The 101440-nt window shown below is 42.0% G+C and overlaps 1 protein-coding gene across 2 annotated transcripts; it reads right to left on the reverse strand.

The window, feature by feature from the left end:
• Positions 1-2050: 2050 nt before the first annotated feature.
• Positions 2051-100605, reverse strand: LOC126365859 (beta-1,4-glucuronyltransferase 1-like). Of its 2 annotated transcripts, XM_050008571.1 has the most exons (7): positions 100371-100585; positions 95302-95388; positions 82909-83169; positions 51798-52105; positions 17918-18227; positions 9284-9480; positions 2055-2867 (listed from the first exon to the last, which is right to left on the reverse strand). In XM_050008571.1, the coding sequence occupies exons 1-7, from the start codon at positions 100491-100493 to the stop codon at positions 2525-2527; spliced, it is 1629 nt and encodes a 542-aa protein (XP_049864528.1). In that variant the 5' UTR covers positions 100494-100585; the 3' UTR covers positions 2055-2524. The 2 variants fall into 2 exon arrangements, with proteins under 2 accessions (XP_049864615.1, XP_049864528.1); XM_050008658.1 differs by lacking the exon at positions 95302-95388 and having other exon boundaries at positions 2051-2867; positions 100371-100605.
• Positions 100606-101440: the final 835 nt, after the last annotated feature.

The raw sequence follows: 101440 nt of genomic DNA on the forward strand, positions 1-101440 counted from the left end.
ATGGAGACTTATTCTTTCAAAATTCTATTTGTAATTTTATGTAGGGTTTCTATTTTTTTTTATTTTTGTGTGTTAGAACGGTTAGAAATCGAATCCATCCTCTCCTGCCTTATCCATCAGCACTTTAATCAAAACCACCTCCTCCCCATTACCCAGTGTGGGTTCCGACCCTGCTTCTCCACTGAAGACCAACTCCTTAGCCTCCTTCACCTTCTCTCCCTCCAGCTTAACTCCCATCGCTCAGCCATTTTTGTTTCTCTCGATCTCCAAAATGCCTATGACCATTTATGGCATCCCAGTCTCCTCTTTAAACTCAAAACCTACGCCCTGCCTATCAATTTTGTCCATCTGGTCGCTTCCTTCCTCTCCCTCCGTCCTTCCTATGTCACCCTCCACAACACCAACTCTCATATCTTTTATCCCACTGCTGGCGTCCCCCAGGGCTCTGTTCCCTCCCCTCTCCTTTATCTGTTGTATATGGCTGATATGCCCAAGACAGCCCCACCTGTTCACCTTCTCCAGTATGCTGATGATACTGCCTTCCTGGCTCTCTGTCCTACCCTTCAACACTCTCAATGCACCCTCCAAACACAACTTGATCAGATCACCACTTGGTGTAACCAGTGGTTCCTTTGACTCAACCCCTCCAGAACCCAGGCAACTATCATAGGCTGTGCCACCCACTCCTTCTCCTCCATTATTTCTAGCTCACTCTTTATGGTCATCCCATCCAGTTCACCCCACCCTGCGATACCTTGGTCTCACCATCGATCATCACCTTACCTGGACCACTCACCTCCTGAACATCCAACAGAAAGCCCATTCCCAGCTCTGCCTCCTGAAGCTCCTGTCTGGCTGGACATAAAGATTGCATCCTTTCACCATCCTCTGTCCTATCCTCTGTTATGCCAGTGTTGCCTGGATCTCTGGACCCACCCACTTTTAGAAGGCCCTCCAAATCCTCCCACGCAATGTGCTCCACCTAGCCTTCCATATCCGCTTTCCTTCACCCAACGGCTCCTGTATGAACTCATCCCCTGCCCCCACCTCCTCCTTTTCCTCCAACATCTCCGCATCCTTTACACTGTCTGCAGGCTTTATTCCCCTCACCCCATGGTTTCCTCCTTCCTCTCCACCCCTACCCGTTGCTGCGCCTCTATTGCTGTATCACTCTCTCTCTTCACACCCTCTATCACCTTCATCAGGGCAATTTCCAGCGCCTCCCTATCCTGGATGATGAACTTTGCCATGATGTATACCCTTCCTTAAAACTATAAGCTGGCCTTGTTCCTCCCCCTCCCCAGGGCCTCCTTTTTCCTCACCTCTCCTTCTCCCAGAGAGGATTTTCCTGCTTCCCTCCCTGAGTCCCTGCACCCCCTCCTCGACTATTTTCCTCTCCCGTCTCTTCCCTTCCCAGCTCTCCTTCGGCCCCCCTCCACCTCGCCCCCTTTCTCTCCACCCTCCTCGCCTCCTTCCCATTCTTCCCATTTCCCTTGTCCCCACCCCTCTCGTGTCAATCCTCCCAGGTTTTTCTTCAGTATGAGTGTGCTACATTAGTGTTTGTTTCGGTGCCATTTTACAGTGTCATCTAGTGATGTGAGTTTCAAACGTGTGCTCGACCTGTTTACTGTCCATGACAGTTCCTTGCTACGCTGCTCGTCATGTGGCTGTTTTACTCTTTCTAGGGACTTTTGTGCTCTGGCCGTACTTTGCCTGGTGCCTTTTAATGTAGTGTATGGCTTTTTTATGTGTAACATACTTTTTAGATTTTTATCTCCGATTTAGATTCGCCACTTTGTATGTCTTATTTGCTTCTGTTCCGCCTTTTTTGTTTCTATATTCCGCCATGTTATCTCCTTTATATTATTTTTAAATGTCTTCCTGTCTATTTATGTCTCTTGGCTGAAGAGCAGCACTTATGCTGCTGCCAGCCCGCCCCTGATAGGGAATGGAAATGACAATAAAGGGAAAAAAAGCGGTTAGACAAGCCCTGTGGCGTCACTTGTTGTAGCGCTGTTCACTACACTGTACAGTACAGAATACCACAGGATAGGTTCTTTAATATACTGTTTTAGGGTTTTAATTATTTTCTCGTAAAAGTTAATGGCGTACAGCTGTACAGTTTCACAAGGATTTGGTGGCTCTTTTTATCAGATAGTGTTTACTTAAACGCACTACTTGCATTGTTCAGGTCACATTACAACATAGACGCATACGAAAGTTAAAGAACTGGAAAGCAATTTGCATACAAAACAACAACAAGCAAATAACAATTTAAAAATACCGTTACAATAGGATTGGCTGCCGAAACCGTTGCAGTGGAGGCTGGCAGTGTGTGTTCTCCTAGGTTAATACACGGCAGCGCCATCGTCCGTCTTGATTCCACAGCCTGCCCAAAGTGAGTTTCCGTGGCAGCAGGAAAACTACCGGCGCTGCAGCCGTGATGGAGTGGGCCACAGTGCTGCCCTTCCTGCTGCTGGCAGGCCGCCTGTTGACACACGACAGCCACCTGGCCACATTTGCCTTACGCCCAACACGACGCAGCACAAAGCGGGCATCGCCTTCTCGCACGCTCGCTGCCGCACTCAGAGCACGGCTGTAGCGTCTGCGACGTGCGCGACTGACGATGCGACGCCGAGCAGGGAGGACTCTTCTGAGCCTTCCAGTTAACATCGTAGAAAGGGTCACCAGACGCTGAGAAGTGGCGGACAGCGACGTACTTCATGTAGACCGGAGACACGGCGGGCACGTGCCTCATGTTCGGGTCGCGTACTTTACGAATGAAGGCGCCGCCGTTACAGCAGACTTCTCCCCCGCCACAACACAGGTACTTCGGTCGCGTCGTACTCGTCACTCGTTCTCTGTTACTGAAACATGCAGCAATGTAAGTCTAATCAAGATTCATTGTCAGTAGAACATGTGTGCACGATCTTGCTCTTGTAAATTAGCAGTGACAAGGCGAAAGGACCGATTGTGGCGATCAGGTGGCCTTTGACGAAGCTTTGTTTTGTGAGACTGTGGAGGGTATAAGATAAAAATTAATTTTTCCCTAGTTATTTGCTGTGGAAAGACATTCTAATAAATCGTCTCTTTTTATAATTTTGTTGAGCTAGTAAAAATAATAACCGACGCCCTTTCCAAAAGTAAAATAAAAAAAATACTTTAAAACAAACTTAAAAAAGCTTAAACTACACTCCTGGAAATTGAAATAAGAACACCGTGAATTCATTGTCCCAGGAAGGGGAAACTTTATTGACACATTCCTGGGGTCAGATACATCACATGATGACACTGACAGAACCACAGGCACATAGACACAGGCAACAGAGCATGCACAATGTCGGCACTAGTACAGTGTATTATACCCTTATATGAGGAGATCTGTGAGTGGTTAACAAAGGGCGGAGAAGAAGCTGATTAAAAGATATTACGACAAATCTTTTAAGCTAATTGTTGTACATGATTGCATTTGTTTGTGTAAATAAGTCTTAGATGCTGTAATTATCTGTACTGGTGTTCACGTTTGTAAAATTAAAATACACTCCTGGAAATGGAAAAAAGAACACATTGACACCGGTGTGTCAGACCCACCATACTTGCTCCGGACACTGCGAGAGGGCTGTACAAGCAATGATCACACGCACGGCACAGCGGACACACCAGGAACCGCGGTGTTGGCCGTCGAATGGCGCTAGCTGCGCAGCATTTGTGCACGGCCGCCGTCAGTGTCAGCCAGTTTGCCGTGGCATACGGAGCTCCATCGCAGTCTTTAACACTGGCAGCATTCGCGACACCGTGGACGTGAACCGTATGTGCAGTTGACGGACTTTGAGCGAGGGCGTATAGTGGGCATGCGGGAGGCCGGGTGGACGTACCGTCGAATTGCTCAACACGTGGGGCGTGAGGTCTCCACAGAACATCGATGTTGTCGCCAGTGGTCGGCGGAAGGCGCACGTGCCCGCCGACCTGGGACCGGACCGCAGCGACGCACGGATGCACGCCAAGACCGTAGGATCCTACGCAGTGCCGTAGGGGACCACACCGCCACTTCCCAGCAAATTATGGACACTGTTGCTCCTGGGGTATCGGCGAGGACCATTCGCAACCGTCTCCATGAATCTGGGCTACGGTCCCGCACACCGTTAGGCCGTCTTCCGCTCATGCCCCAACATCGTGCAGCCCGCCTCCAGTGGTGTCGCGACAGGCGTGAATGGAGGGACGAATGGAGACGTGTCGTCTTCAGCGATGAGAGCCGCTTCTGCCTTGGTGCCAATGATGGTCGTATGCGTGTTTGGCGCCGTGCAGGTGAGCGCCACAATCAGGACTGCATACGACCGAGGCACACAGGGCCAACACCCGGCATCATGGTGTGGGGAGCGATCTCCTACACTGGCCGTACACTTCTGGTGATCGTCGAGGGGACACTGAATAGTGCAAGGTACATCCAAACCGTCATCGAACCCATCGTTCTACCATTCCTAGACCGGCAAGGGCACTTGCTGTTCCAACAGGACAATGCAAGTCCGCATGTATCCCGTGCCACCCAACGTGCTCTAGAAGGTGTAAATCAACTACCCTGGCGAGCAAGATCTCCGGATCTGTCCCCCATTGAGCATGTTTAGGACTGGATGAAGCGTCGTCTCACGCGGTCTGCACGTCCAGCACGAACGCTGGTCCAACTGAGGCGCCAGGTGGAAATGGCATGGCAAGCCGTTCCTCAGGACTACATCCAGCATCTCTATGATCGTCTCCATGGGAGAATAGCAGCCTGCATTGCTGCGAAAGGTGGATATACACTGTACTAGTACCGAAATTGTGCATGCTCTGTTGCCTGTGTCTATGTGCCTGTGGTTCTGTCAGTGTGATCATGTGATGTACCTGGCCCCCAGGAATGTTTCAATAAAGTTTCCCCTTCCTGGGACAATGAATTCACAGTGTTCTTATTTCAATTTCCAGGAGTGTATTTGTATGGGATCTTGTTAAAAATGTCAAAGTAACGCATACTGAGTTTTACGGTGAAATGGGAAAATAGAAGGCGGATTAAACGTTTCTCCTGCACTGAAATTTTGAAGACAAAACGAGATTTCAGCTTAGTTGAAGGGTGAAAAGACTCAGTGTTCGCATATTGGGCCTGAAAAATCCTTATCAAACATTGTGACATGAGACTCAGTGAAAGTAAATGTGTTTGTTTCGTGCCTTTTCGTAATTCAAAGTTTATGGGCAAAAGAAATTTTTGCGAGGGAACTGTTATTAGAATAACATACCCGAAAATGTTGGAAAAATAGTTCTTTCCTAAACTTACCAAAGACTCATAGGACCTCATGTTTCAACAGGTTTGGAGCTTTGCTCCACTGTCATTTTCATGTCTTCGCACTTTCGAATGAGTCTTTTTCTCAACAGTGGGTAGGTTACATGGAAAAGGAAGAGCGATTCGCTAATGTAATGGCCACTTAGGCACCGTGGTCTCTCTTCATGTGATTTTTTCCTCAGGGATTTGTGAAAGAGGCATTTAACGGTCCATCTCTACCAACAACTCTGACCATCCTGCGCAACCGTACCACAGTTGAGGTGAACTCGGTAACACAAGAGGTGACACACTTCGTATGTGGGACGAGTTCGGCTATTGCTTACATGTTTGCTGTGTAGCAGGGGCGGATTAAAGTAAACGTTTCAAACCTGCGTTTCTTAGCTTTAAAACTTCCTGTTTCCAGACGCATGTACATGATTCATATTCAATTTATATTTTATGAAATAAAAAATAATAAATTTGTGAATAACACTGTACAACAGAAAAGAGAGCCAGTTGTCCACATGAGAAACCAGTTTTAGTAAAACCACATATTAATGAGTTTCACAAATTTCGTTGTAATAAACTTTCCTAACATACAAATAACCATATGGGTACTCAAAGTGAAAAAAAAGAAGGTAAAGAGACCATTGTCCACTGTTCTGTCTGAAAACTTGATGTGAATTATACAGGGTAATTCAAAACTGCTGTTACAGGCTTCTAGTGGTTGTTGAGGGGACTTAGTGCATGAATTTTTGTATAAGGAATTCATGTCCGAATTTTTGTATAAGGAACTCGTGTCCTAAAATGTAGCGTTTGGATGTAAAATCTGCTTGAGAATCGGATAACTTTCAAACCTCCTGGTACGCACACAGTGGAGACAATGAGTTTTGACCTGTTTGCTGTAACAACACGTGGCGTGGCCAATGTTTCGAGTACTTCTCCTCGGGTTCTCTTCTGTGAGATGAATGACATCCTCTTCAAAGCTAAGAGTGCAGCGCGTCCGTGGAGCACCCCGTAGTTTAGAACGTAGCAGCTTCTTGCAAGCGTTCTTGCACTACACGAAACAATAGCGTGATGTAATTACAACAGGGACCGACGACGGTGCCCTCTTCTCAGCTTGTGGGCGTACCACGGAGTGGAGAAGTGGAAGATTTGAAAATCATCAGTTTTTTTCTTTATTCTTATTTTAAACCTTTAGAAAAGGTAGGCCGGTAGCGGCCTATCCACGTCGCTCTTCGGCCACAGAAAAGAAAACCACACAAGAAGCATGAAGACATAAAAACAGATGTACATGTAGAATAAAAACAGGAGACAGACAAATGAAAAACAAGTGAAGTCGTTCACGGAAGGCACAGGGAAGTTCAGCTCAGTGCACAAACATAGGCAGACGTGTGAACACGTGAACGTAGAAGCACTGACGAAGAAACAACGTTGCACTAAGGCGAAGAGAAACACTAACACAATGATGGCGATCTTCGGTGCACAATAAATACACTGTTGCACAAGAAAAAAAAGGGGAGGCCTGTCACAGGGAAGTACCAGAGGGTAAGGGGGGAGAGGGGGGATGCCAGGTGGAGAGATGGGAGGGAGAGGACAGAGGTTATGGGGATGTGGAAGCCCAAGGAGGGGGAGGAGAGGGAGAGAGGAGGGAGGAAGTGAGGAAGGAGAGAAGGGAAAGAGGGTGCCCTGGAAGAAAAACACAGGAGGAGGAAGGGGAGGATTAAATCTGGTAGGAGGGGTAGATGCAGGGGACGAGCGCATCATCCGGGAGGGGAAGTTGGCGCATGCCACCTTGGGCAACGGTATGGAGTGTGGTAAGATGGAGAGTGGGTGGGACGTAGGTGTGGGAAAGGATGGACGAGACAAGTGGGTGAGGGGGATCAAGTTTACGGGAGGAGTAAAGGATCCATATCCATTCAAGGAAGAGGAGGATATGTGGGAAAGGAATTAAGTCGTGGAGGATCCAAGTGGGTGATGGGAGGCGGATGTGATAGGTGAGGCAGAACAAATGGCTTTCCAGGATTTGAAGGGACTTGTAGAAGGTAGGAGGAGCGGACATGAGCATAACAGAGGATGGGGCAGATGAGAGATTTATAGGTGTGGTGACTGTGGAGGGGTCCAGACCCCATGTGCGGTCATAAAGGAGTCGGGAGCGTGCCTCGGCTTGGATCGTCCGGAGATGGAGGGTCCAGGAGAGTCGACGATCGAGGGTGACGCCAAGGTACTTGAGGGTGGGGGTGAGGTTGATAGGACGGTCGTAGAGAGTGATATAAAAATCTAGGAGACGGAAGGAAGGGGTAGTTTTGCCTACAATGATCGCCTGAAAAATCATCAGATTTTTAAACTATTTTTATGTCCAAATGGTACATTTCAGGACATGGGATCCTTATCAAAACTTTATCTACTAAGTCCGCTTTACAATTCCTGAAAGCCTGTAACAGAAATTTTGAATCACCCTATCCACTTATTGTTATACCGACATTTCGATACATTCATATATAACTCTCACTTTGATAGAATATGATACAAACTGGAAAGTATTGTTAAGGTGTACAAGTAAGAAATGCGCATTTCAGACAGCAGATGTCGTACCAATGCAGTTTGAGCTATAAAGATTTGACACTGCGCCATTTTGTTGTGTCATCAATAAGTGACAGACGCGTTCAATATGACGAAATTTAACGCAGAAAGAGCATTAGCGGACAGCATTAATTCTATGTTTTCATTTGAAGAAAACCGCTGATGCTTCATACGATTACTTCGAGAAGCTTATAGTGAACGTGCCCCATCGCAAGATACCTGTGAAAGGTTTTTCGGCGGTTCGATGTTGCAGCGACGAGCTTGGTAAATCGCCAAAACCATACGAAGATGTGGAACTGGAAGCATTGTTGAAAGAAAATGATTCGAAAACACCAAAAGAAGTGTAGATGGGTGTCACACGATTTGAACGATAGGCAAATGGAAAAGCGCAAAAACACATGCGACATTTTGCTCGCTCGGTACTTATTTTTCCATCGTATAGTTACAAGGTATGAGAAGTGGATTTATTTTGAGTAACCCAAGTGCAAAAAAACTTTGGGTAGACCCAGGCGTACCATCTACATCGACCGCAAGACCGAAAAGCTTTGGCAAAAAGACGATGCTCAGTGTTTGGTGGGATCAGAGGGGCGTGGTCTATTATGAGCTCTTGAAACGGTTATTATTAAATGTTATCGACAACAATTGACCGATCTGAACCGTTCACTGCTTGAAAATGGCCACAATATCGAAAGAGGCAACACAAAGTCATTTTACCTCATGATAATGCCCCTTCACATGGGGGAAAACCGGTTCGCGACACGATGGAAGCACTCGGCTGGAAGTTCTACCCCATACAGCTTACTCACCAGACTTGGCTTCTTCCGATTACCACTCGTTTGCACCGATGGATCATGCACTTTCTGAGCAGCGCTTTCGTTAGTAAGAAGATGTGGAGAAATGGCTCGATGAGTGGTTCGCAGCGAAAGGGGGAATATTTTTACTGGCATGGTACTAACAAATTGCCAGAAATATGGGATAAATGTATAACAAACGATGGAACATACCTTGAATGAAGCACTATTTATCATTCTTCTGAATTCAACATTTTTTTAGATAAAGATATCCGCACTTCATTCTTGTACACCAACTACTACTCACAGAATTGTGATATGTCATATTTAAACTTGTTCATCACCTATCTCGTATAACAATTAAACATAAACATCTAGTATTACAAATATTGTAATGGAGCATGTGAAGACAAAAACGCCGGTGAAAATCACGATAAAGTGCTGACATCCGCGAGACAGGTGCCTCTCACAAGCCTAGGGTGGAAGCTCGCCGAGATGCCGTTAAAGACGAGGTGCCTTCCGTTGCTCGCTCCGGCCGTTCCAGCTGCCTTGCCGGATAGTGTCCAGGCCACCAGGAGGGACGCGCGTCGCCCTTCAGGGCCACTTCCTCCTGAGCGAGTACCTGCGAGCCAGACGGAGAGGGTCTGAGCCGCCATGGACGGCGACGCGGTGCGCCCACTTCCTCAGCAGGCCGTAGTTGTCTGCCATCTGCCTCTGTCGCCATTTCGGCCGCTGCTTCGTGGACTGGAAGCCGAAGTGTACCAGGAAGGCGTTGTCGAGGACGAAGAACCGCCAACCAGAAGCGAACATCTCGTAGGCCTGTGTACAAAAACAACACGTTTCACTTTTAATACGATAACACACTAGGCAGAGGAAATATTCCGCCGAGACATAGCAGCACGGCAATATTGTTGTGTGTCTCTGTAAAACTGGTATTAATATACAGAGGGATCCAAAAAATTTATCCACTGTTTAAAAGTCCATAACTTGCAAACCAACTGACGGAGTTGTCTCATTTTTGGTGAATGTGTAACTTAAGGTCCAACTTAAACATGTCACTGTAGGTGTTCGAGATGGTCACCATTAACATGCACATACAAACGATGCCGCCGAACTGCAGCACGAACTACTGACTGCAACGTGTTCAGTTGGATATTTTCACATGAATGTACGATGGATTCTTCGAAGTTCATCCAATGTGCGTGGCTTTTGACGATAAACGACGTCCTTTTGTGTTCCCCACGGGTAAAAGTCCAGAGGAGTTAGGTCTGGGGCACGTGGTGGATACTCCACAGCACCTCTACGGCCTATCCATCTTCCTGGTAGATTTTCGTCGAGATACACCCTAACACGGTTTTGGTAGTGGGCTGGGGCACCATCCTGTTGAAAGTAAACTCTTTCGTCTCCATACAAGTCTCGGATGGCATGGAAAATGGATGTCTGAAGCTTCTGAAGGTACACCTCAGCGGTAACTGTGCCGTCAAAGAAGGATGGCCCAATCAAGCCACAGTAAGACACCCGACACCACAAATTTACTCCTGGCAAATTCACGGTTTTGTCTACATGGACGTTCGGATTTTCGGCGGCCCAGTAGATGCAATTGTGGCGATATACTGTACCATTGAGTTTGAACTGTGCCTCATCAGACCAGACAATCCTCTCTGCAAACTCTTCATCGTTGTGCACCATGCTAGTAAACCACTCGCACTACTCCATTCTACGATCTGGGTCGTCCTCGTTCATTGCGTGTAGCAATCGTGGGATGTAGCACTTCCACTTTGCTGTCTTCAAAATTCGCCGAACACTTGAGCGACTTACTCCAGTTTCACGGGTACACTGTCTCACAGACTTCTGCGTACATCTTTAACACAGCCTAGGCTTCAAATTTGTCTTGAATGCGACGAATCGTTAATGTTTTCGTACTTAAAATACCACTTCAAAACTGACTTCCTTTCATCAAATGTGAGCCTTGCACCAGCCATGTTTACTCTAGTAAGTAGGTGCGACTAAGAACAAAACACTGACTATCTGGCGACTATCATCTGACAAAACAAAACAAAGCAATACAACGCCTGTGTGGCGATTGCCGGAACTACAAACTATTACACTGCCAAAGATGAGACAACTCCGTCAGTTAGTTTGCCACTTATGATCTTTTAAACAGTGGATGCATTTTTTTGGACCTCTCTGTATAACATACTGGAGATAGCGGGAAAGATATATTTTAAAGAGCATGCAACTCTACCTCTTCAGACCTCTGATGTTCTTTCTTTCCCAAGTCTTCAATGAAGAAAAAAGGAAGGAAGAATCATTAGCGACGAAGCACGAACTCGGATTGTGTCAACGATGAGGAGAGAATTCAAAAATGGTTCAAATGGCTCTGAGCACTATGAGATGTAACAGCTGAGGTCATCAGTCACCTAGAACGTAGAACTACTTAAGCCTAAGTAACCTAAGGACATCACAGAGATCCATGCCCGAGGCAGGATTCGAACCTGCTACCATAGCAGTCGCGACCGGCGGAAAGAATTCGGACGTGCCCTTTCAAAGGAACCATCCCGGAATTTTCCTGGAGCAATTTACGGAAATTGCGGAAAATCTAAATCGGAAACGGGTTTGAACCGTCGTCCTCCCGAATGTGAGTCCAGTGTGCCAACCACTGCGCCACATCGCTCAGTTCTTCAATGAAGGTACGAAGAACTATCTAGTAGCGCTTAAACTGACCAGTTACTAACGTGCAGATTTTAGAAATCCTTACATTTCTGCTGCAGTTGATGAGTCGGACAATCGTGAGAACAATACGCAGTCTCTACCTCCTATTCGTTTCTCTGTGTGCATTTCACTTATTGTCACTTATGAGGAGTGTATTACTGAATGCCCCCTCCGAAACGGCTGAATGTCTGTACGAGTTATAAAGTGGCATATTTCTTTTATAGCTGCTATCTAGAACACCATGACCTCCCCTCTACTGTGGCAACGAAGTCGTATGAAGTGTTTTCAAAGGTGTGTAACATTTGAGGGAGAGGCAGAAAAAGCATCATACATACATGAGGCCACGCAGGCCTTATTTAGGAGGTGCTTCTTCGAGATCTACGCTGTGAATGTCGAGTTAAGGAAGCCCAACTTTCGGCTGACTTACTTCAGAGGTCTGTTCTTGTCCCCATCGTCACTAACCTGGAGTCAGTGTTCCTACAGCTTCCTAGAGAGCAGCTGCAGGGCTTTGAACAAATGAAACTTCCATACATAAAGAGCGTTGTTATCCGAAGTAGTTGGATCCAAAACCCTGTCAATTTGCCGAGCACAGGCCAGTCCATTACAGGGATGTTATTGGCGTATAATCACTCCGCCACACGCCGTGCATTATGAACAGGTGCTAGATCGTGCTACAAGATGCAATCGCAATCCCCGAATTGCTCTTCTACCGTATGGAAGCAAGAAAGTGCTTACAACATCAATGTAGGCCTGTGCTGTAATAGTGCCACGAAAAAAAAACAAGGGGTGCTAGGCCCCTCCATGAAAAACTCGTCCACACCATAAAACCACCGCCTCCGAATTTTACTGTTGGCACTACACACGCTGGCAGATGACGTTCACCGGTCATTCGCCATCCCCACACCCTGCCATCGGATTGCCATATTGTGTACCGTGATTCGTCACTCCACACTCCACACAACTCCGCACAATGCCGAGTAGAATCGAACAGCGCCTAGCTGCGACTATTGCCGGTTTGTACGCATACAGTCAGTGTTCCGCTTTAGATCATGTAGCTTCCTGAACGGGCTCGAGCTGCCCTGAGGTACTAATGGACATCGTTGTTCATATTTTTAGGCATTATTGCCCACGTGGCAAGTGCCAACAGTAGTAAGCGGGACGCGATGGCGTGCGGTAGAGGGGCATTATGGCTTCCCCCCTTACAGCGGGGAACTGTGGATCTTCATTATCACTGACAGAACGTTTGTCAATGTGTGCACACAGTATGTTTCACTTGTAGAGAACATCATTACATCCCAATGAAGTAGGCTATGCCTCTAATGCTCAACCATTCATTTCGAATCACAAACGCGTAATTTTTTGGTAACGGTAAAACATCGCATCAACGGTCAGGTGTGTGCCAATAATGGCACTTAGCTAGATGTGTAGTGATAACTGCTGTGCCTGTAAACTATGATATACTTGACATTAAATGAACAAGTGCGCTTTTGTGGATTATATACCCGTTATGGGTTTTATTGTTGACAATATTGGCTCATTTGGAAGAAATTGCAACATTAATTCAGTGAACACTAGGCGTAAAAACGTAAAATCGATTTGCACTTAGATAAGAGTTCTTTAAGCATCGCGTTGAAAAGTCTGTACTATACATCAGGTTTCATTTGCAACAGACTTTCAGCAGAACTTAACAAAACACTGAGAACCTTCAAATCTAAGTGGAAAGGGCTCTTTGTTACACACTCGTTATATTATGTACAGGTATTCATCACGGAATTTGAGAACTTTTCTCTGTAAAGTGTTATTTATTCATAGGCTCTCTCAAATTTATTTGCATTTGATTAATTCATTAGTTCTCTTGTCTGTAAATTTTCTAATCAAACCTTTGTTCTGAATCGTTCCATAACCCAGTAATTTGGCTCACTTTTTTTCTTTGTTTTTCATTTTGTTCGATGTAGTTTGGTGCGCATGATCTGGACGGGCGTCACAAGACATCCGTTCAAGTTGATCGTTGATTCTTTGACTCAGTTTTTTTATTACAGAGAGCACGCAGCCTCTGACCGAACACGCTGAGCTACCGTGCCGGCATTCCGGAATCTGATAGCTACATAAAATAATTCAGCGGCTTTGAATTGGATTGTGAATTAATTGTTGCTCAGTCACACTCCGTCCATGCAGTGCTGATATACTGTACCAGCGGCCTGTAGACGGAAATATCACGAGGTGAGTTAAAACCATGAAACTGCAAGATTTGTAGTGTTAGGACAGTGTTTGTTGGACCCATTTCTGCAGAGACAGTTAGGCGCAGGACCACAATTCGTGCAAGGGCAACGTTGAGGTTTATGCACACGATAAAAGATAAGTCGGACTGTGCCTCAAGACTCCCTTTTCGCCGCTTACATACTCGGAAGATTCTCGTATGAGTTCAGTCCGAAATTTTCAGTAATGTTTTGAGTTTATTTAAGAATCCCGGTGTAACTATGAAACAGAAATTGCAAGAAAAACATACAAGGCACATCAGGGAAACAAATGTCGGTAGTAAACGAAATTATAATAACACGACTTTTATACCAATGCATCTGCAACACTTTTGATGAGCTATTCGTTCTCGAGTGTCTCGCTGTCAGTCTTACCACTGTACCTTACGTCACCCTGGAAGTTAATATGTACATGACGTTCAACAACGATAAATAGTTTCGCAGGTATGTCTTACAAGGAAGCTCTTGCGTGCGAGGTCGTAATAGGCCAGTGATGTTTAGAGCATTCAGTGCCCCACATACTGTTTGCCATGCAGCCACAATACTTGCTGTTAATGGCAGCAGGGGCAGAACTGAAGGTTCAAAAATGGTTCAAATGGCTCTGAGCACTAAGGGACTCAACTGCTGTGGTCATCAGTCCCCTAGAACTTAGAACTACTTAAACCTAACTAACCTAAGGACATCACGCACATCCATGCCAGAGGCAGGATTCGAACCTGTGACCAAAGCAGTCGCACGGTTCCGGAGTGAGCGCAGAACTGGAGGTATCCAGTGGTGAGCACAGCAGGAGGCTAGGGATCGTAGTTGGACTGTTGAGTTTACGAATAACTCACAACAGTATTGTACTACTAGTGGTGTTCATACAAATCAGAACAATGGTAATGATAAACAAAGCGAACATTACATTATATCAACAACAACAATTGCCGAAGTTGACATTTCGTCAGAGAGGAAACCAAGTTAATTTGGCAGAGTGAGAAAGAAGTGACAAATAAATTATTAGCGTTTCTGCAAGATGAGTCAGCGGAATGTGAGGTGTCTTATTCGGTCGATTGTGCGGACAACTTACATGAGTAATACAATGACGACGATACGTGCTTCACAAGTGAAAGTAACACTGAAACAGGTGTTGAGCATGTAGTCCATCATCTCTGTCGAACACGGAGCCACAAATCCCCTCGTCAGTGAAACATATTAAGGGACAACCGTTGTCCAAGGAGCGGATAGTAAACATGATTACGTAGGCGGAACATCGCCCGCAGTACAGTAAAAAAAAAAAAAATTCTGAAGAGATTTCGAATAATTCCGCAGAAGTAATATGACCGTGTAACGCTAAAGGAGAGCTGCGGATATTCAAGGGGGGACAAGGTGCATTTGTTACAGAAACTAGTGTTTGCACGCTTCAATTTACAGGATGTGGGTGATAGTGACATGCTACGTTATACCCATTAAATCGCGCGCAACATAGATTACAATGATTTCATTCGAAGCAGTGGATGGTTACATAACTTGAAAGAGTGCTACAGAATTAGAAGACATAAGACAACGAAATTTCAAACAAAGCTTCAACTTGACGAAGCACAGCAAACTGCAGAATCGGGCCGAAAATTTGTAGATGAGATAAACAAACTCATCCCATCGTGTCAGTAAGGAATTTGTTTTCATCTCCGACCAGTCCAGATTTAAAGAGGAAGTGCATATGAAAGGAACCCTGGAAATTAGAGGTCCGAAGAGAGCTGTATCGAGATCAACTAACATCTACGCCTTCACGCATTGACATACAATCTGACTGGTAAATTGGCTGGGAAGTTATTTACTGTGCTGTGATGAGTTAGAGATGTTCTGTCCCTATGATTCTTTCTCGTGTGCATGATCTTGCAAGGACACTTGGAAATATTTACGTCACTATCTGCAGCCACGCCTTAAAGGATAGCCAGTTTCGAGGTAAGCTCCACGACAGGCTGTTTCTCATTCGGTTGCATGCCATCACATTCCGTCATATCTCATCCCTCGTTACACCAATTTGATTCTATATGGATTCTTTAGGTATGGATACCTAGCGGAACGTACAGTACAGTTTGCAGGTCTGAAGGAGTTCGCCTTCGATGATGAGGGTACGAACCTTTCCGATCAAACTGGCGTGCCATTTCTCATTCGGTGGTCAGTTTGTTTTGAACATTTCTTGATTGTCGACAATAGCCATTTTGTGACGTTTGATACTTATATCCCATAAAAGGTTGGTTTCTAAATCTCCCGGACACTCATTTTCTGTCACCCTCCTGTGTGAGTCGTTAGCAGCTAATATTATTCCTGTCGTAATTGTTAACACAAAACTTTGAAATGAGCCTTATTAAAGATTGAACTTGCCAACTCGTATTCAAAGGGTTCTTTGATAGTTTCTGTCTGATTATAACACGAGATTCCGACAGAGAGCCCTGCTTCAAAATTTATCTTTTGATTTATAACAGACTAGTGACTTACCACAGTATGTAGGCATTGCGTCCGTGAATGGTGTAATCAACGTATTTTTCAACAGTTATTAACTACGTTTGATTCAGGGCATTTTATTCCCAAACAATAAATATCACTGCTGGTATACATCAGCCAGCGGTGCACGGCACAGGCAGTCACTGTATATTCAGGAACAACGCGACACTGGATCACAAAAAAATAATAATATAGGTTGGAATGGTTAGGAAACACACATTGAGACAACAGACCAGCTGACTTAAGAATAATCTCTCGAACAGCTTTTACAAAAAAGAAAAGGACATAATTTTTGTGTATATCATGTCACAGAAGCATAAATCAAATGGTGTTGAATGGGGAATCAGACCCAGTATTGTAGCTCTGTGCTCTATTGTGACTTACAACTGCCGTCAGTATTAACGTGGGAGGAAATGAGAGGCGAAACAGAAGCGCTAGTTGAGACTGGTAGACCGTCGGTGAAAACGCAGGCCACCTCGTTGCCGTACATTTGCCCACCTCGCTGCCGTACATTTGCGTCCCCGGAAGTGGTCGGACTAGATAACTGACGGCAGCTGGTACTTCGAACAAGGAGCCTCTATTGGTCACTTCGAGGTTTCCCGTGACTATGGTTGTGTCAGATTTGCAATGAGAGTATGGCTGCTAGTATCCACTGGTGCGATTTACGAGTCATGACACAGCAGCCGTCTAGGCTTGCGAAAACTTAGCTGAGGCCTACAACTGATTGATCTCCACTCCATCTAAGGAGAAATAGTATCAGACATAAGCCGGCCGCGGTGGCCGAGCGGTTCTAGGCGCTTCAGTCCGGAACCGCGAGACTGCTACGGTCGCAGGTTCGAATCCTGCCTCGGGCATGGATGTGTGTGATGCCTTAGGTTAGTTAGGTTTAAGTACTTCTCAGATGTTAAGTCCTATTGTGCTCAGAGCCATTTGAACCCATTTGAAGCATCAGCCATATTCCCACCAAGCGCCGGACGAGTGATAGTTGTTAATATTTACATCATAGAAGCCAAGAGACCCGAGCTCTATAGAGGATACTGACAGGAGACAACCGCATTTCGTATAGTTCCGTGGTTCCTCGAAAACGCATGAACGTAACTGGCCACGTATCCCCACCTCTCGAGACAACTGAAAAGAAGGACCCTAGCACATAAAACCTCTTTCTGCTTTTAAATAGAGGATCCTTTTCGACGCCACGAAATTTTCGCCGAATGTGTGATAGTCGACTCCCGACCAGTGGCTTGTAAGACTTTGCAGTACACGTCGCACGTCTCCTCAGATAAGACTGGTACCGCTGTACCTCAGAACGACTTGTTTGTGTAGCTCGTCTGCACCACCTACACACTTACTGTATTGCTGTTTGTAATTAATATCAGTTAATAGCTAATTACTAGGCCTAAGTTTTAGTTCCTGAGTATTTTCTTTCCAAAGTTTCTTTACTTGGTAGAGTTTAATACAGATGTCCCTATCACGGAATACTTTATTACCTCGACCTTTAGCGTTAACCTAGAGGAGACAGGTGCTGGCCGCTCACAACGCCTAAAAGCGCCACAAATACCTTCCTCTGACAACAGATCTTGTATTCAGGGTAGTTCAATCTCTGTCCTTCCTTCTACAGAACCACAAAGACTATTTCCCACATAATTTAGAACAGAGTCAGTATTAGCTCTCTGACCGGCATAAGACAGTAGTGCAGAGAGGAGAATTCAGATTAAACAATTCAGAATGAAAGAAAATCCTAAATCTAGTGACATATGTCGTATTCTGCAAGGTCTGTTCAAATGACGGATGTGCAGCCATACCTGTGTGTTTCTGGTGAATCCGTAGCCGACGAACGTCTCATCGAAGAGGGGAAGATCTTCGCTGGTTGCGACAAATACTGGTTCGGCCTTCCACTCGTACGGCATCTCGTATGCGATGTTAAGCTGAGAGGCATTCGATTCGTGGAAGAGCCAGCGTGCGGGCTGCACGCACCTCTGGTTGCGCCTGTACACTGTCCAGTGGTAGGGGCGGACCTGCTGGCTCAGCGCCAGTTGCCGCAGCTCAGTCTTGTCCCTCGGCACGTGCTTCTGCCTCGAGTCCATCTCGAATACCGGCAGCACGTACGCGCACCTGTTTGACAGAAGGGACGGCGTCGAGAAAATCGTAAAGAGAATGAACAGTTTTCAAGTTCATCTTGACTATCCACCTTAGTGGATGGTGGGAACGCAGCCGTGTGTCGATTAGCAAATAAACACTACTGGCCATTAAAATTGCTACACCACGAACATGATGTGCTACAGACGCGAAATTTAACCGACAGGAAGAACATGCTGTGATATGCAAATGATTAGCTTCTCATAGCATTCACACAAGCTTAGCGCCGGTGGCGACACCTACAACGTGTTGACATGAAGAAAGTTTGCAATCGATTTCTCATACACAAACAGCAGTAGACCGGCGTTGCCTGGTGAAACGTTGTTGTGATGCCTCGTGTAAGCAGGAGATTTACGTACCATCACCCTTCCGACTTTCAGAAGGGCGGATTGTAGCCTATCGCGATTGCGGTTTATCGTATCGTATTGCTGCTAGCGTTGGTCGAGGTCCAATTTCAGTTAGGAGAATATGGAATCGGTGGGTTCAGGAGTGCAATACGGAACGCCGTGCTGGACCCAACGGCCTCGTATCACTAGTAGTCGAGATGACGGGCATCTTACCCGCATGACTGTAACGGATCGTGCAGCCACGTCTCTATCCCTGAGTCAACAGATGGGGACGTTTGCAAGACAACAACCATCTGCACAAACAGTTCGACGACGTTTGCAGCAGCATGGACTATCAGCTCCGAGACCATGGATGCCGTTACCCTTCACGCTGCATCACAGACAGGAGCGCCTGCGATGGTGTACTCAACGACAAACCTGGGTGCACGAACGGCAAAACGTCATTTTTTCGGATGAATCCAGGTACAGCATCATGACGGTCGCATTCGTGTTTGGCGACATCGCTGTAAACGCACATTGGAAGCGTGTATTCGTCATCGCCATACTGGCGTATCACCCGGCGTGATGGTATGCGGTTCCATTGGTTACACGTGTCGGTCACTTCTTGTTCGTATTAACGGCACTTTGAACAATGGACGTTACATTTCAAATGTGTTACGACCCGTGGCTCCACCCTTCATTCGATCACTGCGAAACCCTACATTTCAGCAGGATAATGCACGACCGCATGTTACAGGTCCTGTACGGGCCTTTCTCGATACAGAAAATGTTCGACTGCTGCCCTGGCCAGCACATTCTTCAGATCTCTCACCAATTGAAAACGTGTGGTCAATGGTGGCCGAGCAACTGACTCGACACAGTACGCCATTCATTACTCTTGATGAACTGTGGTATCGTGTTGAAGTTGCGTGGGCAGCTGCTGTACCTGTACACGCCATCCAAGCTCTGTTTCACTCAATGCCCAGGCGTATCAAGGCCGTTACTACTGCCAAAGGTGGTTGCTCTGGGTACTGATTTCTCAGGATCTATGCACCCAAATTACGTGAAAATGTAATCACATGTGAGTTCTAATATAATATATTTGCCCAATGAATACCCGCCCATCATCTGCATTTCTTCTTGGTGTAGCAAATTTTATGGCCAGTAGTGTAAGTAAAATAGACTACGGCTGCAGGGATAGCTTATAATTTCGTTAATGCGTAACTGATTTCGGGATAGCGAGCCCCACATTCAGACGCTCCTTAAAATCCATCTAAAGAGTGTTAGGTATCAATTTTTGAGAATAGCAGCTGGCAGTCATCATCAGTAGCAAACGTACAGGACCCGCGTCCACAACATAAGACAAACCGAACCCTCAGTGGTTGGCAGCAGGCACGTAGACAGTGAATCGATTTGCATCCAATTGTCGTTCCCCAAATTATGTACCATCCTTGCAGCTAGAGACTATTAAATTCATAATTGATAGGCTTCATGATGCTGTTAATGAGGCTTAGTTCACCGCTCCCAGGGTGTTATTTCTTGCAGAAATTCAAGAAAGACGAGCATAAAGCCCAGTGTACCTTTAACAACTAAGTCATTATAGACCATGAACACGGTCAAATTGGACGAGAATGGAGAAGGATGTTGGCGACGTTTTCAGACGAAGCATCCAGGTATTGGTCTTCAGTGATATTGTAACGTTCTTTATAAATGTGTAACGCTTTTTATAAAAAAAATTATGTTTCTGTTTGTTAACGAATATGGAAAGCGTAATGTTTGTGTCATGCAAATTTACTGTGTGATGTGTTATTGAGCAAATGGCTTAATCTGCAAAACCAATACACAACTTTCATAATGAAATCAGTCCCTCTGAAATTTAACAAGTCTCGTGAGCACCGAGTTCTATGGCCCTGTGCAGTAAACTGATAAAACTCCCTATTAAAATAAACAATGAAATAAATTTTTCTTAGCTCTAGAGTAGCAACGGATGTAATCTTGGTATTCTGTTCGTTTCACAGTATCCGTAGAAAATATTCAATCTTGGCACAGCGAAGTGCAATGCGGGCCGCGAAATAGCGTCATACAAATAATATCAGTAGATTGGTTGATAAATGAATAACCTTGCAAATGTTCAGTGATAATACTGGATATTGGCTCAGCGCTGTGCAACGCAGCCCGCATTGAAGCTGTTACAAACATTAACACTTCTCTGGTTCTGGCACATAAATATTTTTCTGACTCTAATTGAAAAATGATTTTTTTAGTAAAAGATATTCATTGGGTTCAAGTAATCACGACATGGAAGAGGATGAGGTACTGATATGGGGATATGCTAATTGTAAGACTCGATGCTTCAGTTTGAAAATTGTATTCAAAATAAAGTTTCCCCTTCACGAATTCTGATATTGAACATTTAACACTAATTTTAAAACTTCTCAACTGTTCTACAATTCTCACTTACTGTAGTAATTAAAAACACTTGGGTTGTTACATGAAAAAAAGTCTGACATCGTATTACAAAACAGATTCCAAAATTTAACTTCTCTGTATCAGGATTACAAAATACACAAAGTATTGCAAATCGGGTATATCTAATCAACCTATACATTAAATCTGATGGAAAATACTTGGTTCCTACATTCAAAGGTCAGCACTGTAAAAATTAGCCAAATCCACACTGTGTTGCTGCGTACTTAAAACTAAACATATAAAATTTCATTACCTTAGAAATTTGTTCCAATTGTTTTACCTTCGAGTTACAGTATCATTCATTACTTCATTTTATAAAAACTGTATTATGCTGCGTCCATAGACCAACAACGAAATTTTCATAGCGAGCCACTAGCTTTAAGTCCTACATTGTACCTATAACAGAGTGCAACGGCAAGTGGAACTGCACTCCGCGCGGCCCTACTTACAATCGATTCTGCCAGTCAGGCAACATCATTGGTTCAGTGGTGTGAAAAATACAATCTCTTCTACAAATGACAATCGTTTCGGGTCATTTTCCATGAATTATTTTCCAAAATCGGGCTCCACGTACAAGTGGGCCCCTCACAACATAGAAAAACCTAAAGCAGCGTGCTGATTTGGACATGGATTTCAACTTCACTTCGCTCGAATGCGAATCCAGTGCTCGACCATTGCATCATTTCACTCTGTCAAGTGTTCACGAGGAGATAACGAGGTGGACCAAAAATATCCAGGATAAACCAGAGATACTTCTAAAATTTAGGTTCAATTCCTCCCACTAAAACAAGAGGAAAAATGTAATTTGGAAATATGTTCTGAAAGGTATCGTTAATAAGTTATTACAGGGATAATATTTCATTGCGATTTTGATCAACATCTACGTATGTACTCTGAAAGTCACAGTACAGTTTATGACGGGGGACGCTTCACATTATTACTGATTTTTTAATTTGTATGTGAAACAAGAGGGAGGTGTCTCCTTACCTCAGTACGTGCATAATCTTTCTTATTTTATTGTCATGATTCACACACAGGACATACGATGGACACAGAGGAATTGTCAAACAGTCTTGCTAGAGTACGAGTTCTTTAAATTAGACCAGGAATGTTCTTCAAGTACGACGTCCAGTTTCATCCTCAGATTCCTATTTAAGATTAGATTAGTTTTTCGTTCCATAGATCCGTGCTGGGGAGATCCTCGTGGATGCGGGACATGTCATTTTGTCATTTTTTTAAAGCTGAAATAACAATGCTAATAGTATGAATATATACAGTACATCACTTGTTTCTATTAAAAAATTCGTCAATGAAGTAGAAGGAGTTGGCCACTAGCAAGTCTTTCAGGTCCCTTTTAAACTGATCTTTATTTGTAACTAAATTTTTTATGTTTGCTGGCAAATTATTGAAGATGAGTGTCCCTGAGTAGTGGACCCCTTTTTGAACTAAAGTAAGTGCTTTTAAGTCCTTGTGCAGATCATTTTTGTTCCTGGTATAGTATGTATGAACTGAGCTGTTTGTTGGAAAAAGCGATATATTATTTAGGACAAATTTCATTATGGAGTAAATATACTGAGAGGCAATAGTTAGTATACCCAGTTCTTTCAAGAGGTTTCTACAGGACGTCCGTGAATTTACTCCACAAATAATACGTATTACACGCTTTTGGACTCTGAAGACTTTTGTTTGACTTGAAGAGTTACCCCAAAATATTATACCATATGACATTATGGAATGAAAGTAGGCAAAGTATGCAAGCTTTTTCATTTTTATGTCGCTTATGTCTGCTAACACTCGAACTGAAAATACAAATTTCCCTGAGTATCTCTGTTTCACTTTCGTATGGGTTATCCCAATCTGTTAAGCTTGTAGGAGAACGTCTCTGAAACCGATGTCTGCTATGAGAACTCCTATCACTTAAGCAACATTCTAGAATTGCTCACACTTGCGTGTTGTATGCGATTTCCTGTGCACATGCACCGTACTTTTCGAGAACCCTAGGAACAAAAGGTTTCCATTTGGCTTTCCTACTACTGTTTTATGTTCATATAATTTCATATGGCCTAATGATATTAATTTTAGATATTCAAACGGTGGGAAATTCCTCAGACGTTTACTATTGATCTTGTAATCAGATACTACAGGGTCCTTTCTCTTTATTGTAAGGCTCGTATTTTGCGTTTCTCTACATTTCAAGATAACTGCCATTGAGTACACGTTTCGTAGCACGATCCAGAGAGGGTGCGACCCGTAGACAACGTCACCTTCAGCAAAAGAATCTAATAGCGCTGGTGACCGATCTGACATAAAGTATTATTTGTGTGTACCGTTACTGAGCATATCAACAGTTCTACTGCGCTCGCTTCAGGAACACTTAATTTTAAACTCGTTTCTGTTGAAAAATTGCCGTCTGTTGTGACCCAATGGGTTCTATTAGTAAGAAGTTCTACTGACCAATCACATGATCAACTGTGTCACACAGTGAGGAACACAGAATCGACCAGTATATCGTAAACATCGATATGAGGAATAAACGGGATGATAGACATCATGGAACAATTTCCATGCTAACAGACGGAGCAGTAGAGGGTACAAACTGTAGGGAAAGACAGAATTTCTTCTTTTCGTTAATTAGTTCTATATAGTATGGCTCCGCTGTACTTAACATCTTTTTTTTATTTACTTTTGCACCCGGATGGCCTTCTTTCCATCTAATTCGTCAGTTATCTCAGAGAATTTTGTTCTGTGTTTGTCCGTAATTTAGCTGTCTGTGAATCACATTTTCTGAGGCAGTATATGGGGACCAGCCAAGTATTTTCTGAAACGAGCGTGGGAAATCCCCCGCCCGCCTGACTGTGATTTTTAACCACCGTCCGGCTGGCGGGGAAGTTGCGGCGGTGGACCGCATCAAAATAGCCAGAAGACAGAGGGGAAAGAAGAAAACGGAATATACACCGTCCAGTTACATTAATGTGACCGTCTGTCAAAAACCTGAATAACCATCTAGTGCAGTACAGATCGCCGAGCCCGTGCAGGAAAAGAGTCATAGAGGTTTGGAAGGTGTCGACACGGATTGGAGCCATGCCGTCTCCAAAGCCGCGACCATCTGCTCTGGGTTTCTCTGTTGAGGATCCATGGCGCTAACAGCCCTATCGAGGTGGTCCCACAGATTCTGACTGGCCTCAGATCCGGGGAGTTTGGTGGCCAGGGGAGTACGGTAAACTCAATGTGGTGCTCTTCGAATCACGCACGTCTGGTGAGAGCTGTGTGACGCGTTGCATTGTCCTGCATGTAGGTGTCGTCCTGCCGAGGGAGAAAAACTGCATTTACGTGCGGACATGGTCCCCCAAGGATAGAGCGTATTTATGTTCATCCACTGTGCATTCTAGAATGACGAGATCACCCAGAGAGCGTCAGGAAAACATTTCTCATACCATAACACTTCCTCCTGGTTGCAGGGTGTTGCTTTCAGACGTCTCTCGTCGTAACACCAAATGCCATCTGTCCAGCGCAGCATAAAACGTGATTCATCTAAAAAGTCCACGTCCTGCCACTGAAATGAAATGTCGTGTGGCTAGGGCCTCCGGTCGGATAGACTGGTCGCCTGGTGCAAGTCTTTTGAGTTGACGCCACTTCGGCGACTTTCTTGTCAATGGGGATGAGTTGATGATGATGACTACTCTACACCCAGTTCCTGGGCGGAGAAAATCTCCAACCCAACCCGGGCCCCTTTGCATGGCATTCCGTAGAAATGACCACTTTTTTACCTTCTTTTGTTCGTTATTGATCATTGTATTTGTTCGGGGCGGACACCCTATGACACTTGTTGAAGGTCATCGTTTTTTTTTTGTTTTTGTTTGTTTACTCCAGAAGGCAGCTCATCCTCTGACTGAACACGCTGAGCTACCGTGCTGGCACCACTCAGCTTTCGAGGCGCCACTAAGTGGACGTCCATTTGCGATACTGGCGTGCAAATTCCAGCCTTTGTCGCTCGTGAACAGCAGTCAGCCTGGGCATATGAACCGGTCGCCTGCTGCAGGCCCCCATACACAAAAAAGTTTGCTGAAAGGTCTTAGAGGAGACACTGTCGGTAGCCCCTTGGTTCATCTAGGCCATCACTTGCCTTAGCAGCTGCACGTCTGTTCACCCGTACCCAGTCCGTCACCCGGATCTGTTCGCTATGGAAGACATTCTCGATAAATAAGAACTATGAAAAGATTTAGATTCGGAGCATATCGAATGTAAAATGGAAATATGACTTTATTTGCGTCCTGGTGCCTTGTCAGACTTTTAGAGTGAAACCAGCTATTTAAGTTTATCTTATTTGAGAGTGTGAATGGCACTGTAGTAGCATGCTCATCAGTGAATGCATTTGGAGAGGTGGAAATAAATATTTCGGTTACCGATGAAAGTCGATCTGCCGAAGAACTCTTGCGGGCAGTAAGAATAATTATGCTATTTTTGCGACATGGAACTTCAGCAAATTTTATTGTGTGAGGCATACAGGACTCTGGATATTTATTCCTGAGGATATTTAAAGGAAATAGTTTGTTTAACGTACATTCATTGTGCCAATGTGACCTCTGTCACCGGCTGAGATGTTTCGAAGTTCATAGATCTGACCAATAGGAGTGTAGAAGTAAGAGGAAGACATTTAGAATGTTATATGTAAGTCTAAAGCTTTTCGTGGTCATTGTCATTTAACGTAAAGTCTTCTAGGTTGTTAGGCCGCTTCAAGACGCCTCTTCAGATTTCCTTCTCGAAAATCGACGATTCACCCCTTTGCTAGGATCATCTTCAGGATCCTACGATATCCCTGGTTAGCTGAACAGTTATCCAGGCACACGAGAAGACCCTGAAGATGATACTAGCAGAGGGTCGGTACGTCAGTTTGTGAGGAGGAAATCTGAAAAGGCGTCATTAAACGTCCTAACAAACAAGAAGATTTTATCTTAAATTTCTTTTTAATGTTGTCTACGACATTATACTGTATGAGCTGAAGACATTTTAGAATAGATTGTATGAGATAGCAACAGTACAACGTTCCTTCAATAAAAACTCAGAACCGAAGCTTTTTTAAAAATATATTTATTTTCGTCATTTTTCTTATTCTCTGTCGTTCCATAGTTTCTTAAAAAGTCATGTAAAAAGAGCCCTTGCAGTCTGAAAAGAAAGTAATTAATGACCAAATCAATGTAAGCGATAACTCACTGATCATGTTAGCCACTAAAACAATAACAAACAGTAATGTGAAACATAACCAGAATAAATAATTAATGAATCCTCCTTCCCCTCCCCCCTCCCTCTCACTCTCTCTGTGACACACACACACACACACACACACACACACACACAATCCACTAACACAGAGAATGACGCATTGACACATAGAAAAACACACACACACATTGTCAACACACAGTGAAAAGTGGAAGTGAGGTGTTGCAATAAATATTGGTGAAAAAACTCCGGAAATCGCCATATTGAGTATGGGGAACGAGTAAACACACTTCGTAACTACACAAACGGCCACTTGAGGCAGTAAAGAAATGTCTCCGTAGTGCCACCGAATACTAAGTTTGCACCTGAAATACCTTTTTTTTACAGAGTTCAGCATGCGACAACAGCTGTCTGTACATTCACATTCTTTGTGCTCGCCAACTAAGCAGTGGTTCAGTTCGCGACTGCGGTTGCATTACGTCTTTGTGGATACATAATCACATGCAGAATTCAGAATGTGCAGGAGACAAAAGCTGTCCATCGATTGTGAATTACCAGACCACTGCACCTAGCATCCAGTCCGTCTGAGGTGAGTTCCAATGCACTGTATGTTTTCATATGTTTTGGGCGTTTGCACTTCTCGCACCGCCAAACAACATCGCTCGCGTGAGTGTGCTACAACTTTTCGTTGTAGCTGCTAGTTATTCTATATAGCACTCCAGTCTCGCATCAACTCATTTCTAATTATTTTCTCTTAGGAACAGGCAAAGCTTCTATGTCCTGCAGAGCGTAAAAGATTTCCTTATACTACAGAAACGAAATTGCATACGTAGTATTTACTGGATTTAGTTTTAAGCTCACAGTTTTTATTTTTATCAGACTTATGGTCTTGTTTCTGGTGTATTACTCAGTGGCCTGACACATACAAATGAAATTATTTTTCGTACCCAGTGGCATTGTGTACAGGGTACCAAGGTTACCATTGTTCTAATTTTCCAGAATAGAAACATCTGATACCTTGCTGCACACCGAATAAAACAGAAAGGACATATAAAAAAATCACGTATGCGAAAGAAACTTAGAATGCAACATTTCTTCAAGAATTTGGTCCGTCGTTACATCTCATACAGTGTTATTCAAAAATAAAGGATTAGGGAGTATAGACAAAATCTGAAGGACCAAAATAAATTTGTTAATGTTATCCTAAGGATAAAATCATGAAAATGTATTTTGCATAATAAGATTAAAAAATTATTTTGGTTCACGCTCAGCATGACTTACTACTAATCATGTTCATTTTGCGTTATTTACATATTCACAATACATGGGCAAGCAAGATATGACCTACAGCCAGACTGCTATTTTATTGTCCCTTATAATCCACATAGCTTGCGTATGTCATATGAATGACATCCCTATTAATATTTTTTGTTGAATTACATATCATTAATTATTTGGTAATTACTAAATGCACTCATGTTGCTTTATCATATAATTCTGTTATCTTTTACTCCTCACATCCGTTAGATAACTTTGTCGTTTCTCAGTACAAGTAGATGAAACTTCTTCCCTTGTTAAACATTGAGACAGCTATTTACAATCGAGATTTTGTTACTTATTCACAAAGAGCCATCTTTGCAGAATGATACTAATTATCTCGCCCTTTGCAAACCATATTTTGGTCATGCGTAAAGAAACAGAAATGCTTATCATGTCAGTACGTATTACTTATCTTAGACTTAGCTTAACTTAAGCAGAGTAAAACATTGTGTATGTACAAGACAAAGAAAAATCTTATTTACATTTTGTTTATTTCTATTTTGGTCAGAGAGCAAATCTCATTTTATACCATACACAAATGTATTCATGAATGGAAACATCTGAAATATAAATATTTTCACACTATCTTACGATATATCAAGATTTCTACTGTGTGTTCTTTTTTAAACCCTTATTATGATACAGTTCTTTGATTTTTGAAAACTCGGGCTGTGCAATCGGATAGCGCCATTTATGGGATTTTCTAATTATCTTTTATGATCCAGTGATGATAATTGCCATTTTCTGTTCCTTTTCGAGGGGTGAGTGCTTTGGATTCGATTTAAATAGAATTATCTTACCTATTCGAAATTCCTGTATCTGACCTAGTCTTTTGTTAGAGACGGACTCTCAAAGGCATGACGACATGTTTAGTGACAGGAGTTTTTGTCTTATTCTTCCTTCTTTTGTTGGCTCGGTACTGGGCATTTGGACGGGTGGGTCTATCCGTTCATTTCTTTCTGTGGTTCCCAGTATTACTTCAGCAGGTGTAAGACACGTGGAGGCATGCGGAAGGTTTTTGACAACCTGTTCAAAGGAACACACAAATGCAATCCGTTTAGTTTTTTGTTGTGGAGCGTAGGTCTTTATGAAACAGTTGAATTCCCGGAAAACATGTTCTATCGGATGTGACGCTGGGTGATAAAACGATACTAATATGTCTGATGTCATACTGTTATAAAAAGGCCTTCCTCTTTCTTTTACCAGTAAAATTCGGAGCATTGTCAGAGAGAAATGCATCAGATTTTCCAAACCTTGTTATGTAAACAGCCCTGATCCTTTTTATCATCAGCCTGGGGGACGGGTCCAGCGACGTCAGTGGCAATGTTTTCTAAACGTTTATTTGTTACAATAGGATATAAGGCAATTCTGTTTGACTCATTCATCAGTTTGGTTTTCTGACAGATGGTACCACTTCGCAGTAACTGATGCACACATCAATCCAGGTTTGGGATGTAACAACACTGAGATAGCTTTTGTTTACACTTTTCTACCCCAGGGTGGCTTCATGTTAAGCGTATATGCACTACAAGATTTTCTTGATATGCTGATGGAAAACATATACCATGAATTAGAACCGTTTGTTTAACCCTGAAGCAGAACATTGTTATGCACTTGGTAGTGCTATGTCAGTTTGTGATGGAGTTTCCTGTCATGATGTCTTTAACTTTTATAACCTAGGACCCGCATCTTGCAAAATTCCAATGTCTTAGTACAACCTTAAATAATAAAGGCGATTTTGCAGGTCTTTCATTAGTAACACATTAAAATGTGACATTTGTTTCAAGTGGTCTGAATATTCTATGAACCGCCTGAGAAGTCTCGTGAGAGCATCCCCAATTACATTGTCTTTACCACTTCTATCGACAATCTCATAGTCATACACTGGCAAAAAGAGTGACCACTGGACAAGCACTGAGTGCAACAATTTACATGGCAAGAAAAAACTGTGCTTGATGATCACAAAACACCTTTATGTTTCTGTCATAGATAACTGAATTATTTGAAGGACCAAACCACAGCCAAGCCATCCACTTTAGTCGTTTTGTATGATCTCTCACATCAGTAAGCAGCCAATGACGAAAGTCCTTACTTCAGTTTTCCCATTATTCCTAAAAATCTGAAACAGACAGGTGCCTACATCAGAAGAAGACACATCTGTTGCGATGCAGAAGTCATTATACATGCCAGGGTGGTGCAAAATGTCAGAATTCACAAGTGCATCACATCTGTTACGATGCAGAAGTCATTATGCATGCCAGGGTGGTGCAAAAGTCAGAATTCACAAGTGCATCCTCAATTTTGCAAACAGCTTCATGACACTTGTCCGACCAAAACCAAGTAGCATTCTTCTGCCACAGATTCAACAGTTCTGTACTGTTCATTCACTGACTAGGAACAAATTGCCTAAAAATGAGGGTGTCTTAAAATGCTTATGTTTCATCATTGCTGGAGGAGGGGAATTTGCTATCGCTTTTATTTTCTCTGTGTCCAGCACAATTCTCGCTGATGAGATGATGTGCCCAAAAAGCTTTGTCTTTTACGAATGTAGATCTCGCCATATATGCAGCGATCGTGGAACAAGAAAATTTACTCAGTACCCTAGTTAACAACTCAGTATGTTCTAGCCAAGGTGAGGAGGCAATTAATAAGTCATCATGTATAGTGTGACTTTGTCCAGCAGCTATGGTCTATGGACAGCATCCAGTGCTGTGATAAAGACTCGAGAGACGGACATGATATTAAGGCCGAAAGGTAGGACTTTAAACTGATACAACCTCACTTCAAAAATAAAGACTGTGTGTTTGCAGGAATTCTGTCACGGCTACCTGCCAATATGAAGATCAAAGAACTGTTGCAGATAAAAATGGAACACCATAAAAACTTTGCAGCTGTTCCTCTAATGGATCAGGCCTAGTCCTTAATGGTACAATAAACTTATCAACTGACTTAGTGTATAGGTCCAGACACACACCTGATTCTAGTTTTGCAGCAGTCAATAGTGATCTACTGTCAGGTGACAGAGAAGTTTCTATAGTCCCACATTCCAGCATCTTCTGTATGTCTCTTTTAACAGTAGGCAATAGGTCTAGTGGGAGACCATTTCCATTTCATACTCACAACCATTTACAACACCAGGTGTCTGGGAGAAAAACATTTTTGTACTAAAACAATAAGGTAGCTAATTTCTTACTCTGGTGTCTAGTTAAAATTTCAGTGTCCATAGCTTTATTTCATATCATTCTAGAATCTATCAGTACAACGTTACTGTCTGTAGAAACAGATGTAACATTTCCACAAGTGGTATGACCATGCGTACGCAGCACACTACATCTTATATTTCAATTGAAATATTCAAATCCCACAGTCCACCATGCTCTATGTTCGTTTTTATCTAATTAAAAAAAAAAAAAACATAACTGTCATTCAGTTTCAAGTGGCACTTTCTGCGTGGAAGGTCGATCTGCAGGTCTCTCCTATGCATGAAGTCCATCCATAACAAACAGTTTCTTGAGAAAAATACTCATGACCACATTTAAATTTGCATCCATGTCAAAAATAATAGTGGTGGGTATTCCTCTCGCCACAGCATTAACAACTTCCCGCACTATTCCAATAGAGCTTTCCCACAGGTTTCATGATCATTTCAAAATTCTTCACAGATGTCAATGCCGTCGTTATAATGCAACTTTTGAAGATGCACGCTGGCAATGGTGCACTCATTCCGTTCCATGACTGTCACCAAGCAGCTTGATGAACTAACTTTTGCTTTGTCTGGTCTTTCAACCCATCTCGACTATGCAAATGTCATGACTATTTTGTAGAGTCCAGTTTTGTGGAGCTTCATCATTGTGCGTAGGTCTCTTTTCACAGTTCTGACTCACAGGCGATGGTGGATTTCTTGTGTTAGATGGCCACTAACTGCCGTAAGTTTGATGCCACTGGTTCCTGTTTTTTGGTTGCCAGGGTTCCCTTTTCGATTTGAGTGATACTCTGGATGATACTATTATTATTACTAGACGACCGACGATAAAACTGCAATCTGCACTGTCCTTTTACATCTGCATTTTGATTTCCATGCCGTGTTGCATCACAGTGTTGCAACGGAGCCCACCCGCCGTTACATTCTTCACTGCTGCCGTTGCCATTCGAATTCGCCGGCGGCGGCACACCATTCCCAGAGCTACTCTTAACATCAGCCTGAATCAAATCTGTTGACTCCAGTACCGATAATACATACTCTAAATCGTGATTTGGTACAGTAATTAACTTCTTGCGAATACTGACAGGCAACTTTGCCTTTAAAATTCCCAATAGATCTTTGTGAACTATCGGATCACTACAGTTGCGTATCTTGTTAACATACCTTTCAAAGTATTTCTGTCATGCTTCTGGTTATAAATTTCAGGATTGACACCTGTTCTCGTAATCGTTCCTGATCACATCCTGACCGTATTTGGTCAGAAACGTCTTTTCAAATTGGTCATGCATAATACAATTTTCCGCAGCTTCCTCGTCCGTAAGGCTCCTTTGCCCTGAATGTGTGCTGCAACGAACAGAATCTTTTATCTGTCGTTCCACGACTTCGGTAACACGTTCCTGAAAAATTTTACGGAAGCAACCGGATGGGGGGACGTCTTCTCCAATGTAAACACTAGAACTGACAAAGGCTTCAACAGCCTTTCTTCGAGCAATATTCCCATCAAATTGGATACTGCCCTCACCGATTTATTAGAGTACTCAGTGTTCAGACTGACTTGGCCAAAGTTGTTACGATACGACAGGTAAAGTGGACTGTTCATAAACGTTATGAGCACTAAGCATCATGCTGCATGTTCTGTATACCAGCAATCGTGTGATGCCAGCCCGTGGCCTTAGAGGTGAGATCGTTTCGCCATTATGGAATACCTTTAATTAACATACGTTTAATATTTTCTAATTCACTTTAGGTAGCATAACTTGAAGTATTTTATTCAGTGAATGCTTTGACACGTGCCTGTTGCATGGCCTCCTTCCACTCCATATTTACGCTGATGAGCCAAAACATTATGACTACCTGCTTGATAACTTGCATGTACGGCTTTGGAAGAAATACATAACTGATTCTGCGTATCAGGGATCCGACTGTTTGTTGGTAGGTTTTTGGAGGTATATGGCATTAGGTGTCTACGCACATGTCATGTAATTCGCGTAAATCACGGGCAGCTAATATGCGTACGCGGTACTGGTGCACGATAGCGAGACAGATGGGCTCCACAGAATTTACAGCAGGCGAATTTGGTCGCGGAGACATCGACGTGAGTTCACTATAATGCTCTTCAAATCACTGTCGCATGGTTTTGGCTCTGATACACGAACAGTATACTGAGGAAAGATGACATCGCCGTTGGAGAAGACATCAAGCATGAAGATAAGCAGGTGGTTCACAGCTGTCAGCGTGTCTTCGATTTCTACCATAGGTCCGATGCAAGCGTAGGAGAATGTCTCCCATAGCTTTATACGGCTCCTAGCAGCTTGCGTCCGTGGCGTCTGTACTTCTAGAGACGCCGTTCATCTAGATAACGGCGTTTATGGAGACGACCATGAAGGAGGTGTAGCAAAAATGTGATTCACCCAAATAACCACCACTTTTCGACTCATCCACAGTTGAATCCTGATGGTCCCGAGGCCACTGGAATTAGCTATGTCGTTGGGTCAACATGTAGGGGTGGCCTGCTGCAGAGCTCCATGTTCGAAAATGTGCGATGAGCGGTGTGCTCCGAAACTCCTGTGCTTGCATCAGCATTTTGCTCTTTTGGCAGAGATGCCACAGATCACCATCTCTCTTACTTTACAGAGCGGACAAGCCTCCGGACCGCACCGAGCGAGATGGAGCAATGGTTAACACACTGGACTTGTTCTCGAGAGGGTGACGGTACAAACCTGCATCCGGCCATCCAATTTAGGTTTCCCGTGATTTCCCTAAACCGCTCCAGGCAAACGCCGGGGTGGTTCCTTTGCAAGGATACGGTCTGTTTCCTTCCTCATCCACTACATCATCAGAGTTTGTGCTCCGTCTCTAACGACCTCGATGTCGACAGGACTATAAACCGAATCTTCCTTCCTCCTCCGAACCGCAAGTTCTGCGAAGAGTGGTGAACGTCCAACCATTTAGCGGTAGTTTCACTGTTCTGCTACCTCTTTCCGTAGATGCTCACTACGGTAGCACGATCTGCTTTGCCATTTCCGAGATACTCGTTTACAGGCTCTGCGTGATAATAACTTGTCTTTTGTCAAAAGTTGCTTATCTCCATGGATGTCTCCATTTACAGCCCATATTTTCGCTAAGGGATCCCCTGTCCGTGTCTGCTCCGCTTACATACTTTTGTTACCGTGTCACGTGCCGGCAAAGCCACCAGGTGGCATCCAATAATTTGTTTATATTTTTCGTTTGCCCATTCAGTAGATTAATTTGTAACTCTCTCCCCTTGAGCGTCTAAGGACTCTCGCAACACGTCCTTGGGTTCGAGTGTCAACTTCTCTTCTCTCTGAGAAACCTGCTGCATGGTACATTTAGCGTCGTTTTTTGCCGTTTGTAGTGTTTGAACATCGTTAGATAATTTTTGAATAGGCGAAAGCATACCTTTGTAGGCCTCCTTTAGATCTGAGACTTCTTTGGACACATCAAATAAACTATTATTCATCCGCGAGGCCAACTCTTTGTCCAGCACTTCAAGTGTGGTGTTTACCACTTGTGTCGAAATTTACATGGCCGGTTCTCCGCCTCGCGTTTCAAGTGCGGTGCTTCCGTGTGTCGAAATTTGGACGACTAATGCTAGCTCATTATATTTGTCAGAGTAAGAGTTATTTGCTTGGACCATTGCTTATCGCGTGTTTCAAGTATGATGTTTGCTTGTGTCGTAATCTGCAGGGCCAGTTCAATCCCTCGCGCTCCGAGTCGCAGTGCTCTCGTTAACATTTGCACTCGTCACGGCAGTAATTTTGTTGCTTAAGCTGGAAAATTTGTGTGGTTTGTGAAACCTCTTCACAAGATTGAGGCTGTGTATCTTATTCTAACTCTGAAATACATGGGTTTATTTCCGATATTATCGGTTCGCCGTCAATGGCGCCATCGACATCAATTCCAAACTTCACTTCAGTTACTGTATTCATTTTACTACCTTTCCAATTTTAGGCTTGTCACACAGTAAGAAATAAAATTAATTTTTTACTATACGCAGAAGAGGTTTGTCTAATTTATGCGCATCAAGACTATTTTATTAACAACAAGACAAGAGGGATGCTCCTAATTAAAACAATAGACATTTTCCATCTTGAGTTTGTGCTGTCCATAGCAACTATCAGAACAGTGGAGATTACAGATCTTAAAACTTATAACTAAAGAACTTGTAATAACTGAATTAAAAATATGAATCATTTAACAGAAGTCCTGAGAAATCGTTATATGCGATTTGCAGTATGGTGTACCTTTCCACATATTTGACATGAACAATGTAAGTAACGACAAAAGAACTATACATGCGTCATGTTGTGTGAACTTTAATGCCTAACTGAGATACGGACAAAGTGACGAAATAACTTTAAAGACAATTTATCGATTCTGATAATAGAAAAAAGACATTATTCTCTGTGATATAAGATCATATGAGTAAACTAAAGAATTGAACACTATAATATTTGTTATACTATAAAAGGACTGAAAAACAATGAACTTTGTCGTCTTCTGATGTTTTCTTGTGTCTTCGCTATTGTTTGAGTGCAGAGGGTACGATTGTATTGCGTTAGCTTGTGCCTTGCTCTCGTTTAATTACTAGAACATAATTGAGGTGTAAAAGAATTACGAAAATATAATAAGCTAATCTGGAGTGCAGAGTAATCATTTAAGGAACCCACGCCACATTTGTTATAGCGCAATAGTTTGTGTAGCATTTTTTGCAGCTAGCTGCGATCATCTTTGACTGATAAAGTTGGCCGCCATTACGTGGTGCATTTGAACTTTTTATTTCCACAGGAAATACGACGAAGCAGGAGCAGAAGAACTTATTTAAAAATGCTATCAAAATTAATTAGCATCAAATCACAAGATTGATTTTATCATAAAGTGACTATTTTCAGTGATACAATTTATTAAAGGTCAGGTGCCTCTTTGCATAAATTTTATTACGCTAACGAATCTGATATTATTTGTAGGGAGCCTTGCGCTCGTTTTCAATCAGAATTTAAAGTTTAATTTGGCAACCTGCAAATATAATATTACTTATTTTTAATTGTTTCTTACGAGGTTTTATGAAAGATAGCTTTACGAAATTTAACTTCACGAACTTAATAGAATCCTCATGTAACTTATAGCAGAAAGAGACATTACAGCAGACAGTAAAACAATGGTAGCAATACCTCTCGTCTTCTGGTATTACTATATTCTCTTGCAGGTGCAACCTCCCTTCATCAAATTAATGTCCTCCATAGCTGTCATGTTAACACGACAGAGAAAATAGATGTATTAGACAAAAATTAATGATGAAATTTAGTTTCGTCGCTTCACGTTGGACGCCAGATTAGGCGTTACCTTCCAAAAAACTTTCATTTAATCGTACTTAATTGACATTCACAAAAGATAGCCTCATTGAAGATGGGGGCCAGAAATGTAAGTTAGTATACCTTACGGAGGAGTACGAAAGTGGTAGATAACATTCCGTTAAGACTTTTTACCTTAAAGGCTTCCTTTTCCTATGGTTTTGTATCAGACCAGTGAGCAATGTTTAAACGCACTTGTTAGATGGTGGGTGGCTGATCAACCTAATATAGTTCTTGCGAAAAATTAGACTGATCGGTAAAAAATATGTTTGCAACACATTAATTTCATTTAAAGAAGCATGTAACGAGAGAGCGGGATTAGTGTTCAGTCGTTCGGTTTCCAACAATTCGGCACCAGTCTCTTATTTGAAGCCTGAAATAAAATTCTAGTTCAATGAATATTATATGCATAAGAAGACATCAGATAGCGATGGAATTAAATGATCGGCACCGCAATATATCATTCTTACTGTTACAGATTTCACAGAAATTGAACACTATTATGGTTACGTAAAAATGTTTACACAAACATGCTCCTACATTAAGATGTAAGTTTCATGGATGTAACCCTAAGAAACCCATTCTTCTAAAACGTGGTAATTTTCACTTACTTTAAAAGTAGTTCTTTAAATTTTTCCACGATTTTTATGCACTTTTCTCCTTCTGTTCCATGCTTAGGCGACTTTCCCCCCGTTTTCTGCGTTGGTAATAAATTAGACAGAATTTTTTTCTCTTCTTGAACAGGATTTTAAGATTTTGTTTAATAGTACGTCAAAACTCATCAATAAATATAAATTATGGAAAATATTAGTAATTATTCATTCCTCAACAGCAATGCCTAACCTCAGCAGCAACAGTCAAACTCAGTAACAATTGTAAAGCAGTAGCTGTTAAATCAAATAAAATTTAAACAGTGATGCTGCAACAGTTGAACCTAAATTCAGTTAGAGCTAGCATTAATTTTGCGTTTCCTATCTATCGACTGTGTTCTGTTTTGTCGCCGGTGTTAGTGTTTTACCACATCGGATTTTTCACAACAAAATTGTGAGAGGTTAAGAAGGAGATTTTGTGTGCTCTTTCAGAAGAATTCAACACTTATTGTATCAGAACTGATGGCATCATTCTGCGACATGCCCTGTGTGAAGTAAGTATCGCAGTCGACAACAAGCCTCAAGAAACGGAATAAACCAGTACATGTAGAACAACAAATATTTAAAGAACACGGAACCTCATAAGACGAAACCTGAGCAAACTAATCTGATACACGCATTCACTTGAGGATCTGGAAAGCAGCGATCATTGAACGGTTTTAGTGCCGATCTTCCCGTGGCATGAATCCAGTCAGGAATCCCAATCCCAGAAGTAAACAATCCTGCACTCACATCATTTCTTGAGAAGTAAGCACAAAGGTCATTAACGGAGGAGAGAACTCTGATTAAAAGTTACATACAGCCAATGTATGTCAAGGGTTTAGAGAAAATAAAAGAGCGGTCGGGAGACATGAAGTGGGATTCGTTTTAGATGAAACTACTGATGAGCTGAAAAGATATATTTTAAATGTGTTGGTTTTTCCACCATCTGGTGAATGTGTAAAACCTATGCTTTTAAAAACGTACCAACTCGAGAAGACATATGCCTGCAAGCTACTGCAATCATTCAAAGATCATGTATGAACCTATGGCCACGGGGCATACAATACGAAAGCGTCAGGTTTGTGGTGACTGACAAAGGACGCTCCATGCTTTCAGCTTTCCAATAGTTGAAGGGCATGTACTCCAACCTCAACCAAGGGACATGTATTGCACATGGTCTGAATCGTGTTTTCAAAAAAGTGAGGGAGAATTACTGTGCGGTAATTGACTTCACCGCTGGTCTCAAGAAGATACTGGTAAACGCTCCCAGTCGTCAAGTTTTGTATCAAGAAATGACAGAGCTCCATCTTCCACAGTTTTCTGCCATCACAAGGAGATGTACTTGGATAAGATGAGCAATTTTCTCGTGAAAAAACATTGATGAAATCAAACACTTCATATGTGCCCTAGAATCGATGGTCGTAGTAGGATCAATCAAGCTCAACAAGTAGTCAACAACAAAGACCTAGAGTTGGAACTTTTGGCAGTGTATGGCGACAGCTATTTGCTTGGTATTATTCTGAGTTTGGAATAAGAAGATATGGAGGAGGAACAGTGGAAGAAGTTGGTGAGTATTAGGGACATCCTTGATGGATTTGCTAAACAGAAGTTCAAATTAAATTTGAAGAACAATCAAGATGTGGAAACTTTTTTAACTGTGACTAAATTTGCTTTATGGGTGCTGAAAAGATATGCTCCATTGGTTTCTGTAGGTATCGAGCGAAATTTCTTCGTGTGGAAGGACCTAGTGAGCTCAAAGCGCCAGGACTTAGTGTCAAAAATATTGACATGATATGTGTAACCAAGTATAAAAGAATCCTGTAAATGGGACAAAGAAAGCCGAAGATGATTTAAACCCAAATAAAGTAATTTCAGCACCACCTCTTTTGTATCTTTTTGTATTTATTTTCAGAACCTTCTTCTTTTTGGATCATAATTTGTGCCTTAAAATCCTAGTAATTGTGCTGTCAGGATACAAAGAAATATGCTTACGGTCGATAGTGACGTACAGTCAGTGCCAAAGGTATTCTTCATGAAGATGAACATAATTATACCGGTAGGTATAGTCCTCCATCATCTTCCAGCCCCGTTTGCTGAAGTGTAGGTTTGCGACTATGGTAACTCAAAAGTCGGGACGCTGCCGCCTTTGGCAAGTCAAGAGTCAGGTCATGTCAAACAGAAGGTTGCACTTAATACATGAAATGTTCAGGTCTTACCAACGTTCCTCAGTTTTTATCCTCACGGCTAACTAAACCATAGATACCACGCTTGAAATTTTAAAATATCTAAAAATTAAGTCCTTACTTAAGAGCCCTATACTGGCGAAAATCTAGGGGATTCGGGCTGGATCTTGTAGAAGTACTTGTTCTGTGATGTAGCGGCCTTGAAATTTCTTCTCGTGCAGAACATGCCGATAGAATTCAGAACAGCTCAAGTAATTCATTTTTAACAAGAAGCTTACTTTCCACATATATCAACTTAAGTTTGTTTCACGCATCACTCCACAAGTTTCTCATGAGGGAAAACACCTGTTCTACGAGCGCGAATAGAAAACACAAATTTCTCTCTCTTTCATAAATTTGAGGCTGCAATTTTACCAAACAAATGAACTCATTTATTGGTCTGTTTGTAAATCTGTAGTTTTAAAAGTTTAGATGAGACTTCTTAACGCTGCGAATTCATTGTCCAATCCGTCACCGTTTACTTTTGTGCTATGGTCTTTTAATATATTTATTACGCTACAAGAGGTCATCTCATCTTTCATGCTCAGGCGAGATACTGAAATTAAACCACTTATTTCGATAGTTCAGGCTTCTCTGAGAATCGTTAGAAGCATCTTTCCTAACATTGTCCTTATCCGATTTGCTCAATTTCTTCAGATTTTTATTCACATTAAAAGCAAGAAAGCCAACTTTTAATCTAGATTCAAGGTTTTTCTTCAAACATTCTAAAATGTCGTAAAGACCTGTATCCTGCGCTTTCCGATTTTTAAGTCGTAAAATAGTTGATGTAACAAAACTCATGAAGTTATGTATGAACTACATGTATAAAAAGGGAAGTCATCATTCGTCTTCTTTATCCACGCCTTTGACGAAAGTCCATATTAAAGAGTTGGCCAGTAAGACAGAATAGCTTCTCACTGTCTTAGTCAGCACTCAAGAACCGGCAAAGAGGACAACCACCGTACATGAATATACCGTTAAACTTTTGGATGTTCTTTTTCAACGATGTCAAATATTTGTTTGACTTCATGGATTTCCTTATTAGAAGAAGAGAACTCGTTGTAGGCTTTCAGTACTAGACTCTCGACATTTTGGATGCGTTTCTGGCCATTTTATGAATAGCATCACAGTTACAATTATCTCTGATTATATTATTAATTAAAGATTTAAAATTCTGAAAAACTAAGTGATGTTTTACGAAGATCACTGCTGCATTGTCTACACAGACTCTTGATATACTATTTACTTCCAAACTGTGCTTATCTAAAACGAACTTATTTTTCCCGAAAATAGCTCAGCTGTTTCATTACTATCGTTATAGGAACTTAGTAATTTCTACTTCACTCCATGTACCTCAGAAAACTATGTTATCGACACAGGAGAGACTTTAATATCACCTTTATTGGAGGCATCTATCGAAACAGAAAAAGCACCATCTTGTAATGTATTTTCTACGAGTTCTACAGAATGCCTTTTACTTCTGCCAGGAGACAAGGTACTGGCAGAAGTAAAAGCTGTGAGGACGGGGCGTGAGTCGTGCTTGGGTAACTCAGTTGGTAGAGCACTTGCCCGCGAAAGGCAAAGGTCCAGAGTTCGAGTCTCGGTCGGGCACACAGTTTTAATCTACCAGGAAGTTTCATATCAGCGCACACTCCGCTGCAGAGTGAAAATCTCATTCTGGAAACATCCCCTAGGCTGTGGCTAAGCCATGTCTCCGCAGTATCCTTTCCTTCAGAAGTGCTAGTTCTGCAAGGTTCGCAGGAGAGCTTCTGTAAAGTTTGGAAGGTCGGAGACGAGGTACTGGCAGAAGTAAAAGCTGTGAGTACGGGGCGTGAGTCGTGCTTGAGTAGCTCAGTTGCTAGAGCACTTGCCCGCGAAAGGCAAAGGTCCCGAGTTCGAGTCTCGGTCCGGCGCACAGTTTTAATCTGCCAGGAAGTTTCATATCAGCGCACACTCCGCTACAGAGTGAAAATCTCATTCTTAGTTCGACCAGTTCCCGGGAGTGGCGCCATCACAGCATGTCTTCAAGATGGCTGTTACACTTGACGTTCGTCAGAAGCGACGTGCTGTCATAGATTTCCTGTGCTATGAAAACGAGACAGTGGGAAACATCCACAAGAGGTTGAAAAAGGTGTATGGAGATGCTGCTGTCGATCGCAGGTTACGTGATGAAAGTGGGCACGGCAATATTGAGGATTGTCCTTGCAGTGGCAGGTCTGGTAATGCACACACTCCAGAGAGTTAACGAATTGGTGACTGCTGACAGACACATCACAGTGAACGAATTGTCACGCTACGTTGGGATACGGGAAGGAAGTGTTTGCAGAATACTGAACGTGTTGGCGTTAAAAAAGGTTTGTGCCAGGTGGGTTCCCAGGATGTTGACAGTGGCTCACAAAGAAACAAGAAAAACGGTACGCAGCGAACTTTACGAACAGTACGAGAATCGTGCAAATGAATTTATTGGAAGAATTGTGACAGGTGATGAAACATGGCTCCATTATTTTTCACCAGAAACGAAGAGGCAATCAATGGAGTGACATCATGAAAATTCACCCAAGAAAAAAGAATTCAAAACCACACCTTCTGCTGAAAAAGTTATGGCTACGGTGTTTTTCGATTCCGAAGGAACATCATGCCAAGTGGAAGCACTATAAATTCTCATGCATATGTGACGACACTGAAGAAACTTCCAGCTCGACTGAGTCGTTTTCGACGACATCGGCAAAAGCAGGATGTTTTGCTGTTGCACGATAATGCACTGGCACATGACAGTCAAAAAACCATTGAAGCGATCACAAAACTCGGATGGACAACACTGAAACACCCGCCTTACAGTCCAGACCTGGCTCCATGTGACTATCATCTCTTTGGGAAATTGAAAGACTCTCTTCGTGGAACACGGTTTGAAGGTGATGACTCCCTTGTGCACGCTGCCAAACAGTGGATCCAACAGGTTGGTCCAGAATTTTACTGTGCGGGTATAAAGGCGCTGGTTCCAAGATGGCGTAAGGCAGTTGAGAGGGATGTAAATTATGTGGAGAATTGAAAATATTGTTCCTAAAGGATTTATCTGTTGTTGTTGTGGTCTTCATTCCCGAGACTGGTTTGATGCAGCTCTTCATGCTACCCTATCCTGTGCAAGTTTCTTCATCTCCCAGTACCTACTGCTACCTACATCCTTCTGAATCTGCTTATTGTATTCATCTCTTGGTCTCCCTCTACCATTATTACCCTCCACGCTGCCCTCCAATGCTAAATTTGTGATCCCTTGATGCCTCAGAACATGTCCTACCAACCGGTCCCTTTTTTTTGCCAAGTTGTGCCACAAACTCCTCTTCTCCCCAATTCTATTCAATACCTCCTCATTAGTTAAATGATCTACCCATCTAATCTTCAGCATTCTTCTGTAGCACCACATTCGGAAAGCTTCTATTCCCTTCCTGTCCAAACTATTTATTGCCCATTTTCACTTCCATACATGGCTACACTCTATACAAATACTTTCAGAAACGACTTCCTGACATTTAAATCTATTAATAATTTCTCTTCTTCGGAAACGCTTTCCTTGCCATTGTCAGTCTACATTTTATATTTTCTCTACTTCGACCATCATCAGTTATTTTGCTCCCCAAATAGCAAAACTCGTTTACTACTTTAAGTGTCTCATTTCCTAATCTAATTCCCTCATCATCAACCGACTTAATTCTACTACATTCCATTAGCCTCGTTTTGCTTTTGTTGATGTTCATCTTATATCTTCCTTTCAAGACACTATGCATTCCGCTCAACTGCTCTTCTAAGTCCTTTGCTGTATCTACACACTGTAAAACTTTCAGACATGTAGAATAAAAGATGGATTAAAAAAAAATAGTGTGCATTTCTTTTAAAGTGACTCTCGTAGAACGTTCTGATGAATTTAACTGACGGAAGGGATCCTGAAAATATTGATAATTCTGAAAGGTCAAGGTTCTAACTAATATTCAAACTGTGTCGTAAGAATCTACTTGTTACATTGCAAGAAACGATTTTCAATGATGAATGCAAATATGAGGGGCGTTCAATAAGTAACACAAAACTCCTTTTTCTCGGCCAGTTTCTGTTGAAAAAATGTGGGATTTCTTGTGGGGCATCGTGGAAAACTCCCGCGTCAGCCCCAGCAGTTTTTATGAAGTGCCGATAGGTGGCGGAACTATACGCAGTATTCAAAGTGGCGTCTGTAACGGAGGTCTGTTCCAAACAAAGAGGTGTCACTGAGTTTCTTTTTGCGGAAGCCATAGCATCGCAGATACTCATCGGAGCTTCCAGAATATCTACGGAGACCTGGAAGTGACTTTCTGGGCGAGGCGTTCGTCATCATCGCAACAAGGTAGCGAAAACCTGTCCGACCTCCCATGTGCCGGTCGGTCGAACACAGCTGATCGTGAAATGTTGGAACGTGCGGTCACTGTGATCGTCGGATTACAATGAAACACCTCGCTGCACAACTGGACATGCTAACACACTCGTACACCATTTTGGGTACTCAAAGGTGTGTGTCCCCTGGTTTCTTCGCCGCCTAACACAAGGCAATAAAGAGCAACGAAGGATCATCTGTGCGAAATTGCATGGCCGTCGCGAGGCTAGTCGTGACAACTTTTTATCGAACAGTGTCACAGACGATGAAACACTGTTTCATCACCTCGAACCGGAAACAAAACGTCAATCCACGGTGGGCGCCATACTACCTCTCCTTCAGAGAAAAAGTTGAAAGCCACATGCTCAGCCGGTAAAGTCATGGCGATGACCTTCTGGGATTCTGTAGGGGTTATTCTGTTTAATGGCGCAACGATCAGTTCTGAACTGTATTGTACCACTATCAGGAAATTAATGAAACGATTTGAACGTGTTCGTCGCCACAAAAATGCAAACGGACTTCTCCTTGACAACGCAAGGCCTCACACTTGTCTGTGCACCCGAGAGGAGCTCACAAAACTCCACTGGACTGTTCTTCCTCTTCCACGCTACATCCCGTATCTCGCACCTTCCGACTTCCTTCTGTTGAGGCTAATGAAGGATGCACCCCTCGGGAAGCGTTATGTAGGTGATGGGGAGGTTATCGATGCAGCAAAACGTTGGTTCCGACGTCGACCAGTAGAGCCCTCCCAGTAACGTGGCGTGAAGCCGATGCGTTGAGCAGAGATTATGCTGAAAAATAAGGTTTTGTAGCTAAAACAGTGGGGAAGAATATGGTGCACCGAAATCTGAACAAAACAAACCTGCTTTCGGAAAAAAATATGTGTTGCATTGTTTATTGAACATCCGTCGTGTATCAAGTACTACCGCTCTATCGAAAAGATAGGATTACGTTAATTACAACTCACGCTGGTATTGTCGGGCTCCATCTGCGAAGGGAACGGAAGAACTTTTAATGTATGCTGCAACGAAAACTACAATTTGCTTAGCAATTTTACGGCGATTTGCACTCTCTGCAGCAGATGTAGATAAATTTCCGCACGTGAAGCAAAAAAATTAGCACCTACAGAATAAGAAGACGTGAGCAAGCTACATGTACTTGCTTTCCATTTTAGTGCGTCAATGTTTGTGTATTGTGATACACCTCTACATCTCTTCTGATAGAACCTTTAATACATTAATCTCACCAATAACTCCGTCTAATTATAATTGTGGATGCTGTAATCTTTTTTCTCCAATAATTTTTTAAATTAGTGTGTCAGCAGCAATATAACCCTGTAAAAAGCATATTTTACATTCAGATTTAAACAACATTATCTTATCCGAAGTATTCAGGAAACAATTATTGGACATTAATATCAAATGTGTCTATCCGTCGCCTATTCTCTGCTGTGGCCACTTTACATGTGGTGCCCGAGTGTCAGTGAAGGAATGGCAGTCCGTTCCTCCTCAACAGCTGAAACCAGAGAAGGCGGTAACTTTGGGCACTGGGGTCTGGAGCGAAGTAAGCGTTCTAACTCATTCCACAGGTGTTCCATTTGGTTCAGGTCGGAACTATGAGCAGGCCAATCCATACCAGGAATGTTATTACCGACAAACCATTGGCTCATATATTGATACTTTATGACACGATGAACTATCATGCTGATACAACGTCCGTCCCGTTAGCTGAGTGGTCAGCGTGACGGATTGCCGTCCTACGTGCCCGGGTTCGATTCCCGGCTGGGTCGGAGACTTTCCCCGCTCAGGGACTGGGTGTTGTGCTGTCTTCATCATCATTTCATCCCCATCCGGCGCGCAGGTCGCCCATTGTGACGTCGAATGTAATAAGACCTGCACAAAGGCGGCCGGACCTCCCCGTAGGGGCCTCCCGGCCAATGACGCCAAACGCTCATTTCAATTTGCAGTGAATCACCGTCTCCGAGCTGTTCTTCAGCTGTATACAGTACACAAGCTGAAAAATGTGTGCATATCCTTCAGCATTTAGTGTTCTGTTAAAGCAGTAATAGGACCACACTTTAATTACAAAAAACTTTCTCGCACCATAACATCACTTCCTTCCTATTTTACTATTGTTGTCACGCATTATGTCAGCTGAGGTTCTCCAGGTATTCGCCGAACCCAAAACCTTCCCTCTTATTGACACAGGGTATAGCATGATCCCTGTCCGTCAGTACCTGAGGCCTGCCTGGTCTACATTTATCTGTGATTGTTATTCCCCTTTGGACTTCACAGTCACATCACCAACAGTCACCTTGGGAACCTTTAGGAAGGCTGAATTCTCCAGGAAGGATTTATTACTCAGGTGAAATCCACACTAACTAGCCTACCTTCGACACTGCTAAGTTCTCCTCGCCGGCCCAATTTTCTTCTCGACTTATAACTCGATAATCCCCGCCTCCGTGTACACTGATGGGGCCGCCTCTCTTGAGATCTAGTAATCTATTACTGCACATTACATAGTGTGTTCGTATACTTTTGATTATATAGTCTGTTACACGGGAAGTATGAACGAACATACAGAAATGATTGTTCTACTGTGTTTTGCGTAACATGTGGCTTTTTAAAGTTTCATTCATGGTTCACTCTCCTTACTATAAATTAAGTCGAAGTATGCGATATAATAACGTATTTTGAAGAACGTGTTGAGTTTTCATAATGGCTACATAACGTGTTGAGGAAAAGAAGAAATTAATTTGTTATTCATTCTTCAGAGAAAACACCCTTGCTCTCTACTCCATTCATCCCAAATACACTCCTGGAAATTGAAATAAGAACACCGTGAATTCATTGTCCCAGGAAGGGGAAACTTTATTGACACATTCCTGGGGTCAGATACATCACGTGATCACACTGACAGAACCACAGGCACATAGACACAGGCAACAGAGCATGCACAATGTCGGCACTAGTACAGTGTATATCAGTCTTTCGCAGCAATGCAGGCTGCTATTCTCCCATGGAGACGATCATAGAGATGCAGGATGTAGTCCTGAGGAACGGCTTGCCATGCCATTTCCACCTGGCGCCTCAGTTGGACCAGCGTTCGTGCTGGACGTGCAGACCGCGTGAGACGACGCTTCATCCAGTCCCAAACATGCTCAATGGGGGATAGATCCGGAGATCTTGCTGGCCAGGGTAGTTGACTTACACCTTCTAGAGCACGTTGGGTGGCAGCCGTAGGAGATCGCTCCCCACACCATGATGCCGGGTGTTGGCCCTGTGTGCCTCGGTCGTATGCAGTCCTGATTGTGGCGCTCACCTGCACGGCGCCAAACACGCATACGACCATCATTGGAACCAAGGCAGAAGCGACTCTCATCGCTGAAGACGACACGTCTCCATTCGTCCCTCCATTCACGCCTGTTGCGACACCACTGGAGGCGGGCTGCACGATGTTGGGGCGTGAGCGGAAGACGGCCTAACGGTGTGCGGGACCGTAGCCCAGCTTCATGGAGACGGTTGCGGATGGTCTTCGCCGATACCCCAGGAGCAACAGTGTCTCTAATTTGCTGGGAAGTGGCGGTGCAGTCCCCTACGGCACTGCGTAGGATCCTACGGTCTTGGCGTGCATCCGTGCGTCGCTGCGGTCCGGTCCCAGGTCGACGGGCACGTGCACCTTCCGCTGACCACTGGCGACAACATCGATGTACTGTGGAGACCTCACGCCCCACGTGTTGAGCAATTCGGTGGTACGTCCACCCGGCCTCCCGCATGCCCACTATACGCCCTCGCTCGAAGTGAGTCAACTGCACATACGGTTCACGTCCACACTGTCGCGGCACGCTACCAGTGTTAAAGACTGCGATGGAGCTCCGTATGCCACGGCAAACTGGCTGACACTGACGGCGGTGGTGCACAAATGCTGTGCAGCTAGCGCCATTCGACGGCCAACACCGCGGTTCCTGGTGTGTCCGCTGTGCCGTGCGTGTGATCATTGCTTGTACAGCCCTCTCGCAGTGTCCGGAGCAAGTATGGTGGGTCTGACACACCGGTGTCAATGTGTTCTTTTTTCCATTTCCAGGAGTGTACGTTTGTCCCAAGTAAACACCTGACCTCTAAACAGGTTGTCAGTGCTACAGTTGTTGTTGTTGTGGTCTTCAGTGCTGAGACTGGTTTGATGCAGCTTTCCATGCTATTCTGTCCTGTGCAACTTTCTTCATCTCCCAGTACCTACTGCAGCCCACATCATTCTCAATCTACTTAGTGTATTCATCTCTTGGGTCTCCCTCTACGATTTTTACACTCCACGCTGCCCTCCAATACTACATCGGTGATCCCTTGATGCCTCAGAACATGACCTACCAACCGATCCCTTCTTCTAGTCAAGTTGTGCCACAAACTCCTCTTCTCCCCAATTCTATTCAATACCTCCTCATTAGTTATGTGATCTACCCATCTAATCTTCAGCATCCTTCTGTAGCACCACATTTCGAAAGCTTCTATTCTCTTCTTGTCCAGACTATTTATCGTCCATGTTTCACTTCCATAGATGGCTACACTCTATACAAATACTTTCAGAAACCACTTCCTGACACTTAAATCTATACTCGATGTTAACAAATTTCTCTTTTTCAGAAACGCTTTCCTTGCCATTGCCAGTCTACATTTTATATCTTCTCTACTTCGACCATGATCAGTTATTTTGCTCCCCAAATAGTAAAACTCCTTTACTACTTTAAGTGTCTCATTTCCTAATCTAATTCCGTCAGCATCACCCAACTTAATTCGACTACATTCCATTATCCTCGTTTTGCTTTTGTTGACGTTCAGCTTGTACCCTCCTTTGAAGACACTGTCCATTCCGTTCAATTGCTCTTCCAGGTCCTTTGCTTTGTCTGACAGAATTACAATGTCGTCGGCAAACTTCAAAGTTTTTATTTCTTCTCCATGGATTTTAATACCTACTCCAAAAATTTCTTTTGTTTCCTTTATTGCTAGCTCAATATACAGAGCGAATAGCATCGGGGAGAGGCTACAATCCTGTCTCACTCCCTTCCCAACCACTGCTTCCCTTTCATGTCCCTCGCCTCTTATAACTGCCATCTGCTTTCTGTACAAATTGTAAATAGCCTTTCGCTCCCTGCATTTTAACCCTGCCACCTTCAGAATTTGAGAGTATTCCAGTCAACATTATCAAAAGCTTTCTCTAAGTCTACAAATGCTAGAAACGTAGGTTTGCCTTTCCTTAATCTTTCTTCTAACATAAGTCTTCTAAGATAAGTGCTACAGGAAAAGAGAGCAAATGTCTGCATCAGACATGGAACATGATAGCTCCAGACAGTTATGCAATATTACAACGACGTTGAATAGTGCTTAAAAAATAGTGAGAACAAATTAATTTCTGTCTGTTTCTACAGTCTTTGAAGAGCACTTCACAACTCTTCATGACACGAGTACACGATTCGGCAAGAATAAAAAAAAAGTTTCTTGCATGTAACCTGTTGGAACGACTTGTTAGATAATTAGTAATCACTTCCAAATTCTTTTCAGAATTATCTAGCATGATAATTCGGAATGTTAACGTCATTTCTATCAGTAATGTGACCTTCAGTGATGAGCATCTGGCCACTCTGGAGCAATGAGACGTGTTTATTCTGCATCATCAGAACTGCATGAACTCTGACTGTGGCAGTGGAAATGGCAGCCAAGTTTCTATGGGGTAGAGATGGCACACACGTCTATACGGTGCTGTAATTAATGAATGCACAAAGATCATGGACGATACAGATAACTGCAGCTTAATTTTGCAAATGTTTAAAGTTGATTTGTGAAGAACTACTAAGCGCAGACTTAGGTATAACGTACTAATTTTGTTTAGAATTTTATCTTGCGTCTAATGATGCATTGAGATTTTTAATTGTACTTTTATTTAAAATGTTGTAAGAGGTTGACAATAGCATGAAGTCATTAAGTGACTTAGAGGCTTGGAGTCTCTTGGAAAGGGTGCGTCGTGGACTTCGTGCAACGACAAGGGCTCTCTTTTATTTCTGCCGATTGTTCAGCAGCGCTTGTATTTTTGGGAGTGAAGCCGATTTGGAATTTGGGTTATTTGCACTGATTCTGATTTCTAACTCAGTTTGCCAATGGGCACTTCGACTATATTCGTCCCTTGACACTTAAGATGAATTAATCGTGTTGAATTAAACTACCACTTATTTGTGTTTGTGTCGAATATGACTTCCAACATTTAGCCGGCCGCTGTGACCGAGCGGTTCTAGGCGCTTTAGCCCGGAACCGCGCTGCTGCTATGGTCACTGGTTCCAATCCAGCCCCGGGCATGGATGTGTGTGATGTCCTTAGGTTAGTTAGGTTTAAGTAGTTCTAGGTTCTAGGGGACTGAAGACCTCAGATGTTATGTCCCGTAGTGCTTAGAGCCATTTGAACCATTTTTCGGTTATTTTAGGTGTGAACTCCGCCTGCGTTTTCCAGCTAATTTGGTTATTTTAATTACATAGCTGTTCGCCAACCTGTATATTGGGGGATCGAGCTAAGCTTCAATTTACTCAGTTATGTAGAGTTTATGGCCAGCCAACGAAATTTTGTGTGTTATTAATAGCAATACCTTCATTTCTTAAACTTAAAATCTTTAGTTGTGGTCCACTATTTAGATTTATTCTACCTACGATCAAACTAACGTTTGAACCTGATTAGTGCATCAGAGACAATATTCTTCTTTTAGTTTTTGTTTAATACGATAGTAACTGGGGCCAAATAATCATCCCATTTAGTAAAGCATTATCGAGCAATAACCCTTCCAGTTGTCACAACGTATGGAGGTTTGTTTTACAACTCTACATTACACTTTCAAGTGGATTGTATATCACATTAGACTTAATGAATAACGGTAAAGGAACAAAATTTAACTTCGCTTTATTTTCGCAGTAAACAACAATTATTTATGTTTACATGGGTCTGAATACGTAAATGGCTTTGACAATTTTCTACTTGAAGATAGTGATTAAAAACAACTGCTAAAAGACTGTGTTTAGACTTCGGACTAGACGATACCTAGTTTCACTTGATAAAAATTGTCTTAACAGTGGAGTTATTGAGCTAGACTATCTCGACATATCAGCTTACAAGACACAGACATTACACTGTTGGGTCACCTTATTATGAGCACATCATAGTTCTGCATCTGCAGCGTGTAGCCCCTGGCATGTGGCAATCTATGATCATGACTTAGTTCAGCTAACATGACAGAATTTACATTTTTACTGCATGTTTTCGTCTATTGCCATTGTGAAAAAAGAAAGTGAAATCCTAATTCCAAAGCTTGGATGATAATGTGTTTTCATTCAAATATCAGGAGTTCTGAAACGGCGACGTCTGTGAACGGTTAGTGTGCTTGAATGGCTTTAGTATAACATAAGTAAGCTAAATGACCTAGCGTGAAATTCTTTAAACTGTTATCGAGCTTCTTTGGCAGCCGATCTCCACGTTATAATGAAACAGCTTATCATCCAAACAAACCATTGAAAAGACAGATATGTCTCCAACGTTTTAATTGACCCTGCTACACATGGGGCTCCAAACTAGACTGATGGTTCTGTATTAGTGTTGGCTGTGTTGTACTGGCCAAAAAGACGTGAACTTCCTCAACAGTATCGAAACTGTACTGTTGTAGACTTGTCCGAAGAGTTAATTTTTTGTGTCTCGTACGATGGATGTGCCTTAAGAATCTGTAACCATTTCCGTAATAGCACAAGTTGTTGGTCTCATCGCTACGCACAACAAAATAATTTCATTTAGGTCTCTAGATCGTTAATGCACGTGGAATGCTTGTGCGTACTTAATGTTCATGTTCATTCGACCAAAATGATTCACTTTCTTGGGGAGGATAGGATCGTTATTGTCGCGCTGATTGAAGTGTCCACAAATGGTTGGAAGTGTGTGATCAAGAGCTGAAAGTACATTTCTGGTCCAGAAATATCGCTGTTTGTAGCTTAGGTCGACATCTGAGAAAACTTCGATGGTCGTTTTTGCTGTGTGAGGATACATCCATCAACAGCTGTGGAAGTAATGCAGATGGCATGATTTCTGATAGTTTCTGGGCATCGACAAATACCAAATGAGGTAATTCCAGACGGTCTAATTGCAAATAGGAACTACTCTGGATACTGACAGGTGGATTATGTGAACCCTCCCAATACATCCATCGACGACTGTAGGCTCATGCTCATGACTTGGTTTCTGACATTTCTCAAGATTTGTGAACACCTGTTGAGCATTTCCAGGTGGTTCAGGCGCAAGCGGTAGCTACTCTGGAAACTAGCGGAAGAGTGTAACAAAGTAACTCAAGGTTGTGAACACTTATGACGATACCTGGTACAGGGTGGCTGGCGGCTGAACAGCTCCGCGAGTGCAGCGTGGACATCGAAGCCTGCAGGGGACAGCATGTCAGCGTCTGGGCAGAGCGTGAGCCTGGTGGGGCAGGCGAGCCTGGCCGTGTTCCTGGCCAGGTTCTGCGGGTACGACAGCTGCTCCCCCACAGGGTGCGCCTGGAGCTGCAGAAGTCGCTGCAACACCTGCTCTTCATCCTGCCCGCAGTCCGCTCCCTCCAGCTTGTCCCACTCCTCGGCAACAGTATCGTTGGGTGGCTGCTCCGAAGGCCACAGCAAGTGGAAACTCACCTGCATACAGAAATAATTCATCAAGCTGGAGTCCACAAATTATTTCTCATCACAGGAAGTGGACGCCAGTGAACAATGCTCGTGTGTGGTGTTTGTTCTGTCGGGAATGTCCGACAGAACAGACACTAAACATATACTCTGAAGCGGCAAAGAAACTGGTATGGGCATGCGTATTCAAATAACAGAGATATGTAAACAGGCAGCGTACGGCGCTGCGGTCGGCAAAGCCTACATAAGACAAGAAGCGTCTGGCGCAATTGTGAGGTCGGTTACTGCTGCCACAATGGCAGCTCATCAAAATTTAAGTCCGCGCACGACCATTAGGCACACCATCTCCGAGGTAGCGACGAAGTCGGGATATTCCCGTACGACCATTTCACGATTGTACTGTGAAAATCAGGACTCCGGCAAAACATCAAATCTCTGATATCGCTGTGGCCGGAATTGTATAGGAAGCTAAGGCTCAGGAGCAAACAGTTTTTCACTAGACACAGCTGTATTTTAGATACTATGATGTATTTCTAGACCATGAATCAAAGCCACCAAATTTATGCTAGGGTTGCTTGAAAAAACGTAGTGCAAAGTTCAGTGATCGTGGATTAAATCCAGAGGCAAAATGACAAAAAAAAACATATAAATCCTATGTGGACAGGACTCTGATGTTGAAATATATGCTATCCCACACTGCAATTCCACTGGAATAGCCGTGCCTGTTGAAGTGCCGTTTCCGGATCGGGGAGGTGCGCCAGCCCCCTGCCCCGGATCGATTCCACCCATCGGATTAACAACAGGGGACCGTGCGCCGGCCAGTCTGTTCGCACATTTCCTCATGAATCACGCTACACGCTGACAGTCGTAGTTGGACATTCCTTCCTCACGGGGGCAGGGTGGAGGAGGGAGGGGGAGGTAAGAGGGTGAGGGTGGTGACAGGAAGGGCATCTGGCAACCCCTTAGAAACTTAACCATGCCAAATCCATTCATAACAATCCCGAGATGTTGCGCAGATTCGAGACGAAGGCACTAGAAAAAAAATCCGATTTGAAACCACTTTGTTAATATATGGTGGATCTGCACAACAGCAGTAAAAATACTAAAGAAGCAATATACTGTTACCAAAAATAGCCATGCTAGCCAAGCCTGCAGGTTACGCAGTTGTATTTAGCCACAAAGTTTGCAATGTCCTCAACACGTTGCAGGTGTCAGTCGTGATCTGAACAAATGATTCAAATGGCTCTGAGCACTATGAGACTTAACATACGTGGTCATCAGTCCCCTAGAACTTAGAACTACTTAAACCTAACTAACCTAAGGACATCACACACATCCAAGACCGAGGCAGGATTCGAACCTGCGGCCGTAGCGGTCACGCGGTTCCAGACTGAAGGGCCGAGAACCGCTCGGCCACTCCGGCCAGCCAACTACTTAAACCTAACTATCCTAAGGACATCACAAACATCCATGCCCGAGGTAGGATTCGAACCTGCGACCGTAGCGGTCGCGCGTGATCTGAACAGTGCTCCGTTTAGGTTTGAGTGCGCTATGTCGGAGTGGGCAAATTGTTGACACTCTATGGTTTGTGCTTTGGTAGCAAAGGTAACCAAAGTGTTTAGTGTTCCAGGAGACACAGTATCATAGATGTACACCATATTCGGGGAAAGCTGGAAATATCATCCGCTAAGTCACAACGCGGACGAAAGTGTGTGCTGTGTGGCAGACAGACACTGAAGAGGATGCAGACGAAAAATAAGAGGACGACAGCTGCAAAAGTCATTGCACAGCTGAATGTCGCACCGGCGAGCCTTGTCAGCACCAAAACAACACGAAAGCAGCTCCGAAAGCAGGACATTGCAGAGCGAATTGGACTTCCAACACCACTCATTAAACATGCAAACGCTCGTAACAGGAAAACGTGGTGCCGACGCCATAAATTCTAGATCATGCAGCAATGGAAGAATGTCATCTGGTCGGATGAGTCTGCGAGCCGAATTTGCGCCCCAAGGGTGACACATGGCGTTCCGTCGGTGATGATTTGGGCACCCATATCGTAGTACTCCATTGGGCCCCTAGTTACGTTGGAAGACTGCCATTACTGCCAAAGATGTTGTGAACAATTTTGAGCTACAAGATGCCATTTAAGTGTTGTTCCTTACCAACAACTAACACCCTGGCAAACAGCCAAATTTTTGGAAGCCTCAAACTGATTTCAGTTCCTCGGCGAATAATACAATTTCGATGTATAGGTAGTATACTGCCTTACTCTATGAGGTGGGTGTGTGCGTGCGACCGGCTTCTACGACTGGTTTGTCCTCAGTTGTTCTACAGAGTCGAAGCGAAAAAAATACGATCTAGCGTTATATTTGACAGCATAACGACAGTTGACCATTATGTTATTTGCCAGAGTGAATGGAGGTTTGAAGTTTGTGAAGAAGACATCCGGCTTAGCTAGAAGAGGTTGGTCACAAACATTAAAATAGAAATTACTTCTGTAATGAATTTTGGCTTCTGCTACCCCACGAAACGAAGGTGAATATAGATGAAACTGCACCGGTCTTAGCTGAGATCATTCAATATGCAAAAGAAAACAGCCTTTCTTACCAAGCACATCGGCCGGTTTCATAGAACAGCATGGACTGCTGAATTTGAAGAACGCAAAACATCAGTAAGACGACTGTGGAGACTTGGGCCTATTGGAGCTACAGAGAAGTCTGCAAGAACATCTTGCTGAAAAAGAACAATATAAGGGTTTATTGAAACATGTACCCTCACCAAAAGAGAATCATCAAGGGTGCAAGCATCACAGATGAAATTTCTTAGATCCACCATCCAGAAGAACAAGATGGACAAGTTAAGGAATGAGGAGGTGAGGAAAGAAGCCGGAATAAAGACATCCCTATTAGATCGAATTGGTGCATCTAGACTTCGATGGTTCGGGAATGTGATGAGAATGGAGCCAACTAGAACAGCCAAAATACATTTGGAAAGACAGGTGGATGGGAAAAGACCGCAAGGAAGGCATCGAACCCGATGGATGGACTTGATTGAGGCAGATATAGTGACCAGAGGATGGACAGTGGAGGATGTTCTCCGTGAACAGGTGTATTTGGACAGGAAGAAGTGGAAGAAGGTCATTAGCAGTACCCAGGAAACTGGAATTGTTTAATGATGATGATAAGGATTTAATCTTCGTAGTAAAAACAGAATTCTGGGTCGAGACGTACAATATCAATTACAGTCAATCATGTGGGATGTGCGTTACAAAATAGTAAGTGAAATTGTTAAATTACCTTGGACTTCATCAGTAATTAAGAAATACGTCATCTCCATGACAGATAATTGTAAAGATGCTTCCGAATATTTTCTTGAGATGTTACTTCCAGGATGTACATCAGAAGCGGAGAAAGAATTCTAGAGAAACTGAAGAACAATGATGAACAAACCTTAGGCTGGACAGCGACTGTTAATGCCAGTTGAGCATAAAATAGCACCCACACAATTTTTAAAATCAAGAAAGGAAGGTCACATAGCCTTCACAACATTTATGCTAGTGTGCTAAGCCAGATACAACAGCACATTCGTACAAATCCTTCTCTTTTATTAAATGAAGATCTCGTAAGTGGACGAATTCCTTTGATCTGGAAAATAATTGAGGTTATAATATTACAAAAGGGTAACGATCGTGGTCTCACTGCTACAAAGGCATACAGACCAATCTGCTTGCTAAGCACAATACGTAAATTTCAAGAAAAATTTCTATTCAACACGTTGCAGAGTTGTAAAGACGTGTGTGGACAGCGACTGCCAGTCCGGATTTAGATTGGGCAAGACTATAATGTCATTTACTATGTCATGACAGTTAAAAATATAAAAGGAATGTTTTCGGTTTGGATCACGACAGTTACAGTCGGAGTATTCGATAATTTATTATGGCTTGATCTGTCTGCACGGAGTATATTCTGTCAAGACAGAGACTGTCCTAAAGAGACCACAGTGTTTAATTCGTGACCTATCTGTTGATTATCACAATCTAAAAGATGCTGATGGTGTCATTCTACATGCTGATGACATAATAGTGAGAGAATCACATGATTCTACGGACTACATTGAGAGTAGGGTCTCAGACGAACTCGGCTTCATTTAACGTAGTGTTCACAGCGAAACGTTACTATAGTTTCAAATATGACAACGCATTCTTCTTAAAGACAATCTAGCGAGAAATATTACTTTACAGCTGCACCGTGTCTCCCTTCAGAGAAGTGAGATATGCAGATGTTGGGAAGTCGCTCTTGACAAGAAACAGAATTTTTGCTACTACATATAACGGAAAATACAAATGTTCTGGAAAAATTTCTAACTCCATTTTCAAACGAATAACGATTATCAGTACTTGCGATTAAAGTACAAGGTGTCCATAATTAAAGCTACAATTTCTAAAGGCTGTAGAAAGATAACCACTACTCAGAATGATGTCAAATTTGAACAGTGACGCAGAAGGAAACATAATGGAATAAAAAAAAAAGAAATTAATGAAAATTTTACCAACAGATGGCGCTGTAAGCGTCTTAGCGTAAATGAGGTAGGCTACAAATGACAGGTAAATCGTTATGCGACGGCTGTGGTTTGAGCTGCGCACTACAGCGTCCGTACTTTTCAATGTGCATGCTGCTCTAGTTCGGAAGTCAACAGTGGTGGTACTGTTACTTAGGTAAGCCCATCAATCAAGGTAAAGCGCATCACATCGATGGTAAAAATCGGTTTTTATTTGTCCTGTGGTCAAAAACCGCGTAAAAATCAAAATGATATCAGTTTTTAATTGTCTTGGGACCAAAACCCCTCATAAAAAGCAATGTGCCATTCATTTCTAAATGTCGTGAGTCTGGTGCATGACATCTTCAATATGCTTTTCACCGTTTTCTACCACAAGATGAAATCGATAAGCAGCACGTTCCCTAATAGATCGGAATGTCTAGGGTGTCACGTTCAGAACCCGTTGCTCAATGCGCGCTTTCAATACAGCTACGTTCGTAACTAGAGTACTGAACACAACATCTTTCAGAAAAGTCAACTGCCACAAGTCACACGGATTAAGATCAGGTTAACTGTTCGGCCAAGTTGTAGGGAAATGCTGGCTGATAGCTCTAGCATTTCCGAAATACCTCTTAAGCAGCCGCTTCTCAGGCTATTCAATGTGCCGCAGAGCGCCACATTGCGTAAAAATTATCATACTCGCACATCCGTGCTGTCGAAGGGTTGGAATGACTTTGGCGCGGAAAAAAACTCCCATAATGTTTACCAGTGACAGTACAGGTAGTAAAACCCGCAGGACTCATCTCCTCGAAAAACTACAGCTCTGCTATAAACAATGCCATCGAACTGCACCACACAGTCAGCTTTGCAGAATGAAGTGGTACTGGTTGATGTGCATGCGGATTTTCCGTTTCCCATATTCTGCATCTCCTAGTACTTACATGTCCTTGGAACTGGAAGTGGGCTTCGTCTGTCCGCTGAATGCTCCATGGCCATGCATTGTCCACTCCCATGCGACAAAGATATTACACACCGAACGTTCGTCTTGCCAACAGCTCAGCAGGAAGGAACTCGTGAACATGGATGATTTTCTGTGGATTGCTATGCAGGATATTTCGCAAGATTTTGCGCACCATACTCGCAGGCGTGTCCAGCATTCGGGCAATTCCCTGTGCACTGCATGTTTGCACACCACAGCTCAACCCCTTCTGTAATGCTGTGACCACATCTTCAACAAACATCGGATCAACTGGATTCGGGCCTCTGCCACATTGCACTTCACAAGAAACTGTCTCTTCGAATTTCGTAATCATTTCTCCAGTCACTAGGCAGGCATCTGACCAATGCCTGTTTTCATACCCTTGAGTATCCGGAACTTCTGCAGGGCTACTGCCGCACAGGCACCGTTCTTATAACACAGCGTTACCAGCAGCGCGCGATACTTCATGGAGTCAGCCATGTTGGGCTTCTCGGACGCAAATTAAGGCACAGCAGTGTGCCGCGCATCTTTTAGTATGCATATTCTGAAGATTACAGCACCATCTATTCATCAAATTTTGATTGTTACTTGACGTTTCCCCCAGTCAACAATAGTTCAAATTTGACGCCATTCTGAGTAGTGATTCTCTTTCCATAACGTTCTCAAACTAGAAGTTTGATTATTGACACCCTCTATATCCCAATGTACATTACTGGCCATTAAAATTGCTACAGTCGCGAAACTTAACGGACAGGAATAAGATGCTGTGATATGCAAATGATTAGCTTTTCAGAGCATTCACTCAAGGTTGGCGCCGGTGGCGACACCTACAACGTGATGACATGAGGAAAGTTTCCAACCGATTTCTCATACACAAACAGCAGTTGACCGGCGTTGCCTGGTGAAACGTTGTTGTGATGCCTCGTGTAAGGAGGAGAAATGCGTTCCATCACGTTTCCGACTTTGATAAAGGTCGGCTTGTAGCCTATCGCGATTGCGGTTTATCGTATCGCGACATTGCTGCTCGCGTTGGTCCAGATCCAATGACTGTTAGCAGAATATGGAATCGGTGGGTTCAGGAGGGTAATACGGAACGCCGTGCTGGATCCCAACGACCTCGAATCACTAGCAGTCGAGATGCCAGGCATCTTTTCCGCATGGCTGTAACGGATCGTGCAGCCACGTCTCGATCCCTGAGTCAGCAGATGGGGACGTTTGCAAGACAACAACCATCTGCACGAACAGTTGGACAACGTTTGCAGCAGCATTGACTATCAGCTCGGAGACCATGGCTGCGGTTACCCTTGACACTGCAACACAGACAGGAGCGCCTGCGATAGTGTACTCAACGACGAACCTGGGTGCACGAATGGCAAAACGTCGTTTTTTCGGATGAATCCAGGTCCTGTTTACCTCATCATGATGGTCGCATGCGTGTTTGGCGACATCGCAGTGAACGCACATTGGAAGCGTGTCTTCGTCATCGCCATACTGGCGTATCACTCGGCGTGATGGTATAGGGTGCCATTGGTTACACGTCTCGGTCACCTCTTGTTCGCATTGACGGCACTTAGAACAGTGGATGTTATATTTCAGATGTGTTACGATCCGTAGCTCTACCCCTCATTTGATCCCTGCGAAACCCTTTATTTCAGCAGGATAATGCACGACCGAATGTTGCAGGTGCTGTACGGGCCTTTCTCGATACAGAAAATGTTCGACTGCTGGCCTGGCCAGCACATTCTCCATATATCTCACCAATTGAAAACGTCTGATCAATGGTGGCCGAGCAACTGGCTCGTCACAATACGCCAGTCACTACTCTTGATGAACTGTGGTATCGTGTTGAAGCTGCATGGGCAGCTGTACCTGTACACGCCATCCAAGCTCTGTTTGACTCAATGCCCAGGCGTATCAAGGCCATTGTTACGGTTAGAGGTGATTGTTCTAGGTACTGACTTCTCAGGATCTATGCACCCAAATTGCGTGAAAATGTAATCACATGTCAGTTCTAGTGTAATATATTTGTCCAATGAATACCCGTTTATCATCTGCATTTCTTCTTGGTGTAGCAATTTTAATGGCCGGTAGTGTAATTTTTACATTCACATTTTATGGTACTAAAAATTAAATTTTGCGGTCAAATTGCGTGACATAGGCAAAGAGAAATACAGCTCCTAGTGACGGGCGCTTTTAGTACAAAATCTGAGAAACCCTTGCCTATATTAAGCTCTGGCGTCATCGACATATAAGTGTGGTATCTAGAGGCTAGTCATCAGTTACGCACGGTCGGGAATCCGAAAGGTAGAGGAATCAGATTCAGGTCCGAACACAGAATACTTCACTCTGTCTTTAACGTAGCTTCCACTTCCCAATAACCTGAAATTAGCCAGGAACGACACGTGATTCGGATTCCGCGTCAGACAGCAGGTCATCGTTCCCCGGCGGTAATGGCGTAGGTTAGGAAGATGCGTGTGGCCGAAGTTGCGTACATTTGAAACATGTGATCGTTGAACCACGTGTAATTATTATTATTAGCTACGTATAAGCACTCTAGCGAAAGTGATTTTAGTGACCAGAACATCACTGTCAAGAAGAAACGTAAGTAATGTATGCTTGCTGAATGGCAACACGTCTGGGTTTTTCTCAAAGATCCGTGAACGATTACAACGAAACTATATAATCCCACTAACAAGAATGAAATAAGTTCACCAGATATCGTATTAGCCACCATCTTAAAAGAGCAAAGTGGTCACTTTGAATAACTGCGAATGATGTAGGACTGATATCAGGCGTTCATGTAACACTCCATCATTGAAAGCCATAGTAATGGAGTTATTTATGTGTGTGGAACCAGCGCAGTAAGACTGATCGACGTATAGACGTAGCAGTACAGCGGAAAGACAGAAGCTGTCGTGTTTGGACGTGTCAGTGACCACATTGTGAAGGATGCTGCCACATTTGTTGTCGTATCACCGCGGGTTGTCCCGCACGTGAATATGTAACGGTGTATTACTCGGAGCCATATAACATGGGAGTAGTATGTGGGTCACTTGGGACCACCCCCTCTTCTAGGGTTAAATTCGACCATAATTCTATTTAACTTTTAAGGTCCTATTTAACCTTAAAAATCAATTCTCAATTTTTTATTTATGGTTCAAGTTCACCTTAAATTCATTTTATTTTTAACCTTGTTTGTGGTTAAAACCAACCACACAAACACCAATGGGGTTTTCAAAACTAAGGTTAACACAACCATACAACACAATCAACAGTTATGGTTCAAACCAACCACACTCTCCCCAATGAGGTTTCCAAAAGTATATCTTGTTTAAGGTTAAAACTAGCCATAAAACGTAATCGAAAATAATGAACCTATTTTATGGTTCACCCAAACTTGAAAAGTTAACCTATTTTAAGGTTAAAACTAAACTTAAAAAACGTCATAAGATTTTATTAAAAAATATGGTTCAAAGTCATCATAAAAAACATTCAAAAGTGTTGAGAAAGAGTGTGGCTAATCTTAATCTTAAACAAGATTTAAATGTGTGGTGAGAACCATCCATTCTACTTTAATAAAGAGTCTCAATAAAAAGTGTTAAAACTTATTGTTACTCTTAACCTTAAAATGTAATCGAAGATTTTTTCAAGAATTATTCCTATACTTAACCAACACTTTTTTAAGGTCCTATTAACCATAAAAAATTATCTTAATCTTATTTAAGATTGTGGTTTGTGTCTACCTTAACTTATTTTACCTACATTAATCTTATTTAAGGTGAAACCTTACCTTAACTTATCTTACCAATTATAGCCTCTTTTAACCTTAACTTGTCTATTTATCTTAATCTGTTTCAAGATTGTGTCTATCTTACTTTGCTATTTCTTTTGTTATTTAATATCCCCAAGGATATGTTTCAATAATACCATTGACCTCAGACTCAATCACTCTTTTATCATAATCGAATATGAATTCTTTACTAACATCCTTATTAATCAAGCGTTTAGATTTTGTATCTCTTGTAATCATTTTATATTTCAATTTAACCTTATCGATGTCCTTATCCACAATATTTTTCATAGTTTTGATGTTCAATGCTTTAGAGTTTTCATAGTTTAACGTGAAACCTTTTACCTTCATTGTCTCCTTTCCTTTGTATGTCACGTACCCGTAGCTCTTAGGTCCTGTAGAAATCCAGTCTGTGATATGATCATCCTTACCCAGTTCATCAGTCCACTCCCCCAACATACAACCAGTTTCAACAGTGTTGGTACCATCATCAATATAAACAATACTATCAGTATCGTAGTAGACCACATTTGACCCTAGCCTGTCTAGCATATCATAAAGCCGTAGGCGGGCATTAGAAGTTGTAAATGCTGCTATAAACACATTGGTTGAGTAGAAGTCTTCAACGAAATTATCTTTGTACTTATAGGTGACTTGTACAATATTATCATTAATAAAAATCATATTGCTTATATCAACCCTATCATCTAACATTATTTTGTACCACCTCTCTACATCCACTACGTATTCACTTTGGGTCAAGTTCTGTCTTTGACCGAATTTACCCCACAATGAGTTTAAGCAAATCTTTGAAACGGCACGCTTACCAGGATTCGGAACCACTTCTTCGGGATTCAGATCGATATCAAGATGTTCCTTAACCGCTGTGGTGTACTCTTCAATAGTTTTAAAGTCATCTTTCCACCCACTCGTTTCTAGCTTTATTTTCATAAAGTCTTTGACGTAGCCTTTAAACAGATTATTACTCTTTTCTTCAAAATGCCAAACCTCGTACACTTGTACCACTTTATACCCCTTCTCTATAGCTTTCTTCACTTCATCTGTAGTCCACGTTCCTATTATCACCCTTTCGTCGTCTGTGTGCTGACAAGCACCACATTTTTCCTCAATACACTTTCCACACAACCCAAATATCAACTTATCCTTTTTAATAGGCAAAACAGGATGATACAGCTTACGTGGTGGTAATACTTTGCACTTAATCAAACCGTACCAATTTTTGTTGTACCTCTTAGGTTTGTATAATTTTATAGGGTGACCGACAGGATAGTAATCAAAATACTGAACTGTAGGGCAGAGGCTGCATACATCTATGTATCTCAGCTTTTTACCACACACTTTAAGCTTGCTTGCATTTGTTCTTCCTCCATAGAAAGCATCTCTGGGGCTCAAGGGTTCAACGATTGGAGTAGTATTGTTGTATCCTTTACTCTTAGCCCACTTGCATTCCCACATTTCGACAAGGTTGTATCCTGCTTCCCTAATTTGGTAACTTCTTCGCTTTGTTTTCTCGTACAAGTCTCTCATAGTCTCATGGTTAACATTGTTAATAGTCTCTTCTTGATAACAATCAGGACATCCATGCCAAAAGCAACCGTGGAACTGGTATACTGTATTAGTGTCCTTATTGAATCCATCTACTTTTGTCCCACGAATCGTTACTTCTCCACTATTCAAAGCGTGTTGTACACCCCCGAAGGTGTTGAGCCAGGTTATCGACTCTTTACTATACATTTCTTTCTTGGCACTTTTTATCACAGCCATAGTATTTTCCTGGAGGTACTTGGACCTATAAATACCCGTACAAACACTCGCAATAGTTATGTACTGAAATGGATCTATGTTAGCAATCTCTAAAAATTGTTTCCTTAACTCCAAACAACCTCTGCGCAGAATATCTACATCAGAGTTACAGTAGTCCATAAATTCCTTTTGAAAGTCAAATATATAATTTTCTTTAACCTTTTGATGATACCACTCAAGAAACTCTTTTCTAGCTTTTGTGTTCATCATGTCTACGCCATAGTATTTGGTCTCAGGAATAGGTCCTACATAAGTCTGATTGTCTCTTGTGTTGAAGAAATGTGGGAAGTAACCCTTCTTAAGTTCTTTCAGCCCGAATGTTTTAGGGAAGTCACTCAAAGGAGAAGCTACGAAATTGTGGCTATCAATAATGCTTATTAGTCCGTTTACCTCTAGCATCATCAACTTTGTTCCATTGTATATAGTGTATGGTTTCAACGTATTCTCTATACAGTATTTTAAAATGAATTGTGAGTCATAGCCCTTCGCATTGTGTGCAATAGCCGTGTACCCTTGGTGGTTCTTAGAAATCAACCACTTGCAGAACTCTTCATTTGTTTTGAAGGAAACTTTGGTACCGTCAATATAGTGGGCTACTACGAGGTTGGGGATATGCACTCCAGTATCTTGCTCAGCTTCATAGTCGAACCAGATATACTTTTCTGTGTAATGGCAACCATTTAATAACGTTATAATTTCAGTCAGTGTATTATTGTAGAGTACTTTATACTCTTGTTCTGAAATATCTCCATTACCAAATTGTCTTTGAAGGGTAGTGAGCTTAACATTTTTGAGAAGTTTATCCTTGTTTTTAGCTACAAAGTGTTCCAAAAAACTCTCCTTATCGGTAGCCTTACAAATACACCGACTTTCACACCTTCCGCCTTTCTGATGTTTATGTTGTATGTAGCATTGATGTTCACCAGTCTTATAAGGTTCCATACAATTGTAGCAAAAGGAGTATCCGCATTTATGCTCTTTAGATCTCGATAAAATTAAATTACATCTTCTACATTTATAAACTGTGTTACAAACTTCTGAGTGGTTATCTAAGCATTCCTGGTTGTAACAATACCTGTAACATTCCTTACAATAAACCTTATTCTTTTCTTCGGGGGAGTACGCAGGTTTCTTGCATAGAATACACACATTTCCCTTCGTTTTACACTTATGTTTGTCTTTATTATTGTAAGGTGAGTCGCACTTATTGCAGTAATAACAGCTTCCCAGAAAAGCTTTCATACTGTTTATGATGTCAAAATGGTTCCCATTTTTGTATAGATAAATTTTGGTTTCTCTTTCTTCTCCTGAGTATATAACAGAATTAAAATTTTCGGCACACACAACCTTTATTTGAATATTCAATAATTTTTCTACATTTTTAATATCTTCAAGTGTGAAACCTTCCTCGTTGTAGTTTCCTAGCCTCTTGCACAACTCTTCAGTTAACTCCGTTTGAATGCGTCTGCCGCCTCTGACATGTTTAATATTAATGTCACTAAGTTGCCTACCAAGAACCTCATTCGTGTGGTAGGTCAGGGCTGTTACTATGGCTCGTGGGCAGCACAAGTTATCTTTGTTCTTTATTTGGGTGATGCATCTTTTTGTTCTCACATCTTCAGACAGATTTATAATTTTCGACCTGCCTTGACCTCTAGGTACATTCAGAATCTTAATATTGAACCTGGTCTGTGTGATATTTATGTTCTCGTTAGAAGATAGAATTCTACCGATATGACTCATGAAAGATCTGGCGTTAACATTAGATTGTACCATGGTTGAAATATCATGATGGAAATTTGGGTTGCTTGCTACTACTGTTAATTTGTCTCCTTTTTTGTAGTTTCCTTTCTCTTTGGCCAGTTTAATCATTGCGTTGATGGCGTTCTCAACTTGCATTAACTTATCAACTTTAATGGTGTAGTCTACTTCAGTGGTATTAAATTTCTTAATGAACCGTGAGTTTGTTTCAGTGATCTTGTAGGGTGGTTTTCTTTCTTCCTTGGGTGGTTCTATCAAGTCTTCGTGAAAGCCTAACTCTTGAGCTACCTTATTACGAAAGACAATGTCTTGCGTCTTCAAAATGGATTCTATTATTTCAGCCTTCCTCATCCTAACAGTCGCCTTAATGTTATTATTTCTTCCAATCTCTCGCAGCTCTGGTACCCTTAGCTTTCCCAAATCCTGCTTCTTGTACAACATGTCCTTAGTCTTTTCCAAAGCTTCTTTAAGTTGCGATTTCTTCATTTTCGAAACACCACTAAGATTATAATCCTTGGCCAAGATCTTCAGATCTTCGCGGTATATTTTATCTTTGTTGTGCTCCTCCTTCTCTTCATTGTTTGGGTCATTCTTGAGATGAATCTTTGACTTCAAGTGCCTGGACCAATTCTTATAAGTGATGTCCACTTCACACTTGTTGCAGTATTTACCTGCATAGTTATATTTATTTCCTTCCGGCATATTCATTTATGTACTGATTTATTTTATTAAAAAAATTAAATAAAAATTCATTTTTTTAATTTCGAAAAAATCTTCTTACTACTTGCTACCAATAGTTTTAAGGTTTCGTAGACCTTAAAAATAATATTTGAATTTAGCCTGAGTCAGATTGTTCAGCCTCAGAGTCAGATTGTACAGCCTCAGGATATTGCAGATGTTGTTTGTATGATTGAGTCATATTACTAATTTTTTAAAGTCATAATTTCTAATTTTAATTGCAATATTTCAATTTCTTTTTCTTTATCTTTTAATTTATGGTTAATTTTTTCCTTTTCAAGTTCATGAGTCAAATTTAATTTTTCAATTTTTTGTTCAAGCTTAGCATTTAAATCAGTTAAACATCCAGATTGTTCAGCCTCAGAGTCAGATTGTTCAGCCTCAGAGTCAGATTGTTCAGCCTCAGAGTCAGATTGTGCAGCCTCAGAGTCAGATTGTTCAGCCTCAGGGTCAGATTGTTCAGCCTCAGAGTCAGATTGTGGTATTATCTCAACCATCAACTTTTCAAATTGTTTTTCTAGCTGTGACATACCTTCACCTATTGCGTTGAGTTCTCTCTCGTCTTCTACATGTTCCATAATAATCAGTTGTAAATACTGAAGGCTGCGCAGATAATTAAAAACGGGAAACAAAATATTTTCTGGCACCTTATTTATATCAAAACAAAGTGCTGCGGGGTTGTCATCGCCTTTCATTATAGCCGTCATGATACAAGGAGGTATTAGTTTATTGCTCACAGACATTTATTATATGTATTATCTAATTAAAAAAATAATTTTTGTCGAAAACAGCAAAACCTCGGCGCCGAGGAACCCTGTGGGGTCTTTTGTTTGTATCATTTCTTCGTCGTCCTTGTTCTTCTGCCCCACAGGGTTTTTTTACTCTTTGTTACCACGTCTCGTCCCATACTTCTTAGCAGATGAGGGAGAGCGGATCAGTGCGGACGTCTCATGACGTCACTCAAAACTCCACGATGAAAACTTTACTCAGTTTTTTCTTCAGAAAGGTGGCCAGTCTTCCTGACCGAACGCGCTGAGCTACCGCGCCGGCGAAACAAATGCATTCGAGTAAGCTATTAATCTTACTCTCTCTCTCAGCATTACGCTTCATCTGACTTACCGTATATTTTTACTTACATTACGTAGTGTAACATACACAACAACACCCAAAAACAACAATTTATTAGCGGAAAATTTACGTTTAAGTGAATAATATACATTTAAGTTAAAATATTACGCTAGAGCAGCGCTGTTGTGACTAATGCAGGCACTCATGACATCGGCGGACCGACCTTCACCGTTGGCCTCCCAGCTGGCTATCGCAGTCGGAGCAGCCTTGGCCGTGAAGATGTGGCAAGAGGCGAGACACGTCACTTCATTCTAGCGTAAATGAAAAGAGCATTCTTCATATATAAATATTTTTACTAACCATTAACCGCCATTTATATGACTATAGGACAGAAGATTATAAAAGATTTTTAGTAACCATTAACCGCCATTTATACGAATATAGGACAGAAGATTATAAAAGATTTTTAACGACTAAAAATAAGATATCTTCGTTAGTGGGGACAGAAGATTTTCTGAAATTTTTAATGATCCAAAATACTCATATTGAGGAAAATGGGTCAGAAGAAGAAAAACGAGTCAAACGAACCTTTTTTACTTATAATGGTCTTTTAAAGGTTATATTTAGATCAAATTTGGGTATAGGATATCGATTTCGTGATTGGGCTACTAAAGTGGTGTATACAGATCATCTTGGTAATGAAGAACAAAGATTTGAGCAAGCTTTAGATATAGCTGGAGTAAACGCAACTCTTGTAAAACAAGTTTTTGATACCAGTGTTACACAGGTACTGTGGGTAGATCTCTTTTACATAGGCAGAGTGTCAAAAATACTTAAATACTACCCCTGATTTAATTTATTTAATTATTTATTTTCTTTTTAAAATCATTTTTATTATTTCTATTCAAATAAATGAACAGAATAATTCTACTTTCAATATTATCATTTGTATCTGCTCACGATGAAGCAGCAGTAAAATATTTGCACAGCTTTGGGTACTTGGACTATCAAGAAGATCAACTTTCTCAACTGAGTGAAGAAGCGTACAAAGATGCACTTACGTTATTCCAACAGAAATATCATCTCGTGGCTAATGGTGAGCTGACTGATGAAACTTTACAATTAATGAAGAACCCGAGGTGTGGCGTGGAAGATAACGTTTTAAGCTTTACTACACACATCTACAAGTGGAATAAGAAGAATATAAAATGGCATTACTATCTCGCAACTAGAAAAATGTTACAGGTGGTACAATCAGCATTTAAAATGTGGGAAGAACACACGGATCTTACTTTTGAGAACAGCAACCAAAGTCCTGATATTGTCATTTCGACTAAGAGAGGAGCACACCGACGCCAAAACTCAGCCCTACAGTTCTGTCAACGAAGTTTTGATGGTAGAGGAAACGTATTAGCTCATGCCGACTTTCCTAACTTGTACAACGACCCCATTGAAATTCACGTTGATCAGGATGAATATTGGTACATGGAAATGGACGGTAACACACCTTCTTCACAGACAAACCTGTTTGTTGTTCTAGTTCACGAGATTGGTCACACGTTGGGTATGGCGCATTCAGATTTCTCTGAATCGGTGATGTACGCCGTTTACAATAGCACTATCACCACCCTATCTGAAGATGATATACGCGGTATCCAAAGTTTATATGGGAAACGTGCTTCTAGCGATACTGAACAGCGCCCTACTTCTACTCCGGCTTCACCCTCGCCTGAAGCAGTACCCAAAAAAGAGCCTGAACTGTGCACACTGAAGCAGTTTGGAAGTTCTGTAATTGTGAATGAGTTTCTATACATTTTTTATGGAACGTGGGTTTGGATGACTGCTCTTAATAGTAATGACGAGCTTTCAAAACCGCAACTAATCACAGACTGGTTAACGTTTCTACCTCAACAATTCGAAAATGTATCTGCTGTGTATCAGAGACCATCAGGTGAAGTCGTTCTTATCATTAATAACATGATATACATGGTTCAGATACCGAGTTTAACGTTACAACCTGGTTACCCAAAAAGAGTATCTGATATAGGGTTGCGACAAAATTCTGTTGTACATGGAGCTGTGAACACTTACTCTGGTAGAACCTTCATTTTTTATGACCATATATATTTTGCAGAAATCGATGAATGTAGCTTGAAAGCAAAAGCTTATGGTGTGATTAGTAAAAGCTTCCCAGGAGTACCTTCAGCATTTGATTCTGTTTTTAGATACATAAACGGTTTGCTGTACTTCTTCAAGGATGGTATATTATATGAATACAATGAATTCTCAAACGTACTAGTAAGAGCAGGTAAATTCGATCTTTCTTTATTTGGCATAAACTGTCCCAAGAAGTCATCTTCTTTTACAGTACTAGTGAAGAGTTTAAAAGATACTGTGACTCAGCTAGTAACATTAAAACCCTAACGAGAATTTTTTTTAAAAAAATATTGCAGTAAATAAATGGAACGAAATCAACTGCTATTGAAACTTAATAGCGCCAACAAAACGTTTACAAAGCTGAATGAGTTAGAAAAGGGACACACTTATACCATTACAAATGCTGAGAATATAAGTACAAAATATGGCCAAAAGATTTTTCTACAACTCGACAGTGAATACAAGATTATATTACCCGATAGATACACCAAATTATTAAGCTGGGATGATTGCAATACTTTGGTTGGATTAAAGATGTTATACAATGGTACCAAAGAAACAAACAAAGACAACAAGATACACGATATTGAGTTCTTTTAAATTGATTTTAATGGTTTGTTACCCTTAAAATCTCCAACGTACCAACGTCAACGTCCCAACGTCAACGTCCAAACGTCCCAACGTCCCAACGTCAACGTCCAAACGTCCCAACGTCAACGTCCAAACGTCCCAACGTCAACGTCCCAACGAATAATTTTATTATTTTTCCTTAAATAAATGTTTGCAAAATATGATGAAAAGCTTGTTAAGCAAGCAAAAAAGAACAGAAAGAAATTTGAACAAATCAAAGACCAATTTAAAGAATGGAAAATTAAGCCTATAACCGAATACGAAAAATACAAAAAGGAGGACCAACCAGTAATTGACAAATTAGATGCGATAGGGAAAGAAGTGATTGACGCTATAGAAAAAAATCGTGAGATTGAAAAGCAGCTACTACCTTACGATGGGGGGTTTGACGATATGTTCCCTATACCACCTACTCCTGAGGTAACATCGTTTGAGAGAAGCTTATTTGTTGATGACGCCATCACACCAAAGACACGTAAGAGGTTGGAGCCTATGTTGGAACAAATTGAAGACGAGGAACGGCAGAAGATGAAGGCTGTTTCAGACTACTCAACAACTTACCTGGGCCCAAAAGTTTCAAAATACTTAGGCGCTCTAGGTGACACAATTTTTGGTCTCCGTTTTGACAATGGAAGGCATTACATGGGTGACTCCGAAGTAACATTCAACAACGATAATATTATGATGAAGGGTAACTCCTTTAAAGCCACCAATGGGTTTATGAAGCTCCTGACTCAGAAAACCGTATCACCTGAAGAGTACACATCTGACGATCTTGATACCTATACAACTATGCTGAAGGTTACCAATGCGATATATCAGAACAATGATCCAAAGGGGAATAAACCCAAGTCAAGCAGTAGCGAAAAATACAACATCATTAAACCAATATGGCAGTCACTCAAGAAAGAACGTGCTAACTCGCCAAACACAAAGGGTGGTATGGGTTTTGTAAAGAGGTATACAGACAAACCAGTCGAGTACGTGTGGATGAATGACGTCAGAGATTTAATTGATAGGTTAATGGTTATTCATGGTGAAGAGAATGCGGGAAATAACAACTTCCACAATGAGAAGGTTGGAATAACCAAGATGCTTACGAGTAAATTTAATGACTTCATAGTAAATAATCCAAAGGGGATACCTTACCTAATTAGATTTCTAAACAATCTCCCTCATACATTCTGGAAGGCAGAAAGTTATGGAAAGGGCTTAGTGAACACGTTAATTAATAATCTTCCTGTTGAAATGCATTTACCTGGATACAATTACTGCGGCCCTGGTACCAAACTAGAAGAACGATTAGAAAGAGGAGATGCTGGAATAAATCCTCTAGATGAAGCTTGCAAAAGGCATGATATTGCATACAGGGATCATAAAGATTTGGAACAAAGACATCAAGCTGATAAAGAACTGCAGAAAGCGGCAAAGGAAAGGATTTTCAGTAAAGATGCTTCCCTAGGAGAAAGATTAGCTTCAACAGCTGTAGCTGGAATAATGTTTGGGAAAAGGAAGCTAGGTCTAGGCTTAGATGATAATGGATGGGTATTGTGAATGTGAATGAAGAGGTGTAATTTTAATGGGTCACAACCCATTAAAATTTAATATGAGTGTAGCACTAAAATTTTTAATTTAATTGAAATAATAAATGAGAGGATTTAGTATTGACTATAACATTCCCTCAAGTGGGAATCCGAGAGCGAAATCTATTAAAATAAAACTGTCCAATGACGACCTGAAAAATCATGGCTTTCTAGATGCTTATCTTACAGAGACTCAAATGAAACAGAAAGCTAATAAACTTAAAAAAGGTGGTAGCTTATTGATAACATTTTCTATACCTGTTGTGAAGAAGATACTCGAGTACCTAAACTCTAAGAGATTGAAAGAAGGTTCTGGATTGAATAAGCACGAAGGTGGATTTCTACCACTGATACTTGCAGCGTTGGGAGCAATCGGTTCCTTAGCTGGTGGTGCTGCGGCAATAACAAGTGCTGTTCACAAGAAGCAAAAGGAAGACGCAGAGTTAGCGGAGCAAAAGAGGCATAATCTTGAAATGGAAAAGAAAGCGGGATATGGTATTTTTTTAAAGAAAAAAGTCGAAAAAAAGTCGAAAAAATTGTGCAAAAATATGATCACCCGTTGAGCAACTATGATATAGAGAGGTTAGCAAAGTCTTTAAAAATCAAAAATTTTAGAGGGGTATTCATGGCCGACGAGTTACCGTTAGAACCTAAAGAAGTAGAATCAGGGGTAGTTAACTTGGATACATCTGATCACGTAGGAACTCACTGGATATGCTACTTGAAGAAGGGTGATGAAAAATACGTTTTTGACTCATTCGGTGGCAGTATACCACAAACTTTAGTGAAATACCTGGGTCCTGACAATCTGTTTTACAACTCGGAAAGAATTCAAAATTTCGATCAGTTTATATGTGGCCACTTATGTGTGATGGTACTGAAGCTATTTACAGATGGATGGAGTTTTATTAAAATTCTTGATACAATAAGTGGATATTTTTGGAAATAAGGTAAAGAAGGGTATTGAACAACTAGACGATGTCAGAGAAGTTATAAACGGACTAGAATCTAGTATCAGTAAACTTAATATTAAGAAGTATTTCTCATTTTCAAAGAACTGGGTATCATTGAAAGGAAGGCGCATTGTAAACATAGCAGATGCCATAGGTGGATATGATGCAGTCACTAAAAGCCAGCTCGATGCTGTTAATGATGTTGCTAATGCCAAATACACAAGTATACTAACAACCCTTAATAATTATGTAAGTAAAACCAACCTCGACCATTATTACAGTAAAAAGGACCTAGAAAAAGTTTTCTCAGATTATTATACAAAAGGTGATTTATCACAATACATCAACAAAACTGAACAAGGCCTGAACAAAATATGTGATAAACAAACAGTTGAATTCACTTTTATGACTGGATTAGAACAACAAACGTACACCTTCGAGTATGATATTGTACTGAAAAAAGTTATTGTCATTGGAAAAGATATAAACAAAGATTTAACATTTAATGATTTTGATGTTGCAGTAAGTATGTATGACAAAGTACACGTAATTGAGAATAAGCATAACCCAATATTAATTCATAAAGGAAATTTCCTAACCGTAAGACTAAAAGAGTCGGCGAAGACAGTCTCTGTGGACGTAAAACTCTTACTATTTGGCGAACTAGCATCATTTAAAGATGCTATTGATGAGGACTTAGAATCTTGATCTTTAATTTTCAATTAAATAAATGATAGAACAGAAACATATTTGGTGCCTAAGGTGCAAGAGATTTACTGCTACACTTCAGCCTCACACTGTTGCCACGAAAAACGGTCGTCATAGGATTGAGGGCTATTGTGGGGTGTGTAATACCAAGAAAAGTAAGTTTATAAAAATAAAGTAATGTCTGCGACAAGTAAAAGTATTCGTGAAGAAATTATACATGAGCTTCACAAACCACTGAGAAAGAATTTTCCAAGAAAACCTGTTACATCCTATGGTATAGATGATTTGTGGCAAGCTGACTTGGTTGAGATGGATTCTGGTCACCTTAAGGGTATATCAAAATTCAACAACGGTATGAAGTATTTACTGACTGTAATAGACGTATTTTCAAAGTATGCTTGGGCTATTCCTGTTAAAGATAAATCAGGTGAAAGTATTACCAGCGCTTTTAAAGGTATACTACAAGAAAGGAAGCCAAAACACTTACAAACAGATAATGGCAAAGAATTCTACAATAAACACTTTAAAGAGCTCATGAAGATTGAAGGTGTAAATCATTACTCTACGTTTACAGAACTTAAGGCTTCAGTAGTTGAAAGATTCAATAGGACTTTAAAGGAAAGAATGTGGAAACAATTTGCTCTTCAGGGCAATCAAAAGTGGGTTGACTTACTACCTAAACTGTTATGTGACTACAACAACAGAAAACATAGGACAATAGGGATGAAACCTATAGAGGTAGATGAAAAATATGCAAAAAAGGTGCTGAAGGCCGCTTTTACAGCGGAACTCAAAACAGATGCACCCAAGTTCAAGATTGGTGACAAAGTTAGGATAATTAAACTTAAAGTCTTGTTCGAGAAAGGCTATACTGCTAATTGGTCGACAGAAATATTTGAAGTGACTCAGATTAATAACACAAGTCCGACTACATACAAGTTAAAAGATACAAGTGAAGAAGAAATTAAAGGAAGTTTTTACGAACAGGAGTTACAAAAGACAAAGTATCCAGATGTGTATCTTGTAGAAAAAGTTTTAAGAAAAAAGGGTGACAAAGTATTTGTTAAATGGCTAGGTTTTGATAGCTCACACAATAGTTGGGTAAACAGAAAAAATGTGGTATTTTAATGGTTAAAAAACCATTAAAATCTGATAAAAGTTTTAATTTTATTACGGTACCTACCGTCATACAGCTTTCGAGTCATGTCAACAGTTATGAATCCAAAGTCCTCGTTCCACACCTTACTGCAAAGCTCTCTAAAGTCATTCCATTTAAAGTCTCCACCTACAAATTCGTCGTAGATGTGTTTCAAATTAATGTCATCTTGTCTAAATATGTTCAAAAAGTTAAGGTTGTCTCTCACCAACTGCTTGGGTATTTTAGAATACGTTTGCGCTAAGTAGAAACAGTCAATGTTCTTATGTCTTCCTCTGGTAAAGTATTCTCTTACAATATCTTGGTTTTCTGATATAAAGTCGTCAAACACTACAACGGAGCACTCTTCACATTCGTCTAATGGTATAATGTCATCACAGTTACTAACAAATGTAGCTACCTTCTCATTGTGTTCATTTTCAATTCTTTCACATTTTTCCATAAGATGTTTGTACTTAAACTGTTCTAAGCTTTTCGAGTAGATGTACAAGTGTTTAATGGTGTTCCAGTTAAGCCATCCAGGGCACAGAAGGTAATTATCAACCATTAAAGTTGTTTTACCACATCCACTTGGTCCAACGATGGCGCAACGAATTGAACTAGGTAATAACTTCCCATGTCTGCTTTTGATTCGTTTTTCTCGAATTCTGATCTTTGGATCCCAATCAGTCATTTTACTTTTTTATTTACTACTTATTACTTAATTAATAAATGAATAGAATTTTTGAAATTAGTGGTACATCCTCAAACTTAAAAAAGAGGCTAAATGTACCAATAAGAAACATGTATACAAAGGTTGGTTTGGTCGGATTTTATTCAACATTCTTAACTCCAAATGTCACAAAGGATAATAACAGATTACACTATGAGAAAGATGGTGTGGTTAATACTTTAAATATTCCATCAGGGCAGTACAGTCTAGACAATTTAGAGAGGTGTATTCAGAGCCAGGAACCTTTCAATGCTAGTAATATAAAGATTAAGGCTAACGAAATCCTAAATAGAGTTGAGATAGAAAGCTTAGACTTTAAGCTGTATTTTAATAAGGAATGTAGTATTGGGAGGATGCTAGGTTTTAGAGACGAAATTGTGGAACCTGCAACAAAAGTTGTAGCAAATGAGCTACCGAAAATAATCCCTTTTGAAAAAATTAAAGTGCATTTTAACTTAGCTGATGGTATGTTGTAAAGGATTCTGACCACTTTCATCGAGAGACAAATATTATTGCTTGTTTTAAACCCAAGTTGGAAATGTGTGGTCACTTACAGTTTGGCAGTCCAATTATATACGAACCGTGTTATCTATTATTTTTCCCTGTGCACGATAAAGTTCAAAACCTGGAAGTAAGTGTAACTGATGAAAATGATGCTGCGATAGATTTTGGAGGAGCGTCGGTAACAGTTCTTTTAGAAATGTTTTAATTAAAATCTTGCAGTAAATAAAATGAATAAAATAGAAAGTTATCAGTGGCAGTCTTTTCCAGTAAATGAGAAGACTAGGAATAATTTAAACCTACCGAACAAAGATGTAGAAATAGACATCAAAGTTGGTGATGGTTGGTTTGACAACAATGCTTACTTGTATATGACCTATAATGTTACTCACGCAAATGGATCAGATTACACTTCTTACGAAGGTAAATCGAATGTTAAACTCGTTGACAACTTCCCGACACAGTTATGGAGTGCAGTAATTGTTAAGAAAAGAGGTCACATAATCTACAGGTTAGAGCATCCAAGCATTTCGTCGACGGTTTTATACCACCTTACTTCTTCTCTCGACGATGACATTAGATTCGAGGGTAATTTCATTAACAATGGTAAGTTACGAAAAAAGGAAAACGAGGTACTGTATCCGTTAAAAATGTTGGGTGGATTTTTTAAAGATTACAAAGAAATCATGTGGGAAGGAGACCTAACAGTAACTTTTGTGGGAAGCGCAAACGCTGGCGATGCCTTGTTTAGATGGTTTTCAAAAAATAATAGTGGTGCAGATATTGAAGGCTCTCGACCTGAGTTGGGTAAAGTAACCATTACAAATCTGGAGATTAGAGTACCCATTGTTAAGTATGAGCCTAACTATGAATTAGAGCTAAGAGAAAAGATGCTAAAGGATCCTAAGATTCCGATTTCATTTTTTGATCTTCAGACGCAGGAAATAGCAGGAATTAGTGGTAAGAGAAACTTTGAGCTAGACATAACGAATTACTACAATTCTATGGAGTTTGATATGCCTTATTTTGTATTTGTGGTGTTTCAGACCAACAGGAAAGGAAACCAAGATGCAGACTCATCAGTGTATGATCACGTGCATCTCCAAAACATTTATCTAAAGAATGGCAGAAATGAGATATTTCCTGAAGAACTGTGGAACATAGATCCTCCAGACACTTGTTTGAAGGCATACAATGCATTTGCAGACTTTAAGAGAATAACTGAATTGAAAGATGACCATAAAATTAGTGCATACAATTTCATTAATTCGTACCCTGTATATGTAATAAATATGAGCAGGAGAAAGAATGTTGTCACTGCACAAAAAACTGCCATGAAATTGTCAGCTACTTTTAATTCACCAATTCCTGACAACACTTTAGCATACATAATTATGTATGGTAAAAGAAACTTGACTTATGATCTTAAGCATGGACTAATTACTGAGAACTTTTAATTAAGCATAGCTTAATTACTGAGATGTTTTAATTTTAATTGTTTCTTGAACCATTAAAACATAACTCGGTTAGGTGTTTCTCCACAGAGTTGGAGTTTTGCAAAAATTTAGAATTGATTTTTTAATATAAATTAAAATAAATAATAAATATGGAGCCCTCGCATAATAGTAGTATTGATCTAGTATGCCGTGTCCAAGTAGCCCTAGAGGAATTAGAATTTAAGATCTTAGAGTGTGTTTATAGTGATTTATCACCACAATGTTGTTTAAAAGACTTTGATGAATTAGAAAGTCAAGTGGAGAAGTTGATACTAAAGATGGATAAAATTATGACTAAAAATGAAAAACTTGTGATTAAAAGTAGATATCAAAAAATGTTACTACAAGAGAAAGATGTTCGTATAGCGGCGTTAAACAGAACAATTGATGGTTACACCCAAAGAGAAAAAGAATGGAAAAGTAAAGAACGAGAATTGTAATGGAGACAAAGAGAACAATACATGGGTAGGAGAGGTTTGTAGTAGTTGTAAAAGAGGTTGGTCTACCGGTGTTCTATGAAATTATTTTTAAGGTTAATTAGGACTTTAAAAGTAAATATAAGTTAAGGTTGATTTTAACTATAAAATAAGGATGTGTGAAATAATGTCAAATATTATTTTGAAATAATATTATGGTTGATGTTAACCATAAAATATATCTAGACTGATAATTAAGTTAATGGTACCCTTATACCATAAGATAAATAATTGTATTAAGGTTGACTTGGAGTGTATCCTACAGGTAAGTAAAATAATTTTTAAGGTTAATAGGAGCCTAGAAGATGGTTGGTTTGGTGTAGGAATAAGTTTTGAAAAAATCTTCGATTACATTTTAAGGTTAAGATTAACCATTATTTGTACCACTTTTTATTTCACATTTGTGAAATTATTTTTTTAAATAGAATGGATGGTTCTCACCACACATTTAATACTTGTTTAAGATGAAGCTTAACCATAATCTTTCTCAACACCTTTCAATGCGTTTTAATCTTTTTTAAGATTAGTTTGAACCATATTTTTTAATAAAATCTTATGACGTTTTTTAAGTTTAGTTTTAACCTTAAAATAGGTTAACTTTTCAAGATTGGGTGAACCATAAAATAGGTTCATTATTTTCGATTACGTTTTATGGCTAGTTTTAACCTTAAACAAGATATACTTTTGGAAACCTCATTGGGGAGAGTGTGGTTGGTTTGAACCATAACTGTTGATTGTGTTGTATGGTTGTGTTAACCTTAGTTTTGAAAACCCCATTGGTGTTTGTGTGGTTGGTTTTAACCACAAACAAGGTTAAAAATAAAATGAATTTAAGGTGAACTTGAACCATAAATAAAAAATTGAGAATTGATTTTTAAGGTTAAATAGGACCTTAAAAGTTAAATAGAATTATGGTCGAATTTAACCCTAGAAGAGGGGGTGGTCCCAAGTGACCCACATACTACTCATGGGGTAAGAACAGAGGCCGTAAAGACATTGTAGCCGACACGACCGGAGACAAGTGTCACTCCTCGTCAATGACTCAAACCCTACAGGAAGTGCTGCTGTCTCTGAATGCAGGTCCATCTCAGCAGTTTCAGAATGAACACTGCAAGCAGGACTACATGCTGCGGATGTTTCGAAGCTGGTACCTTGTAAAAGGTTATTGCCCTCAGCGGCGCAAAACTCCGTACGTATCTATGGGCCAAAGGACACAGATACGGGCCAGTAGCTTAATGCAGGCATGTAGTGTCTTCCTAAAAGTTTCGATTTTGCCTCATTAGAAATTATGATAGATGACAAGTGTAGCGTCGGCCCAATGTGATGTTCACTCCTCAGTGTGTGGAGATCATAGTTCAGCCCGGACGTTTCCGCGGTGTTTATCGAACCACGGCTACGGTCCGCACATTTAGGTTATCATGAAGATTTAGGAGTATGAAACTTCCGGCCGGCCGCGGTGGTCTCGCGGTTCTAGATGCGAAGTCCGGAACCGTGCGACTGCTACGGTCGCAGGTTCGAATCCTGCCTCGGGCATGGATGTGTGTGATGTCCTTAGGTTAGTTAGGTTTAAGTAATTCTAAGTTCTAGGGGACTGTTGACCACAGCAGTTGAGTCCCACAGTGCTCAGAGCCATTTGAAACATTTTTATGAAACTTCCTGGCAGATTAAAATTGTGTGCCGGGGACTCGAACCTGGGCTGTTTGCCTTTCTGGCGAAAGTGCTCCAACGCCTGAACTACCAGCAGGCCGCGGTGGCCAAGCAGTTCTAGGCGCTTCAGTCCGGAACCGTGCGACTGCTACGGTCGCAGTTTCGAATCGTGCCTCGGGCATGGGTGTGTGTGATGTCCTTAGGTTAGTTAGGTTTAAGTAGTTCTGAGTTCTAGGAGACTGATGACCATAGATGTTAAGTCCCACAGAGCTCAGAGCCATTTGAACCTGAACTACACAGGCGCGACTCACGAACCGCTCTCCGAGCTTTATTGCTGCTAGTATCTCATCTACTACCTTACAAAATTTACAGAACACCTTGTGCAGACTTGAGGGTCTAGCACGGCTGGAAGAAAGGATATTGGGAGAATGGCTTATTTATAGTCTGGGTGGGATTATTACCAGAATGAATATTAACTGTGCAGCAGAGTGTGCACCGAATTGAGACTTCCTGAGTGATTAAAACTTTATGCTGGAGCTAGTATGTTTATATCAATATACTCAGTGACCAAACACTGCTCCTTCATCTTCTTGTTAGGTATGCTGTGGACTCATCCCGTCTTCCAGTACACCAACAGCCGGGGATGCACCCGTTCTTGATTTGGTGAACACAACCTACCTTTCATCAACTGACACACTAAATCGCCCAGTCTTAATGCTGTTAAAATGTTTGGGGCTATTTGGAACGTTGGAAATGTATCGGTCGACGTCATCGCAGTTTGGTAGCTCTGCGTGATGTGATCATCAGTGAGTGGCATGTGACTATGCCTGGATATTGATACAGCTGAAGAAATTTCTGCGCTCTCTTCCTCACTGATTTGAGGCCGCTATATGAGTTAGGACTGTCTTACACGTTATCAACCTGAAGTATCGAGGGGACGAAACTTTTTGTTTGTGACGACGTTAGTTTTTGACAAGCCATGGCTCATGTCTTGTATATTTATTTGGAATTAAACTATTAGATTAATTCCACAGCTGCGAGCCATACCGCTTTTCAAAGTCGTTCTCTACTTCCACGAGTGAGAGCCGTGTAGTGTAGTCTTAAGCTATTCGTAATACTTCATCACTTCTGTTAGAGATTACATGAAGTATTATATATCAATGGAAAGAAGAAAGATCGATCCCTCGCACTGTTATTACATCATTCAATGCTGTCGATTAGTTCAGTCGTAAGATGGAAACAAAATTGATGGAGTTCCCCAAGATCCAGTGGCACTTGCCTGAAAACTTAGTGAATAACACAGTGTTAAATTATATGAGAAGCCTCAGCAAGATAGTGAAGCCAGCAGCATTTAAAACAGTTAATTAGGAGTGACAGACAAGGCAGTTACAACACCTGCAGAAGGAGAAAAGTCCTTAGAAATTATGACAAGATCAACGCTTGAGCTTTCAAGAATCTATGGAAGAAATGAGACAGTTAACTGCTAACGGAAGACATTATTTATGGGTCGTAGTGGGGTACCGATATTAGACAGCGTGTGCCGTGCCCTTCAAGAACATTCCAGTATAAATGTCTCGGAATATGGTGAAGATACTGAGTTGGATTACAGCTTCCCTTTTGAGGCCCGTCGCTTATGATGTACAGCTTTTTCCTAGCCTGAAAACTTTCATATTCCCCTGAGACACGATTGCCATTATAATGGACATGGAGTTTTCTGTCGTACTATCAAAGATGCTGTATATCCCGTGGTCCATTTGAATGGACAGCATGGTGCAGCCATCTGGCGGGAGACACGGCACGACGATCACTTGACGCCAAGTAGCCACTCTGTTTACGACGTTTTACCACAGCAGGTTCAAAAAATGGCTCCGAGCACTATGGGACTTAACATCTGAGGTCATCAGTCGCCTAGAACTTAGACCTACTTAAACCTAACTAACCTAAGGACATCACACACATCCATGCCCGAGGCAGGATTCGAACCTGCGACCGTAGCAGTCGCGCGGCTCCGGACTGAGCGCCTAGAACCGCACGGCCACCGCGGCCAGCTACCACAGCAGGCGAGTACTCCTTCACTACCCTGTATTTCTCGGAACTTATTCCATGAAAATATATTGCAGATGATATTTATAAGTTTTGTTTATATGGCTTTGTTGAGCAGTAAGTTTTGGTTTCACTGCATGTTTCTTTCATATGGTAACTTAATAGTAATGCCCATTGCAACGGACGGGGGGGACTTGGTACCACAGTTTCAAGCACTAGTCCCAAGGCATCAATGGTGATTATCTTTGCTAATATTAATGCTAAATGACATTATCTAAAGCATTATTTTTATTGTACGTAAGCAAAGTAGGTACTATGGTAATATTATCATTTTCTTAAAGGATACAGGTCAAAAAAAGTTGAGATGAAGTTGTCGACTATCTTTCTGAATGGAGACTTGTCTGATCGTGCGGTCAGTGAGGAGGACGAGGAGCAGGGGAGGAGGATGACGCCGGTCTGTTAGCTGCTGACCCACAGCCAAATCATGTTCCTTCCCCAGATGAACGGAGCAGCAGCCGCTTCTAAAGTTCACAATGACAGTCTGACAGAAGCGATATCAGTAAACTGCTAATCAAGCACTTTCTTTACATTTTTCACTTTCTTTCTAATGTTTATTTACACGACGTCTCTTCAAAATATTCAGATCTTTGTCCACAAAATTTTCCTGTGCGTACCTTTTACTTATTCTGCATGACATCCTTCGAAATACTCTCCTCCACAATTGATACACCGCTCACAAAGCCGTTTCCGTTTCCGGAAGCAGTCTTGGTACGCCTCTTGATGGATTGCGCGAAATGCCGTCTGCGGATTTTCTTTTATCTCGTCTATTGCTGCAAAACTTCGTCCTTCCAACGGGGCTATAAACTTTGGAAATAAAAAAACGTCCACGGGGACCAAGGCTGCAGAGTACACAGGATGAGAGAGCACAGTAATTTATTTCTTTTTATAATAGTCACGCACCAAGAGGGATGAATGTGCGGGTGCATTATGTGACGCAAGAGCCATGAATTGTCTCGCCACATTTCAGGACAATTCCTTTACAGATTTTCAAGCAGGCGTCACACACGTCGCGATTGTACCATCGACTTACACTTTGTTCCTACGGCACGAATTAATCCTTGAAAGTCAAAGAAAACTATCAGCATGACTATGACATTTGACCCGAGCTGACAATCTTTTTTGGTTTTTGAGAACCTTTCCCTATCCATTGTGAAGATCGAACCTTAGTCTTAACACCATAACCGTAGACCCACGACTCATCAGCAATTATCATTCTCTTAAGGAACAACTCGTTCTCGAAACTTCCTGACAGATTTAAACTGTGTGCCGGACCGAGACTCGAACTCGGGACCTATGCCTTTCCCGGGCAAGTGCTCTACCAACTGAGCTATCCAAGCACGAGTCACGCCCCGTCCTCACAGCTTTACTTCTGCCAGTACCTCGTCTCCTACCTTCCAAACTTTACAGAAGCTCTCCTGCGAACCTTGCAGAACTAGCACTCCTGACAGAAAGGATATTGCGGAGACATGCCGGCCGCTGTGGCCGTGCGGTTCTAGGCGCTTCAGTCTGGAACCGCGTGACCGCTACGGTCGCAGGTTCGAATCTTGCCTCGGGCATGGATGTGTGTGATGTCCTTAGGTTTAAGTAGTTCTAAGTTCTAGGGGACTGATGACCATAGATGTCAGTGCTCAGAGCCATATGAACCATTTGAACCAATGCGAGGAAGTTTCAAACTTCCGGGAGTTACACATTAAATATAGGCGTGTGCAGGGATGACAACCGCATTTCGGTTCAATACACCAATGGCGCGAAATTACGAATGTTCCGGTATTTTTTTAAGATACCTCGTACGCTACAAAGTCCCTGTGTCCACTGTAAAGGATATGCTGAAAATCAACTTTTTTTTAATTCTAACATTTTTGTGACTGTCCTTCCACTACCTTGTGTTTAACAGGTCCATAATATCTGTTTCAAAAAAGTCCCTGACGGTGACAGTATCTCAGGAGCATATGACAGACACCCAGTTGCAGAACAGCGGAGTTCGTGGCCGGACGTACCCGGTCCCGCACGTGTTGCCTACAGCGCCTGAGGAACGTGACGTAGGCGAGCAGCAGGCGGACGTCGTCCCCGGCGGCGAAGAGCGCGACGGAGAGGGGCCCACTCCAGAAGCGGGCCTGGCGCCCCACGTGGTGCACGTGCGACAGCGACGCGTGCAGCGCCAGGCACGTGGCCCAGTCCCCCGCTGACGCAGCCAGCTGCTGCCAGCGGTCGCCCACCGACACGAACTGCCGCACGCGGTACTTCTCCGGTGCCGATACCTGCACCAGAAAGACCTGTGTCACTGGAAGGAAATTCAGTTACGGTAAACGTGCTGCCGTAAATTGGCTGCAGCCGCGGGGGGCCTGAAAACTCTGCAAGATAGTTACTGATATTTGTACAGAGGGAACGTTTTGTTTTCGAATGAGAATCGTTACGTTGGACAGCCAAAAATTAGTCCAATTTTATTTTTGTGACAGAAGTACAAGTAATAACTCTCCACGTATTAACGTGATAAGCGTCTTCATCCTTTCAAGAAATATGTGTAATAATTTACAGAAAGTGGCACAGTGCAGGTGAGCGCATCTTTCTTGTTGTAACCTTTCTTATTCCGAATATTAAAACTAAGTTATGTCATGAATCATGAAAGACTTCAGATACTGCTAGTTTTAAGTTCTGGAATATTAATGGTTGATGACTCAGTATTGCAATCAAAATTGTACGGAATTCTTTTGGAACTTGGAATACCAAAGAAGTATGTTAGACTTATAGAAGCGAGTTTGAAAAACACAAAAGGTAGAGTACGGGTGGAGAAATTGGAGTCAGATAAATTTGTAATAAAGAACGGACTTCAGCAGGGAAATGCCCTGTCTCCGCTACTTCTTAATTTAGTTCTAGAATATATTGTACGAATGGCAGCAGATAATTCAGAGAGTGTGGAAAAAGTTTGAAAAAGTGAACACATTTAAGTATCTAGGCGTAGACATCACTTCGAGAAATGAAAATGAGATTGAATCCGAACTAAAGAAGAGATTACGGACGGGAATTGCGTGCTACTTCTCACTGAATAGATTACTTTCATCACCGATATTGTCTAGGAATTAAAAGATTAGAATATACAAACCAGTAATGCTGTACGGGTGTGAGACTTGGTCTCTCACTGTGCAGAATGAAAAGCCGTTTCGAGTATTTGAAAACAAAATTTTGAGGAAAATTTTCTGAGCAAAAAGGGATGACATTAGCGGAGAGTGGCGAAAACTGCATAACGAAGACGTTCACGAACTCTGTTCAAGCGCTGACATAATCAGTGTTATTAAATCATGTAGGCTGCGATGGGTGGGTCATGTAGCTCGAATGGATGACGGCAGGGCAGCGCACAGAGTACTGGTAGGGCACCTAGATGGAAACCGAGGCATAGATGGGAGGACAATGTGAAGGGTGATTTGAGGAGCCTAGGTATTGAAGGTGAATGGAAGGAAATAGCCCAAGACAGGGACAGATGGCGAAAATACGTTGCTGCGGTAATGGACTCTCGAGTGCGGTATGACCAGTGAGTAAGTAAGTAGCTTAGTTACATTCAGTTATACTGTAAAAATGCCTAAATTTTTTGGCTGTTCAACAAAATGAACCACTTACAATATCTCTGAACTGGCCACGTGACTAATAAAAACAAACGTGTCCTAAAATCGGCTGCTAATTCATTCAGAGCCTTCGATGCTGCTGGAAAATTACCATCGAATCAAGATATAAGATGAATTTTTGTTTTTCATTTAATCTACAAATAAAGTGATGTAGCATTTTGTACTTACCTGGAAGTCGAATATTTCAAGACACACACTCATTTACTGTGTGTTGCATGACTGCTGAAACGTTGGCAAAACATAGTATGTGCGTACCAGAAAGTTCAGGACCATTTTGAAAGTGAAAAGAGCAATTCAAAATATTTTGGCGCAAGGGTTCTGTAAAATCTGAAGACCAGAATGGTCTGTCAGTTGTGAGGTAAGAATTAGATAGCAGTAAGTCGGTTCAAAGAATAAAGCTCTAGGTGTTGATTACGGCCTTGTAGAGTTAACGAAAACACTCGAAGAAAAGGCTTACGATAACTATTTTAAATTGTATTGATATATACTGTACTTGAAGGAAGCAGTAGCACCTATGTTCAATAAAAAATGTACAACTTGAATTCTGAAGACCAGGAACAGAAAGCAGTGTGACAACACATGACACATGAATCCATGAGCCCCGCAAGCCAGTAGGGGACTCTTCAAGCTGCTGGAGGCTCTGTAATGGTGTGGGGCGTGTGCCGTTGGCGTGATACGGGACCCCTGATACATCTAGATACGACTCTGACAGGTGATACACACGTAAGCCTCCTTTCTGATTACCTGCATCCACTGTGTATTCCGACAGACTTGGGCAATTCCAGCAGTACAATGCGACACCGCACACGTCCAGAATTGCTACAGAGTGGCTCCAGGAACACTCTTCTGAGTTTAAACACTGTCGGTGGCCACCAGACACCCCAAGCATGAATATTATCGAGCATATCTTGGATGCCTTGCAACGTGCTGTTCAGTAGAGATCTCCACCCCTTCGTACTCTTCCGTAAGATTTATGGACAGCCATGAAGGATTCATGGTGTCAGTTCGCTCTTGCACTACTTCAGATATTAGTGGAGTCCACGCCACGTCGTGTTGGGCACTTCTGTGTGCTCGCGGGGGCCCTACACGATATTAGGCAGGTGTACCAGTTTCCTTGGCTCTCCAGTATTTATCAGATTACACTCTGTCCTATTTAAAACTAATATGCGAAATTATAGTGAAAAATTTATTTGTAAGAGAATTTATATATTGTTTATATATTGTTTCTTAGAAGTGTAAAGTTTCAATCAAGACGAGGGGATGGAAGGAGCATGGATTGGGAAGAGGACTGATGTAAGCAAAAGTCATTGAATCATATTTGCTGCGACAAACGGTGTGGAGTTGAAAAACAGTCTTTTGTAATAGACATTCAGTCATTTCTGACTGAGGAGCAGATGCCGTGCGTTTTGACTTCTGCGTTTACATTTACGTCTATACTTCGAAAGCCAGATTACGGTGTGATGCGGAGGGTACTATTTGCGAAGGCGTGTGGGAAGAATCACTCCCGGTAAACGTCCAAATGAGCTCTAATTTATGTGATTTTCTCGTCTTTGTCATTTCGCGACGATCTACATATTTGTAGTAGTAGATGATATTTTTCAGGAGGTGGTGATTGGAATTCAGGATTTTGTCTTCTTAGTTACTTATAAATATTTCAACTAACAATCCGGAAAGATTCGAGCCCATTGTCATACCATCTGTTTGTATGTAAATATTATTGTTAAATTTAAAATAGTTGTGTGAAAGTGTGGATTCAAGCAGGTCCATTAGCTCAGTAATGTGGGTTGAAGGAATTTTTTTGTGCTTTTATAGGTTGGCATTGATTATCTGTAGTGTGGGGTTTATTGGCACAGACGAATAAAGGTTTTGTATGTCAAATGAGGCAAGTGTGGCACCAATAGGTACTTCTATGTTTTTGACATGTGTAAATTCCGTTGCGTTTTTAAGTGTTCTCTAATTATTGAATGTGTATGCTTCTCTTCAAAATTCTCAAAGAATTTGAGATAGTAAAAAAGAGGCGTTGTGATCGAGGAGAATTTTACCGTGTAAATTCCGAGAGAGTGTGTTCCGGGAAGAGTCGGACAACACATTACTTCCTCTCACATTAGAATAAGAAATGACGTAGATCACTTTGAAAATTATCGGAAGCCTACCACAACACATACTACAATCCACAACTCCTCTTGCCACCGCACAACCCAAAAAATGGCAGCATTCCAGTACGTGATCAATACAGCTATCCATCTACCACTCTCTGAAGACAAATGTGATCAAGGAATTGAAATAATAAAACGAACAGCTACTGCAAATGGTTATAACAGCTCCATAGTAGACACCCTAAAGCACTCAATAATGCCAAAGAAATAACAACACAAAAAACAAAAAGAAAATAACATTTTCCTTACAATCCCCTTTCTAGGTAACATTTCATATCTTCAAACGAAAAGGCATAAGCATATCCTTTACAACAGACAATAGGATTGGACAGAAGTTACCCCACAACATCAGCACACGCAACCTACTTCATCACATAGATGTGTACAAAATCGAATGTTTGGACTGTGACTGCTTCTACGTAGGCGAGACAGGCAGATCATTTGAGATTAGATTCAAGGAACACATGGCAACAATAAAAAACAAAAAAATGCCACACGTCAGCAATAGCTGCCCGAAACAAAACACCATGTTAACAACACAAGTATCAGCATCCTACACATCCAACAAAAAGGCAGAAAACTAGACATCCTTGAAACACTCCAAATATACAGACATCAAATGAAACAACCAGAATCCATCTCAAATGACAAAAATGACTATAACAAAATACTGTCATCTCTGTTTTCAGCAACTGCGTACGTCATTAAAATTGCAGTGTACACACACACACATCTTCATCTTAATATTTACCATAAATATTTAGTTATGTTACCATGACGGACGTACAGTGTAAAAGAGATTGACCTCATTTACAGGTATATCATCATACCAACAGCTTGTACCCCTTGTCAGCTTGAAACTACGTGTACATAAACTATTGGCACAAATCAGACATCCATCTGCATATTTTGAAGCATTAAACAATGTATTACAACATTCTTTAGGCAGTTATTAGATGTAACAGATATAACCTTAGGATCCCTTGCTTTGTAAAGTTTGCTCTCATAAAATCACTGTTTGCACCCTTTCTATCCCTCTCACTTTCTCTTTCTCCCCCTCTGCCTCCAGCCTTCCGTATCTATCTACGATTCCCAACCAAAATTGTTATTAGTGTATAATTATACCACTGTAGCCAAAATGATTATTGCATTTACAGTTTGTAACACTTCAACTGATTTTATAAACGAGTTTGCAGTTTAAGCTATTTCAACTTGTCAAAATTAGATTTATATACCACCTGAAGTATTTATTCCAACAAATGTATTCGACACCTCAAAACAACACCTCCCAATCCTTTAAAATTGATTCTGTAATAATGTTGGTATGACTATATTCTTTGTACCTTGTGATAATGTTTTCTCCTCTGCTTTACAATCCGTGCACCCAGTAGTTTCCGACGCCATATTTGTTCACAAAATATGGCAGTATACATGTGATGTGTTACGATAGTTAAAGAAACCTGTGACCACTGGAGGTACTTTATTTTCCCTATTTTATGTTTACCATTAGATAAAAGTTTGATTTTTTGTCAAAAAACACCCAAACCCATGTTCTGAAATAGTGTTTTGTTTCTCCACTAGACAGTGCCACAAGTTCCTCCAAAAAATCGTAACACAATACACACACAAATGTCACACTAACAAATGTAAATCCACCCGATGATGGAGGTTTCAACCTTTGAAACGTATCGTGGAGATAAATAAACGGTAACTAGTAATAGTAAAATTGTTGTTTCAATTAATAACACGATTTGGTAAGGGCTAATAGTGATAAGGAATACTGGAGAATGGACTGAACAAATGTTACTTAAGCCACATCTTTCGTGGACGAATTACATGTCTTGAAGGTTCTACCCAGTTAATGTCAGCCAGGAATCTGCTTTTCCTAAAATGTATTTGATGTGGTCTTCCGTTTCAGGTCGCTCTGGATGGTTGTTCCTAAGTATTTTACGGTAGTTCTCATTTTCAGTGTTTTGTCTCTTCGCATATTTATAAACAACATATTACATTTCTGTACGTTCAGGGTCAACTTCCAGACCCTGTACCAATCGTCGGTCCTCTCACTTCTTCGTGCATTTCGCTTCAGTCTTCTGGTGTTGTTAACGTCCTGTAGACAACAAGATAGCCCGTGGGGTGGGAACACGTAATACACCCAGCAAGATTGTGGAACGCGGTGGTCCATGTACTATCGTGCAGGGAGGCATGTTGTTACGCGTATGTACTGACCTCCAAATCTTTTAACACGGTGAACTCACCGCTCTACGTTTTTGTGACACTGTACTACTCCTTCACGTGCGTCTCTTCAAGGATGTGTTCAGCCCTGACTTCATTTTTATTGATAACAATCCGCAACCTGATCGAACTGCGCAGGTGGTGAAGCGCTTTCAACGAGAGAATATTCGGCAAGTTGACTGGACTTCCCGTTCGTCTTACTTAAATCCCGTCGAGAGCGTATGTAACGCTTTAGGAAGGCGTATTACAACATATCAATATACACCAAAGATTTTTCAGCAGCTGTCAGCTGTGGTGGTCGAGGAGAATAACTCCTTTACCAACCCTGTGGCCAACATGGGAGCACGTTTCAGAGCATTCGTTGCCGTCCGTGGTGATCACACATCCTAATAAGAACCACGTCCCACTTTTTGTAATATCCAAGGGACCGTCATGGATCGCGGTGATGACAGTGTAATTATTGGCTATTATAAAAGTGTCATTTATTTCTCCGTCTCGCTATTTATTTCTCTCTTTTATCAACAGCGTTCACATTCGGTGAGTATGACAACAAATCAAGAAAACTAAAGTCGACACTGGCGCTTGTACCCGGCAGTGATACAGAGTCTGAGATATACGATTAGCAAACCATGACAGTTCATCGAAGATCTGCAACGACACTAGCAGAGGGAATTTGTTTCTTTAATTACAGTCTATGATCACATAAATGTCTTCATACTATTGGTATCGGGCCACAATGACCATCTTGAGATCTATTTCAAACAGACGAACCCCTGTATTATCCTCATATGATAAAGTCAAAGTGGCATCGTCAATACACTAATATGCCAAAACGTTATGACCACTGCTCATCGCGACGTTGGGTGCCGCCTGTTGGCGTTCCGGGGACGTGACGTGGTTACAGAAGAACGTAAGCGGAGCAGGTACGCACGGGGAATCACCCTAGGGAAGATATGGGCTGAAAATGGGGAAAACACTTCAGATAAGCGACTATGACAAAGGGCAGATTACTCTTAGGCAGAGCCTGTAAATTAGTCTCTCAAATACGGCGTAGTTAGTCAAATGTTCGCGTGCTACTGTCGTGAGAATCTACGGAAAAATATAGGAGGACAGTGAAACTACCATTGAGTGAAAAGTGGTTGGACGTCCACGACTCTTACCAGAAAGTGGGGTTCGGAGGCTTGTCTGCTCTGTAAGGGAGGATAGATAGTAATCTGTGGCATCTCTACCAAAAGCGCACAATGCTTGTGCACGCAAGGTGTCTCAGACACACCGTTCATCGTACGTTGTCGAACATGGAGCACCGCAGCAGATCACTCCTACGTGTTCACATATTTAAGCAACGACATCTTCACTTCCGATTGCCATGGGCACGGGATCATTGAGATTCGACCGTCGATCAATTGAAACGTATCAGCTCTTCGGATGAATCATATTTTTGCTACACTAGGTCGATGGTCGTCTCCACAAACGCTGTTAACGAGGTGAACGGCGGCTCGGAACGTCAACCCGCGACGGACCCAGGATGGTGGGAGCAGTATTATGCTATGTGAGACATTCACTTGTACTTACATGGGATCTGTGGTAATAATCGAAGACACGCTGTCAGCTGCGAACCCTTGCATCCCTTCATGCTACATTTCTTTCCCCTCGGCCTTGTAATATTTCAGTAGTAAAACAGTGTGTCAAAGCCAGAACCGCATGAGCGCCATTGTAGTGAACTCATATTGATGTCTTGGCGACCAAATTCGCCTGCTGTAAATTCTATGGAACTCATCTGGGTCGCTATCGGGCGATATTACCGAGTACGCAAATTAGTGACCCGTTATTTACAAGAATTACGTGACCAGTGCCTACACATCTAATACTATATACCTCCAGAAACGTAACAACAAACTATTGGATTCCTAATATGCAGAATCAGTGATGTATTTCGTTCCAAAGACGGACAAACAAACTATTAAGCAGGGGTCACAATGTTCTGGCTCATCAGTCTAGATGTAAAGGAAATTACCTTGGCGTTGTTTTTATGTATTGTCGATGTAACTGTGGCTTAATCATGTTATAATAATATCAGAAAAGCGACTTATCACGAAAGAATTGTGCGAACTGGATGTGATGTAAATATATAGACAAACAAATGGTTACAATTTCAGAAAAATTGGATTATTTATTCAACTGAACGAGCTTCGCAAATTGAGCACCTCAATAACGTTCCACCTCTGAACCTTATGAAAGCAGTTATTCAGCATTCCACTGATAGATACAGTTGTTGGATGTCCTCCTGAGGGATGTAGTGCGCGAATATGTCTGACTGGCGCGTTAGATCGTCAAGATCCAGAACTGCTTGGAGGCCCCTGCTCATAATGCTCCAAACGTTCCCGGTCTGAGAGACGTCTGGCTACCTTTCTAGCTGTGGTAGGGTTTCACAAGAAAGATGTTAAGCAGTATAAACACTCATTATGCGTAAACGGGCTTTTTCTTGCTGAAATCCAAGCCCAGGATGGTTTAGCATGCACAGGAACAAACCGGGGCGATGAATGTCGTCGACGTATCGCTGAGCTGTAAGGTTGCTGCGGATGACAACCAAAGGTGTCCTGCTACGAAATGAAATGCCATCCTAGACCATCAGTCATAGCTGTCGGGCTGTATGGTGGACAACACTAAGGTTGGCATCCCACAATAGTAGGGAACTGGCGGCGCGAGGACACTTTTGGTATCAAATAGATTTGCTAATTAATTAAATTGATCAATTAATCACCCCCGCACCTGGTCACCCCCACCCATCCCTCACCCCGGATGACGTCATGTGTTTTTCTCAGCCGCACGTGTGCCTCAACCTCTACTCCCCCCCCCCCCCCCACTCCCACGCCCCTCCCCTACCCTTCCCCCAACCTACACTATTGGGAGAAATTTTGAATTTTGGCGGGAAATTGGAATTTTGATAAGAACTTCGACTATTGGGGAGAATTTCTTTGTACCAGGGCTATGCTGACATCCCACCCCACCTCACCCTCACTCTCCACACGTGCGAATTGGAGGGAAATTAAAATTGCCAGTATCCTTTCAGTGACTCGAACCCTGGTCCTTCTGAGCGGAAAGCCCAAGTGTACCCCCCCCCCCCCCCTAACACAATTAAACCACTAGAGGCGCTTGCACTTTTGAGGACTTGAATCCTGATTCTACTGGATGGAAAGCCCAAGTGCTCGCCCCCAACACAAGGAAACTGTCGACATGAGGGGGAGGGGGGGGAAGGTTAGGTTAGTCTACTTTTTTTTTTGGTCGGGAAACTGACGCAAAGATTGATCCTTATTACGTAATTAATCAAAAAGATTGGGCCTAATTACACAACAACATGCATAGTGCTGCACAAGGATGGCATAAAATTGCAATACAACTCAAAAACTGCCGTTACTAACTGGTGTTATTATGCAGGGAAAAAATTTCACAGTGGAAAGTGACTCTCACGATCAATTCAATTAATTAGCCTATCAAATTGATATCAATGACGTGCCGCCTGGCGGGTGGAAGAGATGGCTAGGGCGCTACAGAATGATTCTTGATAAGCGTTCCTTTTTTTCCGTTGTGGCGATATCTTTAAACGAAATTTTACTCTTCCACCTACACAGGGCAAGACAGACTTTCACGATTTGTTTCAGAAACGCTAGTATGATATAGCATAGCATTGGTAGAAGAGGACCTGTCATAGTGTACAAGACAGCTACATTCTGTTGAATTATAGCTTGTTGTTGTCGAATGGGAAATGATTGTGTTTTTCTTTTTTAATAGTTGCCTTACTATAGGAGTCGAGTTGATGTTAAATAGTCCAGCGCAGAACGGCGGGCGAGTTCTCTACGAGGCTGTAGCTCTCCCTTGGTCGGGGTAGCGGTCATTTACCACGGTTCTGAGTGATGCCGGCGTCACGGTTTGTTCTGAAATCACTAAGGTGTGAGGCTGTGCTCGCTTTATGCGGGAGGGGCTCTCTGTTTTTCAAACAGCCGGCTTTTGAAATAGACATCTGGAGCGTCCTCCGGATGGGTGGAGTATGCTACTTAATTTCCCTCTTGTGTTGTCTTGGATCGTCGCCTCAAAGACATACCGCATGTCGCGATTGCCGCGGAGGGGCCTGCAGCCGTACGCGGGTCGGCAATAAAACAGTAAAGGGTCGTCGAACACAGCCACTCTCTGTGTAGGAGAGGTGGTGCAGGGGGGCTGTGTCGCTATATTTTGGACGAACAAGTTGCACTTGAGGCAGCTGTCCTTTTATCTGCTATTGTTTAGTTGGCTATACATGCTATTGGCGTAGGAGCGTCGCCTCATGTAGTGACTTCACCATTGTAGCTTCCGTGCTACACCACCACTCCCACAGGCACAGTAACTCAGAGTGTCATACCTGCGAATTATAACTTGCACTCTTTTTTTTCTTCAAGCGCGCTTGGTGCAGCTGTTTGAGGAAAGTATCACTTCTGTGGGGGGAGGAAAGAAAGATCTGAGACAAACATCCTGTGTTTGACTGCGAATGGATGGAATATTGGATGCAACTGCTAGCTTTAGAAAAACATTGTTCATTCTGAGACAGATGGGTAGTCTGATACACCCATCCTGTGTTTTCTGGCAAGTGGATCGAAAATTGGATGCAGCTGCTAGCTTTAGAAAAACATTCCTTGTCCAGTCTGACACAGATGGAAAATCTGGCAGGCCCGGTGCCAGCTGCAGTCCTCCAAATATATGTCGATGTTATCCTTAGGGCAGAGCTGTGGCGGAAGAAGCTTACCTTTGAAATCGGTAGTAACCAACAAAGTGTGGCGTGAGAGCAGAATTCTATACAGGTTACAGCTGCTGTCTGCTGCCCCCCTGATGGAGGCTGACACGTGGTCACCAGTAGACCGCCAGGCACGTGGACGAGCAACACATGGGTCGTGGTTGCAGCATTAGACCGCCTAACAACACTCGCCTCAGCTCACGTGGCGCAGAACCTTTCATGTGGCGCGAGGCAGCAGTCGCGAATGCCGCCAGGCTGGCAAGCTGCTACCTGCTGGGAGGGGGCTGGAGACTGCGCGGAAGCTACAGTGGTGAAGGCACCGCATGAGGCGACGCTCCTACGCCAATAGCATGTACAGTCAACTAAACAATAGCAGATAAAAGGACGGCCGCGTCCAGAGCAACTTGTTCTTCAAAAATATAGCGACACAGCCCCCCTGCACCACCTCCCTAGACAGAGAGTGGCTGTGTCCGACGACCGCTGTGCGCCCTTTACTGTTATCTGCCAACCCGCGTACCACTGTAGGCCCTCTGCGGCACTCACGATATGTGGTGTGCCTATGAGCAACACCGGCTCAAAGGAAGCGTCGGCACTTGTTCGTGACGTCACGTCAGCTAGGCACGGCGAACGCCAGGTCTGGTGCAGTCATACTCATAATGGTGGTGTCTCCCTCTCTGACTCAGGAAAATGTGAAACTATTGGCGGTAGTTGACCAACACACATTGTTCTGAGAGATTTTTGCAATCAATTAATTGTGCAATTCATTACACTTCTTAACAGATAGTGTACTTCTGAACTTTAATTTCCACCTGTTTTGACATACGAAAACAACTTCATGGTCCAGCAGCAATAGAATTCGTGCTTCTTTACCTTATTTGTAAAGTTACGTTTGTACTGGGTTGCTTTCATAAGAAACTGTGAACATATTGGTGCTCTTCTTTAGTTATCTTGGTTGACTATGGGGTGAGGAGCACTGAATGTTAATGAAGTATCTTGCGATTGTACACGTTGGGGGAGGGGGTGGGCGACACAAGAAGAGGCAAAAGAGAGATACTTGTTTTATCAAATAAATTTGTTTTATCTTTTAAGGTTTCTCCTTTCAGTTGCAAGAGGGAAATATTTATATTTTATAATGTGCATGTTTAAAAAAGTTTAACGTCAGCAGTATTTTCGATGTATGAAGCTATTTTGTTTCCTGTTTAGAATTCCTTTCGTTGAAAACGGCTCTTATCTAATGACTGGCAACAGTTGGACATTTACACATGTAAATTAGTTCACATTTCCAGCGACGATGTCAAACGAAAATAAATAAATAAAAGAAACGAGTTCATTGTAAGAGGGTTGGGGTAAGTTTCGATAACAAAATGGATCAACTAAATATAGTTTCTCGAATGCAAAATTTCCGAAGCTTCCAATGGGGCAAAGCATCTTCTCATAATGATCTACGTTTGTTTGGACAGGATTCAGTAATACAGAACTATGATCTTCATTTGCAGCTTTACAACAGTAAGAAACTCTTTCACTTAATTAAACTGCAGAATCCAAAACAATACCAAACAGTTTGTCCAAAAATAAGAGATTTATAGTGATAAGCACGCCCAGGCGTTTCTGCCTGCAACAGACCTGGCGTTCGCCGTGCCTAGTTGACATGACGTCACCAACAAGCGCCGAGGCCTTCCTTTGAGTCGGTGTTGCTTTGAGGCGACGGTCCTAGACAACACAAAATGAGAAATGAAGCAGTATAAACCCACCCATCCGGAGGAGCTCCAGATGGCTATTTCAAAAGTCGGCTGTTTGCGAAACAGAAAGCCCCTCCCGCATAAAGTGAGCACAGCCTTACACTGCAGTGCCTTCAGTACAAATCGCGAGGCCGGCATCACTCAGAACCATGATAAATGACCGTTATCCCGACCAAGGGAGAGCTACAGTCTCGTAGGATACTGGCCCGCCGTTTTGTGCTGGACTATTTAACTTCAACTCGACTCCTATAATAAAACAACTATTAAAAAAGAAAAACACAGTCATTTTCCATTCGCCAACCAGAAGCTATAATTCAAGAGAATGTAGCTGTGGGTAGGGTGGACGTGGTCTTGGGAGGTGGGCGGGGGCGGGGGTGATTAATTGATCAATTTAATTAATTTGCATATCAGTTTGATATCAGCAGTGTCCTCACGCTACCAATTCCCTACTACTTCCCACCACTGTCTAGGACGTCACCAGACATGTCTTAACCCTGAAATCTCATTGACCGGAGTAGAATTGTCTTCAGTGATTAGTCCCACTTCGAACTGAGCCTCGATTACCACTGGAGACGTATCTGGAGACTCCCTGACTCGCACCATACGGCCCGACGACAACTGGGAGTGATGGTCTGGGGTAACAATACATTTCACAGCAGGGCCACTTTGATCATCATATTGGTATGTCGACGATTTTCTTCGCCCTGTTTGTTGCCCTTCATGGCAAGCCATCCTGGGTTTACATTTCAACAAGATAGTGACGGCTGCACATTGTGAGACTTTCTACTGCTTGTCTTCGTGCTTTTCAAACCTCACCTTGACCAGAAATGTCCCCAGATCTCTCCCCAATTGAGAACGTTCGGAGCATTAAGGGTAGGGCCTTCCAACAAGCTCAGGATATAGACTATCTAATGCGCCAATTGGATAGCATTTTGCACGATATCAACTATCAGTCAACTCCAAGCCAAATAACTGTTTGCATTAGGACCAGATGGATCAACGCATTGTTGACTTATTGAATTTGTGGAGCTCGTTCTCTTGAATAAACCATCCAATTTTTCTGAAATTGTAATCGCTTGTTTGTCTATACGTGTACGCTACATCTACCGTTTTCCATCCAGTTCGGATAATTTCTTCGTGGTCCGTCGATTATTTATATATTTATTTTTCTTAGAATTTGTAAGGCTTCGTCTGTTTTAATGAAATCTAATGATGGGTTTGTTCTGTCCAGTGGTCTAACGAGGTGGTTGGACACTCTAGAACACATCAAAAACTATAGAAGTATTAAAATGCAACTGTATTTATGCTCAATATGTTCTGTATAAAGCTAATTTAAGTGTGTGTCCTTGAGTCTCTCTGCAGTATTGCAGTCCCTCTCTCTTTCTCTGCTCCACTAGTCTTGATCGTCAATATTCAGTAAGGAAAATATGAGGCGGAGCTCTGAGGAAGGCGGTCAAGAAAGACGCGCGAAGCAATCACAATTGCGAATTCGGCGTCCTCTGGTTTCACTTGTAGTGACACACGGTGGAGTTTGGCAAGCCCTCTTTACCGATGGCTTGCGGCTGCCGATTTAAGTGTTTCTTCTGCGGAGATGACGGCGGAGCAAGACGCGCCGAAAACGATCGCCGAAAGAACCGTCGATACCGCAGCCATTATGGACCGAAATTGGTAGTGTTACACTCTTAACCATGTATCAGTAAGCAAAGTCGAATGTGAAGCGTTCAATGAATTAGAAAGTAAAATTCTATCTGACGACTTGACAGAAAGTCCTTAGACATTTTGGTCTTTGCTTTAGATCAACTAACACATCGATGCTATCTGTCCAGGCGCTCTGTGACCATAACGGAACTGAAGTGGAGAAGGACACATAAGATTCGAAATGTAAAACGTATTTTTCCAAAACTGTTTCACGCAGAAGAAGATCTCACTGTAGTACCTTCGTCAAATCGTCGCACAAGTGACAAAATGGCAAGTATCGAAATACACCAAGGTGACAAAAGTCATGAGATAGCAATACGAATATACACAGACGCCGGTAGTACTGCGTACGCAAGGTATAAAAGGCCAGTGCATTCATTCATGTGAAAAGATTTCCAAAGTGATTGTGGCCGCACGACAAGTAAACAGACTTTGAACGGACTGCGGGATGGTAATTGCAGCTAGCCGCACGGGACATTTCGTGTCGGAAATCGTTAGGGAATTCAGTATTTCGAGATGTACAGTGTCAAGAGTGTGCTGAGAATATCAAATTTCAGGCATTACCTCTCACCCCGGACAACGCAGTGGCCGATGGCCATCACCTAACGACAGAGAGCAGCCGCCTTTGCGTTGAGTTGTCAGTGCTAACAGACAAGCAACACTTCGTGAAATAACCGCAGAAATCAATGTGTGACGTACGACGAACGTATCCGTTAAGACAGTGTGGCTAAATTTGGCGTTAATGGGCTATGGCAGCAGACGACCGACTCGAATTTTTCTGCTAAGAGCACTACATTGCCTCCAGTGTCTGGGATCGTGACCACATTGGTTGGACCCTAGAGACTGGAAAACTGTGGCCTCGTCAGATGAGTCCCGATTTCCGTTCGTAAAAGCTGATGATAGCATTCAGGCCACGGAATGGATTCGGTCCTCTGGTCCAACTGATCCGAACATTGACTGGAGCAGACCATTTGCAGCCATTCATGACTACATATTCCAAAACAACGATGGGATTTTTATGGATGACAATGCACCATGTCACAGGGCCACAGCTGTTCACTATTAGTTGGAAGAACATTCTGGACTGCCCGAGCGAATGATTTGACCATCCAGATCACCCGACATCAGTCCCATCGAACATTTATGAGACATAATCGAAACCTCAGTTCATGCACAAAATCCTGAACCGGAAACACTTCCAGAATTATGTATGGCTATAGAGGGGGAATGAGTCAGTATTTGCCGGCCGCTGTGACCGAGCGGTTGTAGGCGCTTCAGTCCAGAACCGCGCTGCTGCTACAGTCTCAGGTTCGAATCCTGCCTCGGCCATGGATGTGTGTGATGTCCTTAGGTTAGTTAGGTTTAAATAGTTCTAAGTCTAGGGGACTGATGACCTCAGATGTTAAGTCCCATAGTGCTCAGAGTCATTTGAACCATTTGACTCAATATTTCTGCAGGGGACATCCAACGACTTGCTGAGTCCATGACACATCGAGTGCTGCACTACGCCAGGAAAAAGGAAGTCACACAGGACATTAGGAGGTACTGTTGAAGGTCATGACTTTTGTCACCTCAGTGTAAGCGATCATGGGGTAGAAAAACAACTGAAATCCCTCAACAGAGGGAAGCCCACTGGACCTGACGGGATACCAGTTCTATTCTATGTAAAGTACGCGAAAGAAATTTCCCCTCTTCTAGCAGCGATGTACGGTAGGTCTCCGGAGGAGCGAAGTATTCTTGGTGATTGGAAAAACGCACGAATGGTCGTCGAACAGAAGCACAGAACTATAGGCCTCCATCTCTGACATCGGCCTGTTGTAGAATTTTAGAACATGTTTTATGCTTGCATATTATGATATTTCTGGAGATTAAAATTTCCTCTGTAAGAATCAAAATGCGTTCCGAAGACAAGGATCGTGTGCAACTCAATTCGTTCTGTTCGTCCAGATCCAGAAGGCGGTAGACACCGGAAGCCAGGTAGTGCTGTTTTCCTTGATTTCTGTTACGTATTCGGTACGATTTCTCACTGGCACCTAATCAACAAAATGTGCTTGTTCCGTATGCTGGTAAGGACAATAGTGCACAATGGAAGAAGGAAGACTGGGTTTAAACGTCTAGTCGACGAGATGGTCATTTGAAATGAAGTCGAATATCAGTATAAGCTAAAGAAAGAAATTAGCTACACTCTTTCATAGGAAGCATCCCGGAATTTGCGACAAGTGATTTAGATAAATCATGGAAAACCCACGTCTAGATGACCAGACTGGGATTTGAACAGCCGACCTCTTGGATGCGAATTCAGTATGTTTCTGATGCACTGGGCACGTAGCGTCCTTGGACAATGCAGGCGCCACGCTTACAAGATTTTCACCTCCGCAGAATACTACTAAGTTCACAGATTCCGGCACAGATTGACAAACTCAGCATTAGACATGAGTGGAATGCCCTAAGGAATGAACATTATTTACAAGTGTGTGTTTTCTAGCTGTCAAAGTGGTTGATATGCGGCCCCCTATCAGTCTTTGTGAGAAATATGTGGTCCTGTTAGGAGGCGCCGATGGGGCATACCACATACGACACCGTTGTTGATTACATGTGTACACACTACGACTTAGTTGGCATCCTCTCATACATTATTGCCTTTATAGTTAATGATAACGCCGGGGCTGAATCATCCCTCATCAATACCGTGTCGGTTTAATACTGTGCATTTAACTTCTCACAAAGTGGTTGCTTGTATTCGGTAAATATACTGCAGTACACGTGCCATTCATGTATCATTGATCACATTAAGTCTTGTATTACTCACAAATCTTCTGTAGTTGTTCCAGTGAAGTGTTGTCAGTCGAAGTATTGCCCATTGTGTCTTATGCAGCCAATAGGAAGACTGCTTCATGCACAATTCATAATGAAACAACCGAAAATAAAGTATTGTTTAAATCTCCAACTTTCCATGGGTTAAATAAAATAAATATTAGTGCTATAGGAGATAGAAAAGCATTCAGGATGACGCCAACTGGTATGGCGAAAGTCAAAAATGTTCATGTCAAAGACGTACACTGTGATTGTCAAGACGCACACGATAACGATAATTTTTGATCGTAGTCTTCACTGTATAAACAGGGTTGTGATCATACGCTATAGGTTTGCGACGTTTTCTTTTATGTTATCCTTCTGTGTCCTGCTGTCGTCTGGTGCTGGTATAGCAAGGGACGTCAGAACATTATTTCACGATTGACTTAGCATGGTACTCACGTGTTCCGATTTAGGTGAAAGGCAGACCAGAGAGGCGGGCAGCAGCAGGTATAGCTCCAGTGTGATGCACACGATGACGACGCAGCAAGTGGCACGAATCACTCTGCCGCCATTTCTGCGCATTCTGATGTGCGAAGAGCTAAAGTGTACAGACAAGTACCGTAGATGGCGATACACAACTGGTTTGTAGGTGTTCCCAGTGTAGAAATCGAGGTACCAATGACGGTGCCGTAAGCGTGTGCAAGTAGTTAGCGCGGCCGCTCCATTACTCGTCTACGAAATGCTAATTCATTTAGCAATGAGGCTTCTGTGACTAAACGTGTTAGTATCGATAACAGAGGCCGCCAGTGTCTTCTAATACTGGTAACATGCGGGAACGCTGGTCCAAGAAAAACTTCAAAAACATTGTATCTGAAAGCTTAACTTTTCCCGGCGAATCGAATGTTCAAATAACTTACGGGTTTGCTGCCGGATGACGTCGTCGAACATCGCCGATATTTCGACAGGAGCACACCCTGCCATTCTCAAGGCACAAATGCAAGGTAGAAAAAATGTGCAAGCAAATTTAATACCTCGGTTCACAGAGGAGAAACAAGGAAGACACCACGCACAGAACAAGTGTCAACACAACCAAAGATAACCAACATCAGAAATATCGATAGTTACTATTACTCAACAGGTGAGGTAGCACTAATTCTGTCCCTCTGTTTTTTGATGAGAGACAGGGCCGGATTCCAAGGAGCATTTAAACAAAATCCACCATCTCTGTTTATAAGGTTGCTTGATAGTCTGATTTCAACAGCTTCCTTAATAACATTATCCCAATAGCTGGACGTGCAAGCCAGAATCTCAGTGTTGTTGTATTCCATAGGATGACCGGTGTCAAGGCAATGCTCTGCAATAGCGGATTTGCTCGGCTGTTGTAAGCGTGTGTGACGCTTATGTTCAATACACCGGTCTTCCACAGTCCTGATTGTCTGACCAATATATGACATGCCACAACTGCAAGGAATAGGATAGACCCAGCCTTACGCAAACCAAGATCATCTTTTACGGACGCCAACAGGGCC

This window comes from Schistocerca gregaria, chromosome 1 (assembly GCF_023897955.1).
Source record: "Schistocerca gregaria isolate iqSchGreg1 chromosome 1, iqSchGreg1.2, whole genome shotgun sequence".
Classification (NCBI taxonomy): Eukaryota; Metazoa; Arthropoda; class Insecta; order Orthoptera; family Acrididae; genus Schistocerca; species Schistocerca gregaria.

What these genes read in the sequence shown, in the direction of transcription:
- LOC126365859 (XM_050008571.1), bottom strand. Translation starts at nt 100,493, where the DNA reads ATGCGCAGAAATGGCGGCAGAGTGATTCGTGCCACTTGCTGCGTCGTC. An exon ending in CGCCAGCCACCCTGTACCAG is followed by an intron (nt 18,228 to 51,797) that starts GTATCGTCATAA and finishes TCTGTCAAACAG; the next exon opens with GTGCGCGTACGTGCTGCCGG. An exon ending in GATTCACCAGAAACACACAG is followed by an intron (nt 9,481 to 17,917) that starts GTATGGCTGCAC and finishes TTTTGTACACAG; the next exon opens with GCCTACGAGATGTTCGCTTC.